Source organism: Raphanus sativus, chromosome 5 (genome assembly GCF_000801105.2).
Source record: "Raphanus sativus cultivar WK10039 chromosome 5, ASM80110v3, whole genome shotgun sequence".
In the NCBI taxonomy this organism is placed as follows: Eukaryota; Viridiplantae; Streptophyta; class Magnoliopsida; order Brassicales; family Brassicaceae; genus Raphanus; species Raphanus sativus.
Genome location: NC_079515.1, coordinates 29,142,743 through 29,280,066, shown reverse-complemented (window position 1 = coordinate 29,280,066; position 137,324 = coordinate 29,142,743). Strand labels below are relative to the sequence as shown.

The window sequence follows — 137,324 nt, the reverse complement described above, 5'->3', positions numbered from 1 at the left end:
AAAGATATTAGCGTGAATATAGAAATAAGTGCGCTTAGATTTACTTAATAGGCAACTTTAAAGGAGGAAATTACCTGACAATGATAGATTGGTTAACTTCATCTGGAAAGAAACCGAGAAAAGAAGACAAGAATGAAACATAGAACTGCAATACGTCAAATTATTAAGAAATGTAGAAACATGATCACACCTCGTATCATTTCACGGATTGCTGTATCTGCAATAGCATAGACATGAGGGCTTTGATTTGATCTTTTTCTGTATGCTTCAATGTTTCGTTCTCCATACAAAGGAACCTCCTTGAAGGGATTCACAGCCACTAGAACGGGCCCCGCTTTTGTCTACCACACATCACAGAAAAACTCAGAAAAAATCAATGAGAAAGGCTGTAACATCTTACAATAGAAGAGAAGCACAAAAGTCTTACATATATCATGTCTTGGTTGTACCTATACTCAAGGTTATACAACACTGATGGTTCATTTAAGTAACTTAGTTGCATAAGATCGTCCACTCCGTCAAGGATATCAGGATTTGCAGGTACTAGAGACTCTGATATGACTTTCAAAACCTGCTAAAATCAAAAGTCGTAGCAACAGATTATTACGATCAAACACTTGAAAAGTAATAATCAAAATTTTAACTTACATTGCCCTCAGGAAGTTTAATAACAGACTCTTCTCCTGAAGTTGAGAGCACCTTCCCCAGCTCCCAGTTACCGTTTGGAAGTTGGACCCAAAATTGAAGTGCCTAAGACAAGGAGGAATGTTTGCTCTAATGTTTTGTTCCAAAAAAATTTCATGCAAGAAAAAAAGACCAAACATTAATCATACCTTTTTCCGAGCGTATACGCTTCTGTCACTCCACCTGGGGTCATCACTCTCAGGCAAGGGCACAATTGGATCTTCATCAACAAGTGAAGATTCGTCTCCATTTGAAATGGTTTGCAGGCTGTAGGGTGAATCCTCATTACCAGTATCCACTCCCCCAACAGCTCCATTAACACCATTCTTCAAGTGATTTTCAAGGGGTGATGAATTAAGAAATCTATAGTCGGCCGGCATTGATTTAAGTGACTGAACAGATGGCTTAGCCTTGTTAGACATTTTCCTGTAAGATATAGAGAGCTGTTCAGTTCAAAAGATAAAAGTACTTGTGGTTTCCTTTTCGAAGAAGACACAGACCAAATTTTATGTAACAGAGGGGGACCATAGTTTAGATCATAGACTAAAAAATGCTCCTTCAACATGTTCAGACTCTATTTATTTAATTAGATTGTAAGATTAATTAGGCAATCTATGAAACCATGTAAAGTGAAATTTAGAGACTTTCTAGTTAAAAGCCAATGTAAGATCCACCAAAGATCCTAAGGCATATTCTTTACAGACAACAATTTGACTTTTTGATCAGATGATCTAACACAAACCAATTTAGACTGAATCTAATTTCTATACGGTTAAAGTTAGAAAAATAAGTGAAGACGTTTCTCTAGCAGAAGACGGCTTCCATACACACCATCAATAAGAAAAGATGAAGAAGAGTAAGGACTGAATGAAAGTTGTAAAATTGATTTGGATCTTAGCTCATAGAATACCTTTTTCAACGATTGTATCAGCAAACACTTATTGGTGAGAGAGACTTGATATTCAAAAGAATTTTGATTTTTCCGAAGAGATGAATCGTACTTGAATATACACACGCAAATATCTCCGTGGTAGACTCAGGAAACGATGACTAATAAAATAAGAAGGATATATGAAACTAACTTAAAAAGTCAACTTTGGAGAAATTATACAAGACCAGAGGGGTTATGGGTTTTGGCTGTAACAATGGTTAGTGAGAAAATTGGAGAGAAACAAATCAAAGAGGATTGGAGAGAAAATGAGAAGGAAGAAGAAGATGAAAGCTGGCAACTTTCTCTGTGCTGAGTAAAAATGTATTCTTTGACTTTTAATTGGAAAGTCATCATCCGACCATTTTCTATGTCTTTTATGGGGACCACCACCACCACTCGGATTTTTCAAGCACATCACACGTCATGTCGAAATTTCCATTTTACCCCCATTGATCTTTTCTTAAACGCTGTCGCTGCTTTAGTTTTTCTCAAATTATGTGTTGATCAGAAAGTTTTAATGATGATATTTTTCTCATTTAATGATTTTTTTAATTTTAATTATAACTCAACGGAAATTATTTCAAAATTTTTAAAATGATTTAATACGTTGCTGTCAGTTATATAAATTGTGTTTTAATAGTATAGATCTAATTTCTAACAATTCAAATTCAAAAAATTTAGACAATATATTATGAATATCCACAGAAAAACAATGTAAGGGAGGGGGGAATTAACTAAAACATGTAGAAGCGTAGTCAAGTAAGTAACAATAAACTAATTTAGAATTGGTCCATGTTTCATAATCACATCTACGGTTTATGTAATGAAATCAACTTTAGTACCTGAATATCTTTAGCTTATGTCCTTTTCATTGGAACTTAATAATATAACTCCGGCCTTGTTTGTCAACAAGAATATTATTTAATTGGTAGTAGTTAACTAGTAAGCCGAACGAACATTAATCATGATAAGAGCACCATTAACGGAGGTGCTTAATGGGTTGCTTACTGATTTTTGGATTTAAAAAAAAAGAAAAAGAAATAATTAGAGAAGCATCGGTGCTTAGTTAAGCTTTAGAAAAGGCAGTGCTTAATAGACACGTGTTGCTCATTCTGCGTTCCTTTCTCTCTCTCTCTCACGAAACGCAAGAGTACTTGTCATCTTTGCTCGGATTTCTCTCGCGGAAATCGACTCTGAGATTCAACGTGATGAGGAGATCGCGGACGGCGACGGCGACGGCAACGGCGAGAACATTGAAGCAAGAAACGGTGTTGGGACAGACGAGCTCGAGAGCGGTTTTGGGCGGATCACAACGTCGAATCCGTCTCCGGGGAAGGAGAGGTTGATGGGGTCATCGCGTTCAGCGGTGTTGAAAGCGGTGGAGGAGACGAGGACGGAGGCGTCGCAGCCGTTGGGGAAACAGTCGCTAGCGAGTTTTGTTTCTTCCTCTCCTGCGATCTCAATTCTCCCGTCACTTTCCGTACCGAGAAGCTCAATGGAATCCTCCCTGTCGATAAATATACTGATTCAGGTACTCAAAACATCAATTTCTAAGTTTATTACTGGTGAAAGTAGATTTGAATCAAATCTCTTCAAACGAAATTGAAGTTAATGTGTTATTGGTCCTTAATTTCTGACTTTGCTGGTTTGATTTATGTTCATAGAGGACAAAAGACCAGAGCTTTACGTTGAGTGTGCATTGTATATAGATGGAATTCCTTTTGGTCTTCCCATGAGAACAAGGTTTCTTCTCTTTTCTATATATACTTATCATGATTTTGCCTTCCTTCATTATGTCTCTGTTGTGATGTTGTGATGACCTTTGTAGAAGCGTTTTGATGTTTCATATTGGCATATTGCTCTCTTCTTAATTCCAGATTGAACTATAGGGCCACCATACTGCTGGAACAAACTCATCACTGTCTGGAATATAGAACTTGGAAAGTTTAATCCTTCAGAGCACAGACAACTCAAGCTTGCAAGGAGCTTGGATCGTGGCATTATTTTCAGGGATCTCAAACCGAGTAACAACGAGCGAAAGTAAGTATGGAATGGAGTTTTTTTTTCTCTTGGTTTAATTGAAGTTGTGTAGAATGTATATGCCAAATTTGTGGATGAAAGGTATGTGTAGCTTGGTTTACTCTTGAACTTCTTCTTCTTGGTTTACTCTTATAGGATGTTTCAAACAATGTTGGCTTACTTTCTGATGATGGCAAGAGATTTTACAAACCAAAGTGTTTTTTAATTTTTTTATGATCTTTTAATATGTTTTATCTAATAAATAAATTTTATCTTAAATAAAACAATGTTTAATTTGTTTTAAGAATTTCTAAATAAGATACTTGCATTGGAGGATAAAAATTAGAGGTTGCTTAAAAAAAGTGTTTAACACCTATTTATTACTAAAAAAATGATTAAGCACTCCATTAAAGGTGCTAGGGATAATGATGCTCTAATGAGTGATGCACACCCGAAGATGTTTAATCTATTTTATATTAGAATAAAAACTTGACATATTTGAGTTTGCGTTTATCGAAATCATTTTATGAGGTTAGAGGTTTTGGTTTGTTAAAGTTTGTTTATGTGTTTTAGACCAAAACATTTATGTGGCGGCTAAATAAAATCATTGATACGTACGAACATATTGCATTAAACATAGTGCAGGAAAAAAGTTTTAAGAAGTTATTACAGAACCAACAACTATATGGAAAATGATTTGATAGCTGTTAAAGTGCAGATGTATATAAACTAAATCACTAATGAACCGGGAAAAAAGAAAAACTAAAGACGCAGTAAAACCCCTACTAAAAGCAATATACAGTTTTATTTTTCTCCACCTTCTTAAGTTTTGAATGTGTGAACAAATGATTTTTGTCTTGTGTAAAGTAAACAAATCGCTTTTTACACGTTTACTTCCGAAAGCAAAAGAGACTTTCGGTTGTAACTGCACACAACATTTGGTTTAGCTGCTAGACATGGAACAAAACACAAAGCAATTAATCAACGTCTTATGCAATCAATCCCACGAGCGAGAGTACATGTTATGATGGTGATGGGCCTAAATTGGCTCCAGCCAGCACAGATACGGTTTCATAGGGCCTAACCTGCAGTTAACATTTTTAAATGCAAGTGATGCCGCTCAAGCTGCCTTAATCACCCATAGTAAACAAGTAATGTGTTATAATCAAAAAGGTAGAACATCTCCAATCTCAACCTAATGCTGGAGCAAAGAATCAAGACATAGTCAACAAAAAATTGTTTATTCCATAATTTGTAAGAAAAGTCACATTTCAAATCCACATTAAGGACGAAACTTGCGACATAAAATTAAAACATGCAAGTAAAACCAAGAAACTCAAAGAATAGCAAAATATTGCTAGTTGCTACAATGAACATTTATCCCTTCCTTCGAATCTTCAGCATCACGCAAAAGTAATATCTTTCATATATTCTGAATCATATGAAAAAAACAAGACGCACGGGGACATACTATATCTCGAGATTTGTTTAGGTTTCTTGGCTTGTAGTAAGACTGAAAATGTTTTCCTCTTTCAGGATATGAAGAGAGGTTGATGATTGTTAAGATTGATCTATACGCTAGCTAATCCCAAGTTAACAGCAGAATTTAAGGTTTATGGTTTACTGGGATGATAAGGAAGTCCCAAGTAGCGGAAGGGAAGGTGTTATTACAGAGGGCAAGCTTAAGGACTACATTGATGGCCACTTGACCACACAAACTGCTGCTTAATTGGCTCTCTCCCACCAGTATTCCTCAGTCTCTACACATGTTTATTATGTACAAAAAGTCTCTTGAATTTTGATCTTCATGTGTAAATCTAGCAACAACCAAGCATCATAGGCAAGTATATATACATATATATCTATGCTTTATTGCTTCGTTATCTGTATTACTTTTTCTTCAATTAATTAAGTTTTTATAGATCTTTCACTAGATGCATGACTGGTCATTGCAGTATTATGCTCCGTGAACTGGCTTGTGGCATTTTTGTTTGCACCTAGTTTCATTTGGAAGTGAAAGGAATACACAAACAAACTAGAGTAGATGCAAATTAGAAAAATTCTGCTTTTATTGGAATGAAATCAAGTAAAAGAATTCAACATTAAAACTTTTTTTAACAGTTTCCTTTCTTCTTCTTCTTGTCCTCTCGGCCTGAGATTCTCACATCGTGTTGGCTTATTCAGCAACCAAATACAAGTGGCTAAGCAAAACCAGTGCCTAGACTTTTCTTGAAAATCTTAAACCTCCTTGACAGAAGTCTGTTCACTTCCTCCAATAACAGCATCATCTGGGATGTAACGTTTCCAGAAGGGATGCTGCTTCCACACTCTTCCCATTTCTTCAATAGGAACCCCTTTTGTCTCCGGCAGCAAGAAGTAGATGAAGACGGTCATGATCAGGACCATTCCTCCAAAGAAGTAGAAGAGACCAAACTTCATGTGACAAAGCATCGTTAAAAAGAATTGTCCAATGAGGAAAGTGAAGAACATGTTGACAGAAACATTGACGGCTTGTCCCGCTGGTCTGATTTCCAACGGACAGATCTCACTTGGTACTAACCATCCTAATGGACCCCATGACCATGCAAACCCTGCAACGTATATGCATATGAAAGCTAGGACCCAATTTGCTGTTGCAGGTGTCAAGGTCCCTGATCCTGTGGTACCAAACTTCAAGCCAATCAAGGTACCAACAATGATCTACAAAAAATGGATCCATCAAACAACCAACACATGTTAAGAGGTACGCAAGCATCATTACAGAACCTTGAAGCAGTTTTATTTTTTGTTTTACCTGGCAAATGATCATTTGAATGCCACCTTCAAGGAAGAGAATCCTTCTTCCATACCTGTCAACCGCATAGATGGAGACAAGGGTAGAGACAACGTTTACCACACCGGTGATAACCGCAGAGATGAGCGAGGCATCATCAGCGAAACCGAGAGTTTTAAAGAGAACAGGAGCGTAGAACATGATCACATTGATACCGGTGAACTGCTGGAAGAAAGGTATCGCAGAACAGAAAGCAAGAGCAGGTCTGTATTTAGCTTGTAGGAAAAGGTTCTTCCAAGGGTGTTCCACTTTTTTAGCAGCCTCACAAGCATCGCAAAGATCTTGAAACTCCTCGTCGACGTTATCAGCTCCACGAATCTTTTGTAACATCGCTCTCGCTTGTTCATACTTGCCTCTCTCGAGCATTGAGTTTGGCGTGTCTGGCAAGACAAAAGATCCTATGACCATTACAACTGCTGGAACAGCAGCTAGACCTAATGACACTCTCCATCCGTTCTTTGCCATTTGAGATGTTCCATAGTTAATCAGGTTTGCAATCAGAATCCCGATAGTTATAGCCATTTGGAATCCGATGTTGAGTGCTCCTCTGATCTTGGCAGGAGCCATCTCTGAGAGGTAAACCGGAGTAGACTGATGAAGAAAAAGAAAGAAGACCGGTCAGTCATATAGAAAACCAAAACCAAAACCAAAACCAGAAAAGAAAAATAACTAAACCAAAATCAAATTGAGAAACTAATTGTTGGAATTAGGAGGCATTTCAGGTATTAGTTTGGTTCGGATCGGTTATTTCGAATATCATATGATTCAGGTAAAGAGTTTACTATCCATTTAAGAACTAAAAAGAATTAATTGGTTGGGACAGTTCTCAATTGGATTTGATTCGGATAATAAAAGAATCGGCTAAATCCCCCAAAAACTGTGTTTAGGTCTTATTTTATTCAGTTTTTTGGATAATTTAGATAAAATATCGTAATTTCGAAAGTACTACCTAAACAAAAGATTGACCGGTCAGCCATATATAAATCAAACCAAAACCAGAAAAACCAAAAAAAAACTAAACGAAACCAAATTGAGAAACCTATTGGTCGGATCTAAACCACATGAGAACCACGTTGACTCACCTGATTAGCGAACCCAACACCGACTCCAAGCAACAATCTACCGATGATGAGCATCGCAACGTTCCCTGCAAATGCGTTGAATAGGGCACCAATGAGGAAAGCAAGACCTCCAATAAACATGGAGACTTTGCGACCGTACTTCCTTGTCACAACCGAAGCTGCAAAGGAAGACACAAGGGCCGCGAGATAAAGTGAGGAAGTAAACAACTGGAGCAGTTGGTTATCGAATTTGCAGTAAGCAGTCTCGCCCTTAGCGTTGTGCATTTGCCTATCCACTTCAGGGAAAAACTTGCTCAAAAACTCCTCCATTGATGTCACTCCTCCTGCAAAAGAAACCACGTTACATTAACTTGCAACTAGATTGGCCATATAAAAAAACAAACCAGATTTGATTTTACAGACCTGAGATTCCGAGGTCGTAACCGAAGAGGAGACCTCCCATAGCGGCCACAATACATGTGATGATGACAAAGCCGGTGACTCCGCCTTCATAGCTTCCTCCACCACCACCATCTGATACAAAGGCTCCTCCAGCCATTCTTCACTTATTAGTTATTTGCTTTATTAGTAATTATTGCCTTCTGCTTTGTTATTCAAACAAAAAACTTGAGAGCTTATGATCCAAAACTTGGTGCTAGTGAGCTTCTTAAATATGAGATTTCCCGTTGTCTATTATTAGGTATGGATTGTGATCTGAGCTGTTAGAGATATATCTTGGCTTACGAATAGGGGAAACGGTTCTTGTTTTTTCCTTTTCTTTTTAACTATGTTCTTAAACCCTGTTTTAATGGACACTTGACTGTCTTTTTATAGAATGTTTTATTCTTTTCTTAGACAAATTCCGCCCTTAATTCGTTATTACACAAGACTGTGTAAAAAGATAAGTACGTAGAAAGAAAAAAAAAAGACAGTCTCTATCCGAAAGTAGAATCTTGTAATAACAAATCGATAGTTGCATTTGAATGTGATAAGTGATAACTGCTAACTGACAAATAAAGACTATGTGGAAGTTGTAAGATAACAACATATATTTGAAGATTATTTCCGGTTACGTTGGTTCAGACTCTGTCAGATAACTAGAAAAAGATAAGTCTCAATAAATAACTGCATTCGAATGTAATAAAAAGTCTACGGAAGTTGTAAGAAAAATAAAACATTTTGAAGTTTATTTCCAGATAGGTCGGTTTGTCACAAGACTGTCTTGTGACCTAAGTTACGACATTACGTCTAGAGATGTCAACTCTGGCCCTTCCCAAAACTTACAGAACACATAAATATTTAAATTTGGCTTGGTTCAACCCAAAAATATTTAGGGTCTATATTTTCAGAGTAACAGGAGTTTTTTTTTTTTTTTGAAACTCATATTTAATTCAAAGGGGAAAAGTTAGTTGAGGCCATTAACAGGCTCCACAACCACCAAAGCTACATCAGAGTTAAGGGCAATCTTTGCCAAGCAATCGGCCTCCCTGTTTTCATCCCGAGGGATCCAAACAAAAGAAACAAAGCTAAAATCACAAGAGAACTGCAGGATATCAGAGACAATACTATGCAGCTCGTCCACTTTAGCCTTCGATCCAATACACTTGACGAGCGAAGACGAATCAGATTCAAACTGGACAGAAGTAAGGTGTAGTCGTCTGCAGGTGAGAACCGCTTCTCGAAGAGCCAGTGCCTCAGCCATTAAAGGTGAGGAGACAAACTCCATACGCTTGTTAAATTCCCTGAGTAACAGGAGTTGTTCTATGCTTTCTAGAGTAATTTATTATAACATTGTATTTATTACTTTCATCTTTTCAAATCATGTAAGTTCTTATAAGAAACTCAGCTTCCACTTTTCTTTTTCAAATATAAAGTTAGTTTAAAAAAATTTCTATAACAATAATGTTTTATACACTTCAAAATCATATTATAAGCAAGTCGAATTCACAGAGTCGGTTTTACGGTATTCCCATCTCTTTCCTATTGCTGAAACCACTGTGCAAGAGTGTGAAATCGCCAGATTTGTTTGCTATTATGTCACCGCTGCGTCACCATTATATTACGCCATCTCAAACATCGATGGTTCTTCACAGAGTCGTTTCTGCGACCCTTTCACTCGAGCTAGTATCTTCCATGGAGGTTCGCGGATCTCTTGTTTTCAAAACCCAGTAGGTGGGTTCTTTAACCTTCGAACGCAGGTTTTAAGACTACAAGTGAAGTTTCTCTACAGGTCTCTTCTCTTCTTAGCCACATTTATTTTTCGTCATGTCTTAGTTTTTGTTTATCGTTTTACCGTCAAGGATCACTCCGGTTGTAACCGTCTTCATCCATTGGGCCTTTAATTTTAATGTAAGTATTTGGTGTTAGAAAAAAAAATAGCGAGTCAAATTCAGTAAAACTTAAATAATCAAACCATCCGCCTTATGTTTTCCTTCAAATGTTATACCTCATACAACCTTTCCATACTAGTCATATCATCAACCATCTGTCTTATGTTTTCCTTCCCACAGGCTATTTTTCTAACTCTATTTGATGTTCCTTGTGTTCCCATTCATTCGTTCGATGAAGATTCTTTTTCGGCTGACCTATTAACATTTCAAATCCACCAGATTTCTAAAGTGTCCTTTTGAGTTAACGATTCCTACAAAAATCCTAATCGAACAATTTGAGTGCTTCTCTAATTCTGACAGTTCAAAATGCTTGACAATTGGTCTTTTACCATCCAACTAATCTCTTAGCATTACTTATTATCTTCCCATCTCAATACTTCTCTCCTTGCTTCAGTAACAATTTTTCATTATTGGTCGTCATCTCTCCTTCATATTTCTTTGCATCGACACAAGTGACTTGTCCGGATTAAGGTTTTCATCCCTTAATATTTATATAAAATTGTGTTCACAAGCCATTTTCCTTACCATTTCTTTCAACTTATGAAGATCACATTCTCTTGGCTTACCTAAAATCCATAGTACTCCAGCGGTCTTCCTCTACTACTAATATCATCTTGATGTGGATAGATGTACATTTGTCTATCTCTGTTTGGACAAATTCAAGTTCTCTCCTTTTTGTAGTCACCTTCATTGAATTGTGTATCCAAGGTTTACTAGTTCTCAACCATCTTACAGCATTCATCTTTTTTCTCTTATTTCTTTTCACTTTTCTGCTAGCCCTTGACATTTACTACTCCCCTTCTATCTAACGATGCTCTTAATCCATAATTGGAACTATATCCATCTTTCTTTCTCAATAAAACACGGAAAGGCACGAGGTTGTACTTTGAGGTGATAGCACTGCTTGTCCTCCATTATGAACCAATTATTTCTAACAGCTAAGATAAGATAAAGATTTTAGACCAAAAAAAGATAAAGAAAGAGAGCCTTGGTCTTACAAAATGAGCATCATTGGCTGGCTGCGTAATTATACAACCTCTCGTGATGTGGTTAGTTGGAAATCATTATTTATTCAAACAACTAACAATCTACGCGGGAATCTTTTTCTCAAAAGAACTAAAATACGCAGAGCAAAAAAAACAAAGAATTAGGTAGAACACTCCAATCTCATTATATTCTTTCTTTAAAATTCTCTCTTTAAAATAGAATTTATATCAAAAGACTTTCATCCAACGACTTCATTTTCTGGTCTATAATACAATAAAAATAGGTTTACTCTATAATTAGAGCATTTAATTTTTGTTCTACTGTTTTATTTTTCGTTCTAAAAATAGAGAATTACCGGAGGAAAACTTAATTTTATTATAAAGTTTCTCTATCACTGGTAAGACTTTGGAAATAGCCTTACAATGAATTTAGTCTTAAATTTTTACACTATATATGATCAAATCTGTTTATTAAATTCCTTCATGTCATCCAATATATGTATATATCAAAATATGAAGTATCATGCTGTTGGATTCGTACCAGACTATATCAATTTATGATTTGTGTAAAAAAAAACTTAAAAACTGAATGAAAATTTCCGTATTTCATGTTCAATTCAATCAATGATGAGAATAATAAAAGTTTGTCATCCTCAAAAAAGACAGTGGAATATGGATCGGTGATGTCGTTGACATTCAACGACTCGTTGAAATAAAAATGTTGCAACTATACATTTTTCTTTTGTTAAGCAAAAAAAAAAAAACAATACATTTTTAAAAAGAATAAAAACATCAGCGCCAGACTGTCTTCTCTCTATATCTTTCATGTCGTTATGTTCGATCGCAGCTTGACCATACGTTTCTTGTGTCCTTCTATCTCCTTTAGGTGATCATTAATCTCTGAGTTTGCTTGTAGTTTTGATTTCGGAAGCATATGTATTTGCTCTTTCTTTCTTTCTTTTTGCTGCGTGACTTAGTTGCAGTCTCTGTCTTTTCTCTTTCAGGAACTTACGATTTTCTCTTTAGTTTTAGTTCATGTAGTTCTCAAAGTTTGTTCTTAATGGTGATCTAGAAGCTCTTTATGCTTGAAGAAGACTTCATCTAATTTGTTTTTATAGTTTTTTTTGGAGGATTTAGAAGATGTCTCAAACTGCTGGCAATCTCAATGAGGCTATGCTGGACAGTGAAGTGGTGCCATCGTCACTTGTTGAGATTGCTCCGATCCTCAGTGTAGCTAATGAAGTAGAAGCTAGTAACCCACGTGTTGCTTACTTATGTGAGTTGAAATAATGTTAAGAACCCCTGATAATTTGATCGTCTCAAAAGATTTTGTGAACAAAAATTATTATTTATTTTTTTCAGGTCGTTTTTATGCGTTTGAGAAGTCATGCAAGGTTGATCCCTCATCAAATGGTCGTGGTGTTCGCCAGTTCAAAACTGCGATTATTCAGCGCTTGGAACATGTATTATCATCACTTCATTTACTTTACTTTAGACTTTCATTTTGATGTGGGCTTGCCCTCAAAATTTCTTGCTGCATGGGGATTGTGCCAGTTGATCTAATTTTGTTAAACTTGAGCAGGAGAATGAAAGAACTCTTGCAGGAAGGAATAAGAGTGACGCCATCGAAATGAAACGTTTCTATCAACACTACTACAAGAAATACATCCAGGCTTTGCTCAATACTGCTGACAAAGATGACCGGTTTGTGTTTCATAGAACTGTTTTGTTTGGACCCCTGTTTTATGTTTAATTTTTTATGTGGGTTTTTCATTTTTTTTTTCCTAGTGCTCAACTTACGAAGGCATATCAAACTTCTGTTGTTCTCTTTGAAGTTGTGAAGGCTGTTAATCAGACAGAAGATGTGGAACTGGCTGACGAGGTGAGAATTTATTGTTAGTACTTCTGTTATTATGCAGGTCTTTAGCCCTGTTTTCATGGAGGAAACCAACTTTTGGCTCATTTGTTTCGGTTCATCCTTTTTCTTTTTGCTGGCAAAAAGGTTGAAGAAAAAAGCCAAATCGACATGCTTTACAACATTCCTCCCCTTGATCCTGATACTCCAAATCAGGATATAATGAAATTTCCTGAGGTTAACCAATTAAACATCCCACTCGGAATGGTTACTCTGGACAGTGAAGTGGTGCCATCGTCACTTGTGGAGGAGATTGCTCCGATCCTCCGTGTAGCCAATGAAGTAGAAGCTAGTAACCCTCGTGTTGCTTACTTATGTGAGTTGGAAAAAATGTTAAAAACCCCTGATAATTTGATCATCTCAAATGATTTTGTCAACAAAAATTATTATTTATTTTTTCAGGTCGTTTTTATGCGTTTGAGAAAGCACACAGACTTGATCCAACGTCAAGTGGTCGTGGTGTTCGCCAGTTTAAGAATGCGCTTCTTCAACGCTTAGATCAGGTATCATCTCTTAATATACTTTACTTTAGTTTCCGTTTGGTGCATGGGGTTTATGTGTCAGTTTTGTTATGTTTATTAAACTTGTGCAGGACAATGAAACAAGTCTTGCAGGAAGGCAAAAGGGTAGTGATGCATGGGAAATGCACAGTTTTTATCAACATTACAACGAGACATATATTCAGCCTTTGCTAGACGGTGCTGACAAAGCTGACCGGTATGTGGTTGATGGAAATGTTACTATGATCCGCAGTCTATCTTTCTTTGCCGTTCATTCATAAATACATAATTTGTTTTTGCCTTGTAGTGCTCAACTTAAAAGGGCATATCAAACGTATGCTGTTCTCTTTGAAGTTTTAAAGGCTGCTGATGTAGAAATGGATGATGAGGCGAATCTGATGGTAGATAGTTTCTTGTGAAATCTTTCACTTTTGTTCTTATAGGTTTTAAGCCAAGCTTTCATGGAAGCATCCTTGAATTGGGTTATCAAGTTATTGGCTCACTTGTTTCTCATTGTTTGTTTCTTGGTCGTAGATTTTGAAAGCCCACACAAAGGTCAAAGAAAGAATTCAGATTCTATGTGCCTTGGATGACGATGCTGACATTATTCAGGGATACCCATCTCAACAACCAAATGGAGTTAAAGAATCCAAATTAAAAAGAGAAAGTGTTGATCAAATATCTATTCTTATCAACACTATAAAAGAAGGAAATAAACAACTTCTAGAGCAACTGAAGAAGACACACGAACAAAGACAACAGTTTCTGGATATTCAAAGTAAGACCTACGCACTCAAAGAAATTGGAGAAGAAAACAAAATATTATTGCTGGACTTGAGTTCTATACAAAATCCGCATATTCTTTCATTTATGGAGGGTGAACAAACAAGGATTTTGCAAAAGCGTAATCCGTACGATTTTTTTTCTTCTTCTTGAGAACAATGATCAGTACCGATGTTAAGAATCTATCATTCGCTATATTTCGGTTTTGGCAATATTTTAATGATCTTGGTGCATCTAAAAATGATTTACCAGATGATTAATTTAATAGTCTTTGTTGTATTTATCTTTACTTTTGCTACTCTATGTATTCTGAAATTTAAAGTTACTTGCGATTTAATATATGCAATTGTTGTATTTTAAAGCCTTACTAATATAAATAGCTCAATTTATCATTTATAATATAAATTATATAAATGAATAAATCAATTTCTTATTCAAAGATTTTTACTGTATATATATAATAAAAGGTTCAATTCCTGAATAAAAGAATGAATAGTATGGTAATCATATATTGAATGGTTACTGTATTCTTATCTCTTATCCTACATATATACTTTACATCCTTTATATATATTTTTTTGACTAAATACATCCTTTATATATTTAAAGGAAAACATTACAACATATGCGACAATCCAACTTTCTTAATTCCCAACATATTAAAAAGAAGTAGTACAACATCCACGAAAATTCAACATTCTAATCCCCAACAATATCAAACTATTACTATTACGTAAACAATGACCCAAACAAAGAATAAGCCAGCACCAATATAGCCAACATTGAAATGATTAAAAAACTGAGATACTTCTTTTTGTTTTCTCTTTGAAGAGATAAATTATTTGTTATGATGAGGTATAAAGCTCAAGTAAAATTCTGTTAGAAATTTATTTTTTCTATTAATTTATTAAACTTAATATATAAAAATATTCTCAACTAGCATGAGCAAAATTCCAACAATTTTTTTTTTGTAAAACAAAGTTCAACAAATGCTAAAATAATCTACAAAACATAACTACTAAAACTCTAAAATTTAAATCAAATTTCATTATAAATTTTTATTTAACTTTTATGGAAACTAATTATATAGTACATTAAACTATAATTTATAATTCTATCACATTGCCCTATATTTTCAATTGATTTATTCAGAGGTGGATTAATTTATTATCGTGACAAAGTTAATTAGTGTAATAATATTATAATTTAAAACTCTGAGAAAATATATTACTTATTTTTATAAATTCTTCAACTACATCAAAATGAAAAAAAATCAAAAGAATAAATATAAACCATTATATTTTTAAACCCTTTTTGTGTTGTCATAAAAATAACATTAGTAGTTGTTTCAAGTCAAACCAACAAAGTTTATTTTTAATTTACAATACGATTGAAAAAAATTAAACTTATCATGTTCAATATAAAGAAATTTTAAAATGCTCAATAAAATCAAAATATATTTTATATTAAATAATTTTATTATAAACTCACTTCTTTGGGTCAACCCCTAATTTATAATACATCGAAACATTTTAAACTATATTATAACACTTTACTCATTAGAAAAATCGGGTATAAGAGGATTAATCAGGATTTTTTTTAGGGCATTTTATGTTTTTGTGGTTATAGATTTATCATTTATATATATATATATATATATCAATTGAAATACAGGTTTCCAAAAACCAAAAAAAAAAAACAAAAAACAAACAAAAAAGCACTTGACGTAGTGACTCGGCTTTTGAAAACCCAGCCTCCTAGGTTCGAAGTTACGCGGGTGCATTTTAGCATGTTTTTAGTAGTTTATGTTTAGGTGAAGGGTATTTACTTCTTTTAGGTCGTCTTCTTCCTTAAGGTTTATAAACTCGACGGCTCCTTTTGCACCATTTTTTCTTCCTGTTTTCTTTTTCCGCTGATTTCTTCAATTATAAGGTTTACGCTCTCACTCTTTTTCCGCCAGGCAACCTTCTCGCACATACATTCGCTTCTCTTTCCTCTTCAGTGGCCGCAATCATGCCAGCAGCTTCCGAACCATTGGAGATTCATCAGTGGCCAGCGAGGAGAGTGAGGGATACATATTTAGATTTCTTCAAGGGGAAAGGTCACAAGTTGTGGCCATCAAGCCCCGTTGTTCCTCACAATGATCCTACTCTTTTCTTCGCTAACGCTGGTACCACCATTACTCTATTTCGCCAATCACTTACCTACCTCGTGGCTTTGAGAATATACTTCACTCTCATTTAACAAGGCTGCTTTGTATTCGTGCCTTTTGTTTTGGGAACTAACTTCTCTGTATTTTTTTTTTATCTTTCAAGGAATGAATCAGTACAAGCCAATCTTCTTGGGAACGGCTGACCCAAACACGGAGCTCAGCAAGCTAACCCGGGCGTGTAACTCTCAGAAGTGTATTCGTGCTGGTGGAAAGCATAATGATCTTGACGATGTGGGCAAAGATACTTACCATCACACCTTCTTTGAAATGCTCGGTAACTGGTCGTTCGGAGATTATTTCAAGAAGGAAGCTATTGAATGGGCTTGGGAGCTCTTGACTAAGGTAATAGATCCACCACCACTCTTTTCTTCCCACACATGCAACAAAGGGAACATTGCTTTAGTAGGATATGTTGTATCTCACTTGTGACAGTATAAAGTTATTCTTCTCTTTTAATTGTCTTGTATACTTTTTTGAGATCCCTTTGCAACAATGTGCCATTGTTTTATAAATGATTCCTATGTTATCATTGAGTAATCTCACTGGTTATCGTGTCATAGGTCTATGGGCTACCGGTTGATCGAAATTATGCTACCTATTTTGGCGGTGATGAGAAAGCTGGTCTTCAACCGGATAATGAGGCTAGAGATATTTAGCTTCAGTTTCTTCCACCTGGGCGTGTGCTGCCTTTTGGTTGCAAAGTAGGTTTCTTTACTACTCTTATAAAAAAAACGATTTGTTCAAATAAAAATGAACAGCTTTTCATTTCATTTTAACAAATGAACAATAAAAGTATATATTGTTAAATTTAGGTAATTAGACCTTTTAGGAGAATTTAAAATAATTTTATTAGTGCATGTGGATTGTAGATAATAACATTCAACATGTGGCCTATATTTTTAAAATGAAATCCGCTACTTATTGAATCTCTCTTCTCTAAGGTTTCAACGCTTTGTCAATGATAACTACTGTCAAGTTTAAGCATGAATGCATTTCCAGTGAAAAACTTGTACCAAATTTATGCTATCGTTCTTTCATATAACTTTTGGTGAAACTGTAGGACAACTTTTGGGAAATGGGAGACACAGGCCCTTGTGGACCTTGTACTGAAATACATTATGATCGTGTTGGTAACCGTGATGCGGCATACTTAGTTAACAATGACGATCCTACATGTTTGGAAATATGGAACTTGGTGTTTATTCAGGTACGTACCCTCTCTATCCCAATTGTTATTTAGTTCTATTTTACTACTTTTTGGTTGGCTATTACGGTTGTCCTTTTAATTCTGTAGATCCTGTAACTGGAAAGCTATATTACGCTGTTAGCTAGATTGCTTCTTTGGCTTTTATATTGGTTCCCTGACGGATCCTGTGTTCTATGTTTTCAAAATAGTTCAACAGAGAGATTGGTGGCTCACTTAAACCTCTGCCTGCGAAGCATGTTGACACCGGAATGGGTTTCGAGAGGTTGACTTCTGTTCTTCAGAACAAAATGAGCAACTATGATACTGATGTGTTCATGCCTATCTTTGATGACATCCAAAAGGTAATTTTGGAACTTCCTGTTGACTGTTTCATGACATTATGTTAAGATAATGAGTTACTATTTTGTTGCCTCAATTTAGTTTTGTCAGCATTTTAGTTTATCTATTGTCAGTAGATCATGGGAGGTACTGTAGTTTTATGATCATCTTTGTCTACTCTATCAATGTGACGCTATCAAGTGTTTTGAATGCTTCCAAGGGTATAATGATCAAGGTGTCATTGTATAAGTATCTGGAGATCATTTCCTTGTTAGCTGATAGCAATGAACTTGATCAAAGCTTTAGAACTGAAAATAAAAACACAAATATTTTTTTGGGCAATTAATCATTCCTCTTTTTGGGTTTTTCATTGATATAAATACTGGAGTTCAACTCCTACAACTGGAAGATAAAAGAAACGTGGAGTACGACTCCTACAAACTTGGAATCACAAAGAAAATGGAAACGTGGATAAACACCCACTTGCTTATTTGCAGGAAAATAGAAACAGAGAAGAAGACTTCGTCAAGCGACGCAGTCTGATTAATAACGTGGATTGGGCTTACATAATCCTTTGGGCCTTTGATCATTATGAAGCCCATCATTAGCTGTGTCACTTTTTATGTAATCTCTTAGTGATAGAATAGTAAGAGTTCGGATTGGTTTTTTCCCGAGTTGCTTTGAATCTTAAAATGGTGTGTTGATGCCTTCCTATTTTTAGGCCACGGGAGCTAGGCCATATTCTGGAAAAATTGGTCTGGAAGATGTTGACCGAGTTGACATGGCTTATAGAGTTGTTGCTGATCACATTAGGACTCTGTCCTTTGCTATTGCTGATGGCTCTCGTCCTGGTATGACCATGGTTTCTTGTCTACACTAAATCACTAACGACACAAAACACATTTTAAATCAAACGTCTTGGTATTTGGTTATTTATTTGAGTTCATACTTCTACATGTTCGATTTTTCTTGCTCACCGATTTATTACGGTATTGTTCTATTCTTTCTTGTAATTTGACAAATACCATACGACATTCACTCTCTTGCAGGTAATGACGGCCGTGAGTATGTTCTGCGAAGTATTCTTCGTCGAGCAGTTCGCTATGGAAAGGAGATCCTAAAAGCTGAGGAAGGATTTTTCAGCGGGTAGGAATTAACTTTTACTGTCGCAGCAAGTTTGCTTTAATCTTTTTTCATTCGGGCGGGAACATTGTTTTTGTATCTTTGTAAATGCAACATATGTTTCCATATGCGCAGCTTGGTCCGTTTGTCACGAAGCAGTTTATACTTTTTTTTAATATCTGCAGACTCGTAAGTTCTGTTATTCGGGTGATGGGGGATGTCTTTAGGGAGTTAAAGGAACATGAAAAAAAGATCACAGAGATAATCAAAGAAGAGGAAGCAATCTTCTGCAAGACATTGGCGAAGGTGAGGGCTTATTTTAAGTTCCATCTTCCCACTCATTATTATCCAATTATTTTTGCTGGCTCGTCTAACTAATGATTTAAAAAATTCTGTTTAAATATCAACGGCCTCAAGTACACTCTCAAATTTCCTCGTCGTTTGGACATGACTCTGTATACCATTCATATGTGGATCCTTCATCTGAAATATTAATTGAATGACCTGTTTACCATCTACTTTATTTTTTATATAGGTGAGTATAAGAACAGCTTGATTGATTATAAAGTTTTATGGCAGGGAACTGAGAAGTTTCGGAAAGTTTGTCAGTCAGTTCAGGGGAATACACTGAGTGGAGAGGCTAGTATCTAATGCTTTTTGTGCTGTTTTAATATTTTATGCTATATGTTGCAGTATTTGTAACACTTTGCATTGTTGTAATGGCGGTCGTAGAAACTATACTTGCCTTTGTTTGATTCTTTGCAGGATGCTTTTATCTTACAGGCGACATATGGATTCCCTATAGATTTAACTCAGGTATATAGTTCATTATATTTATTTCTAAAATTTTGTGTGTTATTTTTGTAACTTCCATTCCGGTGTTTTAGTTAATGGCGGAAGAACAAGGGTTGCTGGTTGATGTTGATGGTTTCAACAAAGCCATGAAAGAGGCGAAGGATATATCAAAGAATGCCCAGAATAAGGTGTCTAACTTTTTAATATATGTATATTTTCATTTTCTCGAAGTGTTTTTGATGCTAGACTAAACATTGGAAGATGACTGAAGTTTGAAAGAACATTATAATATTAACTAATCTTCTAATATTTATTCCGTTAGCAAGCTGGTGGCACCATTGTCATGGATGCTGATGCTACATCAACGTTGCACAAGATGGGTGTTTCAGCAACAAACGATTCTTTCAAATACATTTGCTTCCAGGTTTGTCTCAGTAATTCCATATAACTCGCATGTTGTTGTATATACTGTAAACCATTAGCATAAAACGGAAGTCAGGGCATATGTTGGTAGTTGGTTTTTCCTATGAATAAGCCTATAATGCTCATTTACACTGCCGGGTTTTGCTGCAGGGTCACGAGAGTGAAGTAAAGGGTATCTACACTGGCTCTGCTTTCCTGGAAAGTTCTGCCAGTGGCGATAATGTGGGACTAGTATTAGCGTCTACAAGTTTCTATGCTCAGCAGGGTGGTCAGGTATTACATTCTATTTGATATGTAACTCAGTTCACTGATGTCTTTATCATTTATGATCATATGAAACTATCATGATTGCATCCGTTTGACTTCAGGTATAAGTTGTTCTTGTGTAATAATTTCTGAAGCCGTTGTTTACAGTTCCGTAAAAATTAAAAATTCACGTAATCACATCCAATAAGACTTATTTTTTTGCTACACTTCCCATGTTTTATCTGTATATATGGAATCGGTGACCCTAATATGTTGCTCTGGCAATAGATTTTTGACACAGGGATTATAGAAGGGTCATTTGGTACATTCAACGTATAAAATGTCCAAATATTTGGGGGCTTTGTTCTTCACATTGGTAGTCTTTCTACAGAAACTGGAGAGGTATCAGTGGGGGATAAAGTAACTTGCAAGGTAATTCTTAGCACCATAGGTTTTTTAAAACATATTTAGTAGTATCGATTTTTTTTCCATCTTTGTTTTCTTTGCGTGCAGGTTGATTATGAGAGACGTAAACTCATCGCTCCTAATCATACTTGTACACATATGCTGAATTTTGCCCTGAAGGTATCTTTCTGCTATTATTTATGTTACCTAACCTGTATTTTGTTATTGTATCTACAAAACATATATGCCCCATGAATCCAGGAAGTGCTCGGAGATCATATTGATCAGAAGGGCTCAATAGTTCTTCCTGAAAAACTACGATTTGATTTCTCCCATGGTACATTCTTCAGTGAGGCAATTTTATTTTGATGTTGATGATTATTTTGAGTGTCTAATGGGTTCCGCAATTTTGAGTAGGTAGACCGGTTGATCCTGAAGATTTGAGAAAGATTGAATCCATAGTGAATACACAAATTAAGGATGAATTGGAAGTATATTCAAAGGAATCTGTTCTCTCTGAAGCCAAGCGCATCAAAGGTCTAAGAGCAGTGTTTGGAGAAGTAAGCTATATCCATCAGTTCGTTTGCTGTGCCTTTTCTTTAGTTTTGTTATTACAGGATTGTGAAAGCTTGTTCTCTTTTTCTCATTTAGGTCTACCCTGATCCTGTCAGAGTGGTGGCAATTGGGAGACGGGTAGAGGACCTCTTGGCTGACCCTGAAAACGATGAATGGTCATCACTTTCATCCGAGTTTTGTGGAGGTCAGTTTCCACTATTGGTTACTGGAAGGGACGAAGAGATCCTTTTTTCTGAAAGAATATTTGAATTTCGGGTGATTTTGAAATTTGCAGGAACCCACATAACCAACACACGCGAAGCCAAAGCGTTTGCTCTTCTATCAGAGGAGGGAATTGCGACAGGTGTTCGTAGGATAATTGCTGTGACTGCTGATTGTGCATTTGATGCTCTGAATACGGCGTCTTTGCTTGAAAAAGAAGTAGATGATGCGTCCAAGTCGGTGGGAAGTGCACTTGAAAAGGTTCTCTCTCTCATCCCTTGACAAACTAAATACCATGTGTTTGGCTATTATTAATGTGAAACACTTACTTTTTTTTGGACATACGCAGAAAGTTAATGCGTTGAAAAGACGGGTAGATGAAGTAGATATCCCAGCAGCCAAAAGGGCGGATATCAAAGCCAAGATTGCTCAACTTCAGGTTATATTATTGCCATCTCTTTTGTTGGGATTGTGCTCAACAGAATATTGAAGTAACAGTTTTTTTGTTTCCTCCTCTATACTATACACTGTAGAATGAAGTGAGAAAAGCTCAAAAGAAAATAGCGGAGGAAAACCTGAAAAAATCTGTCCAAGTAGCAACGGAGGCAGCTGAGTCTGCGGCATCAGATGGCAAAACCTTCTGCATTGTCCAGATTGATGTGGGACTTGATGCAGCAGCCGTTCGAGAAGCCGTTTCAAAAGTCATGCAAAAGAAGGTATCCATATTTTTCGTAAAGCATTGTGTACCTATAACTTGTATAAGTAATGAAGTTTTAACGTAAGGGTTTTGTTGGTGAATCTTGTAGGGAATGTCGGTAATGGTGTTCAGCACAGATGAAAATTCGAACAAGGCGGTTGTGTGTGCTGGAGTTCCTGACAAGTCTGATCAGTTCAAGCAATTAGACGTTATTGAATGGCTGACAACTGCGTTGGGTCCCATAAAAGGGAAATGCGGGAAAGGGAAAAGTGGTCTCGCTTCGGGACAGGTAACAGAGTTCTTTTTTCTCTTTAGTCCCCAATGGACTATATCCTCTACAAAGAAGCTTCAGTATATATGATGTTTTGATTTCAGGGAACGGATGCTTCTCAGGTGAGTGCGGCTTTGGACCTGGCGGCATCATTTGCGTCGATGAAGCTCAACTGATTGGGTCGATCGGGAGATTACATTATCTGTTAGGGAAGAACTAACTTACTCATTCGATATCATTGTATACTCCCATTTACATATCTAAGTTATCGTTGGATGTTGTATTTCCTTTAACTTTGTCGTTTTACTATATTAACTTATCACTTCAAACTTCTCAGTTTTTTTTCGATTTGCTATTTGAGATTCAACTTTGCTGTACATATACTTGATCTTGGTGTCTTGTGAAGAGGGCAAACGGGCTGATCTTGATTTCTTTACGGAAGTGGAACCAATGGCGACGCGACTTAATGGTCATTTTGATGATTTCAATTTGCTCGGATTTGAAGACGTTGGTCCAAACGAGCTACCTGATTGCAACTCTTGATTTTTTTTGGCCGATCAAATCTTCGCTCAACACATATCCCCACGAAAAGTTTTGCAGCTTAAATTAGGGGTTTTTATATGGCAATTCTCTCGGATATCACTTTTTAAGTTTTTGTCACAAAATAATACTCAAAAATAAAATGAACAAAATAATCTTTTTTTTTATTTTGAAAATTTTAATATTTAATATTTAATTTTAAAATTTTAAACATATTCCTAAAACCACACCTCTTAACTCTAAACTTTAAATCTTAGATTAATTAATCCAAAAGTTATAAATGCATATTTACCTTTTTCATAAAACTTATTTTGGTCATTTTCCTTTTTTGATGCTATTTTGTGACAAAAACTTGGTTTTGTGTTATTTTTGTCTTTTTATCTTTTTATATAGAGCATTTTAAATTTACAAAATTACATATTTGAAGTTTAAAAATATTATATTTTTCCGACAAAAAGTTATCTTTTAAAAAAAGAAAAAAAATTCAAATTTAACTTGAAAATATTAATATTTTATATTATAGTCATTATATTTGTTATAATAAGTTTAAATACATAAATCTTTATTAACAATTAGCACATATTTTATACTATGGTGCAGTTAAGTGTCATTTTATCCAATGACTAGCTATAGTCTTGTAAAATTATCGAAACAGAAAATCAATTTGCATCAACAATCAACCTAATTAAATAAGTAGAATAAATAAATAAATAATATAGGTTTCGATTTGTATATATAATATATTATGATATACTAGATTAGATTTGAAAATCTAAGAAATCAAAGTGTTTTAACCCCATTTTTTAATCAATTGAGCTAGAATTCATTAAAAAAGATTTTATTAAAGGAAATCATTGCTTCGTCAAGTATTTTAATGTACTATATTATTTTAGTTATAAGTTTACTAGATTGAAAATTTGTGACACTCAAAAAGCTATAGATCCTATGTCACATTCAGTAAAATTTATGATATATGTATAGAATATAGTCAGCATGTCCGAGCATGTTCTATAAACGTATTTGAAATGATATCTTGGGATGGATGTAAAGCTAAGCAAATAGTTTCTGCTCCAAAAACCCATGATTGTGTTAGTTGTAAGAGATGTGAATCTGTCTGTCCAAAATATTTTTGACTGTTCGAGTTTATTTATGGCATAAAACAACTTGAAGCATGGGTTTACCTTATTAATATATTACCGAAAAACAGATTTGGATAAATTTGGAATACATATTATTTTTTTAATTGACAAGTATTCGTTCTCAAAAAAATTCAATTATATTTTTATTTATATATTTTTTGAATATGCGTTCTGGTGTATCTTGTCTTTACCACAAATGAATTTCCTTGGTTAACAATAATTAGTGTTTTTTCTAATATTTGCTGGTTCATTAATGTTATTTCTCTAGCATAGGAAAAATAAAGTTAATAAGTGGTATATTATATGCATTTGTATTTTTGAACTTTTGTTAACAACCTACACTTTTTGTTGTAATTTAAAAATGGACAATTCATTAGTTCAACTGTCCAAAGATTATAAATGGATCAAATTTTTACTTTTCCTGGAGATCGAGAATATATGAACTTTCTATAAAATCAATTTTTGATGGGATTTATTACTACTTTAGATATTTTAACGGTTTTTCTAGTTATTTAGAATTTCTGATTATTCTTTATCCTGATGTTAGAAATATACAACGGCCAAATAGAATCATTTTTTCTCGGGACATTTTAGTTTTTCCATCATGCGGGATGATTTTTACCTGGACAGATGATTTTTAAAATGTATATTTTTAAAATAATACATAATATAAGTTTTATTTTGGTTATTCGGAACTCCCGATTATTCCATTTTCTAATGTTAGAAATATACAACGACCAAATAGAATCATTTTCTTTTCGGGATATTTTACTTTTTTCATCATGTGGGAATTAGAATGTATTCTAACATAAGAATTACCTGGACAAATGATTATTAGAATGTATATTGAAAAAATAATACATAATATAAGTTTTATTTTCATGGACTGAAACCTCAGTTAGTTATTTTACCGAAAGAAACTGTCAAAAAAAGAAGAAGGCAAACCTAAAAAAAAAAAGAGAATCCTATTGTTTGCTGCGATCTTCTTGTCTCTCTGTTACGCACGATGTGTTGTTGAACATACCTCTCTCTTTCTTCGCCTGTACAGTCTCTCTCTCTATACCCACTGTGATCCAAACCAAAAAGGAGTCAGATTTAGGGTTTATACGAGATTTCTGAGTCTGGAAACGACCTTCACCGATGTCTTCCTCGTCTCAATCCTTTGCGTCTGGACGGCCTTCACCCCTGGCTTCTCCCTCGCAATCTCACCGCTTTTGCGGGCCTTCAGCTACATCTTCTGGCGGCGGAAGCTTCGACACTCTGAACCGTGTCATCGCTGACCTTTGCAGCCATGGTAGTCCCAAGGTAACGATGGAATCTTCTTTTCATTTGCTTAGTTAGAAACGCAGATAGAAAAGTTCTCTTAGCTGAAAGGAATCTCTCTCTTCTTGTTTAATGTAAAGATTGAACTTTTAGAACTCAATGTATAGTTTTGTTCTCTAAAGTATACGACTTTGTTTTTTTTTTTTAATCTGATTTTTAGCAAAGTTTGATGCTTTATGACTTGTTGTATCAGGAGGGAGCTTCTTTAGCGTTTAGGAAGCATGTGGAGGAAGCAGTTCGTGATCTCAGCGGTGAAGCTTCCTCTAGGTTCATGGAGCAGTTATACGACAGGATTGCTGCTTTAATCGAGAGCTCGAATGAGGCTGAAAACATGGGTGGGCTTAGAGCCATCGATGAGTTGACAGAGATTGGATTTGGTGAGAATGCTACTAATGTTTCTCGCTTTGCGGGTTTTATGAGGACCGTGCTGTCGAAGCGTGACCCTGAAATCTTGGTACTTGCTAGTAGAGTTTTGGGGCACCTTGCTCGGGCAGGTGGAGTCATGACTTCTGATGAAGTTGAGTTTCAGGTACCATGTTTGTTTGTTTGTTTCTTTCTTTCTCCTTTCTATCATTGGTTCAGCTGATAGTTTTGCAAGTATTGATCTTTTTTTTCTTTCTTTTTACAGATGAAAACTGCTTTTGATTGGCTTCGTGGAGACAGGGTGGAATATCGTCGTTTCGCGGCTGTTCTAATTTTGAAGGTATCCTGACATCGACTGTCTTTTCTCTTTGGTTACCCACAAATAAAAATGGTTTATGGTTTGTGAGTATCGCTTTTCAGTCCAGTAAGTTAATACGGATATGGCTATGTTGTCTTGCAACGTTGCAGGAGATGGCAGAAAATGCATCCACTGTCTTTAATGTTCATGTCCCTCAATTTGTGGATGCGATATGGGTTGCACTAAGGGATCCCCAGTTGCAAGTACGGGAGCGAGCTGTTGAGGCTTTACGTGCTTGCCTTCGTGTTATCGAGAAAAGAGAGACTCGATGGCGAGTACAATGGTTCGTATTTCGTTTCCCCTAACTATGATTTACTGTCCTAAAATGTTTTCCTTAGAAAAGATAGGGACTTATATTGTTATGATATTTTTGAAATTGTTGATATTGTATCAGTTGCAGTCCTATTTTTCGGTTTCACCCTCTTTAGGCTCAAAGTCATCTGGTGGTACTACTTCGCAATTTTTTAATTGTGTAAATGCAACTCTTTTTTTTTGACACACAAGTGTAAATGCATCTTATATTGGCTTTTTACCATATATTCTCCCCATGACGATACTTTTCGAACATATATTGGCTTCTCCCCATATAGTCTCCATTGAAAATGTAGCGAACCTGTCTGTCTTGCGATGTTGTACACAGTTTTTGAAGCTGTTGTCAAAATGAATATTGATTTGCAGACTTTCTGCTGGATTTAAATATAATGTTGCCAATACAATGTCCCTAATTTAGCATCAGAGTTTTCCTTGTTAGTTATGATATAAAGTCAAGTTAACTCATCTTCTCTCCATCTGGCTTTTTCAGGTACTATCGAATGTTTGAAGCTACACAGGATGGGCTGGGCAGAAATGCTCCGGTGCATAGTATTCATGGTTCCTTACTTGCTGTGGGGGAGCTGTTGAGGTAAACAAAGCAGTAAATTTGCTTTCTTAAAGCATCCTTTACAATAGTTAGACGCCCAAATTCATAACAGGACACTTATACCTGACCAATTTACTCTTAAGGCATATCTGGTGTTGTAGTTTATGACTTGACTTAATGCTAGAGTTCGTTTACAGGAATACTGGTGAGTTCATGATGTCTAGGTACCGAGAAGTTGCTGAAATTGTGCTTAGATACCTTGAACATCGTGATCGTCTTGTTCGCCTTAGCATCACCTCGTTGCTGCCTCGAATTGCACATTTCCTCCGTGACCGCTTTGTTACAAACTATTTAACGGTAAGTGACTGATAGATTCTTTGAAGCGAAAATAGATCCGTAAAAAGTTATCTGAGTTACTTTCTTGCAGATATGTATGAATCATATTCTTACTGTGTTAAAAATACCGGCTGAACGTGCCAGTGGATTCATCGCCCTTGGGGAAATGGCTGGTGCTTTGGATGGTGAGCTTATCCACTATTTGCCGACTATTATGTCTCATCTGCGGGAGGCGGTAGGTCAAACTGGTTTCCTTGAACATATCTACTTTTGTGTTTAGTATGTTTTTTTAGCTGAACTGGAAAGAAGTTTCCTTTGATTATCCTTTCTATGTAGATTGCTCCACGTAAAGGTAGACCTTTGCTTGAAGCTGTGGCTTGTGTTGGTAACATCGCGAAGGCAATGGGATCCACAGTGGAAAATTATGTTCGAGATCTTCTAGATGCTATGTTTTCTTCTGGTCTCTCTTCTACGCTTGTTGATGCTCTTGATCAGATAACTATTAGGTAATGCACGATAGAAGTTTGTTACTACTTGAATTAATGTGTATTCTTTTGATGCTTGGCAATTCTATTGGGTCTCAGCATTCCTACATTGCTGCCGACGATACAAGATCGGCTTCTAGATTGCATTTCATTGGTTCTTTCAAGATCTCACTATTCTCAAACAAAGCCTCCTGCTACCCTGGTTCGAGGTAGTACAGTTAGCATGGCTCCACAGTCCACTGATCCTAGTAGTTCAGCCCAAGTTCAACTAGCCCTGCAGACTCTGGCTCGTTTCAATTTCAAGGTTGGTGCCCCTTGCTGATGGTATTTCCAAAGAATATGTTATTCATGTTACTGAACCTCTGCTTTCTGTCAGGGGCATGATCTACTTGAATTTGCTAGGGAGTCGGTTGTTATTTATTTGGATGATGGGGATGCAACCACAAGAAAAAATGCTGCTTTGTGCTGTTGTAGACTAATTGCAGACTCCTTATCGGGGATTGCGCAGTTTGGCTCAAGCAGGTCAACTCGAGCTGGAGGAAGACGAATGCGCCTTGTGGAAGAGGTTTTATATACATACCAAAAGCCCTGTTCCTTTTTTTTTATTATTGCGCGTCTCTAAGTCTCCACTTTTTCTCATTACGAAAGGCTTCTTTTTACCATTTTCCAAGTTTGACGCTTCCTGATGACATTTACAACTGCAATACCAGTAGCAGTTTCAAATTTTCTGCTTGCCTGAGAAATAATGTTTGGGTTCTGCAGATTGTGGAAAAGCTTCTCAGGACAGCTGTTGCAGATGCTGATGTAAATGTTCGCAAGTCTATATTCGTTGCTTTATATGGCAACCAATGTTTCGATGATTATCTAGCACAGGCTGATAGTTTGACTGCCATTTTTGCCTCACTAAATGATGAGGTACGGGTTTGTTAGTTTTTTTGATTAAAGTAGCATATGCCATACGACTGTTCTGTTTTGTTAAATATCTTTTATTTGCATCTCTTGGGTGTAAATCATGGCCATTGTATTGTTTTTGAAATCAGCTTTTGCGGGTTCGTGAAGTTATTAACCTAATTTAGTTACCTTATTACTCCCTTATGGATACCAAGGCTTAGCTGGACTTTTGGCAACTGATTAGCTTCTATCTGTGTCACAGAATAGTCGTAATTAATTAAGTTGTACTGGAAACTGCAGCTGAGTTAAATTTGTTCAATAAATTGTGGATGGAATGCATAACTTGCTTTGGTTGATGCACGAAATGCTTCCATGTGAAACCCATGTTAACTTGATAAAGATGCTTTGCTTATGTATCACCTGAAAAATTTATCCGTTCATGTTACGTTTCAGTTCATATATTTGAATATCTTTGTTCAACAGGACCTTGATGTCCGAGAATATGCCATCTCAGTTGCGGGGAGGTTATCGGAAAAAAACCCAGCATACGTTCTTCCAGCACTTCGTCGCCATCTTATACAACTGTTAACTTATCTTGAGCAGAGGTAACTGCAAATTTCTTTAGTTCCTATATGAAGATTTGTTTCCTATTATCATATCTATTGGTTTAACTTCCCACTGTAATGTCAGCAGTGCAGATAACAAGTGCAGAGAAGAGAGTGCTAAGCTCCTCGGTTGTTTGGTTCGAAATTGTGAACGGCTCATTCTTCCATATGTAGCTCCTGTGCAAAAGGTTTTATTTGAATTCTATTAATTTCTTAGGTAATATTATTATTATTGTAGTTAACAGGGTTGTGATTCTCTTATTTTTTCTAGGCACTTGTAGCAAGACTTAGTGAAGGAACTGGAGTGAATGCTAACAATAATATTGTTACTGGAGTTCTCGTAACTGTTGGGGATCTTGCAAGAGTGGTAAGTTTTTAGTTTTCTATTATGTGTCAAACAAATGTAACTGTGCTATGTGGAATTTGCAATCTGATTTTGACTCTTCCCAGCTGTGCTAGCTAAGCATATTTCAAAATTATAATGGCCTAGCCACTACCTAAGATGTTGTCCTTTATTGTCTTTAAGTTGACAGAGTAGTGGCAATTTTATTTCCTTTGTAGTTGTTGTTTTTTTTGGGGTTTGGCTAAGACATCCCTCCCCTATTTTACCGTGCTTAGGGTGGCTTAGCAATGAGACAATATATTCCTGAGCTGATGCCTTTGATTGTCGAAGCTTTAATGGATGGAGCTGCTGTAGCAAAACGTGAGGTGGCTGTTTCTACCCTTGGTCAAGTCGTTCAAAGTACAGGGTATGAGATAGAATTTTACCTTCTTTTATTGAAACTATGTTTCATCTGTTAATATTTCTAGGTGATTAGGAACATGCTGATTTTTCTGCAAAATAATAGAACGCTACTATCTTGATTGGTGAAAGCTTGGTTCGACTAGATGCACATACTGGCTTGCAAGTGAATATTTGACATGAATACAAGCTTTGTAGTTCTTCTACTAGTTAGAAGCCTGAGCTATTTTTAGGCAGTTGATGTATATCAATGTCAGGAATCAGGATTGGTTACATGTTTGTCTTGTGAACAACTAGGAGTGGGCAAATTCTAGATGAAGTGAAAGTTCGTTATCCCTATCCAGTTCTTCAGTTGCCCTAGTTTTTGTGTTGGAACTTGCAGTATCTTGTTATTCTCTCTGCATACAAAATTGATTGATTTACCACGAGTCTTAGTGTATTATGCTCCTTAGATTTAATCAACTGTATTGCTCGTTGCATTGAATAGCTTGGGGAATGTTTTTCATGTGCTAATAGTGTGCAAATAACTAATACAATACCAAGGGAGTTCCAGAAAATCACAGTCCTCCCTGCATGTTATTTATGGCTCCCATTTCATTGTTAACGTAGGTATGTTGTGACTCCATACAAAGAATACCCCTTGTTGCTTGGCTTACTTTTGAAACTGCTTAAGGGGGACTTAGTGTGGTCTACCAGACGAGAAGTGCTCAAGGTAGTTTCTAGAGAAATAAAATTCTAAGCTAGACCATTCTAGAACATAGTTTATGTGAAAAACATTGGTTATATCTACAGGTTCTTGGAATTATGGGCGCCTTGGATCCTCATGTGCATAAACGTAACCAACAAAGTTTATCAGGATCACATGGTGAAGTTCCTCGGGGTACTGGTGATTCAGGTCAACCTATTCCATCGATTGATGAGTTACCTGTGGAACTCCGACCATCATTTGCTACATCTGAGGATTATTACTCAACAGTAAGTTATTAACCCGTGAACATTTTCAAATGTAGTCTGAATCGTGCTCATATCACCTACCTCGTTGTTATAGGTTGCTATCAACTCGCTTATGCGAATTCTTAGAGATCCGTCACTTCTTAGTTACCACAAAAGGGTTGTTAGATCTCTGATGATCATTTTCAAGGTAACTAAAACCATTTTGACAGTTATTACGGTTAAACTTGTGATGGGATTGATATGAACACGTTACAATTCTATCACATCTTTGTTTTTGCGAGGTTAGTCAATGGGATTGGGATGCGTGCCTTATTTGCCAAAGGTATATAAAATTTTATATCTCCAGCAGCTTTTCAATCACTACCATTTGAAATCTTTCCATGGAAATACTATCGAACCCGTTTCTGTGATTTTGATTTAGAAACACATTTTATATTTTTATTATTCAGAAGTGCTAGGTCACTGCCATTATTTTGTATGCACTATATGCATCTTGTGACGTTTTGCTAATTTTTCTAAGGTTTTACCTGAGCTTTTTCACACTGTCCGCACTTCTGATGAGAACTTAAAGGACTTTATTACATGGGGTCTTGGAACTCTTGTTTCCATTGTGCGCCAGGTATGTCCATAGTAACACTTGTAGTTATGTCCAAAATACGAATGACTTGTGTAAACTCCTAGCTTCTGTTATCTGTCTGCAGCACATACGAAAGTATCTGCCAGAGCTGCTCTCACTAGTCTCTGAATTATGGTCATCCCTCACCTTGCCAGGTCCCGTACGCCCCTCTCGCGGTCTTCCGGTAAGTTGTATGTAGCCTAAAGCGAGATATGTCTCTTATTACTTTCCGAGCATGAGCATATATCTTATGGAGAGTACTTTGTCTCTCTTGCTGATCACCAGGTTCTGCATCTACTGGAACATCTTTGCTTGGCACTTAATGATGAATTCAGAACTTATCTTCCAGTCATCCTTCCATGTTTCATCCAAGTATTAGGTGATGCGGAGCGGTGTAATGATTACGTCTATGTTCCTGATATTCTCCACACACTCGAAGTGTTTGGCGGTCAGTAAAACTTTTCTTGTTTTGACATCATCATACTCTTAGGGCACACAAATTGTAGTTATTAACGTATTTAACTTTCTAACCGGAACGTAAGAGGTTCCACGGTATCATATCTTATTTTTGGTAATCAATGAGAGAAAATCCAAAATCTTTCTGTATATATATGGGATCTTTGAATAATGAAATTATTGTTGACTTCACTCCTGTGGTTAATCCTGAGATTGCATATGTGCAGGTACACTTGACGAGCACATGCATTTACTCCTTCCTGCCCTTATCCGATTGTTTAAAGTTGATGCTCCTGTAGCTATAAGACGCGATGCCATCAAAACTTTGACAAGAGTAATCCCGTGTGTTCAGGTTAGGAGTTTTTATATTTATTTATTTATTACTATATTTCTTTATGTTGCCGATTATCAAGCTTCTTGTAATACCTTTTTTTTTTAATTATCGGTATATCTTCAGGTTACTGGTCATATATCTGCTCTTGTGCATCACTTGAAGCTAGTATTAGATGGGTGAGTTTCCGTCTTCTTTTCATGACAACTGAAAAGCCCAACAGTTATGATATATCTCTATGAAACATCTGTGGTATGCTGATTGTCTGGGCTTAGGAAACAGTGTATATTATATACTTTTTCGTAAGGTCTTTCTTCAATGCTTCTTTATAGCTAGGCATCATGTCACTATCTGGGTTTCTCTTTACAGTGACTGGGTTCATCCAATTAAAAATAGTGGATTTGAAATGAGACATCCATAACATCCTACAGCTAGCAGGGAATTATCAGAACATAATTAATTGTAATCATTATCCGTTGTTTGTCATTGTTTACTTATTATCATTATCCTATCATAATCTTTCGTTTGTCTTAAGATATAAGTATGAAATTCCTTGTATCATGGTATCCTTTTTGATGGAATCGACGTTTCAAGTTTCTCTTTTCTTACTCATGGATTTATTTTCTCGTGTAAATTTTGGCTCTTTGCTGTTATCTCAGGAAGAACGATGAGTTACGGAAAGATGCTGTCGATGCACTATGCTGTTTGGCTCATGCTTTGGGAGAAGACTTCACCATATTCATTGAATCAATTTACAAGCTTTTGTTGAAGCATCGCTTGCGGGTCCCCTTTTGACTATCTTCTACATACATTTTTTTTCTTTTATATATACTTTTGTCTGTAAAATTTAACTGTACAATTTTCTTACAGCATAAAGAGTTTGAGGAAATTTTTGCTCGATCGCGGAGACGTGAACCATTGATTGTAGCTACAACAGCCACTCAACAGTTAAGTAGGCGACTGCCAGTCGAGGTTATCAGGGATCCTGTAATTGAGAATGAGATCGATCCTTTTGAAGAAGGAAACGACAAAAACCATCAGGTACTCTTTGTTGTGTCATTTTTATACAAAGACATCCTCGATGTACTCAAATTTTGTTATCAAGTTTCGTGTTGAGCTCATTATGTAACTGTAACATTGTGCAAATTTCTAGTCGGTAGTTTTCTAGTTGATGGCATAGTAATTTGGTAGTTTTTTTGAATTATTTTTCTTGATGGGTGCCTATGATAGGCGGACTATCTGTGTATAACAACGTACATACATTCAGTCTTGGTCCTCGAGAGCCAACCTGAGCCATTTGCTTTAGTAACTTTGTAAAATATGCCCTCTTTTTGCTCTTCTTTCCTTACACATTCCTTCAGCTTAAGTAGAAAAATAAAACACTATATATGTGTTCAATCTAACTTTTCCTCTTGTAAAGTTCCTTTAGGCTTCCTTTGTTTGAAAGAGCTAAAGCAGTTACTTATGGCTTTTGACGATCTGTCTAACAGGTTAATGATGGTAGACTGCGGACAGCTGGAGAAGCTTCTCAGCGCAGTACCAAGGAAGATTGGGAAGAATGGATGAGACATTTTAGTATTGAGTTACTTAAAGAGTCTCCCTCTCCAGCATTGAGAACTTGTGCAAAACTTGCTCAATTGCAGGTATTTCATATATGCTCTTTCTTTTCTCTCTCTCATAAGGGTATTAACGACTGTATTTTCCAGCCTTTTGTCGGGAGAGAATTGTTTGCCGCTGGTTTTGTCAGTTGCTGGGCACAGCTGAATGAACCTAGCCAAACGCAGTTAGTTAGGAGCTTAGAGATGGCTTTTTCATCTCCAAATATCCCTCCTGAGATTTTGGCTACACTACTTAATTTGGTACGTTCTTTGTTAAGCTACAAAAATTAAGTATGCTTTCCTTTAACTATGGTTAAGCTCATTGAATGCTAGTGTTTTAAGCATACGCAAATAGATGGTGGTCAGTATTGAGTTAGCTACGTCTTTTGCTAGATTGGAAACAAAAATCTGCTTAGCTCACCGTTTCCTTAGTGATTGCACCTGTTTTTCTTTCTACTGGAAAACACGTCTTTCGTTGCTAAAGCCATCAACTAAACAATCTGTAAACGTTCTTGGAAACATGATTCATATATTATGTTTTACTAATATTAACACTGTTATCCGAGTTTCTACTTAAAACTGGATATAGAATAATGCATTTAGAGTCGAAAAAACCTACCTCTATGTATATGATCTTGTTGCTTGGTCTGGTCACATGAGCTTGATTATCAATAATCTTTTTAGGCAGAATTTATGGAACATGATGAAAAGCCTCTTCCCATTGATATTCGTCTTCTGGGAGCTCTTGCTGAAAAGGTTTGGGTCATGTATTTCCTAAGATATGGCACTTCTGTCCTTTTTGAATCAAACATTCGTCTAATTTTTCTTGTTACTGGTGTTCAACTTTGCAGTGCCGTGTTTTTGCCAAAGCTTTGCACTATAAAGAGATGGAATTTGAGGGTCCACGGTCGAGGAGGATGGATGCCAACCCAGTTGCTGTTGTGGAGGCTCTTATACATATAAACAATCAGTTGCACCAGCATGAGGTACATTATTGACCGTGGTTACTTCTACGACTTCCTCATCTTTGCTATGTGTTATTATTGATTGTTCGGGATTTGTTGTCATAGGCTGCTGTCGGCATATTGACATATGCTCAACAACATCTTGATGTGCAATTAAAAGAATCATGGTAACATTGACTTTTCTCAATCTTAATGGCACTTATTTCTGGTTCTGTGTGATAGGCACGCAGACAGAATATTTTGTGGTTACTAGTTTCTTTTATCCTTAATCAGTTGAAAAGAAGTAACAGTGTTTGTTTCTAGGTACGAGAAGCTGCAGAGATGGGACGATGCACTCAAGGCGTACACTTTGAAAGCATCTCAAACATCTAATCCCCATCTTGTATTAGAAGCCACATTAGGTAACCAAGTCTTATTTTTTGAAGATTCCGTGTTTTTCATTTCCATAAAATTTCTTGTGGAAGTAGTATTTAAGGTTTTGTGAGTTTTTTTGGGGGTTGATATGTGTCGTCAGGATCTGAGTAGCTAGTACACACAAAGAGTTACAGACCTTAGTTCATAAAATTCTGGCTCTGAGACAGTAGTTGGCAGAACAAAAAGGTCCATGCATCTGTTTTACGTGCATAAGCTCCAGACATTATCCATATGGCTTTTTATTCATTATCTGGATGTTTATTTTTGTATGTTTTTACTATTTATATGAAGGCTGAATTTATCCTCTATGATTTTCTGAGATTTAACGGTAATCTTGAGTGGCTTATCTCATAGAATTCATCTCCCTAAGATTCATAAGCTGATGGCTACTCTCCCCTTATTTGGGGATTTTTTACCAAAGCTAACATTTTTTTAGCATTTTTATTATACTATTTTCTTTGTGATACTTCTTATTTCCCTAAATGAAATGTCCTGAATCTGTAGCTTATTGACCATACTGTAGGAAAAATGAGATGTCTCGCTGCACTTGCACGATGGGAAGAGCTAAATAATCTCTGCAAAGAGTACTGGAGTCCAGCTGAGCCATCTGCACGTCTGGAAATGGCACCAATGGTTGGTAATTAATGCTTATGCTAATTTCGGTTACATTATGACATGGATGTCTCTTTGCAACTATACTAGGCTGCAAATGCTGCGTGGAATATGGGAGAGTGGGATCAAATGGCGGAATATGTGTCTCGTTTAGATGATGGCGATGAAACAAAGCTTAGGGGTTTAGCAAGCCCTGCTTCTAGTGGCGATGGAAGCAGTAATGGCACATTCTTCAGGGCTGTTTTGTTAGTTCGGAGGGCGAAGGTACACTTGAATCTATGCTTTTTTTTTCTTTAACTCATAGCATGCTTTCTTAAAAAATATTTTCAGACGCACTTATTTATGTGTATGTGTTCCTCTTGTTATTTGCCTTCAGTATGATGAGGCGCGGGAATATGTTGAAAGAGCTAGAAAATGTCTTGCAACAGAACTTGCAGCGCTGGTAGGTTTTCATATCTGGTAGCATTTACTTATTAAATTTTGTATAAAATTCGGTTAGTTATTATGTGATTAAGGGATCCGAAGTAAATCAGCAAAGGATATTTGTAACTATAGTCTCCGCCTTTTGCATTATGTCCTTTAGACTATTTCAGTACATCAGAGACTGTTAGAAGCAGGAACATACATTCTTGACATCTTAGTTGCAGTGTTGAGCTCTGTTAGACAACATTTTTTGCATGTTGTCGTTTGGTTCTTGTCAGTAAAAGCATCATGTAACACAATGGTTGCCTTCTTAGTTTCCTTGAGTATTTTTCACGTGAGTTGAATAGTTGTACCTGTCATTGTTCATTTTGTCTATATTTGCGCTTCTGCAGGTTTTGGAGAGCTACGAACGTGCTTACAGCAATATGGTTCGAGTCCAGCAGCTGTCAGAACTAGAAGAGGTAAGATCTCAATTCTCCTTGAGACCTCGCTAACCACACCTGAGTTGGAGGAAAACAGGAGAAAGTACTAACAAATACATGATGAATCTTTCTTATTTCTTTGTATTTTTTCTTCCGGTTCTATCGGTAATAGGTAATTGAATATTATACGCTTCCTCTGGGAAATAACATTGCTGAAGAACGGAGAGCCCTAATTCGTAATATGTGGACTCAGCGGATTCAGGGATCTAAGCGTAATGTAGAGGTACAATATTTCTTGTGTTTACATGTTAATTGAGCTACTAAAATGGTACTGAAATGAATGACAAGTCGTGTGGTATTTTAAGCATGAAGTATTGGTGTATGGTGACTTAAGTAAACGAACAGATTGAGGTTTCTCTTAATATATCAAAGTTTGCTTTACTTATTTTTCATCTTTTGATTTATAAAGAAAGTAGCTTCGTTAGTCAAATCCTGTATCATCATAGGTACACCTAAATAATAAGCAAACAAGGAATTTCATTGACATTTTTGTGAAGTGATCTCAGTTGTTCCATATGACAGTCTGGCTTTTAATACTCTGTGTCCTCTGCTCAGGTGTGGCAATCACTTTTGGCTGTTCGGGCACTTGTGCTACCTCCTACAGAAGATGTTGAAACTTGGCTCAAGTTTGCCTCGCTTTGTCGAAAAAGTGGGAGGATCAGTCAGGCAAAGTCTACTCTACTCAAGCTCTTGCCGGTATTGACCTTTTCCCTTTTGATAGAATTTTCTGTGGGTGCAGCTTTATTCTGTTTTGTCTAACGTATGACATCCTAATTTTGTAGTTTGATCCAGAAGTATCACCAGAAGACATGCAATATCACGGACCTCCACAAGTGATGCTTGGATATTTAAAATACCAATGGTCACTTGGGGAGGAACGTAAGCGCAAAGAGGCGTTTGCTAAGCTGCAAGTATGTCATATTCGTATTATTAACTACTTGCATTGTCTGGATTGATTCCCTTTCTCACATTTTCCCAATTTCTTATTTAAATGGCCATATTTCTTCCCTCAATATGAATTAAATGTTCTTAGATTCTGACGAGGGAACTCTCAAGTGTGCCACATTCTCAGTCTGACATGCTGGCTAGTACGGTATCTAGCAAGGGCGCAATTGTTCCACTTCTTGCACGTGTAAATCTCAAATTGGGAACATGGCAGTGGGCACTTTCTCCCGGATTGAATGATGGGTCTATTCAAGGTGAATATTAGTTACTTTTAACTGTGTAAGTGTAGTCAAACTATGTCTGACCATAACATTCTGGTGACAATCTGATGCTCTTTTCCAGAAATTCTTGATGCATTTAGTAAATCTACCATATATGCTCCTAAATGGGCTAAGGCATGGCACACATGGGCGCTATTCAACACGGCAGTGATGTCTCATTACATATCAAAAGGTCAAATTGCTTCTCAGTTTGTCGCTGCTGCAGTCACTGGATACTTCCATTCTATAGCATGTGCTGCGAATGCCAAAGGAGTTGATGGTAGTTTACAGGTTAAGTGTGCATACTTTCATGGATTCCATGTTTCACGTACCAAACCCGTGTCTTTCTTTTCTTCGCATTGTTATTATGCCACATAGATTAAGTTCCTACCTTGCTACGTCTCTCCTTATTTTCTGTTTTTTCGTTTGCATATAAAAAAGAATTGTCCTTTTTTTCTTTCTGATAAGGCACTAATGGTTTATGTGTGAGCCTACCCTTTGAGATCTCTAATATGCTAATAAGTAGCAAAAAGGTGATTGCTCTTAGGGAGTTTGATCGAAGCTTTGTTTGCTTAGACTGACGTTTACTCTATTGTTGAATCTACTTTAACAAACATTTTAATGGTAAAACGTCGTTAGCCAACAGTGAATTATTGACTAGAGTATATGGTCTCTTTTAAGAATGTAAATTCCGGATATACTGTTTGCTTATGTCCTAAAAATGGCTGCCTTAGAAGACATTTTTATTCATTTCATTTGTTTGCCTTAAGTTCTAAGTTGCTTTTGTTGAATTAGTTTTCCCTTCTGTCTCATTTCCTTAGGATATACTGCGTCTGCTCACGTTATGGTTCAACCATGGAGCTACGGCTGATGTCCAAACAGCATTGAAGAGAGGATTTAGTCATGTCAGCATTGACACATGGCTTGTTGTGTTGCCTCAAATAATTGCTAGGATACATTCAAATAATCGTGCTGTCAGGGAACTGATACAGTCTCTTCTCATCCGCATAGGTGAAAACCACCCACAGGTTTGTAGTTTTCCATTAAGCTAAACTTTAAAATCTTCATCTGTATTACGAATTTATGATGGATATGAATAAGTTTTGATCTGCCATTTTGATCTGAATGTTTTCAGGCTCTTATGTATCCCCTTCTCGTTGCATGTAAATCAATAAGCAATCTGCGGAGAGCTGCAGCTCAAGAGGTGGTTGATCAAGTTCGCCAGCACAGTGGCGCCCTTGTGGATCAGGCTAGTAGTCTTCTTTCTTTTCGTGCTTATCTTTGTTTATATATTTGAAAGTATTTTCTTTTAACTGAGCTAATTGATGACCCCTTTCCTTAACCCCCACAACAACCGAAAAAAAAAACAGGCACAGCTTGTATCACATGAACTTATCAGGGTTGCTATACTTTGGCATGAAATGTGGCATGAAGCACTAGAAGAAGCTAGTCGCTTGTATTTTGGAGAACATAACATTGAAGGAATGCTGAAAGTACTTGAGCCATTACATGAGATGCTTGAAGAAGGTGCAAGAAAGGACAACGTGACCATACAAGAGAGAGCATTTATAGAGGTAACATGGTGTCTTTCTTGCACGTACATGCTATTAGCTGTGTCTCCACGGTATCCTTGATTTAATCTTTCAATAGCACAGAACAGTACAGTATTGCAGCATCTAGTTTTGTTTTTGCCATGTAACCTGTGGTCATTTTCTTTTGGGGTTTTAAGAATTTAAGTCAACAAGGTGACCTTGATAGAGTTAGAGGTGTGTGGCGTATTTGTTTTCAATTATTTCAGTGACGGCTATATGTGAAACTGGATGATGTTTTTTTCGTATCAGCAACTGAAGCTAGTGTATTGTTGATGCAGGCATACCGTCACGAACTACTAGAAGCATATGAATGTTGTATCAATTACAAGAGAACTGGAAAAGATGCTGAACTTACACAGGTGACGAAAAAATTAAAACAAATTTTCAGATGTGCTCTTGCTGATTATCTCTGGAAAGGGACATGAATTGACATGTTTTTTTCTTTTCAATTGTTCATCTTCATTAGGCTTGGGATCTTTATTATCACGTTTTCAAACGGATTGACAAACAGCTAGCCAGTCTCACGACCTTGGATTTGGAGGTAATTAGATCTCTATTTATTTTGTTCTCTCTTCTCTTTTTACTTTATAATCTAACTGCCACATTACATGTTGGATAGTCTGTATCTCCTGAATTGCTGCTGTGTCGTGACTTGGAGCTAGCTGTTCCTGGAACATACCGTGCGGGTAACATTTTGAACTAAAGTTTGTCTGTGCTGATTTATGTTTTTTAACCAGGATTCCGTACTTACACTTCCTTGCTTGCTTTGGCTTTATTTTAATAGATGCCCCCGTTGTGACGATAGCATCGTTTTCTCGTCAACTTCTTGTCATAACTTCTAAACAACGACCACGGAAATTGACTATTCACGGAAATGACGGTGAGGACTATGCCTTTTTGTTGAAGGGACATGAAGATCTAAGGCAAGATGAGCGTGTTATGCAGGTGATTTTCGAAAAAAACAGTTGTGCAGTATTGTGTTAACTACAAGATAACACTTATCTCTTTCCTCTATTGTGTTCCAGCTTTTTGGTTTGGTGAACACTTTGCTCGAGAATTCCAGGAAAACAGCAGAAAAGGATCTCTCCATCCAACGGTATTCTGTAATACCATTATCTCCCAATAGTGGACTCATTGGATGGGTTCCGAACTGCGATACCCTTCACCATCTTATTCGAGAATACAGAGATGCACGAAAGGTTTGTCTTTGTATTCATCAAGGTTTCCACTCTTGAAGTTATCCGCAGTTTCTGTTGATTCTTACACATGCCATTCTTTATTTTCAGATCATTCTTAATCAAGAACACAAACATATGTTGAGTTTTGCTCCAAACTACGACAATCTACCGCTCATAGCAAAGATTGAAGTATTTGAGTACGCTCTAGAAAACACAGAGGGAAATGATCTGTCCAGGGTACTCAGTCTCTTAACTTCTGTTAATTTTCTGTTGGCTAAAGTAACGAATCTGGACTCCTAAGTTGCTTTAATTCTCCTTAATTGGTAGGTTCTCTGGTTAAAAAGTCGCTCGTCAGAGGTATGGCTGGAGAGAAGAACCAACTATACTAGAAGTTTAGCCGTTATGAGTATGGTATGTGGTTGCTTTCATCATTTGTTCACTACTTGTTTAGCAACAAAATAGAGTTTCACTCATGTGTTTAACTTGCGATTTAAATAAACTTCTCTCGCGTTACTTCTGTGTCAGGTTGGTTATATTCTTGGATTAGGTGATCGACACCCAAGTAACCTTATGCTAGATAGATACAGGTACGTAATTTTTTTTCTAAAAAGGGGTTTACATTATTTCAAAGATCCCACTCTTGGTTCTGTTTCTTTATCAGTGGTTTCAATTTTGCAGTGGGAAAATCTTGCATATTGATTTCGGAGATTGTTTTGAGGCGTCTATGAATAGAGAGAAGTTTCCTGAAAAGGTATTATTAATCTATAACGTTTTCCTTATAGTACACTTGTTTGCGACAATGATATGAGAGAAGAGAGCTTTATTGGCTAAACAACATTATGATAGGTTCCGTTCCGTCTGACAAGAATGCTTGTCAAAGCAATGGAAGTAAGTGGCATCGAAGGAAATTTCAGGTCGACATGCGAAAATGTTATGCAAGTTCTCAGAACCAACAAAGACAGCGTTATGGCAATGATGGAGGCGTTTGTGCACGATCCTTTGATCAATTGGCGTCTTTTCAATTTCAACGAAGTCCCTCAGCTAGCTCTACTCGGTAACAACAATCCCAACGGTCCTGCTAATGTTGAGCCTGAGGAAGTAGATGAAGATCCCGCTGACGCAGACCTTCCTCAGCCTCAAAGGAGTACTCGAGAGAAGGAAATTCTTCAGGTTTCTTATCAAAAGTCTTTCTCTTTCTGTCATGTTTTCCTCAATATTATTTATGTTGTTTGTTGATTTGATTATTGGATTGTGTTCAGGCTGTGAATATGCTTGGAGATGCAAATGAGGTATTGAACGAGCGTGCAGTAGTTGTAATGGCTCGTATGAGTCATAAGCTTACGGGCCGTGATTTCTCTACGTCTGCAATTCCAAGCAATCCAATCGCTGATCACAATAACTTGCTCGGAGGAGATTCTCATGAAGTCGAACATGGTTTGTCTGTGAAAGTTCAGGTTCAAAAGCTAATTGATCAAGCCACTTCCCATGAAAATCTCTGTCAAAACTATGTTGGGTATGTTCTTCTCCACTCTTGTGCTTAGCTATTTTCTTTGGCATAAGTTTGGTCTGTGAGATATGTTAAAAGTCATTTATCCAACGGGTCGATGCAAAAATGTGAATAAATTTTCTTGTTTTTGTTTGCAGGTGGTGCCCTTTCTGGTGAGAAAGATCATCGGCTATGTTTATTGTAAATAGGCTTTGTAAAATTTCACCTAAGTTGCATTTCTTTGGACTTGATTCGATGATAAATTATGGTATTTTTAATGTACATAAATGTGTTAGGTCGGTTTGGAGTTTCGTTTATGTTGTTCTTGTTCCCTACGTTAGGCTTAGTCTCCGGGGAAACTTGTTTCCGCCGGCTTAGCATCGGGGACATCCTTTATCAACGTCGTCTTTGTATCTTTTTCATGTTTCAATCAAACTATTTTGTAGTGAAAGAATGAAATGTGTTGTGGACTTGGGTCAACAACTAATTTTAATGGTCCTAAAGAGGGTCACACCATTAAAATTTAAACAATTAATCAATACATATAATAATTATATGCATAAATTATATCGAATATTCACAGGATCAACTAAGCTATATTATATGCTATTTCATTGGTTCCACCACTAAACATATGCAAGATCACATCTCGTTCCAATCATAACGTACATGATGCTTTATATGGCATTAGAATAAGGCACATGTTTCATTTTTGTTTCTTATTCTCCATCTTTAACACCTGACATCTTGAAATGAGATCCAACATGAGTAGTTCCCGCATATGCATCACTCATATTGAAAGTGAGATGCCCCTTTTCGATATAGCTTGATTGCGATAATGTCAGCTCCACCTTCAATGATCCCTTTATTTATCTATAATTAGAATTCTCTTGGCATGACCTAAATCTTTCGGCTCAAACCTTCTATATTAGTTTACCGTGCTTTAGTTCGGATTTAGTTTAGTTTGTGTTCAGTTCAATTTAATCAAATTACCTTTTTTAGTTTTGTTTTAGTTTAGTTACGAAAACATAATTTATAAAAAATAAAAATGTAGACAAATCATTACAAAAATGTAATTAAATAAACATTTGTTTTTTTTCAGTTTGGCTTGATTTAAAACCAAATTAAACCATTCTATTTGAAAAAATCTTGAATCAAATATTTGACATATACTTAAGTTCGATTTGGATTTGATTAGATCAGTTTATGTGATTCGGTTCAGTTTTTGCATACCCTTAGTTTTTAGTACTTCCTCTATTTTTTATTATATACTATTTTAAAATTGTGTTGTTCTAGTACAGTGATTTTAAAAATCTTAAAAAATATATGCATTATTTTGAAAGATTTTTTTTTTTTGGGTTTTAATTTTAAGAATTTAAATCTCAATACCACTAGATTTTAGATTTTGATAGAATAATCAAATCAATAAAATCAAAATCTTTAAAATCAAAATCTTTTGAATGACAAAATCATTTGAATGACAAAATCATTTGAATGACAAAATCATTATCAAAATAAAATCTTTAAAATTAAAACTTTAGAAGAATTAATTTTAATAAGACCGTTTAAATCAATTGATCAATAACTATAGAGTTTTAAAATTCTAAACTCATTATAAATTTCAACTGACATTCCCGTAGTCAAGAATTATAAAAATAAAAACAAAATACCCAATTATTGATAACAAATCATTTCTGATAAACAAAGTTGAACCAAAAATTTTGATTGGGCAAATTCAGTCAACTTTCACGTCCCAATTGCAAGAAATCTTTCACCTAAACTAGCATGAATATCTACAGATTTTACCAAAACGATAGTTAAGACGAAACGAGAACGAGAATTTAAAACCCAAATAGAGTATCAGAACAGAAATTCAAGCAGAAATAGAAAAACAAAGGGTTCGTCACAAGAGTGTTTCGAGCCCATCAACACGCAAACACATAGGATAACAGAATTTAAATTTTCGAAACATTGATCTTCTTAGTACTCCTCGCCTTCGTCATCCTCATCATCACCACCTTCGGCACCAACCTCCTCATAGTCCTTCTCCAAAGCTGCAAGATCCTCACGAGCCTCAGAGAACTCTCCTTCCTCCATACCCTCACCCACATACCAGTGAACGAACGCACGCTTGGCGTACATGAGATCAAACTTGTGATCAATCCTCGAGAACACCTCAGCAACACTCGTGGAGTTGGAGATCATACAAACAGCCCTCTGCACTTTAGCAAGATCGCCTCCTGGGACAACAGTTGGTGGCTGGTAGTTGATACCGCACTTGAATCCAGTAGGACACCAGTCAACGAACTGGATGGTACGCTTGGTCTTGATGGTTCCAACAGCTGCGTTGACGTCTTTGGGGACGACATCACCACGGTACATCAAACAGCAAGCCATGTACTTCCCGTGACGTGGGTCACACTTTGCCATCATGGAAGCTGGCTCGAAAGCACTGTTTGTGATCTCAGCGACAGAGAGCTGCTCGTGGAAGGCTTTCTCAGCAGAGATGACTGGGGCGTAGGAGGAAAGCATGAAGTGGATTCTTGGGTATGGGACCAAGTTGGTCTGGAACTCAGTGACATCCACGTTCAAGGCACCATCGAACCTTAGAGAAGCAGTCAAGGAAGAGATAACCTGAAACAAAATCACGTCAGTAACGAAGCAACTTCAAGACTAGTGTTTGTTTAAAGAGTTGTTTGCGACAGGCTTTATACCTGAGAGACAAGACGGTTGAGGTTGGTGTAGGTTGGCCTCTCAATGTTGAGGGAACGCCTGCAGATGTCGTAGATAGCTTCATTGTCGAGGAGGATAGAGACATCAGTGTGTTCCAAGAGCGAGTGAGTGGAGAGGACACTGTTGTAAGGCTCAACAACAGAGGTAGAGACCTGAGGAGACGGGTAAACAGTGAACCCGAGCTTGGACTTCTTCCCATAGTCAACAGAAAGCCTCTCAAGGAGAAGAGATCCAAGACCAGATCCAGTTCCTCCACCAACAGCGTTGAATACAAGGAACCCTTGTAGACCAGTGCAGTTATCAGCAAGCTTCCTGATACGGTCCAAGCACAAATCAACAATCTCCTTCCCAACTGAAAAAACGATTTCAAGAATCAAATCAGTTTAATATACAACCGTGTGGATTAATGAACACATAAGGATGAGTGAATATTTTACTGGTGTAATGTCCACGGGCGAAGTTGTTAGCAGCGTCTTCTTTACCGCTGATGAGCTGCTCAGGGTGGAAAAGCTGACGGTAAGTACCGGTCCTGACCTCGTCGATCACAGTGGGCTCGAGGTCGACAAAGACGGCACGCGGGACGTGCTTCCCAGCGCCTGTCTCACTGAAGAAGGTGTTGAAAGCATCGTCACCTCCTCCAACAGTCTTGTCACTCGGCATCTGGCCATCAGGCTGTTCCAACAATCCACATTCCAAAATCAACAAATCAGTACGTAAACGAATCAACGATAGCAATAGAAAACAGATCTAAACGAATCGAATCAACAATAGAAATAGACTACAGATCTGAACGAATCTCGAATCAACAATAGCAATAGACTACAGATCTAAACGGATCTTAATCAACCACGTACATTTCTACAATACATCGAAAATCAAACACAGATCTAAAGCTGTAAGCAATTAGATCTACGCATTCCTAAGAAAAATGGAAATGTAAGCGACGAATACATCAGATCTGATCTAAAACGCGGAGATCTATACGAAGGGAGAGGGAGATAAGGCGAACCTGAATGCCGTGTTCAAGGCAGTAAAGCTCCCAACAGGCGTTTCCGACCTGGATACCAGCTTGACCAATGTGGATCGAGATGCACTCCCTCATTTTCGATTTGAATCACACAGAGAGAGAAATTTACGAAGACGAAGGGCGTGTATGAAGACGCTCTCCTGGGAATATATCTAAGATCTGGTTTTCTATCGATACACTGATGCTCGCGCTCGTTTTATAAGCGAAACCATCCATCTTTAGGGTAATGGACACGTGGGTGGATATGATTGGGTTACTGTTAACCATGGTTAATGATAGGGTTCTCGTGAGCTGTATATTTTCTAATTTTAAAATTTGCCGCTTTGGCTCTGTTTGGGATATTTTCGCTTAATGACCTGTTTCTCTCATTTAAAAAGAAATCAAATTCCCTTGAAATGCGCTTAACCGGATCTGACCAATATGTAGTAAACCGAATCGAAGCTTCACGGCAATCGTTTTCCGATTCGCCTAGTCTTGTTCGAGTCATAGCTTCCGCCTTCAAGCCTCAAGAGGTTGGCGCCTGCTCCATCGTATCGATCTCGCTCTGGCATCCCTCGATTCTTCTCCGATGATCTTCCATCTCGCGAGGCACGCATTCTCCCTTATTGTTCTCTATGAATCTGTGCACCAATCCGATCAGAGTCGGAGGGAGAGTAATCACTTAGGACTTGAGCTAATTAACTGTAATCCTATCAGATGAGAGTTCTAAGTAAGAGGCAGTGATGCTCATTGTTGCGTGAAATGATCATACTAAGCTTCTCTGTGTAAATCAATGTTCATTAAAGGGTGGAGTGGCTCTTGTTCAAAACTCTGAGTTTTGCATATGGGCTTTTAAGTTCTAAGATTGAAAGCAAAAGACAGGTAACACTATTCAATGGAGCCATACTTCACGAGGAAATACGTGGAGCGGATGTTGCAAGCAGGCGGCATAGCTGTTGGACTGTGGCCACACCGGTTCCTTGCGAGTTGAGACCGCAACAGCCATTGCTCTTCTAGCCAATTTAGTTAATGTGGTTCGACTCTCAGGAAACAACGGCCTAAATGTTGTCTGGGTTCATGTGTTTGTTTCCCTTGTATTGTTCTATGATTTTGAGACCGCAGCCATTGCTCTTCTGGCCACTCTAGTGATGTTGTCTGACTCTCAGGAGACGGTCTAAATGGTAGCTAAGTCTTAAGTGTGTGTTGTCCTTGTCTTATGTTCTGTATTTTTGGTTAGCTAAGGTCCTATGGATTTTATTTCATAAGAAAAGAGAAGATTTGATATTGATAGAGCGGCAAGTTGTGACAAAGACGGAACATAATACATTGAAACACGGAAATAAGCTTTTGCAAGAAACAACAGAAAAGTTACAAACTCAACTTGGCGGATGAGACTTTGAATCCATCCGTCCATCGTGGGAGCCACCTGGGATAACGATATATGCTTATGCGCCAAAAGTATATATACCCTTTAGAAAGGTACAGAAAGGATGTTCAGTTAGGCAGACGGGGTACAGGATCCATCCACTGTGGGAGAACAAACTGAGATAACATGAGCACCGAAGTTATGTTGTGATTATCTTCTATGTACCCACTAGAAAGGTATGATTTCGCGCAATAACAACCTTCACCGCTACTCCACCGACTCTCTGACCCTTGATGAACAATAAACTCTTGGGTCTTCAAGTTACCTGACACCAAACAACTATCCTGACAACTCCACACATAGACGATATCAGCATTAAAAGGGTTCAACGCCATGGGAAAGCAATCCAAATCATATCCCACCGCAGACACCAAGTTGATTTCTTCCCCTGACAAGTGCCACCATTCACTACTACTCCCCCCAGAACCGTTTTTGTTTTTATTTAGCGTCCAGACTTTCAATATTCCATCAAGTACCTCAATGTAGACAACATCTCCTCCTGAGGCAGTCAAACATCTCCTAACGTCTTCGTTATACGGAAGAGGGAGAGGTATAACCTGACAACAATCATCACCGTCTTCAGGACCGAAGAAGTCATACGCTAAAAGGCTTCCGGGTTCGCTATTATCCACTATCCTCTCCCACCGATAAATCACCCCATCGACATTGACAGGAGGGTAATAGCAAGTGTACTGAACAGGAACAGAGGACATAAGCCGCTTGAAACTCCATAACCCTGTCTCGGAAGAATACACATACACTCTCCATTCGTTTGGTGCAACACTCTCATCAGGGTCACATGTCCTGACCACTTTGAAGCTGGAAACGACGCCGTCCTCGTCCAGACGAGTCACCAGAGCAGTATGTTTACACTCTTGAGGAGGCGGGGGGATCTCAACCCACTGCTGTAAAACCGGGTTTCCGACAAAGGTCTTGTAAGGGAAAGTCTCGACGTCGGTACGATGAACGAACACATCGATCCAGATCAATCCGTTGGAAGAAGATATATAGTATACGCGGGCGCGGGGATCGGGGTGAGGTTGAAAAGGCGTGATGTAAGAGCCTAGAGATCTGGGAAGATCCCATGTCTTGCATCCGTGGAGGCCTATAGCTTCTGCTATGGGGTAAGGATAGTCGGTTCCGAACATGAGAGACCATGAGGAGGATGAGGATTGTTTGTGAAGGGAGACGAAGACGCGGCGGAGATAGGACGATTCTATCAACGCTTTCCATCGTTTGGAGACCGATTTGAATCTGGCGATGCTTCTTAACGGTAATCTCACGATGATCTCTACGAAGACCGCCTCTGGGATCGTTGTTGTTGTTGCTGGAGACTCCATAGATTAGAGGTTTTTGCCAACACTGTGGTGGTCAATGGGATCTAGAGTTTCCTCCTCATGGTGGTCACAGAAAGGTGAAGTACACACTGCGGAACAAAAGGTCAACAGTGATAAGTTGGTAGTTGGTGAAGCAAGTGATGACCTCGTAATTGCTGAGGCTGAGCTGGCAAGTGTCACCTTCTTAAAAGTTGAAATGGACCGTCGTATTCAGTTGTTCATATTAGTTACTACATCCTTTCATGAATTCAGTTTATTGTAACTATAGTATCAAAACTAAACCACTTGGCCTCAGATTTTATAGAAAAAACAAACAAAATTTTACTGATTCTCTATGCTATTCACTTTGGGAAACATTTGATAGAAACTCAAGCAACTTTAATGAATTTGCAGTAAAAGTTATGTGATAGAAACTGTAAATTAATGTATTGAGTTTACCCTATAAATATGAGTGGGTATTTTTTAAAAAATAATTGATTGGTAACATTTTTTGATGTCTAAGCGGCAGTATAAATTCATTTTTATAAATATCAATAATAATAATAATAAGTCTTATATAATTGATAAAATAATTCAGAAAATTAAATGTATAAATTAAAATTTAGAAAATGTATTAAAATTTTATAAAAGTTAAATATATTGTAATTCTATGTATGTAGGTTTAGTTACTAAATAGAGTTAACAATCAAAATTATAGAAATAATTTAAAATAAAAATAGGGAAGCTTATAAGTCTTGAAAAGAGTAGTTAATAACTATATATAATATATATATTATTTTTTTTTTAAAATGGTTATAACTTATGAAAGTGACATATAAAACAATGTTGGTAGTGATTAGGAAATTCTAAATTAATAAATCAAAAGCAAACCGTAACTTACTGACAAAATGCAAAAACAGTATGCATTCAATTTTAATACATTAGATTTTGTTTGATGTTAAATTATGACTTGAATTATCCAGTTATTTTAGACTAATTCAAATGTAACTCAAATAAACACATTTTAAGTCAAATATTAACTCAAAAACTAAAAGTAATTCATGATCGATAACATTTACGATGAATTATACTTTTAACTCAAATTTAATTAAGTTTAACTCATGTCACCAGTCAAAACTCATTCTACAAGTTAAGCTCCTCTGAGTTATTAAAAACCAGACAGAAATTCGGAGATATAACCCGGTTTAAATAGACCGCTATTAAAAAGCAGACCGATTCAGGTTTGTCTAAATTTGACTGCACATCCTCATCTGACGGAATCAAAACGCTCAGGTACTCCTGCCCGAAAAAAAAAGAGCTGAGATACTCCTGCCCGAAACTGCCCGGATTTAGAAAATCATTTATCTTTATTTTTACACGAAAATTTATAAAAAGACAACGAAACCAAGAGAAACTTCAATAATTACAACTCTACCTAGGACTATCCAAACCCGGGCCCAGAACCGACCCAAACAAATCGGATATCCACTTCCAGAAATTGAAGAATAAATTGAATTCCCTAATACGTTTCCCCTCTCTCCCCATATTGGTTGATTGAAAAGACACCGTCTCTCACTAAAAGTAACTCAATTCGACTTATCTGAAAACCCTACTCAATTCGAATCCTCAATCGACAATCAAAAACACAAATCATGATGAATCCAGACGTTACGAAGGCAAAAGAAGACGGCTCGAGTAGTGTAGTAGGAGATGAAGCAAACCCAAGGATTATCGAGAAACCTGTCGGCCTCCCAGGAACCGACCAAAGTCCCAGAGATGCAAATGAAAGCGAAGACAATGCCAGTGGAAATGGAAAAGGGGAAGAGGAAGAATCAAGTAAGAAAAATGAAGGGGAGGAATCAAGAGAAGTAGACGAAGGAGAAAAAGAGAAGGAAGTCGTAGACGAAGGAGAAAAAGAGAAGGAAGCCGGGGACGAAGGAGATGAAGAGAAGGAAGCCGGGGACGAAGGAGATGAAGAGAAGGAAGTCGGAGACGAAGGAGAAAAAGAGAAGGAAGTCGGAGACGAAATAGAGCCCCGAAGAAACGACGAAGAAGCTGATGAAAAGGAGATAATTCTATTTGGACGACATCATGAAACTGAGTCGCATGCAGATGATTCGGTAAGTATTGAAATTGAAAACTTTTACATAGATGATTTGAAAGATTAGATAAGTGTGGAAAACTAAGTGGAATTTAGAGTTAGTGATTGATGAACTAAGTCGAAGTTTGTGAAACTATATGTTGATGGTTGTAAGATGTCGTACGTGATCCGGTTCTCACTTGAGTGCAGGTTGTAGATGACGAAGAAAAGGGCATGCTACCGAAACTACACTTTCCTTCAAGCCAATATCAAAAGTCTTTAAAGCTTTCAGGAAAATGTTACATTGACTCGGCGATAAGAACTATTCAAACGATCCTGAAAGCGAAGGAGGTGGAATGGTTCATAGAGCACCCACAATTCCAGCATTTCTTCCATATTAAAAACCGAAAGCAGAAGTGGATGGGAATGTGGGTTCTCGTTTTGCGATCAGCTTGTGTTGCGAAGAAGCATGAGTTATGGTTTGTCGTTAATGGCGTCGCAATCCGATATTCTCTCAGAGAATTAGGACTCATTTCTGGACTATACTGCCATGAGTATCCCCCCAACCATGAGAGGTTGGGTGGTACAACATTCATGAACAAGTATTTTGGAGGAAAAAGGGTAACATACGCTGACCTGGAGAAGCAGATGTTGGCGATGAAATCAAAGCCATCTGAGGATCGTAAGAAGATGGCCGTTCTGTTCTTCTTAGCCAGCATCCTTGTCGGAGGCCGAAAGAGTGGTGAGGGAGCATCACCTGTGGACAGTTTCTTCCTGAGTGTTGTTGATGACCTAGATGCGTGTGTAACGTTCCCTTGGGGGCGGTATGCATTCGAACATAACTTGAAGGATGTCTCTACCTTTTTGGAAAAATGCGACGGGCTTGCGCCGACGAGTTGGGTTTTTACAAGCTTTCCTATCCCTCTGGAGGTATTCTCAAGCTCTCTTCAACATAGTTGTTTAATTGATGTTAATGTCTTTTTGTTGTGTGTTGGTAGTTGTTGGCCTTTGAGGCAATTCCAAGCTTGAGGAACCATTTCCGAGAAGATGTGAATGGTGCAAATAGTAGTTGCCCGCGGATGTGCAAGATGCAGTACAAACGGAAAAGTGGAACCAAGGAAATCAGTCTGAAAGCTGTGAACGATAAACTTGGTAATAATACAAAGGTAATTGATGTTTTATGTGGACTCGAATTGAGGAGAAGGGACTTATGAGACTTATGAAAACTTGGTGAAACTAAGGTAATTAGTATTTTTGTGTTTTTACCACAGGATATTGAGAGTATCTTGGTAGCAACAGCAGCTGAGGAGGAACTTCTGGAAACCATAGGAATGGAGAAGGAGAGTTGTTGGGCCGATGACGCCGATGATGCAGCAGTTGATGGTTGGACGAAGATAATACGGAAAGGGAAGAAACAAGTTTTCTTTGAAGAACAGTTCCGCATGGATTTAGAGTCTCGCACAGGTCAGATTGAAGGTCCCACCAATCCTATCGGAGGACCATCGAATAATGCACAATCTGGTCAGGCTAATGCTGATTCGGTGGAGGTTAGTGGAACTACTCCTGGAGCTGAGGCTTTAAAAGCTATGGAAGGTCGGCTTATGAATGCAGTCAGAGATGCAGTTCGAGATGCTATGAAGGGAGTGAATGAAAAAGTCACTTTATTGTCTACGCAGCTAGGTCTGCTAGAAGAGGAAGTGAAAAGTCTTAGGTTGAGTGTTCCCGGAAGTGACAATCCGGCGGTCCAAGATGATGGTGATGGTGAGTCGGAAGAAGAGGATGGTAGTGACAATAACGAGCCGGAGGAAGAGGATGGTGGTGACAATAACGAGCCGGAGGAAGAGGACAATAATGTTGAAGATGCCATTCTCGAAATTTCAAAGGATGTACAGAGGGAATATGGTGAGGTTGACTTGGATGATGATGATGCGGAGATGTATGCACATGCTGCGGAGGTCGAAAAAAAATTAATGTCAGTAAACACGAAAAAAAAGAGGTCGAGAAAAGATGATGGGAAAGAAACAGTTCCTGTGAAAAAGGTTAAGTTGGTTGGTGAAACTGTGAGGAGTCCCATTCAGCTAAGAAGCAAGGCAGCAGCGAAGGAGGCAGAAGCTGAGAAGGAGGCAGCAGCTAAGGCAGCAGGTAAGAAGAAGGCAACAGCTAAGAAGAAGGCAGCAGCTAAGGCAGCAGGTAAGAAGAAGGCAGCTGGTAAGAAGAAGGCGGCGGCTAAGAAGAAGCCGAAGACAAAAAAAAAGTAGGTAAGAAGACGGAGTGAATTCCCAGTATGTGGTTGTTTTAATGTGGATGAACTCGAATTATTCGGTCTGTATGACTTTTAAATTCCCGTGACTTTCTTGTTTGATGTTGAAGACTGGTATTTAAGACTTATGTTATATATTGGGAGAATAGGGAAACTTTAGTAAGTTTCACTTGCAACTTAGTGTAACTTCGTGAATTTATGATATTTCGTAGATCGTGAAGGAGGGAGAATAGGGAAACTTTAGTAAGTTTCACTTGCAACTTAGTGTAACTTCGTGAATTTATGATATTTCGTAGATCGTGAAGGAGGGAGAATAGGGAAACTTTAGTAAGTTTCACTTGCAACTTAGTGTAACTTCGTGAATTTATGATATTTCGTAGATCGTGAAGGAAGGAGGGAGAATAGGGAAACTTTAGTAAGTTTCACTTGCAACTTAGTGTAACTTAAGTAAATCCGAAGAGTCTTGGTAAATCAGACAACAACAAGGGAACATAATCTCAAGCAAACAACAACAACAGATAGTAGACTAATGTCATGGACCGGACGCATCTCATGGAGTGGTGGGATTCTGACGGGTTAGATTATACTTCAGTTCAGCAATCTCTGCAGCCATCGCATCCACGCGCTTCCTTAACATTTCAACCTCTTCCTGGACTCCGAAGACCCATGGTTGACGGAAATGGAAGCCATCATTCTAGACGTAAAACGGGAATGTATCAGAATCCGAAAGTATCAATAAAAAATCTGGGCGTTATCTATAAATTACCTCATAATTTTTGCAAGTGAAGTATTTTCTCCCCGGTAAAGTATCAAAATCGGTTTTATACTTCAGGTTCCGAGCCACCTCGTTGATGATTGTCCCCCCACAAGGGCATCTGGTCGGAATCCCACACCCGGCATCCGCCACGCAGCCAAGCATGTTGATGTCTCTCTTCAAAGCCTTCATCTGGCTATACTCCTCGTCTGGATGAGTCATGATTTTGAGTAACCTAGATCTAGAAATAAGAGGAGCGACCGATTGTAGAGAGAGATCTAGAGAGAGATTGAATAGTAGAGAGAGAGATTGGCTGAGGTAAATGGCGAAAACATTAAAAATAATGGGTTTAATACACCTCTACGTCGCCTCCGCATCGATTTTGTGGAAAGTCAAAATTCGAAAAAATGGGCGGGAATTTTTTCGTGTAGGATTTTCGTGCTTATAGTTTCACTTAGTTTGTAGTTATACAAAAACCTTTAAAGTTTTACTTTTCTGATTTTTCCGATTTTGTTGGTTTTACTGTACTTAGATGATTGATTTTATGGTTACACCTGATATATTCTATTTTCTATCAACGTTTTAGATGTGCTCATGCATGATAAAATTTAATTTTGTGACATATGTATCTTTTCTAATCCCACGAGGTAGTGTTTACAAAAAACATAGCTAACAATGATGTATTCTCTTCCCATTCGACAGAACATTGTTAACATTTCGTAAAGTATCAAAATCGTGACATTGTTAGCTAACATAGCTAAAAACATAGCTAACATTGATGTATTCGGATTTCTCAACATAGCTAAAAACATAGCTAAAAACATAGTCATCAACTAACGAAGAGTCGAAAGGTTACATAACGAAAGTTTCACCAAGTTTTACAATCATAAAACGAAATCACTTTAATCAGGTTTCACTAAGGTTCACATTCATATAACACTTCAGTTCCTTCAGTTCCCTCAGGTCCCTCAGTTCCTTCAGCTCCTTCAGCTCCTTCAGCTCCTTCAGCTCCTTCAGCTCCTTCAGCTCCTTCAGATCCTTCAGCTCCTTCAGCTCCTTCAGTTCCTTCATTTCCTTCAGCTCCTTCAGTTCCTTCAGGACCCTGCGAGCAGTTGAAATAGCTAGCCAGACCCCTATTCGGGATATACTTATTAGGACGGGGACGGGGACGGGGCCGACTTTCTCCCGCCGAAGGATGCCTTTTTTCCTGATGTCTTCCTTTTTTTTTTCTTGTAGTCTGGAGGTAGAGGACACTTCGCCGCCGCGACTTCTTTTGGAACCAGCCAATGAGTTATATGAGGGACTGGATATATAGTCCTTCGATACGCTTTCGCCCATGTTGTAATGAAGTAATAATTCGAGATGAAATCGTACATGTCACTCAACTGTAATGGTTTATCATGCTCCAAACACTTAATGATAGCTCTTATTGCATGTCTACATGGGTATTTATCTATATCAAACTTCCTGCAACTGCACGTCTTCTGTTGCAAATCCACAGAACAAGTCTTCCCGTCTTCTCCAATAACACTGTATTCAAGCTGAAAACTGTTCAATACAGTCACTGAAAGTTTTGAACCTTTCGGTGTTCTCTTATGCAATTTGTTCTCCACCAAAGGAACCAATTTTCGAGATGACGGTCCTTCTGCTGCATCCTTCCTATGTCTGTTGAACCACTCAGACATTTTATCAATAACTGTATCAAGCATAGGCAATAAAGACATCCTTCGCGCCTTTTCAAATAGCGCATTCAAAGACTCCGCACAATTAGAGGTGTCTATGTTGTACCTAGCACCGGGGAAATGACACTTCGCCCACCGTTTGACTTCGACACTTTTATCAAGATACCTAGCACACGATGGATACCTCTCCCTAAAATCGTCATACTGCTTTTTAAACTCATGCTCTGAATAAAGACATGCAACTTTTCGGAATTGTAGTGCAACCTCGTCCCTGCCTTGATTGACATGAGCTTTCACATTGTGCGATAGATGCCAGATACAATACCCATGTTTAGACATCGGATACACTTCACCAACAGCTTTTATCAGACTTGGATTTCTGTCTGAAACAAACACCAATTCCGTCGAATCCGGTATAACAGTTTTCAGCAGCGTGAAAAACCACTTCCAGCTTTCGTTTTTCTCCCCATCAACCACAGCAAAAGCTATTGGATAATGGTGAAGGTTTGGATCCTGAGCCGTGGCAATAATTAAACAACCACCTTCAACAGTCTTCAGGAAAGTTGCATCCACAGTGATGACTTTCCTCATGTATTCAAACCCTTCAATGGAGGCTCCCAACGCAACAAATAGGTATCTGAACCGGTTGTTTTTATCCACTACCAAACTTGTTTTTGTATCCGGGTTCACCTTCTCTAACATATACAAATAAGCAGGCAATATTATATATCCCTTCTCCGGATCACCACGAATATCCGCAACAGCTTGTTTTTTTCCTCTCAAACATGTCGTATACGACACTTCCACACCCAGTTTCCTTTGCACCAGACCGACCAGGATTTTCGCTGTTGGTGTCTCATATAGTCCCGGATAATCCTTGTGCACTATAGCTGCAACACATCTTGGTGTAACTTTCCTTTTCTTTCCAGTACTTGAAGTTACGCGAGAGCATGAATGCATATTCCTGTATGTTCTAATCGAGAACGCTTCAGATTTATCTATCTTTGTTGCTCTCACACTCCATTTACAACCTTCATCTGCTCCCCGACATTTTACCACATATCGACCCCTGTCCGAGTTGCAAATACTGATTCCGAAACAGTTCTCTTGTGATGCTCTATCAATAATATCTTTCACAGCTTCTTTACTCTCAAATTCTTGAAACAACTGAAGACCCAAACCATCTTCCCACTCTTTAACCACTGGTTTTTCTTTTGCAACACGTGGGAGCTCAACATAGTACGAACTAGGACGAACACCCATAGACTTATCCACGTCGCCCTCACTGTCCACGCCCCCTTCCCCGGCTTCTCCATTAACAACATTAATGCCCCTTTCCTCGGCTTCTCCATTAACAACATTAATGCCCCTTTCCTCGGCTTCTCCATTAACAACATTAATGCCCCTTTCCTCGGCTTCTCCATTAACAACATTAATGCCCCTTTCCTCGGCTTTTCCATTTATAACAACATTCTCCACCCGTTCAGCCCCCGGCAGATATAGTTCTGCTTCTTCAATGCGAGGAAATAGAGTGAGTGCACCCGGATTACCTTCAACTTCGGGTAATCCACTCGCAAGCTCACTATAGTTCCCACCATATGAGCTTTCTTTCTCAACTACTGATTGTTGCTCCATTTCTTCGATGACCTCTACATGCAAAATACTTCTTCTTCCCTATTTATCCACTGATGTCAGATACACATACACATCTTCATCATCCAAAATATATGATTGCCTCTTAGGTTCTACTACCAGTGGAATGTAACTCAGATTCATCCTCTTTAAACACGGATCTATCCTCTTCTTCTTGCATATCCTCTCCTTCAAACAGGAATAAGTGATCTCATCCAATGATGATGTCTTAAAGGATATACCATACAAACGACCATCGCTTGGAATCCATTCATAATCATCTCCTGATTTCGCATATTGTCCATCATAGTCAAAGTGTATGTTTGTAGAAGAATAACCCATTATCTGTTGTACCAAATAAAAAATATACAATTGAAGTTAATCTTACTTATACAGTTTTGCTATTATAGTCCTACTAATTTATACTTGTTTACACTTTTTCACAACAGTAAAGTTTCACCTATTTACACTTTTATAGTCTACTAGTTTCACCCTTTTCATTCCGGATTTCAGTTTTGATTCGCGACATTTCTTGTTCATCATCCAATTCCATAACAAACACACCATACAACTCTCAATTGACAACACAAAGACCCATATATTCGAAATCTACTGTCTAAAAATCCCAACCTAACGACCCGCATTGACTTCATTCATTCGATACAGAGAAAGACAATGCTTTACCTGAACTTTATCTGACCTGGATTGGGTGTCAATTTCAGCACCCAAGCGAGCCGCAATCTCCTTTACAATCGAAACTCACTCAATGATTGCTCTAGCTTTCATTCGCTTTCTTCGTCAATCGTCCGTCGAGAGAGAGACTCGAATTAGGGAGGAGAGAGAAAAATTAAAACTAATTAAGAAAATGAGAAAATCCACCTGGACATGAGAGAGAGATAAACCGCGCTTTTTTTGATTGGTCAAGTAAAGGAGCGTTTTTATTGGTCAAGTAGAGAGGGTTTTCATTGATCAAGTAGAGAGGGGCACTTTCGACTTTAACCATCGGGTTGAAGAGTATGAAAACAAATAAGAGTATGGCAGATTACATGAGAATGGTAGATCACTTTTTGCCTCATTAAGAGTATCTGAGCACTCGACTCCATCTGACGACAGCAGAAGTGAAGTGACCAGCAATCCCTAATTTCGCCTCAAAAACAAAAACCCAATCCTTGGTCGTTAAAATCTTCACCTTCTTCATCGGTTGCCAAATCGGAGATGGCGACTTCTATGGTCTCTCCTCTTACTCCACAGCTCAACAACGAAGCTCTCTGTTCCAAGTCTGTGCTTCGCAACTCACCCTTCATGTCGGGATCTACTAAGCTCTTCTCCTCGAACATGCCTTGCTCTTCTGTCCCTCAACGCACAAGAAGATCACACTGCTTCGCTTCTGCTAAAAACATGAGCTTTGACCACATCCCCAAGCAGTTTCGAGGAGACAATCTCAAAGATGGAGGTTATAGTCTCAACCTCATCCACTGTTTGGTTTTATTTGGTGATGGATTGGGTTACAAAGTTGTCTACTTTCCTTTGATTAGATTACACAAAGTGCCCCTTAGTATGGATTTCTAGAACTGATGATCCATTTGATATGCGGTCATACTAGTTTAGAACCATGAAAATAGTTAGATTGATGGTGATTGCTGCAGTTCTTGTTTGTAATGAAAGAAAACTATATTACCTGACTATATGTTTCTTTGCCTTTTATTTAGTGATGCAAAACTTCAAGAATGTACCGCAATACTTCTACGGGCTTAATCCAGCTCAAATGGATATGTTCATGACCGAGGATAGCCCTGTCCGTAGGCAAGCGGAAAAAGTTACCGAGGTTCATTTTCTCTTTTAACTCTTCTTGTCACTCCATTTTACAATTCAATGATATGGAAACAACCTAGGTTGCTTCTCAATCTCATCTTTACGTTTGGCGTGCTTCTTTGTTGATAGGAAAGCATCTCGTCTAGAAGAAATTATTTAGACAATGGAGGGACATGGAGTATGTCTGGTATGAATGTAGCAGATCCTAGAAGATATAGCATGAGTGTCCAAATGTACAGAGGTGGAGGAGGCGGCGGTGGAGGATCTGCAAGACCAAGAACTGCTCCTCCAGATTTGCCTTCTTTGCTCTTGGATGCTAGGATCTGCTATCTTGGCATGCCTGTAAGACCTTCTCGTGCCAATTAACTTGTTATTAAACCCATTCGTTTCCTCTCTGTTCAGGCACTGATCTTGCTACTTTTGGTGTGTTTACTTGCAGATTGTTCCTGCAGTTACTGAGTTACTCGTTGCACAGTTTATGTGGTTAGACTATGATAACCCAGCAAAGCCCATCTACCTATACATAAACTCACCTGGGACTCAGGTCAGTCCAGGAAAGTTAATTACATATTGTTGTTGATGGAATTATTTGAAGAGCCCATCTATCTATACATAAGGCTGTTACCTTTAAAAGCTATCTAATCAGCTATTTTTTTTTTTTTTTTTGTTTATGCCATGTAGAATGAGAAGATGGAGACTGTTGGGTCAGAAACAGAGGCTTATGCCATAGCTGACACCATTTCTGTAAGTCTTTCTTTTAAAATAATCTATGCATTTATCTTTATTGTGATTATAAGTTAATCATTTATGCACCTTATGTTCTTCTTCTTATTCACATGGCCAATCACAAATTTCTTTTTGTTGATTTTGTCACTGTTTATGTTTTTCATAATGTCTTGATTGAACCCGCCTTAATTGTCATCACCTTACTGTTTCTGTTTCTGGTGTGTTGCTTAAAAAGTATTGCAAATCAGATGTATACACAATCAATTGTGGAATGGCTTTTGGTCAAGCAGCAATGCTTCTTTCTCTTGGTAAAAAGGGTTATCGTGCCGTACAACCACATTCATCAAGTACGTTTTGTCTTCAAATAAACATATGTACTTAAAACTTTGCAGTTAGATCATGATATACATAAAATTACCTCTTGCTCACCTGTATAAGTTTTTGATGGTTTATGGTTGTGCAGCAAAACTATATCTGCCAAAAGTAAACAGATCGAGTGGAGCTGCCATAGATATGTGGATAAAGGTGGCCCTCACAATTTCTTGTACCCTTTTATGTAGTCCCCTCAAGTATGTTCACTTGTAATGTAATGAATATTTCTCTGGCAGGCCAAGGAACTTGATGCAAATACTGAGTATTACATCGAGCTGTTAGCTAAGGGAACATGTAAATCTAAAGAGCAGATCAACGAGGACATCAAGCGACCGAAATATCTCCAAGCACAAGCAGCCATTGACTATGGAGTCGCAGACAAGATAGCTGACTCTCAGGATAGTTCCTTTGAGAAACGGGTAAGTTTCAAATTTATACTTTATATATACCTTAAATCAAGTTAAGTTATGCTTTGTGTTGTGTTGCCTTCACTGATGCTGAAAATGGAAAACAATGTTGGGTTTAGGATTACGATGGGTCTCTTGCCCAGAGAGCCATGGGAAGACCTGGAGGAGGCAATCCAACAGCTTCAGCAGGACTTAGATGATCAGTTAATTCACACTTACAAATGTTTGAATCTCAATTTGCTTAGTCACTCTGGAATATGTAGCTGTTACAGTCTGTAAGCAAACACGTGTAGTATTAACATACAAAAGTGTTGGCAAAAAGGATTTTTTTTTTCCTGTTTTCCAGGAAGTTTAGCAGTCAATTTCTTAACGAAAACAAAGATCGATTCTTCATGAGAAACTTCATTACCTAAAATGAGAATGATCATGAAACCCGCAGAACCACTCTTCTGCTCCCAAACTTTTTTTAGTTCTAAAACCGCTGCATTTACATGACTGAAGAGGAGTGGGTATACGATGCTTCATTACACCAAAGCCGTGGAACCGGTTGCTGTTCCAAACAGTCCATCCAGAAAAGCACCTATATGTTAGAATCTGAGTTTGGTCGGCTTGAATGGAAAAGCAAAACTCGATTGTGGGTTATTTCAAATGTATTTTATTGATCAGTTAGAAAAAATTATAGTGTTAGTAAGTAAAAAATGAGTTAGTTAATAAAGTAAAAACTCTAATCCTAGTCGCCAATGCGTGTATGTGTATGTGTATTCTCTGATGCACTCTTTAGTCTTTAATATCCTCTTGTTGTCTCTTTAGAAAAACTTATATCAATTTGATTGCTTTATTTCAATTTTGGCAATAACTTTTTTCTACATTATACACATAAATAAATTTATGATCTTCGTTTATATCTCGCGTTTTCTCATTTATTATCGACAATCTATTTTGTCTTTGGTTCCATTTCTCAATCAAAATTATTAAAATAAAATATTAATTAATTTTAGATTTAGTGTCCAAAATTTTTCAATTTTTTGATTTTTATAAAGAAAATAGTGACAAGATCTCGTTTCTTATTTCAAATTTTCAAATTTTTATATTTGTTTCATTGAATTTTTAATTATTTGTCGATTATAACTAAATATAAATCAGTATTTTGGAATCTAATTCCCGGTTAATATTTGAAATACAAATTTATATTTGGTTCAACTGACTTTTAGAAATGGTACTAAATCTAAATCGAATCCAAATTGAAATTTTAAAATATTTGAATGAAAATGAGACTGTTAAACCAGAAAATCTGATACCTGATTGAATTCTAACCGAAATCTGATTGGTCCATCGGATAGCCAGCCTCTTTTTTTTTTTTTTTTTGACGACACCAGCCTAATTTCATTTTGGGAAATAAATTATATATTTTCCGGAGGTCCGTTAGTTCGAACCTATTGTCTTTAACCTAAGTTTTTGTTTCTTTTCAAAAGCCTCTCGAATTTTTACCAAAAAGAAAATTCAACCAAGAGAAGTTGGAGTTGGTCTCGCGAAGATCAAAATTACTCTCAGAAATCTGGTGAATTCGTCTGTTCCCTTTGTCGATTATTATATTCTGAGCATGAGATTGGATTAGGTATCAATCAAGATTCTTTTCTAGGGTTTTGTTATTGTACCCTGTTAGGGTTTCCACAGGAACAAGATCTAGAGAGAGATTCTGTTGTGAAAATGGATATTTTTTTTTTTTTGATTTTGCCTTGATTTGTTCTGTGGTTTGCAGAACAGGGTTCGTGATGGGTGCTCCTAAGCAGAAATGGACTCAAGAAGAAGAGTCAGCTCTAAGGTCCGGCGTTATCAAGCATGGACCTGGCAAATGGCGCACCATTCTCAAAGACCCTGACTTTAGTGAAGTCTTGTTCCTCCGTTCCAATGTTGATCTTAAGGTCATCATGATGCTTCCCTTCTTATCCCTCTGTCTCAACCTTTTATGAAGCTCTTTTTTTTTTTAAAACCTGATTTGTTTTATTGTATTGAGAGAGACAGGACAAATGGAGGAACATGAGTGTCATGCTGAATGGGTGGGGATCGCGTGAGAAGTCTAGGGTTGGTGTTAAAAGGACGCCCTCTCTTCCTAAACAGGAAGATACCTCGCTTGCCGCCGATTCTAGCCCGTTGCAGAGTGATGAAGAAATGGCAGAAGAAGATGCCACTGGCACTTCTGCACCTAATGTAAGGTCAGAATATGATCATCTTTTACGCCTTTTGTAATCTTTGTTTAAATCTTCTTTACTGCCTTAGTGTCCATCTAACTTTTTACTGCATGATATATACTTTTGCATGATTGTACATATGTTATGATAGCACGTAAGCTGTTTGCTACATCTTTTAATTGTGGAATTGTGATGAGTGTTGAAAGTTGCACTTTTACATTATATAGTTTGAATCTATTGTTAGTAGACAGTTTGTAACTTTTTTTAAAAAATGCTGCAGGCTGGATAGCCTCATAATGGAAGCAATATCTACCATAAAAGAGCCCGGTGGCTCTAACAAAACATCAATTGGTACCTACATTGAGGTATTCAGTTTTAGTTCTCACTTCCTTTTTTTTATTCGTAGACATTATATGTTGTCAAAATTATTAAAGCATTAAGTCCCATCGTGCTATACTTCACTCTGATGATCCTCAGTGGATTGATATGCTGTTAACTAAAATTTGTGAATGTCATTGACTGTTCATGTGTTCCTTTTTATTCGGTTGTATAGGAACAATATCACGCTCCACCAGACTTCAAACGGTTGCTGTCAGCCAAGCTAAAGTACTTGACAGCTCGCCGGAAACTTATCAAGGTAAGAGTTAATACAATCATTTGACCGCAGGTAGAGCAGAGACATGCTTCATTCACCATAACTTGATTTTCTCATTTACAGGTTAAGCGCAAGTATAGGATTCCAAACTCCACTCCATTGTCTCCCCACAGAAGAAAACAGTTGGGGTCATCTTCTGGAAAACAGAGAAGTCTCTCTTTGCCTTCCCCTAAAACAGACGGAGATGAAGTCAGTGTTGAGGCAAACGCACAGATTGATCCGGAGTTAGACAGAATGAAGACTATGAGCGTACAAGAAGCGGCAGCGATTGCAGCACAGGCAGTTGCAGAGGCAGAAGCTGCCATGGCAGCGGCTGAAGAAGCTGCAAAGGATGCTGAGTTAGCAGAAGCGGAAGCAGAAGTAGCTCAAGCTTTTGCAGAGGAAGCTATGAAGACACTGAAAGGAAGATACAACAACTGCAAAGTGGTAAAAACACAGACTCCTTTTATCACACAAGTACATGAAATGTTTGACAAAGAAAATGCTTACTAATGCTTACTAATGAAAATTTGATTCAACAGATGATTCGTGCCTAAGATGATGGAGAGAGAAGCTAAATGTGTTGAGAGAGAGAGAGAGAAGTAGTGTGTTGTGTGTTTGATGATGATTCTCTACTTGGAAACTCTTTTTAGTTGTAAGCAGTAATTATATGTGATGTCTGTTACTTGTTTACTTGTTCCTTACAGTTTTATATAGAATACTCTTTTATATATCCTTCTTCTTTGGATTTTGTACACTGTAAGATTTTCAATCAAGTTTTAAGACTTTCTGTGTACGTATTTGCCTACTGAACTAAAAGGCAAGTGTATTATAGGATCTACATATTTTAAAAACACACTCTTTTATCTCTTAAACAACACATGAATCTATGACAAAGAAAATACTTTTTGATGGTTGTATTGAAAATTTTGGTACAACAGATGATCTGTGCGTGTGGTGAAGGAGACAGAGAAGAAGAATAATGTCTTGCAGGTGGAGGGGAAAAAGAGATTAGCGTAGAAAAGTAGTGTTTGTGTGTTGATGAATCTGTACTGGGGAAACAAGACAACAGCGCGTTCAGCACGGAAACAAGAACAAGACAGCTTAACATACAAAAAGAACGGCTACAAGTCTAGAACTAAGAAAAGACAAAATCAGTGATTGATTCGTAATGTACACAAACCAAAGAACCATTAGAAAAAAAAAATGAATACAAAACTAAGCTTACTTTAGTACTAAAAAAACAAACGTAGAACTACAAGGCGAAAGAGATAGATAGCAAGGGGAGATAACGAGATGACGGTAATACAACCTCCAAATCTCAATTTAATCTTTGGTTTGAAAACGAGAAGGAAAAGGCAGTGTTCATAGATCTATTCTTGGTGAGAATAGTTGTTCTAGTCAGTTTTTTTTTCCTACAGATGTTGTGAAGTCAAGCTGCTTGTGATTGGTATCCTACTTAGTTGTATTATGTGCTTCTTTATGCTACAATCAGTGACCTGTTTGTTTGTGTTTACCCAAAATCTAAACCCGAAATAAACAAGAAGATAATGAAGAAGAGAAACAGGTATAAAAATTCATCACCTGCATAGCTGCTACTCTTGATAAGAAGCCTTGACATCTTTCAAGCAAAACCTTTCCTTTGCTGTTACATTCACCGTTTCGACCATTACAGAATTCATTTCATCAACCTAGCCATGATAAATAGCATCCGTCATCAACATAAATGAGCTTAATTCATATAACTCAACTCAAGGTTCAATAGACTCAAGATATGTGCTTTAAACTTTTAAAATTTCTTAAGCTAATCATTGGGAGAAATAGAGAGCATTTTTACCTTCAACGTAAGCGAGACTATAGAAGATGACATAGCTTGCATTACATCTACAATTTATCACGAGCGATCTTGTTATTACTTAATATACCAAAAAGAACATTCATACTATTCTTTCTTATTATATGCAATGCCATCACCAATGGGGATGTTCTAGGACTGAGTTTTCTTCATTTCAAAATAAATAAATTCTCTTGTTTCCTTATCAAAGTGTTGTGGGATGATTCTAAAAGCGAGTAAGTATACAAACCAACTTCTAGAGGAAGAAATGACAATTTTTCGGTTTTTACCTACCACACATAAGTACATAACTTGTGTCCAGGTGCATTTGCTAAACCCGTCACAGTAGAACTACCATTCTGCAATCATTAATTAAGTTGTATCCAAAACTATATATTTTCTTGCTAGAGCAAGAGGAAATCACTAAGCCAAATTCCTGTAATAAATCATTAACGAGAATGCAGATTCATACTGCAATCGTTGAGTTATATCCAAAACTTTCTGTCTTCTTTCTCAAAAATAGAAAGAAACAAATCCTAATTAAGAAGTTGGCCCTTTTAAAGTAATACATCATTAAAACTAAAAAAGGGTTTCAATTTCTGCCTTAGCAAAAGCAACTTGATTCGCTTTAATGTGATTGATACCCATGCATTCCACAGGTTTTTCTAGCAAAGAGAAACAAAAAAAAAGGAAAAAAGAGAGTGAATTCACATTCTATGTTATGCCAGAGAGATCACAACAAACGAAGGCTTTTGTTTATGCCTTAAACTATGTTCTTGAAAGATTTCAATTAACTATGTATACTCTCTTACTCTTCTTCTATGCAGAAAAATATTGACTAGTACTCTTCCACTATTATAGTTTGGTAAGATTAACACATTGAAGCTAAGAATCGAAGTCGTGTTGTTGCGGTTATGAGATTAAGCTAATTGACTTACGAGATTTCGCTATTTACCACACTATCGATCAGTATCAGAAGTAGCAGATGTTTGGTCTTATTAGAGTGTATATAGCTGGTTTAGTACATAGTTTAGTAGTTGACTTGATGATTTACAATTGTATTTAAGCTTACACTAATGAAGATATTGTACACAAATCTCTTCTCTCAAGCGTTTTCACCCTAAGAGAATCTGAAAGGTCTTCTCAAGCTCTTGTCTCAGTTTCCATATCTAGACTCAACCTTCCATTAACAGAAATCCTAGGACTCTTATCAATCGGGACAAAGAACGTTGCTCCACTGCCTTGGAGTTCTCTCTCTCTAAACTGTTTTGTTTTCCTAGATAATTTCTTATCATGCAAAAACAATTGATTTTTCATCTTTCCAATTTTTTTCAGTTCTGATCTCAACGGCCTCGTTCATTTCTACTTTCTTTTTCTTTTTCTTTTGTCTATACGAATTTAAAGTTTTTCTTATTCATTGCCTGGATTATGACTTTAAAGTTCATGATCAACAAATTCTTTTAGATCGAACAGTGGAATACAGTTGTCTCTGAACCTTTCTCAAAGCAACACTTGGATTGACAGTCAAGTTTAAATTACGCCGGGAAGAGATTGATACTGGTACGTAGAGAGATTCCGAGAATCTTAAGGATTTTGTTGCAAGGCTTCTAGAATTTGCAAGTATTCATGGTGTTGTGTAATGAGTTCATAATTTTTTTTTCTTGAACACAATGAGTTAATAATTTTTTCTGCAAAAACAGAGTAACAATATAGCATAAAATTATGTATTGTTCTAGAAGAACATAAAATTTTGAAGCCTTTTTTCAAAAAAAAAAAAACATAAAATTTTGAAATCATTTTTCTCTACAGACTGGTATAAGAAATAAAAGTTGATTCAAGAAGAACATACGAGAGATCAGAGAGGACAAGATTTCTCTACAGTAAACTTGGCGAAAGGTAAAGACCAGGACTGTTGAAGACGATAGATTACGAAGGTGATGCAAACCGTTTGATAATAGAAACTGAAATAATTATTTGCTTTATAGTCTTTAAAAAATTAGGGCCATTTAACATATTTTTGACCACAGAGCCATTTAAAATCTACACCAAAAAATTAGGACATTGTCTGAAAATTATTTTGACCATTTCAGTGGTGAATACGGGTTAGTCAAAATCATGTGTTAACTCAAAAATTAATTTTCTAAAATTAATTTTGTAATTTCTGACGTTTTAATTGGATAGTTGTAACATTTATCTAAAGCATTAAAATAATATATTTAGTTAAAACCTTTAAATAGTCTAGAAGCATTAACTAATAAGTCACAAAACGTTTTTTTTTAATAAAGCAAACTAAATTTGCAAAACTTAGATCTTAAAAAAATTCAACAAACTATCAAAAGAAATAAACTAAGGCTTATTTTGTTTTAAAAAAAACTATTCTATCAAAAGAAGTAACGTAGGTTTATTTTGTTTTCGTGTGTGTTTTTTATAAAGTTAGGTAACCATAAAATGTTAACAAATTTTTATTTAAAACCATAAATAAAATAAAACAGTAAAAATTTATTAGATTCATTACATCTGAATTTATATTACGTTAAATTAAGTATTTGTTATTTTCTATGAAATCAATGAATAAGTGAATGAATCAAAATAATAATTTATTTTAATTGAAAATTATGATAAAAATCAGTATCATTTGTCCCAAAATAAATCAAAGTATTTTAGAAGAATAAATTGATCTGTGCATAGCACGGGTAAATACTAGTCATATAAAAAGTCGTAATTGTATGTTATATGCGGTAATATAATCTTTTGAAAATAATTAAGTTGGACTAACATATTCTGAAATCGATTTTAATGATCCCGCCTCAGCAAAATTGAGATGTAGTTAAACGATATATCATCAAGCTGTAATTGTAAATATTACAAAAAAAATTATTATTTTCTCTTTCGGTGCATAGCAAAACTAAATTTAAATCAAACATTTCGATTATTTCAATGCTGTTTTCTTCCTACTTTTCGCCAGCTAATCTATGTTTTTAATCTTTCTAGTTTCTACTCTCCAAAGAAATATTAACGAGAGTTGAAGCTGAAGTTTAAGATTCCCAGAAACAAACAGATCGTGGTAGCCTTTAAAAAATAACAGAAACAAGAAGAGTCTAGTCATGTTCGTTAAACTAATGCTGCGGCAGCGATTAGAGATCAAAATTTAGAAGGAAAAATGTATCCAAAGGGAAAGAGAGAAGAACAGGGGAAGAAATCTTTTGTTTTCAGTCGCAGAGGAGAGAGAGAGAGAGAGAGATAATAGTGGTCGCTATTTTTTTGGCCTGATCGGCAACCCCATAAAGCTTCATTTATTCTGATGATGTGTCTGATAGAACCGTATTTTATAAACTACGGATAACTGAATATTGTAAAGAATAAAAATGATAAAATTATATCAAAGAATAAAAAAAGGATGATACAACTGCAGAGGCGAGATATTATCTCTTTCCTTAACTCAAATACGTCCCGTAGTGCGACGGTTCGATAACGTAATGAATCCCAGGATACAACTGCAAACAATCTTCTGAATTTGCGTCACTCTATCAGAAGCCTGGCGAAACTAGTTTTGTGTTGTACTCTCACACACAAGAAATACAAAATACTAACATAACTTTTCAATATGGGAGAATGTGATTTGTTTTTTTTTGCTATTGATGTGTGTCCTATTCTATCATGCTAACAAGCCATTTATATAGAAAAATAATGAGAAACACAAGTTTCATTTTCAACATAAAAATGAAACCTCCCATGGTGCACTAATGGAGTATTTATTTATTGTCATTATTATGTGAATTCATTTCACATTTTGACCAAAAAATTAAAGAGTATAATTATTATTATTTGACTCATTCAAACAAAATAATATACTTTAAATAGATTTCTTTTTTATATTTTATCAATATAAAAGATCACATATATTTGGTTTATATGATTAAGTTAATGAACATGAAGTCCAACTAACAAATCAAAACCCAAATCCAAATATCTAATGTGTATATTTGTAATTTTATACATGTTTCTCAAATCACACACATTAGACCTCCATTTCTCATTCACACTAACTCTATTTTTAGCATATGAATACATTGCTAAAAAATAGTTCCAACAATCCCCCACATGAATAGAAATGCTTCTAGACACTAGACGACTCGACAGACTTGACTTCCTAGACAAGACAAGACTCGACAAGACTCAACAAGACTCAACTAAGGACTTTTGAGAGTACAAACGAGTTCTCTCAAGTTGATTTAGAAATCCAACTTGTATATATTTTGCTTTTTTTTTTTCAAAATATATTTTTGCTTTATAGCAAATATACATATCAATACATGATATTTTTGTACCATCTAAACCACAATTTTCTATGATTATTCTCAACAATATTGACTTTAGAAACTACAATACACATGTTAGTTTCAGTCATATTGATCTGAAAATTTTCATTGGTTTTGCATGGTCAACCTTTTTAAAAGATGCATTTAAGCATTGACGAAATACAAATGTTTTGATCAATATCAACAAACATTTTATTTCTTATGGCAAATGATTTATATGTGGCAGACCTCTCTCAAACTTAATTTGAGGCGTCGACTCACAAAATCTATTTCCATACATACAACTTGATCTCAAAAGATCAAAAATGTTGTTTATAAATATGTTTCACCATATTTTTTAAACTTGACTCCTTTTTGTTTTCTCATGGTCATCCATGTGCTTAATAATTAAATTAAGTTACACCATAAAGAGAAAATCTGTCACAATGAAACCAAAAAAACGTTAGGCATTCTTGATAATTAAATCAAATAAATTTGTCTTTAACCAACTCAAAGCATTAACATGCACTATGACTACAAACGTTTTATTCTAGTCACATTTTTGACTAATATTAAAAAAATGATTGTAACCACTCGATCCATCAATTAATGATTTTAATCTCCATAGAAATCATCAACAAAAATAATCTGATGGAATGAACAGATTCTTTATCACCATGAAATCTCCAATTCCTGTTTTCATGACAAAACACTTCACAAAATAATCAGTTTTGTTAGTATAATAATACAAACAAAAAATCTACAAAATTAAGATTGCAGGAAGATTATTGTGAAATAATCCTATAGATCTGACACCGGCATCTTTTCCCAAAGATCAGTCAACCTGTTCTTACAAAAAAATACTTTTTACAATAATCAGTCCGGTTAGTGCAAAGCAATAAACGGTTATTTTGAGTTAAGACTGATAGAACCGTATTTTACTTCTTACGGATTACTGAATATTATAAAGAATAAAAATGATAAAATTATATCAAAGAGTAAGAAAATGATGATACAACTGCAGAGACGAGATATTATCTCTTTCCTTAACTCAAAATACGTCCCGTAGTGCGACGGTTCGATAACATAATGAGTCCCAGGATACAACTGCAAATAATCTTCTGAATTTGCGTCACTCTATCAGAAGCCTGGCGAAACTGGTTTTGTGTTGCACTCTCAGACATAAAAAAAAAATACTAACATAACTATTTCATAATGGGAGAATGATTTTTACTCTTATCATATATCTGTTTCCTCTATCAAAAAATGAGAACACACACAACTTTTTTATACACTCACAAAGTGCTAACGCATATTGTGTATTGATGGAGCATTTACTTGACAAATTAATTGGCATTAAGGAGTGTAACTTCTCCATGACCAAATTAACGACAAAGACATTTATTATTCCTTTTTGACTAAATCAAACTGAACAATATTCTTTGTAGTGGGTTATTATTATGAATAAGATCTATAAAAATAAGTTAATTGACATGATGTCCAATTAACAAATTTAAATCTAATTCAAACCCAAATATTCAAAGTGATACATTTGCTTAGTTTTATACTTAGCCAAATATAAGCTTTACAAGCTTTTTATATTATTCACTTTGGACCTCCATTTCTCATTCAAAACCAACTCTGATTTTGACATACGAGTACACTACTTCATAGTGTTAAACATTTGGTTATTCCGACGAACGTCTTCGTCTCGAAACATACCGGAAAATGGTCTTAAACCATTTCGTCAAAAACGAGTTCCAACAGTGTCTCTATTTTTCATTTCACTTAATTAACAGTGAAGAAACTTACGAACAAATCTCAGCCTCCATTGCCGATCGCAACATTCATTAAACAAACATGTATTCTTATTCTCCTTTTGGTAGAGGTCGTGGAAATAAACGCAGCCAGGGAGGATATAGGAGCTGTTGTGGTTGAGCTAGTTCCCGGGTTTTCACATTCCCTCCATTGCGTAGAATATATATTACAAGATAACATAATATATTTCTTAATAAAAGTTATATAAACAATACTAATTTCTTTATGATTACTATTACTATTATCAAATAAATACAAATTATGTTTATATATACACTTCAATAAAATTATATAAAAATATAAGTAAAAATTAATTAAAATATAAGCATAAATTATGTAAAACATAAGTAAAATATTATTTTAAATGTGAAATTTTGTATTAACAACTGATTTTAGTAAATTATGATTGATTATAGTTAAAATGTTAGTGATAATATCTGATATGTGTTCAAATTATCCTAGAACAACTTTAATCTCATCAAAAGAATTCAAGTTGTAGTATTTAGGGATCGAATCCACAGGGAGTTGGTTTGAGAACCCAACTTTGCTTCATTTCCAGAGAAGGCTGTGTCAGAGGTGTGAGCTCGATCTCCATCATTTCCCTATTGTTCCTCTGAAAGAGAGAGATAGAGAGAGAGAGGTGTGGCTGAGGAAGTCCCTGTCAAAGAGATAAAAGATATGGTGAAAACGCTTAATTCCGGTCGCAATAAACAATAAAGCTAGACAGCAGAAATGAATCTGACAACAAGAAAACAATAACTGAAGCTCACAAAGAAGCCTATTGTCCTAATCAGCCAATCCAGCCACGAAAAGAAGCAAAATATGAAAAGAAAGAAAAATAAAAGGGAAGCTTTTTATGTCGCTGGAAGAGAAAAGGAAGATTCACAGTGACTCTGCTCTATTTAATTACTAGGTGATTTTCTCGTTCTCATGCACGAATATAAATATTTATAAAGTAAATATAATATAATAATTGATTGCTATTTACTTCTAATTTTAAATTAACTTATATTAATAATATTGTATTATTTTAATCAGACATATGATTTTAGATATATTATATCTAATCGATTTTGTTGTTTTACAGTCGATTTAGTTATGATTTGGGTATATTGGATTGCATCTATTTCTATGAATTCAACTATAATATCTTTTATTCTAAATATATTAAAATTTTGATTAATTTTCTTATTAACATTTAGGTTTTGTTGTTGTCTTAAATATGTAATTATATTTTAGGAAGATTATGTATAACTTAAGATATATTGTGATTAGAATGAAATAAAAAATAAACTAAAGCGTTTGAATCAAAATTATGTAAATAAATATCACGATAATATTCTGAAGTCTTATGCATATATATAAACTTTACAAAAAACTAAATTGTTACTGTTGGTTAATATTTTATTTTCATTTGTTAATATGTTTTGAGTCATCCTATAATTTATATTTATAAAATAAATTATTATTATTAGAAAATTATATTTTCTTATTATAGTTAATAAATGTAAATAATTTAAACTATTTACAGATTTGGTTTGGGTTCGGATACATATTTAAATTATGTAAAACAACAATAATCCAAATCTATTTTAAAATCTCAAAACCAAAATAATGCCATATATAATATATAAATATGAATATTATATAACCAAATATCTAAAATTGACATAAAATTTTGAATTTATGATAGCTAAATTCAAAATTATAGAAATTATAATAATGTTTGTTCAATTCTTTTTATATTTATATACTATATAAAATAATAACTCGAAAATAATTGATAGAAATAGATATAATAATTTCATATTCATATAAATCATAGTCGTATCTATAATAATAATTAATATCTTATAATGTTTATGTATACTTAAAAAATAATTAAGTTTTAAAGATTGGATGAATTATATTGAACGGAAGATCTGAGAACTTTGATTAAAAAATGTTTTGCATTTAAGCCAAATAATATAGTGAGTAAGGTAATGTTATGATCGAAAAGAATTATAAGATGAAGTTGTGGTTCATTGATTCTATGGTTTGTATTACTATTTAGAGATAGAAATAAATATTTAGCAAAAAAATATGTAAAAAATTAGAAAAACATTAGCAAAAAAATTAATAGAAAGAACAAAACAATAACGAGAGAACTAAAAAGAGGCTGAAGAAGATGTATAAGATGTGTTGGAGAAGTTAATGTGATAATTACATCTATAATTCTACAAGCATCTGTTATTGTTAAATATTCATCATTAATTTTCACATCAAATTTATGAAAACATTACGACATTCTATAAATAACATATATTTCATATAATATATCCGTAAATTTGCGGATAAACCACCTAGTATATTTAAAACGAGATAAGATTTGTAATAAATTTAACAATGTCTTTTCAAAGAAAAATTCATAATTAGTATAATGAACTCTTGCTCCATTGTTCTTAATAACTCATGTATTACTTTTGGGCTTTGTACAGACCCAAAATACAAACGAGAACTGTTTGGAAATTTGATAGCAGTATAAATAAATTGTTTGGAAAATGGATAACAATATAAAATAATATTTTCCTATTTTAAGTGATTTTAACAGATTTTTCATCATATTTTAATCAATTCTAACCACTTCATTTATCATCTTTATTAAATAAATTGACATCATTTATTACAAAAATATAAAATATAACATTTTATTTTATATCTTACATTAATTTTCTCACTTCTAATATTCTAACAGCATTTATTTTACATATTAATTATAATAATTTGACATATTTAAATGAAATTACTCTATTGCGACAAGAATTCAAAATGGTTAACAATTTGTTTTTATTTATTTACATAATCAGTTAGACATATATATTTGAGTACATGTTCAGCTATGAGTTATTTCTTTTGATCAAGTTTTTTGAGTTTTGAAACTAGGTTTCATTCGGATATTATAAATTTTCATGTGAGTTTCGAATCGAGTATTTCCAAATCCAAATAAATTGAGTTTTGATATATAAAAATTTACAAATATTGTATTTGATGTCGGTTCAGATATTTGTATCAAAAGTAACAATATTAACCGATTCAGCTCGGATATTTTGAATTCAAAATAAATTTAACCTAAAAATAACTAAATAACCAAAAATAATTATACTATCTTATTTGATTCGAGTTCGGTTCTGATATATAAAATTTTAAAAATATTCAAATACTTATACAATTAATTATATTGTGTTACATATATAGAATATATAATACTAATTATGAAAACAAAATATGAATTTATAAAAAGGTAAAAATTAACCCTCGGCCTTTTTCAAAAAAAAAAAAAAAATTAACCCTCGGCCAATCTCTAGTTATTATTACACGACAAGGTTGTAGATGTCTTCCACCTCAGACACTCCGACAACAGCGAGTCGGAGATGACGTCACCGCGCATAACAACTTTTTTCACTGCAGTTTCCTTTCACTTTTTTTCCCCGCACTCTCTCTCCTCAATCCTTATCTTTCGACGTCTCTTCATTTCTTCGAGAGTTAACAAAGAATTAGGTGGTGATCGGTGCATGACGAGCGCATCGGAACTCTTCTCAACTCGAAGATCCCGTCCGGGTAGATCCGACCCGGATTTAGAATCCGACTCTTCTCTTTATCGACACCACTCACATCACCATCACCGCCGTCACGGGATCCATCATCTTAATCACCGTCATGATTCAAACGCCTGTGATCCTCCCCGACGAGCCCCGCCGCGTCTCCGTCGCTTCTGTCACCATCTTGGTCTCTCGGTTAGTGAAAATCTTGCTTAATTTGTTATTTCTGAAACTTGAATTCAAACCTCCTTTGTTCTTTTTGTGTCCACAGGAACGTAGACCTGTTCATGATGTTCAAGGTACGTTACAGTATTTGAATACCAACGGTACCGATTCGGAAACTGAAGGCAACAGCTTTGGAAACCTAGAGAGGCTTCCCGGAGCTGTTCTTCTCGCGAGGGAAAGACTTTTCGAAAGATTGAGAGGCGTTTCTTTGTCTAGTAACAGGTTTTGTCTGTACCTTAATGAATGTTTAGTTTGATTTAATATATTTCTAAGATAATTATTGCTTTTGTCTGATTGAAATTTTTTTCTTCTTTTGACTCAGTCGAAGCAACAGAGTTTCACTGAGTGATAATCAGATTGAGTCCTCGTTCTATGGAGAACCAGAAGGGATTCAAGTGTCCCATGAATGCAACAAGAAACCATTAGGTCTCACACAAGGTGCAATTAATGGTTTAAACCGGCAGACTTTTAGCTCAGCCGGCGAGGTTAGAACCGAGAGGAGAGATTGTAGCATATGTTTAGAGAGTTTCACTAACGGCGACGTGCTTATATCCTTGCCATGTACCCATAGTTTCCATTCCTCGTGCTTAAACCCTTGGCTTAAGGCTTGTGGAGATTGCCCTTATTGCCGTAGAGCCATAGCTAAGGATAGAGTGACATGTAAATAGGAACCTTCTCCTGACCATACCCACACGCATCTTCTGTTCTTGCTCTAGACAGGTCTTTCAGTTTTGTTGTGCATTTGAATGTTTTTTTCTCTGTCACATGTTTGTTCTTGTAATGGTTTTTGTGTGCCATTGTGAGTCTTTTTAGTTTCTCTTTATAATGTCTTGTTGGTTATATCAGACCTTTCCAAATCTTGATCCGACATTTTGGTTAAGCTCTGAGGTTAAAGCTCAACAACTTTAGGTATCTTTACTGTCTCAATCCAAGAAACGTTTAAGCTCCGTTGCCTCCATAAAGATGTCATACATGAAGATGTCGGATATACAAAGAAGCAATCAATATATGCAACTCTAAAAGAAAGTCAGAGAAGACAACTGAGTAAATAAGAAAATTGGCCAAAAATAGAAAACGTGTTTTAAATTTATTAGATTAGATAATTAATTAAATATAATATAATAGAAACTGGCCAAAAACATAAAAATGTATGTTAAAAATTTTAAGATATTTTCTATATATACTATGTTGTTATCTGAAAATAAGATATTTCGATCACAGAAAATCAAAAATTAAAAATTAAGAAACATAAAGATCTTTATACATAATTAAATATCTTTATGGAGATTGCCCTTATTGCCGTAGAGCCATAGCTAAGGATAGAGTGACATGTAAATAGGAACCTTTTCCTGACCATACCCACACGCATCTTCTGTTCTTGCTCTAGACAGGTCTTTCAGTTTTGTTGTGCATTTGAATGTTTTTTTCTCTGTCACATGTTTGTTCTTGTAATGGTTTTTGTGTGCCATTGTGAGTCTTTTTAGTTTCTCTTTATAATGTCTTGTTGGTTATATCAGACCTTTCCAAATCTTGATCCGACATTTTGGTTAAGCTCTGAGGTTAAAGCTCAACAACTTTAGGTATCTTTACTGTCTCAATCCAAGAAACGTTTAAGCTCCGTTGCCTCCATAAAGATGTCATACATGAAGATGTCGGATATACAAAGAAGCAATCAATATATGCAACTCTAAAAGAAAGTCAGAGAAGACAACTGAGTAAATAAGAAAATTGGCCAAAAATAGAAAACGTGTTTTAAATTTATTAGATTAGATAATTAATTAAATATAATATAATAGAAACTGGCCAAAAACATAAAAATGTATGTTAAAAATTTTAAGATATTTTCTATATATACTATGTTGTTATCTGAAAATAAGATATTTCGATCACAGAAAATCAAAAATTAAAAATTAAGAAACATAAAGATCTTTATACATAATTAAATATCTTTATGGAGATTGCCCTTATTGCCGTAGAGCCATAGCTAAGGATAGAGTGACATGTAAATAGGAACCTTTTCCTGACCATACCCACACGCATCTTCTGTTCTTGCTCTAGACAGGTCTTTCGGTTTTGTTGTGCATTTGAATGTTTTTTTCTCTGTCACATGTTTGTTCTTGTAATGGTTTTTGTGTGCCATTGTGAGTCTTTTTAGTTTCTCTTTATAATGTCTTGTTGGTTATATCAGACCTTTCCAAATCTTGATCCGACATTTTGGTTAAGCTCTGAGGTTAAAGCTCAACAACTTTAGGTATCTTTACTGTCTCAATCCAAGAAACGTTTAAGCTCCGTTGCCTCCATAAAGATGTCATACATGAAGATGTCGGATATACAAAGAAGCAATCAATATATGCAACTCTAAAAGAAAGTCAGAGAAGACAACTGAGTAAATAAGAAAATTGGCCAAAAATAGAAAACGTGTTTTAAATTTATTAGATTAGATAATTAATTAAATATAATATAATAGAAACTGGCCAAAAACATAAAAATGTATGTTAAAAATTTTAAGATATTTTCTATATATACTATGTTGTTATCTGAAAATAAGATATTTCGATCACAGAAAATCAAAAATTAAAAATTAAGAAACATAAAGATCTTTATACATAATTAAATATCTTTATGGAGATTGCCCTTATTGCCGTAGAGCCATAGCTAAGGATAGAGTGACATGTAAATAGGAACCTTTTCCTGACCATACCCACACGCATCTTCTGTTCTTGCTCTAGACAGGTCTTTCAGTTTTGTTGTGCATTTGAATGTTTTTTTCTCTGTCACATGTTTGTTCTTGTAATGGTTTTTGTGTGCCATTGTGAGTCTTTTTAGTTTCTCTTTATAATGTCTTGTTGGTTATATCAGACCTTTCCAAATCTTGATCCGACATTTTGGTTAAGCTCTGAGGTTAAAGCTCAACAACTTTAGGTATCTTTACTGTCTCAATCCAAGAAACGTTTAAGCTCCGTTGCCTCCATAAAGATGTCATACATGAAGATGTCGGATATACAAAGAAGCAATCAATATATGCAACTCTAAAAGAAAGTCAGAGAAGACAACTGAGTAAATAAGAAAATTGGCCAAAAATAGAAAACGTGTTTTAAATTTATTAGATTAGATAATTAATTAAATATAATATAATAGAAACTGGCCAAAAACATAAAAATGTATGTTAAAAATTTTAAGATATTTTCTATATATACTATGTTGTTATCTGAAAATAAGATATTTCGATCACAGAAAATCAAAAATTAAAAATTAAGAAACATAAAGATCTTTATACATAATTAAATATTAATTAAGTAAACTGAATTTTATGCAACTGAAAAAAGAATATTAAGTGATTTTATTGATTTATTTATTATTATTAATGAATGTCATGTACAAAAATATTTTCAATATATTATAATATTGAGAGTTTCTAAAAAGAAAAATCTAACGGAATACTGAATATATATATATATATATTGATGATTTTTTGTTATATATAAATTATTTATTGTTAGTTTTAAATTTTTGGAAATATAAACAATAATTTATTATGATAATTTTTGAATTAGTAATACATATACTAAAAATAAGTACAAAATAATTATGCCCAAACACAGTTCAAAATTTAAAGAACGCATATACATTTCATTTTCAAATTTGAGATAATATATTAATATATAAGGACAAAAGTATTACAGAATGCAAATTTTTAGTTAAACAATTCATGATAAATTGTCCATAATACCTTTAAGTTTGGTTATTCTTTTTCAAAAGTACACTCAATCAAAAAATGTCTTAGCATTTATGTTCAGGATTTAGTGATTATTGTTAGGGTTAGTATGTAGGGGATGAAGTTGGATTTATAAACTTCTATAAATGTTCTATAATTTTTTTAATATTTATAAATAACTTAGGAGAATAAATCTTTTTATCATAAAATTAAAATATTTATAAAAATGATTATTCTTTAGTGGTGTAAATTTGAAAGTGCTTAAAATTCTACTAAGCTTATTTTCTAATCATAAATTTAACGTATTTGTAAAAATGGTTAATCTTATGATTAATTAAAATTTTCTCTTTATTCATTTCACTATTATTTAATTTAAGATATTTAAAATACTCAAAGTTATCTTAAGTTGATTATCATTTTTCAAGAATACGTTCAATCAAAAACACTTTAACATTTGAATTTAAGTTTTGTTGATTAATGTTTAGGATTTAGTATTAAAAGATGAATTTGAGTTAATTTAATCTTTATAAAATTAAAATATTTATAAAAATGATTATTCCTTAGTGGTGTAAATTTGAAAGTGCTTACAATACTACTAAGCTTATTTCCTAATCATAAATTTAAGGTATTTGTAAAAATGGTTATTCTTATGGTTAATTGAAATTTTCTCTTTATTCATTTCACTATTATTTAATTTAAGATATACCAAATTTTATAAAAATTCTTTAAAATACTCAAAGTTATCTTAAGTTGATTACCATTTTTCAAGAATACATTCAATCAAAAACACTTTAACATTTGAATTTAAGATTTGTTGATTAATGTTTAGGATTTAGTATTAAAAAGATGAATTTGAGTCAATTTAATCTTTATAATCACTAATTTAAGGTATCTTTGAAAATATTTAATCTTTAAAAATAAATTTTAAAAACGATATCAAACTTTGGTTAAACAGATTGCTTGTATTTGCATTGCATTCTTGAGTTATGTGCTCAATGACTCGAGAGTGGTTCAGCTTCCTAAAGAGCTTCAAGATGTTTATCAATGTTTGTTATTGGGCCAGTTAGCTTTTCTACTGCCTCCTTAGTTCCATTGTATAAGTAAGTATATGACAGGTGCAGAGACGAAGGCAATGGGAAACTAAGAGCAAAAAAGTATATTATATTATCACATGCATGACAAAACTGAGGACTTCACAAAACCAGGTCCATAAGTTATCAAAAGTAAGAATTTGAATTCATAGCAAATTGAACATCTTGAACAAAAAAAAAAAAGAGGAAACTTGAACAACATCATCAGAGCTTCATCCTATTAAATAGAATTACAGAAGCTGGGGGTACATACGCTCAGGCCATTTGGGATAAGCACGCTTGTATAAGTTCATGCACACAACGTCATGTTGCTGCACCACTCCATTGAATATGCATTTCATTGCACCTGTGCAAAGTCCACATGTATAAGCAAAGATTCTAGAAAAAGCCAAACTCAACACATCTTTTAAATAATTAACAACAATGAAATGTCTTACCATGTGTGCCCACTGGCTCCTTCACGCGACCACGACGCCCACATTTTGTCCACACTTCTACAGGCTGCACACAAGAAAACATTGTTTCATCCCCAAAGCTTTGAACCCTCACTCTTATAATAAGTAACACATCGCTTTTAACTACTTTTGCCTACCTTAAACCATCTCACGTCTTCCGGGTTATGGAACATATATCTTACTGATGCTTTCATTTTTGATACTCTCTGAGGATACCTAAACAAAGCCACATTCAAAGCTGGTTAGAATTACAGAGCTTAAGCATGTAAGAAAACTAGAATATGCGACTGTACATGGAAAGAGAAAGGTAATATAGGTAAGATTACCCAGTCAATATTATCTTCTTCAAGATTATTTTGTTGGGTTCAATGCTTTTCAAGGAACCAAGGGCAGCAACGGCAGGAGCATCGGACCCTTCAGAAATCTTCAGAACTACCGCAGGAAGGGATGGGAAAGATATTGGACCGTATACTGAAGCCAACGAGAAACGACCTGGATGCAGAAACCTCTCCATCTTGTGTTTGTCTGACCTGAAATTGTCTGTTGAAAATACTGGCCTGGAAAAGAAAAAAAACCCCTCACCGTTGGTATTTAAGATTTGCAAACAAGAAAAGCTATTGCAGTAGATGAACGCAAGAACAAATCTGCCAACCTTGCAACGAACTGACGGAAACCAACATGGAACATCAGCTCTTCTTTCGTTTTAATAGGATCTTCGTAACCATCATACTTCTTTAAGCTGTGGACATAGTAAGAGGCGATGAGAAGTTAGCTTAGCAAACGAGGTCTCATCAACAAACAAAATAAAATATAAACAGTAAGCTCGTGATTACCTAAAGTTCAGAACCGACATCTTGGATTCATGCTGTAAAAGCCCAAATGCTATAACGGGTTTCGTGCTTACGATGGAGGATAGTTTAGAGGCAGCAACAATAGGCACTTCCTTAATATGCAGCCGTACATAAGACCCAGTTGGTACACAATCTTCTCTGCTTTCTTCTTCCATCTTCTGGGCTTGCTTGAGCACAAGCTTTTGAGTCCTAACGACGTTATCAAAAGCAAAGATTCTGGCATAATCCTGAGGTAGAGACTCCTGCATTTGCCAACAAATAATAAAAATCAGCATCACTTTACAATAGAAGGAATATAATGTGCTTCGCATCAAGAGCAGTGTTACTACATTTGGATCCCACGAGGAGGTTCTGAAGGATTTGAGACCTCTGTACTTTGCAAAACGTTTTCTTGCAGGCTGGTCAATGGGAGTCTCCACCTCATCTGGAAATTCTGAAGACAAAAACAATTGAAAATCTTAATAAGAATAATACAAAGGAAGACAAAATCAAGAGCAATTGATGACTCATACAAAAAAATAACTCCACAAATGTAAGAATAAAATACCAACCTTCATCTTCAGCATGTGCCTCTTTGATTTTCTTGATTTGATCCTCATATTGTTCTCTTGTCAAGTTTTCATCATCCTGAACAGTGAGCAGATTGGCTTATAACTTAATCAAGATACTCAATCATAATAAAAATGTTGTGAAGCTACAAATACTGTTTATAAGTCACTACGTAAATGGAGAAAAAGCTTACCATCATCTCGGAGTCATTATGAGTTTCATTATCCATATCCTGCACGTACAGTGTTTCTTTATCATCCTCAAAATCTTGGTCTTGATTGGAATAGTGATCCTCTCCTCTATCCAACACCATACCATCATCATCGGAATCACCATTATCAGAGTCCTCTTCATCTATCTTCTCATCCACAATCCAAGCAGCCTGTGAATCAAATCATAAAAGCCAAAAATAAGAGAAAAACTTCACTAGAGACAGGAATAGTTAAGAGTGAGGCTAAAATTATCCAGAAACCTGATACTCTGAAGTCCCTCGTGGCAAAATCCTCTTCTTTGACTTTCTCTGTTCCTGATTTCTGTCAGCCTCAGCCATCTCTGACTCAGTTGGCCATGTCTACACAACAACAAGTAAAATTACAGAACAGATAACAACACAGGTAAATGGCCCCTTCGTCTGTTAAAGAACTAATCAGACTTACCTGTTCTCCTGCTAACGGATCTGGAGTGTTTTCAACTACTAAAGGCTCTTGGCTCATTGGATCAGGAACCAGAGACCTCAATACCTGATCAATCCAAAAACAGGTAAAAATAAATAAAAAGAGAACTGACAAAAAAAGGGGTAGGGGTATCATATATTCAACCATATAGGCTGTTTGCCTGTTACTTTACTTGAAGGATGCTGATCTAGCTTTCAGCAATATGTGTTCTTTAAGGTAAAAGACTATAAGTTTATCGATGGTTAGTGAAAATATCAGATTACCTCTTCATCATGTGAATCATCATCCAATTCCATGGAATTCTGTTTTTTCCTTTCATTTAAGGGAAAAGGGTCCTTCAGGACTTCGACTTTTGAGAGCTGAAAATCACCAACGCCAGTAACATGGACCTAATGTAAAGAAAAAAAAGTTTACTGGATCAGACATGGTTATATAGCATAAGGCATGACGGAGAGAGTAGAATTGCTTGATTACCAGCTGATTTACAGATAGCTTACGAGCACGCAAGTAACCGGAGAGAAGTAGAGTGCACTCTCCTGGGCTTTTATCATCCACCACCATCCCAACCTAGATGCACCATTCAAAAGTATGGAGATATTTTACAATTTTTTACGAAAACCTTTTTTTCATCACAGCCAAATTAGATGTTATGAATAAAAGAATAGGACAAGCACCTTGTGAGCCACAACATATGGTCTTTGACTTCGCCAATGAGGTACAGAAAGCCTTTGTGCCTTGAATAACCACATGAACTGCAAACACACCAACAAGTTATGGATTTGCTGGAAAACAGATTTAAGTAAAATAATACAAGAATCAACGGGAATATTTACCTTATGCAACTCATCTCTAGTATCTGCTGGATAGAACTTACAATCCTCGGGAAATTCAGAAGTAAGCTGAGAGATACACATCTTTTTCAGCTCATTTTTCTTTTTTAACTCGCTTGGTAAGTCCTGCAATCAACCAACACGAGTTAAACTTCAAGCAAAGCTTGAGAGATCAGGGACATGGTGGACCAAATGAAGCAAAGAACTTACACGTATCAACACAGCGGTACTTGGTAGACCAATTGATCTAAGCACAGAAAGACACTGACTTCCGAATGAATCTATTAAGCTAGAGATATCCTCGTTTGCAGATGCAACAAAAGCGATCAGATCAGCAACCTATATATATCACCAGTAAGATATAATAAATCAGTTAGCAACTAACTTTGAAAAACTCTGCTCACTGAAAGAACGAACAACATGCCTTGGCCATTTCCATGCATGTCAGAAGATCCCCATGAGGCGCCTTCAACACCTAAGATATATATATATATGCATTCTCCTTTTAAAATATTTTTTTAAAAAAAGAACCAATCTAAGCTCCATTAAATACTGTAAGGGAATAGACATACTGTTGCTCTTAGCTTATACTCAGAAGATGCAACTGTTGAAGAATCATCACCACCATCAGTAGATAACAGCTTTAAAACATCTTCACCAAGTGAGTTCAAATCCACAGAAGCAGAGAGAGGAAACAAGACCTATCATCATCATCAAAAACAGAGTTTTTCTAAAAAACTGCATTTGAACAACGAAGCAAAGGCTGTAACTTTCTGTCTACAAAAGATGCTAATAAACTCACGATAACACGAGGAGCGCTGGATAAGCCTCCTGAAGCCCTCTTCTCCTTCAATACCGCTGCTCTTTTCTGCTCTCTAAGCTAAAAGACAAGAGAGAAAGAGAGATAGACCGATTCAGGTATGTTGTAAGAGTAGCAGATTAATAAAAAAGAAGAGTCATTTACCATTTTGCCACGCTGGAGACGAGCAGCTCTAGCTCCTTTAACATGGTTACCCTCCGGTTTACCAATCCGGCCTCCATCTGATTCAATTGAGGAGCTTTTTTTTTAGTTATGTGAAGATCAAAAAGAGATGAAATTGATGATGGTTTTTATACCTTGGAGGGAGGTTTTGTGAAGATTGCGAGAAGACTTAGAGGAGAAACGAGTCTTGTGAGCCTTATTGACTTGAACTCGAGAGCGCCCCATGGTGTGACTGCAGCGAAACAAGGAAGGAGGAGACAGAGTGTTGTTGGTTTTTAAAGTTTAAACCCTAATAAATTTCTTGTTCTTCAGGGTTTTTGTCAATTGGGTCCGCTTTTCGGCCCACAAAACCGATTAAGGCGTTACACTAGCCCATTGGACATTTGTCCTTTCAAAATAGCTGGCCTAAATGAGGCAACAACGACTCTGCCCAATCAAATTGGTTTAACATATATAATTTGAACTATACTTATGTCACGATTGGTACAACTGATGAAGAAGCAGTAACAGTATGCTGTAGAAACAGTATGCTGCAGAAACTGTATGCTTTTATTAAAACTTTTAATAAGATTATTGGTAGAACATTAGCAGTATACAATTTTAATTTTACTATAAAAGTTAGTATATAATATATTTATTTTAAAATTATATATTAAATTATGATATATATATATATATATTAATAATATATTTGTTATAAAAATAATAAATCTCAATTAATAACATAAATTAAATTAAATTTTAAATGTGAAATATTATTATTTAAAAATATATATTTTTAAAATATAAATTTATTTTTGGATATAAAATAATTCTGAATATTATTAATAAAATAAATAAAATTAAATTTACTTTTGGATATAAATAATGTGAATATTATTAAACAAAATAAATAAATTATCATTATATATATATATATCTTTTTATTTTATATATTAATATATAAAAGAGATAAATTAAATTTTTTATTTACTAATTTCATAAATTATGTTTATATCGATATAAAAATATTTTTATGATATTATCAAATCAAATAAATAAACTAATTATATTTATTTCTTAAATTTATAAATTGTAAATGTAAATGCTCTTTCAAAAGCTTCATATGAGAGCATTTGCGAGAGAACATTTGGAGAACATTAGCATTTAGTAAATGCTTTTCTAAATGTTTTTCTAACAAATATTGATTGGATAATGTGGAGCATAATGCTCATGCTAATGCTCTACCAATCAACGCCTTAAACATAAAAGTTAAATTTTCAAAAAAAAAAAAACAAAAAACATATATGTATGTCCTTGTCAGAATCTATTGAGAATCTTCTATTTGAAACAAAATGGAAGCTTACCTGAAAAATCTGTGAACCTCCAGAAGGTAGGTTCATGTACAAATCTCATCTAAAGCTATTTGACTATTTAAGTAAATTAATTCCTTTTGTTAGAAAATATCATTATTTTCACAAATAAGAAAGACTAGTTTTTTACTTTTTATAATCCAGGTATCCGGACCTCTCACTTACTCCGATTATCACACCGCGTCCAACCGAAACGGGTCAGGGAGGCCTTTCTGAAGGCCAAACGGAAACGATGTTAAATCCGCTGTGTCCGGGGCTCAAATTCGTAATGGCAGACACTTCAGCCGAGATTCCTTTACCACCAGACCACGGGTCACGGTTAAAAAAGACTAGTTAAAGTAATAAAGTAGATACAGTGCGGGGTTTCAAGCGCAAAGTCTCAATGCTCCATAGTCACGACAACGATAGATACCATAAATATGAACAATATATCATAGTTTTAGAAGAAAAAAAGAACTATATGTCACAGTGAACAGTGTACTATATTTGATGGCTTTGAAGCAATTGTCAAAGCTTTTGCCGATAGGTGCATTATGGCGATGCTTTTTTGAGAAAGCTTTATGGCGATGATAAACCAATTTGTATATAGTCAAATTATATACTATCAACGTGGCTACATAATGTCAAATCTCTCTTGTAGCCAAACTCAATATATACTTTTGGTTTACGTGAACGAAACTCAAAACTTTAGTTTACTTGATTATTGTTGAAAGTTATGGAGGTGGCGGCAAATCAACAGTTCCAAAGGCTAAAGAGAGAATTATACATCCACTGATATTTTTTCCCTCACAAGAGCAGCTCATCTTTCTTATACACTATAAATATCCTTAAACCCTTTGCCCAACTTCACCATTATCTTCATATTAACTACATAGAAATTTTTTTCAAAAAAAAAACTACATAGAAATTGATATATTTGTGTTACTCCTACACAAATTGTATCATGGTGATGGCTACGAATCGTACAGAGAATTACGTAGTGTTGGTCTTTGTGCTGATAGTTATGGTGGGAACGGTGTTACTAGCCAGTGAAGGACGACCGGTCAAGTATGGTTCGAGAGCTTTGACCCAGTTAAGCGATTCACCTGTGTACAACGGAAGCGCAATGTCTTCCCTTAAACCAGTCGAGTCCTCTGTACAAGATTTTTCGTGGCTAGCCGCGGTGAAACAGTCCGGGCCAAGCCCAGGGGTTGGGCACCACTGAGCCAAAGGATTCTAGTCCTAGTCCTGGTGTTGAACACTAAATAAACAAATTAAACATATAAATCTAGAATTTATATATATATATATATATATATATATATATATATATATGCATATGTATAATTACTCTTACCATGTTTTAATAGCCGCTAATGTTCATGCTTATCTCCTTTTACTCTGTATTAATTGTTTGATGAGATACAACGACACCAAGATTAAATCAATGGTTTCAATAATTTATATTTATTTATTTTATAAATATAGATAAAAGATGAATCTGACCCTAAACAGCTCATTAAAACGATAAAAGATGGTAACTCAATCATGAAAATTTACAGCTTTGTAGCGGATAGAATATCATTTGTTGCTTTTAGTTTGTTCTTTTGTGTGGATCTTGTGTGAGAGAAACTGAGATGCCGATTGTGTAGCAAGTAGATTTTAGCTGCTGAAGAAGCCTTTATGACGGTTGCTTAACTTTTATTACAGTTAATGAAATGGTTGTGTCGAAAAAAAATACATAAGTAGTATATTGTTTTTTTTAATTTATTATGTGTGTTGGAAACATGTATTCGACAATAAAAATAGAGTAAATATAAATGCATATTGACGTTAAAAACAGAAAAGCTAACCTTCATCAAACAGAAAAATGCACTTCAATGTTCTATTGGACAATATTTGCCGATACACATTAAGGAAAATAAACTAAAATTTCCGGGAACAAGTAGACAACAATGTTCGAAGAAGATCTCTTCTCTTTATTCTTGTTTTTTTCTTATAATGGGTATTAAGAGCAAAGTCGAAACTAATCTCCGCATGCACATTAAAAAACAAAGGACTTTGCAAAAGACCCTGAAAGTACTTAAAATTGAAGTTCATTTTATGACCTGAAAATAAATTTAAACAGAAGCCATATATGATTCAAGGAGATGAAAAATATAAGGCCAGTTCTTGAGCAGCTTGCTTGAAAATTTCCCCAGCTCCAAACTCATCTCCCAGTAACTGGTTCTCATAGCTCGGCTTTACCTGTTTCATTACAAAGAAAAGAACCATGATAAACAACAAAAAAACAATAAAATATCTTGTAAACATGTTATGACCATAATATATATTATACTTGTGCTTGGATCATGTAGGTGCTCCGGAAAACATTAGAGGAGACATTTGCAGACATAACGTCAATGTTATACTTCTCCAACAAGTAACAAACATTAGTGAAAACCCCTGATTTATCTTTAGGGCAACACAAACTGAAGAAAGCTTCATTCCCGCAGATATTGAGCACGGCGTTACGTGTGGACCAAGTATCGAACTCAGCAGTCGGGTCATTACAAGGGTAGGGCAGGTTCATGCTGGAAGAAGATATCTGATTGGCCAATAAAGCTTCACGGGAGTAAGGATCTGCTGAGGCGGCACCTACGGGAAGGATTTGAGGTTGGTTTGATATTGGTGTGAGGAGAGTTGTAGGAGAAGAACATGGATCATAAGGGAAAGCAGTAGTAGTTGTTGTGTTTGAAGCCGAAGAATATTGAAGTTTCTCGAGCTTTTTCATCTGGAGACTATGTAAAGTTTTCTCGAGGGATTTGATGGAACTCACTGCCTCGTCTACGATTGTTGATTTGTCTGCCTGTGAATCATAAATTAAAATATTATAATATATGATTTTGCGTAACGTAAGATATCCGAAACATTAACACCCCTCATAAATAAAGTATAACAAAAAGGAAACAAGGAATCAAAAGCCTGACAGGTTTGCCAAATCACACCAAATCTAAGTGACACACACACACATATATATATATATATATGTATGTTTATATAAAGCGATAAGATACGAAACTTAACTTGAAAAGGAAGAAGCATAAAAAGTTGATTAAATTGAAATCTAAACATAATCTAACGTTAGTTATTTGAGAAATCGTTTGAATTTTTTTTTATAATGAGAATCGTATGTTAGTTGATGCTAACTATCTTTCATGATGTAATAGAAAGAATGACTTTTTAAGGTAAGATTTGCAGAATTAAATAAGATGGATGAGGTTGGCAAGAAAAAAAAAATGGATTGAGTATATAATTTCATTTCACAAAAATGTCCCTTCTTGAAGAGTTGGATAATACCGAACCATCTCCACAGTGTTATATGATTAGTGTTCATAAGCATAATTTCTTTATATTCACATGCAAATTACCAATCGAAAATTGAAATTAATATGAAAAAGTTATGAAGAGTAAAAATCAATGGTAAGTCGTTTATTAATATTTAATCAGGTACCTTAGGAGGAAGTTGGGGAAGCAAAGCATGTAGTTTAGCAAACATATCTCTCATCTTCTTCCTCCTTTCTCTTTCAGTCCATATATGTATTTCATGATCAGGTGATTCTTCTACATGATTTTTCTCATTTCTTTGGGTCCTCTTTTTTCCTTTTGAAGCCTTCTTATCGGAAGTTGGAATTTCAGACGGATGAGAAGGACACAATAGAGGCGGTTGCTTGTCGATTCTCTTGCAGCCGTGAGAATCATCAGAATTGGATATGCCCCACATAGTGCTGTCTTGCCCTAACTCTTGAGCATTAGTCATATTGAACTGAATGCTCATTTTACCTTTTTACTTTGTTGTATTTGTTGTGCTTCTATGAATGTCTTATATAGAGAGAGAGACGTTTAAAGATGGTGAAAGAAAGAGAAATAGGAGAAGATATATAGAAAAAGTTGAGTGAGCTCACAGGAAAAGTCCAAAATATTAACGAAACCGTAACTAAGGCATCAAAATAAAAACGATGTAAAAGTTTATTCGCAGTTTTGTATATAGTTTTTAGCTGATAGTACTAAAATACGATAGGTAGTGCCGTACCATTAGTCTACCAAATCTATTCTATTGCTTAAATTTAAGATACCCAACCAGACAAAACAAATAGTCTTATAAAAGATGAAGCCTACGTTATAACGTTCAATGTACTTGCTCATATATTAGATAATATGGAAAATGCGTATCTGTGAAGGAAACAAAAATTTACCAGAATATTGATTTACGAGTTAACTCATCATTATTTTCTTTTGTAAGTAAGTTAACTCATCATAATGCCACAACAACCTGATTTGTCTTTAGCCTATGTTGGTTCTCAACGTTCGAATTATTGTGTGGAACAGTGAAGTTAATCAGAATAACTGTTGAATATGAAGTGTAATCTGTAAAACGTTTAAAGCAAATAACGTATCTCTTAGTAAACTTATTTGTTTTTACTGTTCTTTGGAAATGCCGAAAATAGGTTTTAATTTTCTTCCTTTATTCCAAATTTCCAATCTGTGTCAGTATACTTTTGATAAATCTATATAAAAGTTTGAAATTTATTTATAATTATTTTATGAGTGATAGATACACATTTCATTCCCATAATACATAAGATATATATTCAAAGAAATTAAAATTATTTTGAATATTTGTAAAATGCATATATATATGAGATGATTTCAGAAAAATGCATATACATAAATTTATTCATTTATGTACAGCTGATTTCCTTATTTTAATGAAATGTAGTTTATCACGATATATCGTTAATTTTATATTTTATTTTAAAATATTTCAATAATTTATCTTTTTGAAATTTTAAATTTATGTATTTGAGGAAATTAACCTTGATATAAATTTTGAAATTTTAGTCATTTAATATTTAAAAGCTATTTCACACATGATATACTATTATAAAACACATTTAAGTACAAAAACACATACAATGCTTAATCAGAAGTAGAGGTGAGACGGATCCGGATATCCAGAAATTTTAGGGTATCGAGATCTGGATCTGTCAGATCGATGATTTAATATCATAATCCGTGCATTCAAAATATATGGATTTTGATATCCGTCTAGATATTGTATTACACGTATATTCTAAAATACTAAAATCATAAAATGTAAATAAAAAATGTATACAAAATTTATTAATAAAAAATGTATACAAAATTTAAAAATACTAAAATTCTAAAATAATATATAAATAAAAATGTATACAAAATTTAAATATATATGATTATTAAAACTAAAATATAATATTATAAAATTAAATTTATTGTATAAATATTGATATATCAACTATATTATTGATAAAAAATAAAATTAAATATATTTTAAAATACGAATCGGATCCGGATATCCAACTTGAAAATCAAGATATTCGGATCTAAAATTTTACTATCTGGATCCAGAGATCCTAAATTTCTTATTTTCGAGTGGATCTAGATTTCGACCCTGATCATAAGGTTTCTCTTTCGGTACTTGCATTTGTATCCAACATGGTAACATTTTAAATTGTGGTCGAATGGTAATTGATTTTCGAAAAATTACAGAGGACCAAATTTTAAAAAGAAAAGTATAAATTTCAAATCTTAACTTTCATGGTAAATTATTACTATTTTAGTGGGCCAAATGATTTGGGTTTTAAGAAAATATGGTAATTGAAACCAATTTAGTTTTAAAATAATGTTATTCAATTATTATGCTAATAAACTTACAAAAAGAGCTGAAATGGAAACATGTAAATACTCTATTCAATGACTTATATATATTATTAAACTCACCAACATTAAATATTATTGAACTACCCACATTTTCTAACATTTATACAAAAGCTATAAGATATAGGCCTATATACATGTATTATAATTTCTTACACTTTTATTTGTTTTAAGATATCACATTTTTGGATATTATATCAATGAAACTTGCATTTAAACGCTCTATTACGACCAATATTATCAAAAATATAATTTATCTATCAAAGACTAATTAAGAAAGGTTACTTTATTAAACTAAAAAATTCACTAAAATACTAAGCATTTCAAAGAATATTGGGGGAATTTCAATTCTATCACAAATTTGATACCAATTTTCAAATTTCCCTTAAAAGATAACTATTTCCATAAATACCTTAAGTTTGTAATGAAATACAAAATAACTCACTTAAATCATTTATAAATGTTTTAATAATAATTTATAAAACAGTTATAAAAGTTTATAAACTCAATCCCACCCCCAAAATACTAAATCCTAAACAATAATCACTAAACTCTAAACCAAATATTGGGTTTCTTTGATTGAATGTTATTTTGAAAATTAGTAGCCAACTTGTGGTTATTTAATCAAACAATATTTCAATAACTTATCTTTTCATTTACTAGTTTCTTTTATCTGAGAAGCAAAGGGCTCAAGTACCTAGTTCTAAATAAACTGGAAACCACTATAGAAAATAACTGAATACTTACTTATTTAATGGTAATGTATTAGAGAACAAGTTTAAAATTATAAAATGCCAATGATTAAAGCAAATTTCTAATACGTCATGCACAGTCTCACTAGTCAAATATTTTTATGTGATAGTATTTCATGTGATTAATACTACGCGCTAACTCAAAAACAAAGCAACATAAATGACAGAAGTTACTTTTAATTGGAAAAGTTGTTACTCTAATCTTAAAAGGAATGAAAAAGCTAAACTTAAGATCCTTAATTAACTTGTGATTATGTTAACTGTCTAATAATAATGTAGTGGTAAAAGTGAGCGTTATCTTCATGGTTTTCAGTGCATGTAATCATTGATAGCCAGAGATTCAAGTGTCTTTTTCTGATTTTCCTTTGAAATTAATATACATATATATAAATGCTTTGTACATTAAATTTAAACTGTCTGAATATGAACATATTTACTTGTAAAGCTGCAAGTTTAAACGGGACTAGATTTCAATCTATCTTATTAAGAAACATTATGTTTGACCTAACATTTATTTTGTAAATTTTTAAATTAAATACACCTTTATACTTTATAGTTAAACCTACATTAAATCATTAATGTTCATTTCTTTATACTACTATCCATGTTTCCAAACAATATACTTATTTCTTACTACTATCAATGTTTCCAAACAATATATTTTATACTACTATCAATGTTTCCAAACAATACAATAATTAATCTTAATATTTTATATCTATCATTTTCTCTTTAAAATTTTGTAGAAACATCATAATTTCATAAATTGCAAAATAATGAACTTTAAAATTTGGATTATAAGATTACAAATTATGAAACTATTACAATTTAAATCAAATGAGATTACATATTGGTCATCCATCAGTTCAATCGGTTAGTCTCGAATTTTAGTGATTTTTGTTAATATAAATATTTTAAAAACCTAAATTGAATTGTCAGATCTCCGGATTAACCGGTATAATCACAATCGGGTTGAATTTAGAAACACTGATTTAAATGCAAAAATATTTTAAATACACTCTTTAAAAGTTACCAAAATATTTATTAAGTTATTAGTAAAAAAATTCATCGTAAAATATTCCGCGCTTCCAAAGCGCGGGTCAAGTAACACTTTACATGTATAAACCAATTTTTGGTAACTCTTGTGTTATGTAACGTGGCAATCATTCACACATCACAATTCTCGAGTCCAATATCTGAGCGATAATTAGTAAGAAACTGAAACATATTATTATTATCAATTTGCCACACTTTTATGGGTCATAAAAGTTTCACATTTTCTGTGTTTCCATAATTTCTTATTTACAGAAAATGTACACAGACAGAATAACAAATTAAAAAAAAAAATTCTAAACAAAGTGGTTCATTTCATTGTCAAAAACTCAAAACAATGTAAATACTCTTTACCAACAAAAATTGAATCCTAGTGGTGAAATGCCTATTAGACACTCATTTATCAGTAGTCCAACAGCTCAATGGTAAATAAAAAATTAATTAAACATTATGTGTCCATAGTTTTCTGGAAAATCTAACACTACATAATCTTAAACTTCATGCATACAGATCGCGAAAATTATCCTTCTTCTTTTATTACAACAATGAAATTTCAAAGCAACATAAGTTAAAAGTAGATATTTTCTCCTTAAAAAAGATTATAGAGAAAATGAAACATTAATTAAATGCGTGGATAAAGGACTCACGGTATACCTGCATTCAGAGAACATAATAATTAATCACTTATGTTTTTTCAATCATTATGCTCTGATTTTTTCTTTTTGCTAAAAATTATGCTGTGATGTTGAAGATCACATTTATCTTATGAATTCATCGATAAGAAGAATCCGATTACATATTTGGTCTGGACTCTGGAGTAGACCACTATACAAATAGCAAAACAGTGAAGCAGTTCGAAAGCTTTCAGGTATTGCAGCGATCTCTCACAGAGAAAATAGAGGATGGGAGGAAGGTAATAATCTCTTCTTGAAAAAAAAAAGAGATTTAGCAATGGTTTCGGACAGAACCTTTGAAATCCGCAGCAGTTACGGGGTGATAAACAAAGGACTCAGACCTACTAACCAGATAATGGGCTGCATATGCTAGAAATGAAATTTCTTAGAAAACTGCGTTTATAATTCTTAACTTTTACTGTTTCTTACAATACGATTTATAAAAAATGAAGATTACATAAAATAGGTAAACCTTCTTAACTATAACTGAATAGTCATAGACTCATACATTATAAATTGGCTTAAACTTGATTGTATCATTTACAAAACAATGTTTCTACTTGTAACTAGATATTGGCATACGTCATGCGTGGGAATTTCAAATCTTTTTGATTTAAGTTTATATACCACATGAAAATTATTTGAATGAATATATAATTTCTATAAAAAAGTTGTTTGATTATGTGTATAAATATTGTTAACGAACATAATAAGTCTAAACTAATATGTTGACTGGTTATTATTTTTTTGTTTGACGGGATATTTGGTATCCAAAATAAGTGTCGTAGTCTTTTGTAAGATTGCAGAAACAATTAGTGAATTTAATCTTGAACAATAGCATTAAAATGAATTAGTACTTGAAACCATTCTTATAGCTAAAGTAGAATTTGTTAGTTTTCAGAAACGACTTGCATTGTTTTAAAGTCTATGAACTCTTAGAAATTGTGATCAACCAATAGAGAAAAATACTTACATTGTTGTTAAGTCCGTGAACTCTTAGACATTATGATCTAACACTATATCAAAATATCCAATCGGATTAGAACCACAAATCATCCACATTATAATCAAATATAAAGTAAGTAGAAAGTAAATATTCAAATAATGGATTAAATTAAAGTGGTATAAGAGGAAATTAAACAATATATACCTTTTAAATTATGAACTCTATATCTTTAAGATACAGAAGTTTGCTGCATCTAGTGACTGATAATCAGACGCTATAAACCAAACGTTTTATGCTAAATGAAGAAGCTTAAACGCTTAAAACTTAGACAAAATCAAAACAAGACCTATCCATTGGGTAATGTGTAAATAAAAAGGTGAGAGAAATTATCCAAAACTTCCAAAAGTATCAAAGATCAAAAACACAAAAAGAAAAATACTAAAATTATTAGCTAAAAACACACAAAACTAAAAACCCACAACTTTCAAGAACACTTTGTTTCTGATTTTTAAAAAGGAACAAGTAGTCTAAATAGTAGGTATAAACTGAGCTCTTTCGGACATAACTTAGAACTCAAGGAACGATGTTGTCTCCAAGCGACTGAGAAGCTAACTGATCAGCTGCACCACAAACTTGCTTCTGCTGTTCTACACTCGTAAGAACATTCATTGCCCCCCGCAACTTGAGCTTTCAGTGCATCAGGAGATTCCAGCAAGTGAAGTACTTCGCTTTAGTCCATTTCAAGAAGCATCCTGTGACGTTAGCTGCTGACTCTGGCTCAAGCTGCTCCAAAAGTGGGCACAGATGCTCACCAAGCATTGAAAGAAGAAAGAGAACAGTTTGAAGTAAGAAAAAATTCTCACAGTTTTGAGCCATTAAACTAAACAACAATCTGAGAAAGGCATTACGTCAAATTTTTTCTTAACGACTAAAGTTAACCAGACCTATATCCTAGCTTTGCGGTCACCTTTTCGTTGTGCAAGAGCGACATTTAGAGGCTTTGTAATAATCAATTTTTCATTCATCTCTGCAATATGAACCAAGGAAAGAAGATTCTTTCAGATAAAACAGGACCAAGACAATTCGACAAGTTTTACTTTTATTGTAGTCACTTACATGCTGTAAATGACTACAAAATTTTGATAGCTGGGGGCTCTACTAAAGTTAATCCCGGCTCTGTAAAGCTCAGCTTACAGCTGTAGATGTCCTCTTAAGTTGAAAATGCAACAAATCCAGATCCTCTACTCACTCCACTTGGGTCACACATCACTGTCACATTCAAATGTAATATGAACAGATTTCTCAAAGGATTGAAACATTTGGCCTAAATTCTTATGACCCAATTTTGCCACACGAAGTGAGCGAAATAATCAAGTTATATAGTTAATGTCAATGTTGGTTAATGTATGTGAAAGAATAATTAAGACATGAATTCATATAATTATTAGGTTAAAATATGTTTAAATATATGTAACTAATATATCTCTGAATTGACAAGATAGCAGTGTTGAAGTCGAAATTGGCAGATTTCCAACTTTGAGGTAAGGAAAAGTCATTGCCTTTTCCTTAAAGCATGTATGAAACTCATCATCATTTGGCCCACCTTTTATTTGCTTTTTCTCCGAGATCAGCTAGGCATCCACAGGCATTAAATACTGCAAACGAAGGTGCGTCTATTATTCTGAAATTCTGATGTAGAATAAGCTATCAGGCATTAAATACCTATTGTATTTACCCATTTATTTCACCACAACTACACATCACTTGATTCAATCATCTAGAAACTCGATCTACGTACATAGATTTGGTAGCATATTCTTTCATTTAAAAAAAACTATGGCAACATAAGATGACCCCTTTTTATCTAAATTTACGGTTTAACGATTCTCTTAACTAGAAGAATTATATTAACCCTTACCTTACATGCAAGCTCAGTCATAGATAAATTATGGGAAAATCGTATAAAAAACTCTCAAAGTGTCACTTACTAGCACTTTAAACCCTGAAGTTTTTTCACTAACACTTTTAACCTTCAAAGTGACATTTATATCATAAAAAATCTCCAAATCAAAAAGTTGACATGTTCAGCAGGTGATTTTTCAAAAATAATTATTTAACTAATAAAATAAACAAATAAATAAATAAAAAAATCCAAATAATAAATAAAAATCAAAACCTTAATAAAATTCACAAAAATGAAAATATAATAAAAAATTGAATAAATATTTTTAAAATTAAATAATTTTATAAAATTTTAACAAAATAAAAACAACTAAAATTGTAATAATAAATAAGATTAAATTTAAATAGAGAAGAACTAAATAAAAAGTTCATTTTTTTAAAAAAAATAGAAAATTCAAAATTGATTTTTTTTTAATTATATTATTTTTTTCAAAAATATATCATATCATTCTGGACAACAACAATTTCAAATATATCAATAATGACAATGATGGTTTCTGACTTTTAATTAATTATGAGTTTTTATTAAATTTTATGATTTTTGTTTAATTTTTTGATTATTTTACTAATTAAATAATATTTTAAATAATATTATTTAATAAGTAAAATAAACAAAAAAATAAAAAACTAGAAAATTAAACAAAAATCGTAAAATTTAATAAAAACTCATAAATTAAGTAAAATTAGAAAAAAATATAAAAAAATCAGAAAATTAATTAATATTTAGAAAATTAAAGTTCAAAAATAAATGAGATAAAACTAAAAAACATAAAAATAAAAAATCATATATTTCAAAAAAAATGAAAATTCAAACGTTTTGAAAAAGATTTTTTGTCATTTTTAACGATGATGTTGGAAACTATCATTGGAGATATGGCAATTATCGCCATTGTTAATGGTTATGTGAGAAACCATCATCGTCACTAGTGAATTTTGAATTTTGAATTTTCTATTTTCCTTTTTTAAAAAAATTTGTGAACTTTTTATTTAGTTGTTCTCTATTTAAAATTTAATTTTATTTATTATTAATTTTTAGTTATTCTATTTTATTAATACTTTAGAAAATAATTTTAAAATATTTATTTAATTTTCTAAAATTTTAATTTTTTTTAGTTTTTTCATTTTTGTAAATTTTATTAAAAGTTTCGATTTTTATTTATTTTTTGGATTTTTTATTTATTTATTTTGTTTATTTTATTAATTAAATAATTATTTTTGAAAAATTACCTGCTGAACCGGTCAACTTTTTTGATTTGGAGGTTTTTTATGATACAAATGTCACTTTGAAGGTTAAAAGTGTTAGTGAAAAAACTTCAGGGTTTAAAGTGCTAGTAAGTGACACTTTTGAGGGTTTTTTATGCGATTTTCCCGATAAATTATGGATCATCGATAATAATAGTTCTCTCAAAATCTTACTTTCTTTTTGAATTATACTTTCTCTTCTTTTCTGAAAGCAATTTAAAGTTTTTTCTTTTCTTTACCACAAATTCGACAATAAATAACAGTACCTCTCCCCATTACCAAAAAGATGTCCATAGACTATAAAAATTCTTATAAGTCTTCTCATCTTCTCTACACTAAAAGTCTCTCTCTATATATAGTCCCAAGCTTCTTCTCAAAATTTACCTCATAATTATTGTAATCAATGGCTTCAGTCTCTTCTTTACATCTTCTTTTTCTTTCACTTTTACATCTCCATTTCACTCTATCTACCGGGAACAACCATATCACCGACAGAAAATCCTTAAAAATCATTTCCGGCAGCGGTGGCGGTGTCATTCCACCACCGTCCCCGCAACTGAAACCTGAAGAATGCCCTCCTCCATTACCTCCTCCACCGCCGCCTCCTCTTCAAGAATGCCCTCCTCCATTACCTCCTCCACCGCCGCCTCCTCTTCAAGAATGCCCTCCTCCATTACCTCCTCCACCGCCGCCTCCTCTTCAAGAATGCCCTCCTCCATTACCTCCTCCACCGCCGCCTCCTCTTCAAGAATGCCCTCCTCCATTACCTCCTCCTCCACCGCCGCCTCCTCCACCACCACCTCCTCCACCGCCTACTTCATGCCCTCCTCCACCGCCGCCACCTTCTCCGCCGCCACTACCTCCTCCTCCTCCTCCTTCACCGCCTCCTTCATGGGCTCCTCCACCGCCGCCACCTCCTCCTCCGTCGGAGCCATCACGCTCACCGCCAAAACCGCCGCATCCACCGCCTATACCCCCGAAATCACCACCGCTGCCGCAACTAACTTTTGCGAGTCCACTACTAAAGAAAGTCTACCCAGTCCTCCAAGCTTTCAAGAAACTAGTCGAAGTGGATCCAAAGAACATTCTTGCTTCTTGGAGTGGCTCCGACATATGCGGCAAATACCGCGGACTCGAATGCGCGATATTCCCTGGAACAAAACATCAAGCAGTCGCCAGCGTCCAGTTTAACGGGTTTAACTTCTCCGGCACGAAACTTCGATTAGATAACTTCCTCGACAAGTTAGAAACAGTCACCATCTTTCACGCAAACTCCAACAACTTCTTAGGCTCTGTCCCTAAAGTCAGCAACTTGAATTACTTATACGAGCTTGACCTAAGCAACAACAAACTCACCGGAGACTTCCCAGCTTCTGTCCTAAAAGCCACGAATCTCACGTTTCTCGATCTCAGGTTCAATACTTTCTCAGGCTCTGTTCCTAGTCAGGTCTTTAATCTCGATCTCGACGTCTTGTTCATCAACAACAACAATCTTGTTCAGAAACTTCCACCCAATCTTGGGTCCATCACTGCTCTTTACCTCACATTCGCCAACAACAGGTTAGATTCCAGATTCAAACTATTCGATAAATTAAAGTAGCTAAGTAACTTTCTTCAACAGATTAATTTAAAGATTATTTTTTTGTGTCCCTGCCTATATTTAAAGCTGTTTAGTGTGTGAATTATTAAAGTAGCTAACTAGAGGTAAGACCCTACAAGGGCATCTTACCAATATAATAACAACTAGATCATGATCCGCGCGACCGCGCGGATTTTATTTTTTTATCTTTAACTTATACTCCCTCCGTTTCACAATAGATGAAGTTTTAGGAAGTTTGATGTTTCAAAATACATGATATTTTCAACTTTCAATGTTACTTTTTACTTTATTAAAAACTGTGTAACCAATCGTACTCAACAGTGTCTTTTGTAATTGGCTAAATAGTTTTAAATTTATATTTTAATCACACTTTTTAAAATAAATAACAAATTTCTTAATAATTGTGCATAGCCTAAAACTTCAACTATTTTGGAATAGAGGGAGTAATATATATTCTATAATAGTTGATACAATTTGGAATTTGTCTTTTTCACATAATGTGGTTTTATATAATTTTGAGTTTGTCTAAAACATATTGTATAAGAACAATGTTAAAACTGTTTTTTCTATTAATAATTTTTCATTGGTGTATTAGAAATATACAGTGAAACCTCTATAAATTAATAATGTTGGGACTATACCAAAACTATAATTTTTTATTAATTTATAGAGATTATTAATTTATCGAGATACTAATTGAACCAAAAACTCAATTTAAGACTATGAAATTATACTGATTTATAGAGATATTAATTTATAGATTATTAGTTTAAAGATGTTATACTGTAACTGTATAGTGAAAACACTAATATAATATCAACCAATACGATTTGGTTTTGACATTGTGCTTTTTGGGATTTTTTTCTAAAATTTTTGTGAATGTCCAATGATGAATACGTAGACAAGTACTTGTACACACATTTTAGTGGGAGAAAATGAATATTTTCTAACTTATTAAGTCAGATATAAGAAATACAAAAACTCTTGACATCGAGATTTTATGTATAGTAGAATAAACTTGGAGAAGAGGGTTTTCCATATTCATGATTTTTCAAGTCTGACAATTTGATTGTGAATATTTGATTGTAACCAAGATTTTAGGCATAGTAGACTCAACTTGGTGAAGAGGTTTTCCAACAATCGTTTTTTTTAAGTATAAATTGATGTTTATGTTATTTAAGTAAGAATATACGTTAGTATATTCTATTTAGTGTATATTCAAAGCAGACCTCGATTGTTTGAACATCTAAGAAAATGTATTCTGATATCTTTATTATTGAGTTTCAAAAGTTCTGTATCAAGCTATTTAAAATTTTAAGATTCATCAGTATTTGATTCCAAATAATTGTTTTTTAATTAAAGGGGTTTTGTGTTTAAGATAATTATAGTTTAATGATGGGAGGAAACATGTTCTTAAGTTATTTGGTTAAGACTTTTTCTTAGGTTCACCCCCTAGGGTGAACCTTTAGGTTCACCAACCAATAGGAATTAGTTATTTTAGATTGAGTATCTTTTGAAAAATGAAACAAAATAATTGTCAAGTTATATTATGTTTTAAAATAAAAAAGTAAAAATAAATAAAAGTAATAGTAATTGTATAAATGCATTTAAAAAAACTATATATAAATCTTAAGGTTTAGAATTTATCTAAATTTATAAGATTTAGAATTAAAAAATTCAGTGTTTTTATGATTTAGAGTTTGATATTTATAAATTAGAGTTTATGATTTATCCAAGGGTTTAGGGGTTACCCAAGGGTTTAGGGGTTAGGATTAGGGTTTAGGGTATAGTTTTTTGCTGGCGGATTTAAAATTATTTTTCAAAAATTCATGTTTTGTTAATTACTATTTTTATTTATTTTACATTTATTTTAAAAAACATAATGCAATTTGACAATTATTTTGTTTCCTTTTTTAAAAGATACTCAATTATTTTGAACCTAAAGGTTCACCCTAGGGAGTGAACCCAAGAATAACTCTTTGGTTAACTGAATCAATTGTTTAGGAAATAACCAGACCAAAATAGTCAAAATTGTATAATGACTGGCTAAAGATTCGTGTAAAAAGGATTCATGTAATATTTGTATCTTTTTGTCAACTTACTCAGTTTAAGTTTGTATAAGTTGATGACAAAAAAAAGGATTAGCGTAATATTTGTATTTTTTTGTCAACCTACTCGTGTAATATTTATATTTTTAATAACATGTGTAATATTTATTTTTGTTTCTATCTATTTATAGTTTTATTTTTAAGAACTTAGACTCGTGTTTATATTTATATTGGAGACATTTATTGTATTCATTTGACTATAATAAAGGAGAGGGATTATTATATTTTTACTATGATATAATATAAATATGATAATGTGAGTATACTCTAACGAAAAGAACAGATATTTTGTTTAATAGATGCATAGAATAGATCTTATAATGAAGTTAATTGATAGATAATTGATATTAAACTCTTTAAGGAAATATTTAAATGAAAGGTTAGACTAAGAATAATAATGTGATGTCCAATTTAAAAATCCACCTAGAAAAAGTTATAATGTTTCTGTTTTAATAAGATAGATGTTCGTAGGTAGTTTAGTTTTAAGTACCTAAATTGAAAATCAGAAAATTGTATAAACTAATGGAATCAGAATAAGTTTTCAAAGAGTTTTTTTTTGAATCTCTCACTTTCATACATTTCTATTATTTTATTTTATTTTATTAAAATCCATTGAAAGACCTTTAATGAAAATGCTCTTAAAACATTATTACTCTCTAGCTAGTTTCTGTAAAGAAAAAAATAACTAAAAGAGAGATGACTAAATCAAGAATCGTTTTTCAGTAAAGAAAAATGTATGACACTTTTTGGGAAGATTATATATATTTTTTCTTACAACAAAAGAGAAAGATTATATTTATATCTGCCTAAATTCTACAGGTTTAAATATATTATACATATTAAAACTATTTGTTCCATAACATAAGAATAAAATATATTTTTTTGGACAATAACATAAGAATAAAATATATTAATATAAAGTTGGGAAGAAACCACTACACGTTAATCATGCTCAAATAACTTTCTTTTTCTTTTGGTCCGATTCCAGGTTCATTGGTCCGATTCCCGACAGCATAGGCAACATCAAGTACCTACAAGAAGTCCTTTTCTTGAATAACCAGTTAACCGGATGCTTACCATATCAAATAGGCAAGCTAAACCAAGCCACTGTTTTCGATGTGGGATATAATAACCTAACCGGTCCTATACCATACTCTTTCGGTTGCTTAGACAAGATAGAACAAGTCAACTTAGCGAGAAACAAATTCTATGGAACCATACCAGAGATCTTATGCGAGATTTCTAGTCTCAAAAACCTCTCCCTCTCCAATAATTATTTCACCCAGGCCGGTCCGAAATGTAGGAAACTCATCAGGAGAAACATTCTCGACGTTCGTAAGAATTGTATACTTGATCTTCCAAACCAGAAAACGCCACTGGAATGTGCTAACTTCTTCATGCGGAAACAAACATGTCCAAATTCCAAATCCATGTTTCAGATCCCTTGTGATAAAAACCCAAACCAGGTCACACTGGATCAAGAACGACTGGAGGAGGAACAAGGTCAAACTTCTTCTCTGGTATCTTACGGGGCACTTAACCCGGACCGGATTCGGAACCTATAATCTCTTTTACGTATATTATGGATTATGGTGTGTTAAAAAAACTATTTATATAGCCAAGTGTTTGTAACACTTGCAGTTTCTAAATACTACAATATTGTAGAATAAATGCTTTTGCTGACTAGTTACGAATCATGGCTATATATCTGTTTCTTCTATAGTTTTTTCTGCAAATATATTTAAGCTTTAATAATCAACTAGATTTTGATCCGTGCTTTGGAAAGTACGGGATTCTTTTTTCCAGTTCGGTTCTGATTTTCAAGTGTTTAAGTTTAAGAGATATAAAATTCGTTCGATTATTTATGGTTTCGAGCTTAGATACTGCGATCTGGTTATTGTCAGTTATAGTTTCAGTTTAGTTTGGCATGTTATACAAATATAAAAGTCGATATAATATATATATTCATTGTTGCAAGATTTTTTTTAATTTTATGTTTGTTTCTGTTAGTTTGGTTATTATCAATTAATGTCTTAAAATTCTAAATATAAATAAATACTTTTATATATGTTTTTTAATTTGGAAAGTATAAAAATGATGATAAAATTATTTTTAATCATAAATAGCCTTAAATTTAGTTTATTTAATATTGGTCCCATAAAAAAAATGATTATACTCTTATATTTTTATATAGTTCTTGTTGTTGGAGTAGTAATAGATTAATCAATACTATTAAAATTGATTATAATAAGGAATATTCTAAGGATATACATCATTGGAGATACATGGAGTTACAAAAATCTATTGTATTTGGTTTTTGAGATCTATTTTGTTACAACAAATATTTTTGATAATCTTGTTATTATATCAAAAGAATCTATTGTAGTTTTACATATAAAATTTTGTTCAAGACATGTTATTTCGATAAACCAAATACAAACAAAGTTTTAAAAATGTATGATAGGTATTTTATAGTTATTAAAAATAATGTATGTCGTCGAGTAAAAAAATTAATTTAAATTATATTTAGTGATATAGAATAAAATGAACATCATATAAATGTTTAAGGGTTCACGGGGAAAAGAAAAAAAAATTCTGTAAACGTTAGCTCAGTTTGTGGTGAAAATAATATAAAACTGGATTGATTAAGTAGTATATTTGTTTTGTTAAAAGTCTGCTAATTGTATTGATAATAAAATTAGTAAATTAGATTTGGTTAACTTGCAGAAATCGTGGAACAAAATAAAGATTTTATTTAATATATTTAATAATTAATAGGTAATGACATTCATCTGTAAATATTTGCAAAGTCAAAAGAGTTGTCAAAAAAAAGTCTGCTGTTTTAATTGTATTGATGTACTTATAATTTAGTAAATTTACACATATCTCATTTAATATATAGTAAAAATTCTATAAATTAATACTTAAAGAATTGTAGTATTTCATTAATTTATCGAATTATTAATTAAAAATGTTATTGCTTAGATTCATATAGGACGTGAACAGAACAGACATCTTCCATATAGGAAAACCCTAATCCTACTGAATCTGTCTAATCCATCTGAATTTTGTTGAAAAACCGGTTTCAAAACTCCAAAAGAGATAATCTAAGCAAATCAATCCATTTATAAACTTAAAGATTTGTTCTCTTAGAGATAAAGAAAGCGAGCAAGATCGAGGATAGAAATATACTCACGATCAATTGGTATAACTTATAAGGCTTTAATTAAAGAGTTAATTTGCTGGAAATACCTAAAAGAAGTTAATATTAGGGATATACCATTTTTTTCTAAAATGGTAGAATACTGTAGCAAATTAATAATAGTTTTCCTATACTACCCTTTTTCACAAACAAATTACAATTTGACGGGGGAGAGAGATCTGCAGCGGAGGAGAAGAGAGCTGGAGAAGAGCTCGGGGTTGCGGGAGACGACGTCATGGCAGACGTGGAGGAGGCGGGAGACGACCTCATGCTAGGCGATATGTGAAGCTGCATCCTTTTTTTGTTACCCAATTCTCCAAATCCCTAATTCTTGCTATCAATCTAAATCTCCAACCCCAAAAAGGGAGCTTTTGTTGTCAGTGATTTTTGCCGGCGGGAGACAAGAACTCGGGGCGGGAGAAGGTGGAGACACTCGGCGGTGGAGGTGAGAGAAGAAGAAGGTGGAGGAGAACAGAGAGGGGAGACGGAGGAGCGGAGGGAGCTTGGCGTCGAGGAGGCGGATCACTTGTGGGAGAGGAGCTCGGGGGCGGAGTTGGGCGTAGTGGAGGGAGCGGAGGTGGCGACTGAGACGGCGGAGGGAGAGCTATGGTGACGCGCGGGGGTGGGAAGGGACGTGCTGAAGGAGCCATGGACGGTGGTCGGAGTTGAGTTTTCGGGGCTCTGGGGGTGGGTGTTGGTGGTGGTCATGGACCAGAAGGGATACTGATGGTGAAGAAGGGGTGGGTGTTGGTGGTGGGTGAGAAGAAGTTTAACACAGGAGATGGAGATGTCGTTAGGGAGAGAGAGAGTATTAGGGGTAACACAGACATTAAAAAAATATACAGTGTATACATATTGATTTTGGTATATCCTTAATTATGCATAAAGTTGTGTGTATGGAATGCAATTTCTCTTAATTAAACAGGGTTGATTAAATCAAAAAGAGAGAACAGAAAATGAAATCCGTAAAACAGAAAATTAAATCTAACAAAAGAGCAAAAATCCGTAAAACAGAAAATCTAAATCTAAAATGGGGTGGCTACCTGGCTATAGTAGTTTAGTGAGAAGTGAGAGTGTTTAGAGAGAGTGTGTTCACTAAATTATTATCAGAAACAAATCAACAATCCATTTACTTCGGTACTTTTGTCATTTTCGTTACATTTAAAAATAAAATAGAGATGTGTTACAAAAAAAAATAAAAAAAAATAAAAAAAAAATAAAATAGAGATAAATACAAAAATATGTGTCCAGTATCAATGCTACGTGTTCGTGCTACGTGTTCGTAGTTCGTACGGAAATAAACAGCATAGATTTCATCCGTTTTAAATGAATTTTAATATGACAACCCAGATAAGGTAACTCGCCAACCACTCTTCTCACTACATTTACACTTTTTTTAGATTTCATTTCACATATCCAAAAAAGATCAAAAAAAAAAAATGGAATCTGATCTCGTCTCCGAGCATCCTCCCTTCATCAGAATCTACAAAGACGGTCGCGTCGAGCGTCTCACCGGCACCGAAATCATCCCAACGTCACTAGACGAGACCAACGACGTCGTTTCCAAAGACGTCGTGTACTCACCTGACCACAACCTCTCCGTCCGCCTCTTCCTCCCTCGCAAATCCACCGCCACCGCATGCACCACCAAAAACAAGCTCCCTCTCCTCATCTACATCCACGGCGGAGCCTGGATCATCGAGTCCCCTTTCTCTCCCACCTACCACAACTACGTAACCGACGTCGTCAGATCGGCTAACTGCCTCGCCGCGTCTATCCAGTACCGCCGCGCGCCGGAGCATCCGGTTCCGGCGGCGTACGAGGACTCGTGGTCCGCCGTTCGGTGGATCTTCTCGCATTCCGACGGACGCGGTCCCGAGGAGTGGATCAACGACCACGCCGACTTCGGTAGAGTTTTCGTCGCCGGAGATAGCGCCGGAGCCAACATGACTCACCACATGGCGATGAGAGCCGGCGAGGAGAAGCAGCTCGATCGTCCCAAGATCATCAAAGGTAGGGGTGTCAAAATGGGTCAAATGGGTCAACCCAACCCATGATCCAAATGGATTTATTATTAATGGGTCATGGGTCAATCCAACCCATTTAATAAATGGATTGGGTTGATCCATGACCAATTAAATTAAATGGGTCAGATGGATTAATGGATGACCCATGAACCCAACATCTTTATAAAGAATCATTTTTAAGTCAAGACCAAATTGATCGAATTGAGACATAAGTTAAGACCAAGTTGATCGAATTGAAAATTTTATTTTTCCGGTTTTTGAGGAAAATTGCGTTTTTCTGGTTTCGGCAGAAAATTACGCTTTTCCGATTTTGGCAAAAAAATAGGTTTTCCGGTTTTGGCGGGAAATTGCATTTTTCCGGTTTTTGCAGAAAATTACATTTTCCGGTTTTGCGGGAAATTGCATTTTTGGATCTTGGCGGGAAATTGCATTTTTACGGTTTTGGCGAGAAATTGCGTTTTTCCGGTTTTGCCAGGAAATTACGTTTTCCGGTTTTGGCGGGAAATTGCGTTTTTCGATTTTGACGGGAAATTGCGTTTTCCGGTTTTGGCGGGAAATTGCATTTTCCAGTTTTGACAGGAAATCACGTTTTTCGGTTTTGGCGGAAAATCGTGTTTTCCGGTTTTGACGGGAAATCGCATTTTCTGATTTTTGCGGGAAATTGCGTTTTCCGATTTTGATGGAAAATTTCCTTTTCCGGTTTTGGCGGGAAATTGTGTTTTCCGGTTTTGGCGGGAAATTGCGTTTTTCCGAATTTGACGGGAAATTGCGTTTTCCGGTTTTGGCGGGAAATTGTGTTTTCCAGTTTTTGCAGAAAATTGCGTTTTTCCGATTTTTATGGGAAATTGTGTTATCCGGTTTTGGTAAGAAATTGCGTTTTCCGGTTTTGGCGGGAAATTGTGTTTGTCGGTTTCGGCAGGAAATTGGGTTTTTTCCGATTTTGACGGGAAATTGTGTTTTCCGATTTTGACGGGAAATTGCGTTTTCCGGTTTTGGCGGGAAATTGCGTTATTCTAGTTTTGATGGGAAATTCCGTTTTCCGGTTTTGGCGGGGAATTTTTTTTTTCCGGGTTTGGCGGGAAATTGTGTTTTTCCGGTTTTGGCGAGAAATTTCGTTTTCCGGTTTTGGAGGGAAATTGCGTTTTTCCGATTTTTGGCTGGAAATTGTTTTTTTACGATTTTGATGAAAAATTGCATTTTCGATTTTGGCGGGAAATTAAAATTTTCCGATTTTTGTGGGAAAATGTGTTTTTGTGGGAAAATGTGTTTTTGTGATTTTGGCCATTTTTTTAATTAAAAATTAAATGGGTCAGAGTTGACCCAACCCAATAGATCCATTTAACTTGTTAACCCATTAACTTGTTGACCCATTAACCTATTAACCTATTAACTTGTTAACCCATCAACCCATTGGATCAAAAATAAACAATTCATTTGGGTTAATGAGTCAATTTGGGTTGGATCAACCCATGGGTCATGACCCATTTTGACACCCCTAATCAAAGGTATCGCGGTTGTTCATCCGGCTTTCTGGGGGACGGAGCCTGTCGACGAGCACGACGTGCAAGACAGGGAGGTGAGAAGAGGAGTCGGTGAGCTCTGGGCGAAGGTGGCGAGCCCGAACAGTGTCGACGGAGCGGATGATCCGCTGTTTAACGTGGTTGGATCCGACTCGGATCTTTCCGGGTTAGGATGCGAGAAGGTTTTGGTCGCGGTGGCGGGGAAAGATGTCTTTGTGCGGCAGGGTTTGGGGTACGCGGCGAAGCTGAAGAGGAGTGGGTGGGGAGGGGATGTGGAGGTTGTTGAGGAAGCAGAGGAGGGACACGTGTTTCATCTCCAGAACCCTAGTTCTGAGAAGGCTTCTAAGTTCTTGGAGAGATTTGTCAAGTTTATAACCACTGGTTGACCAACCAATGTTCTTGTTGATGATAATTACATGTTGAGGATATTTGATTTGGCTAAAGTCATTATGCTTGCAAGAAATAAAAATCCATAGATTTTGTTGATCCATTTCATGTGTTCCGACCGAACATAAAGTACATTGTTACCGACACTAAGCAAGTACATTGTTCCATAGAAAAGCCTGTTTTTTTTACTAGATCATTCCTTGGCCTTGGCCTTTACGTTTCTTTCATCTTGGATCTTGGTAAGCTCCTTCATCACTCTCTTCAATCCATTAAAGAACTGATAAAGCAACAATCCTCATTTAATAATGTATCAGAAGAATTACAAACGCAAGATCCTTTGTTCTTGAGCCACACCGTTCAGAGAATAGATTCTTTCGACTCACACTCACACACAATCAAACTGCATAAGCTAATGAACAATTCAACTCAATTTATACAGACTCAGACTCAGACTCTGACTCGGCTTCTTCTTCTTCGTTAGCTAGTTCCACCTCAGCCTCTTTTTCCAAATTTGCTTTTCCCCATCTCCTCATGATTCTTGTCAGATGGTGGTATCTACCAGTCAGGGATAAACAAGACAGACTACAGAAATTTTCATTTTCACACTTAAAGACCAAGGTGTATATGCAACGAAGTCTACATTTTTTACACTCTGGTCTTGTGTTGCCATTGTTATATCCAATATAAACATTTTGCCCAATACTTTTGATGATATGGTTTGGCTTCATGTAGTACACATCCTTTCCCAATAGACATCTAATGTGAACAGTGACACAACAAGAGTCACATGTGTAAAACCACTTGGTTGCATCTAGTATCCCTTCACAGATCTCACACCAATATTTGACATCTGAGGTCTCTTCTTCTCCGTAGCAAAGAGTGAGTGGATGCTTATCGTGCTTGTAGTGAGCCACGCAAGGCAAAGTAGCGCAATGAAGACACAAAAAAGATTCACACTGAATACATTCTAGGTACTCACCACGGCCGCCTCCAAGACACTCGAAACCCATGCATTTACCACTGGTGAAATTGAAGAAGAGAGGGTGATCGCGTGGATGGCAGCCATGGATTGAAGGATCAGGAAGCGAGGCGCATCTCACATCTAGCTGAAACTCGCAATCCTTTTCGCTGCATCTGTAGATGAAGCCACAACAATGACGAGTACAACCATCACACGGGAAGAAACCGTCTCTGTAGTAGTACTTCCTTTCAAGGTTGAGCGGGTGTTTGTGTACTGGATGGTGTTTTCTCCGAGGAAGGGATGCACATGTTTCATGCAGGACAAACTCGCACTTTATACAACTATAGAAGCGATCCGAAACTGTCATGGGAAGGGTGCAGGCTTCGCAAAACTTGTTTTCACCATTCCGACGAATCTTTAGATGGTGATGATCATGGCTGAAGTGTTGTATCGTCTCTTCATCGATCCACGAAAAGGGCTCGAGTATCTCTTCTTCTTCTTCAGGAACTCCTTCAAGATCTTTCCCATCCCACACTTTTTTCTTTGTTGCACACTTGGAATGGACGGCGTAGGGACATCCCTTGTTGCAAGAGTATGATCCGTAGTTGACGTCAACAGTTTTGCGGCAAACTCCACAAGATAGCTGACGAGAAGGTACGATGGAGGAAGTGTGAGAGAGACGGTGCGGGTGACGGGTAATTTTAATGACACGAGGTAAGTAAATACATGTTCTATGGACCATGTAGTTACAAAGCAGACAAGAGTAAACATGATCGGAAAAGGGAGTGTCTAGAGAGAAGCCACAAGCATCACAGGGCAAAGGGATCTGTCTAGGGAAAAGGGTGAGAGTGTGTTCATGGCTTTTACGGTTTTCAATAGCAAGAGGTGGCCAAATGTACGCGCAACTCATGTGAATGCTGAAATTGCAGGTAGAGCAATGATAGTATGCCATTCCAAACTCTTCTGGTCCAAGATTTTTCCGACAATAATTGCAATTAACAATATGGTCTTCATATGATCCAGAGCTTTCTTCAGACGAATCAGAGTCGTCTGAGTCAGTGGATGAATCAGGCCAGTCAATGGGGATTCTAGAGCTTTGAAAATCAGGATCTGAGAAGATGAGGGTGAGAGGGTGGAGGAGATGAAAAGGGTGTTTGATTTCGGGGGGAAACAAGTGACAACCTCTGTGAAATTCCAAATCACAAGTAGCACAATAGTAATAGTACCTTCTATTCTCCAAGTGTTGTTGGCCTTCGCAGCTGAAGCACACCGAGAGTGGTGGATCAAATCTTCGGCAAAGGTTGTGAGGATTTTCTGGATCTGACAAACGACATATGGGTTTAGAAACAGGAATTATTTTGCTTAGTTCCATTGATTTTTACCGGAGAGTAGCAACCGCTTGTTTCAAACTATATATTTTAAGACCAACAACCTAACTAGCTTAAAACAAACATGTTTTTAATGTGAAAAATCTCTCGTGAAGAAAAAAGGAAAAAAAAAAAGTGAAATTCTCATGACCGACACAATGTTCCCTTCTGTTTTTGCCTCTATTTTGTTGGGCTAAAGTATTAAAGTTGTCTTGTCTATAGTATTGCTATATGTAACTAAACTTTGATAGCATTTTCAAAACGGGATATTTTTTTCCATAAATTTTGTTAATATAAATTATAATTGCATTTTCAATTTATAAGTTTATATATTTATTTGAATTTGTGTCTTTTTCAGAATTTGAATTTGTGTATATTATTTATTTTAATTAAGCTTCGATTTTTTTCTGACAAATATCATAATGACTATCTATATAGATTTTTTTATTTTAAATAATTAAAATTTAGATGAAAATAACTAATGAGAATAGTTAATTTAAATGTATATAATAGTAGATTATTTTCATCAATTTGTGAAATAAAGCGAAAATGTTACTTGAAATCATCAGTTTCTTTAAACTTGTTAAAAATTCACTAGGAAGTGTTATCTACTATGGGGCCGACCGACACCAACACACAAAATGTAATCCAAGTTGATCATTTAGCTGCAATTCTTCTAAGGTTCTAAAGTTTTTTAGAATCTCCAATCTTTTCTAAAACATACATGAACCTACAATGACATATAAAGATTTGAAATATATGTAAAAGAATCTAAAACTATACTTACATCATAGTTAAAAGTTCATAACAACTAGCTAAGACTTAGCTTTTGATTGCCCTCAAACAAAACAGAGAACTAAACATATGAAAGAGGTTTGAAAACATGAGAACTCACATATCTTTAGAACATCACTTTCACCATTATCCGTTGTAAGCCACATCAATTAGTACCAATCTTATAAAAGACGTCCATGTACTCGATCTTAGTTAGAAACCTAACTATTTCAGCCCATAACTCATAAGAGACACTCGTACTAACCACCACTAACCTCATTTAAGATTTTAAAACGCAGTCTCATTACATGACACATGGATTCTTATTCACTTAGGTTTCTGATCGCGCATAAAATCTTACTCTGTATTCTTTTCTCTCTTTATCTCCCTTCACTACAAAAAAGATTACATTGATAGCATATTGTTATAGCACGTTTTACCGAACTGCTATCGTAAATGACTTATAAATTTTCGTATTATATAATAGCATTAGATAAATGCTATGATAGAATAAATGCTATAATATCGTTAACCGGAACTAATTTTGCCAGTACTTCAATGAAAATTAGAAAAGCGCTAACTAGGTAAATTTTTCCCTCTTGGGATAATACTTTTGGATAGTTAAGTTAGAAAAAAATATTCGCCAATAGAGACTTAAAAAAAAAGTCCCACCGATACTCTTTCTCTTCTTCTCCTCCGCCACATAGCAACGAAATTAACAAGAGGAGGATGACCAGAAGTTGTGAACGGATCAAACCTCAGTTGGGTCAGATCGAGGAAGAAACCCAACGACTCTCCACCATCCGCGATGTCAGATTTTCTCTCTCTCTCTCTCTCACTCTCTCTGTTTTGAATCTGACGGCGTTTTGACAGAGGTGAACCCACGGCGGAGCTTCTCATCTTACGTTGCAGACACGGGGAAGACAGAGGAAGAGTACGACGGGCGGTGAGAAATAGGAGCTACATTGGTTTGTAATTTCTCTTCTTAGTTCTCTCTTAGGTTTCGGTTTGTGGTTTTTTAAGGTTTGGGTTTCAATTTGTATCTGATCTATCTGTTTCTTTGTGCAATGGTTTCTTCTATCTGATTAATCTTGTCTCTGGTCTTCACTATCTGTGTAATGGTTTCGATTTGTGGTTCTTTGTATCTGATCAATCTTGTCTCTGGTTCTTTGTATCTGATTAATCTTGTCTCTGCTTCTTTGTGTAATGGTTCTGATTTGTAGTTTTTTTAGGCGATGCCTGATGTTTCTTAAATTTGGGTTGAGTACAGGAATAGATGGACAGGGCTTGAGGTTGGAAGAATCAGATATTTGAGATCCTTATGTGTATGGGTTTGCTTGGTTTCTGCAACTCTTCCTCACAATCTTTAGGCTTGGACAAGCAGTTCCTCGTGCGACAAGTCTAGCTGAAGGTAATAGCAGGAGTCAAGCAAATCTTTTGGCTTGGACTTTGTGATTTCTCTTGCTTAACAGGTTATTCATATCACTTAAATGAGGCTTTGCTTAGTTTCACAGTCATCAAATATTCATATCGCTCTCTTCTGCTGCGAGAACCTACTGAGACAAATGACGAAGTCATCTCAATTTTATTCCTGTGAATTATAACAGTACTCATCAAATATTCATATCACTCTCTTCCTTTCTTTTAACAGATAACACGTAGGGACAAGGGGATGACGCTTTTCATCTCTGGTGAGAAGCGGAATTTCTGTATCAAACGTCACCTTGTAGCTGCTGGTCCAACAAGAAGCACTAATCATGTAACCTCGTACTCTGTTTCTTTATTGTTTGCAGATACCGTTACGACACAAAGTATTCACTTGATAGGTATTAAAAAGCTCCAAAGTTTGTCTCTTTTTGTTGTGGGTTAAATATTGCTGAATTTCTATTTATAAAGGTGTTCATGTGTTTTCAGGTCTGTTGTTTTGTGGCTCGTTGCCGGTGTCATAACGGATGCTATTAAGGATGCTGTAGGTCGGCCTCGTCCTGACTTATTTTGGCGTTGTTTCCCTGATGGTAGAGGGGTATGTTGTGCCCTGAGACAACTTATCTAATCGTGTAATCCAATGTCATTAGGATAAGGGTGTTCTCTGTATTTTCAGGAAGAGAAAGATGAGATTGTCTGTTATATTAGTTGGGCTTTGTATGTATTTGCTTGCAGGGTTAGAGGCACGGATAAGAGTAATGTATTGCACGTTTATGTATGTTTTAGATGATGGTATATGAAATAATGTATTTTATAAAATTAATGAAACATAAAGTTTTATTTATAGATCATTTGTTGTTTGTGAGAAGTCTTTATTTAATATTTCATCATAAAATCCAAGGCAACACAACAAGAATATGATAAAAAAGAAAATCTAGCACTAATAATAAATTAGAAAAAACAAAAAAAATTACCCTAAGTTCTAAACCCTAAATATACCCTAAACCTAACTATATACCTCAAACCCTCTATCTTAAATACAAATTTTCAACTATAATATTATAACTTAAATTCCAATTCTTCAATATAAAACTCTAAATTTAATCATTTTTGAAAATCTCAAATTATATACTTATTCACAAATTCCAAAACCATAGTTTTATACCTTAAACTCTATTTCATAAACCATATCCATTTCATATACCCTAAACCCTAATGTTTTTAAAATCTAAACCTTAAACTTATAATAAAAATAAAAAATTAAACTCCAAGTTTATTCTAAAGCACAAACCATATATTTAGTTCTAAATCTCAACCTTAAACCCTAAACCACCTACCTCATATTAACCTATATCATAAAACATTAAATCTTAATTTTTAAATGAAATTAATCTTCAATCTTTTCATAATTTAACTTTATAAGTTTATTTTCAAATAATTTATCCGAAATTTTGACTTAACCACAATTATATTTACACATTTACTATAGTTGTCAAGAAAGAAAAAAAAAAAAAACTACAATAACAAAAAAACAAGAAAGCAAAAATAAAAAGAGAAAAAGTCTGACCAATGAGGGACAATGGCGAGGATAACTAAAGTATTAATATCCACCGTTGATTGATCTCAATCCAATGGATATAATTAATCTATTTTTTTTCTTTTCTTATTAACTTCCTGTTTATCTCTTTGTCTTCCTCTCTCGTAAGTTCCTAGATGCAGATTTTGATCTCTCTTTTTCTCATCTTATTCTCTTCCTTTCCTTCGTTTCCGATAATATTTCTGATTTGTGGTGATAGTAGCGGCGGCATGAGATGGTGGAGCGTACCATGGAAGACGACGGCGGAGGATGGCTAGACGAGCGAAAGATTTTCTCAGGTACTCCTCATCCATTCACTTTGTACTTCTTCTTAAACTCATCATTGTAGATTAGTATTGAAAGTCTGTTTGTATTTATTGATACTTGTACAGGGTGTGAGGTCAAAGATTTAGTCTAATCTCCGCACTGTGTGCTCAACAAAAAAGCTGTTGAAGGTCGATGTAGAAGGTTCTTCACTTTATCTTCCCCTTAAATTGTTCTATAATTGCAATGGAATATTACTTTAAAGTGTGCAACTTTTCTTCTTGTGGCTGCAGATTGAGATGCATCAGTTGGATTGAGATATCTACAGCATATAACAACACCATCACTGGTCATCACCAGATTGAGATGCGTCAATTGGAGACAGAATAGAGTAAGACATCGAGAAGAAAGAGGCAAAGGAGGAGGGGGCGGACAGTAGCAGAGAGATTAGGTTTAGAGTTAGTTTTTTTAGAGTTAATTAGGGTGTTCTGGTTTTTGGTTTATGTGTTCTGGTTTTTGGTTTAATGTGTGCTGGTTTAGTTTTGTAAAACTAATTTTATTTGTAAATTGATTTTAATTAACACATATAATTCAATTTTAAATTTGGATTAATCTAGTTTTAATTTATATTATAATATTTGGATTAATTTTAGTTTTAATTTATATTATAATTCGATTGTGTAAATTAAATACATACAATTTTATAGCATTTTACGTTGCTATAAATAAAAGATATAATAGCAATATACAATTGCTATTGTATAAGGATCTATCATAGCACGAAACATAAATCGATAATAAATTTGTAACAAGAAAATAGTGTTATGGTTAAGTTAATAATATCATTTGAGTAGTGCTATCGTATCTGCACATTTCGTAGCGTAAAAAAATGCTATCATAGAGGGGATACCTATGATGGCTGTCGATGACATAGCATAATAGAAAACGCTATGAAAGCCCTACTATAGCATTTTTCGGGAGCTAAGAATGTACATATTTCTTGTAGTGCTTCCCTTAGTTCATATCATTTTTTTTTCTGTCGACCAAGTCTATTTTTTCTATCAACTGACGGGATTAATCATCAAGTTCACGGTTCACTTTCTTTTTGACATTTATCCCTTATTCTTTTCTTTCTTCTTTTAGATTGAACAGAAGAGAGGAGAACCATATTCATACAAACTAATATTTTCAGACCTGAACAAAAGAATTCAAACTATTGCATACCAAACCCAAGAAAAGAGAATCAAGTAGATTATGTTAGAGGTCACTTGGGATTCTTTCACACTCTCACAGCATTGATGTTATTGGCAGATCAATCCACTTTGGCGTTTTCAATGATATACAATACTCCCTCCGTTTTTAAAAGATGAATGTTCTGGAAAAAAAATTTGTTTCAAAAAGATGTATTTTTTATGTTTTCTATATAAAAATTGCAAATTTCAATAAAATTAATTGAATTTATTGAAAGACTATTGGTTAAAATGCATTGAAATTTGATAATTTTTAAAAACAATGCATGATTAATGTGTTTTATTAATATGTGTGAAAACTCTAAAACATACATCTTTAAAAAACAGAGGGAGTAATATTCAATCAAAAACCAAAAGAATGGTCAATTAAATGAAAATTAGACTATTAGTTCCAAGAAAAGTTCGTAATTTCCGACTAGTTTTGGCTCAATAAAATGACACAACTGATACTCAAAAACAAATACAATGTTAGCAGTTACTCCCTAAAGACTTAAACAACATTTTCCTCAGGTGTTACAAATCATGAAGTTGGTGAAGAGAAACAAATGAAACTGTGAAAAAAAAAAACTGAGAAAAACCAAGAAAAGTAAGTAAACATATATGTGTGCAAAACGGGTATCGATCGACACTATTTTTATATCTATCTTATTAAAACAGAAACATTCTGTTGGACCTAACATTTATTTTGTAAGTTTTTAAATTAAATACACATTTATACTTTATAGTTAAACCTACATTAAATCACTAATGTTACTTTCTTTATACTACTATCCATGTTTCCAAACAATATACTTATTTCTTTGTACTACTATCAATGTTTCCAAACAATATATTTTTTATACTACTATCAATGTTTCTAGACAATACAATAATTAATCTTAGTTATTTTATATCTATCATTTTCTCTTTAGAATTTTGTAGAAACATCATAATTTCATAAATTGCAAAATAATGAACTTTAAAATTTGGATTATAAGATTACAAATTATGAAACTATTACAATTTAAATCCAATTAGATTACATATCAGTCATCCATCAGTTCAATCGGTTAGTCTCGAGGTTTAGTGATTTTTTTTAATATGAATATTTTAAAAACCAAAATTGAATTGTCAGATCTCTGGATTAACGGGTATAATCACAATCGGGTTGAATTTAAAAACACTGATTTAAATACAAAAATATTTTATATACACACTATTTAAAAATTAACAAAATATTTGTTAAGTTATTAGTGAAATTTTTCATCGTAAAATATTCCGCGCTTCCAAAGCGCGGATCAAGATCTAGTTTTTTTTTTAAATAGAAAAACTTATCATTGATGTGTCTCCCATCGCACGCTTGTTTTAAATTATTAGCTCAACTTTTAAAGGCCAAACTAGTCGAATAAGAATGGGAATTTGTTCCAAAACAAACTACAACGTCCAATATCTTAAGCTTAACACTCGCTCATGGACTCTTTCACAACTTCATGTCCTCTAGCTTTCAATTCTGAAATATTTTTGCGCGCACCTTTGTACTCAATTAGTCAATTACATCAATAAATTTGTTTTGAAAACAAATATTAATGTAATTTGGATAAAATATAAAAGTTTTCCTAATTACTATAAATGTACTAATTGGCCACTAAAAAGTCTAAAATTATTAAATAATTACATACTGTATATAAAATGTTATAGTAATTAAATTTACTAATTATTTTTAACAAATGTTTAGCATGATTTCAATTTTATTTACACGTTTTTATTGTAGAGAGGTATGAATATTATATCTCAATTAACTGTCATCAGTTGATGTGAAGCCTAAAAATACGGTCGAATCAGAACCGTTAGATCTAACTGGACCCCACGTCCCCACCACTTCTCTCTCTCTCAGACCTAAGCCTTAAACCCTCCGAAACTACACAACACACTCTCTTCTCTCTCTCCGCCTCCATTATCTTCGAAAGACCAAATCTGATCCTCTCTCTCTCCTTCTTCCCGTTTCCTCCATTAACACACAGAGAGCTCCAACAAGCTTCCTCCTTTATCTAAAGAGGAGAGAGAGAGAGAGAGAGAGAGTTTCCAGATCGGATCGGATTTTGCAAGATGCAGACGGCAAACAACTGTCCAGATTCGTCGTCGGCGGCGGCGGCTACACCAGCCGGGACAACGCCACCTCCTCCCTCGCAACAACAACAACAACAGTGGCAACAACATCAACAATGGATGGCGGCTATGGCTATGATGCAGCAGCAGCAACAGATGATGATGTATCCTCCTCACCACCAATACGCTCCTTACAACCAAGCTGCTGCTTATCCTCAGTTTCAATACGCTCCTCCTTATCACCAGCAACAACAACAGAAGCGTGGTGGATCTAGTGGTGACGATGTGAAGACTCTCTGGATTGGTGATCTTCTTCATTGGATGGACGAGACTTATCTCCACACCTGTTTCTCTCACACCAACCAGGTTATTATTCTTGAAATCTTATATTTTTCTCTGACATAGAAAGTGACACATGTAAACATCAGTTTGCAGATCCCAGACTTCTTTCCATTATTGGAAAGATTCGTTATGGTTAATCATCCAATGTAAAATTAGCAAAGTTCTTAACTTTATGATAGTATTGATTGGTTCTTAGATCTTAAATGAACATTGTGATTACGTAGCAAGCCAATTGGTTGACATTTTGGGTAATGGTTGACCTTGAATAGAACAACTTAAAAGCTACTTCATATAAGGCAATAAAAGTAACTTGCCACGTTTAGAGAATCTTTCTTATTCTGAACACAATTAAAAACATGTCAATTGGTAATAAGATCAGTTACAGAACATCGTCTTCTAACGTTATGTTTAGCTTATTCTTGTTTTGTTAATTTTTGTTTAGGTTTCCTCTGTGAAAGTGATACGAAACAAGCAAACTAGTCAGTCAGAAGGCTACGGTTTTGTCGAGTTCCTCTCACGTTCCGCAGCTGAGGAAGTTCTTCAGAGCTACAGCGGCGTAACAATGCCTAACGCTGAGCAGCCCTTCCGTTTGAACTGGGCATCTTTCAGTACCGGCGAGAAGAGAGCTTCCGAAAACAACGGTCCTGATCTATCTTTATTCGTAGGAGATTTGGCTCCTGATGTGACTGATACTCTGCTGATGGAGACTTTTGCTGCGTACCAATCTGTCAAAGGTGCAAAAGTTGTGATTGATTCCAACACCGGGCGTTCCAAAGGCTACGGGTTTGTCAGGTTTGGTGATGAGAGCGAGCGGTCAAAGGCGCTGACGGAAATGAACGGCGCTTTCTGCTCGAGCAGGCAGATGCGTGTTGGTGTTGCAACCCCCAAAAGAGCCGCTGCTTACGGCCAACAAAATGGTGGTTCACAAGGTAAGTGATGGTGTATGATCTTTGTGACTACAATGTTTTAGTTGTAGCGTATGTTACTAAGCATTCACTAGAGTAGCAAGTTGTATTGATGCTTTTTATTGTGTACTAGCTCTGACACTGGCTGGTGGACATGGAGGAGATGGTTCTACGGCTGATGGGGAATCAAATAACTCAACGGTGGGTTCTTCTAGCTATTATTCTTGTTATGCTAACTACAATATGACTCACTGCTTTTTTTTAAATTACAATTGCAGATATTTGTTGGAGGTCTTGACGCTGATGTTACTGAAGAAGACCTCATGCAACCTTTCTCCCAGTTTGGGGAGGTTGTTTCGGTCAAGATTCCAGTAGGAAAAGGATGCGGTTTTGTCCAATTTGGTAGCAGGTACTAACATGATACTCGCTTGTCAAGCTTGCTCATCCAGTTTATTTTAACAATGAAGATGGGTTGTTGCAAAGTGACATACCATTTGGTTTTGACAGGCAGAGTGCTGAAGAAGCCATCGGGAACTTGAACGGGACAGTCATTGGGAAGAACACTGTCCGGCTTTCTTGGGGAAGAAGCCCAAACAAACAGGTACAAGAAAGTGTGTTTTATCTTACTGGAATCTTTATGCATTTCTTCTATAAGTGTGGTCCAGGTCAAACTTAGTTTTAGAGTCTTTTGGGTCTTTGTTTTTTTGTCTCAATTGGGTGGATACAGTTATAGGTAATAGGTGTATTGCGGGCCATAAAAACCAAGTGGAACCTTTTCACGTGTTTCGTTGACTACTTTGATTGGCAAATCTAAGGCTTGTCTCCTTGGCCCACTTTGTCATCGTCCTATACACTATCCAAAGCAATTGTGATGGTCTTGTGTTAGAAAACAAAAGTGATGGGTCTTGTGTTTTTTCTTTTATGACTGAAAATATCTACAGCTATGAAGATTAATGAAGTTAGTAGAAGCCTTTACCCATGTCAATTTATATTCACTTATCTTAAGAGTTCTCTTGGTTTCATGATTAGTCTCTACAAGAAAGTCGTAGTCTCTTACTTGCCCAACACTAATCAACTATTTGTTGGCTTTTGCATGAATGAATAAACCAACTTTGTAAATCTTTTGTTGAAGACATGATCCGTTTACTAATATTGTTAAACTTTTGAAATCTTTTAACGACAGTGGAGAAATGACTCTGGCCACCAATGGAACGGAGGATACTCAAGAGGACAAGGTTACAACGGATATGCGAATCAGGACTCAAACATGTATGCTACTGCAGCGGCTGCTGTCCCTGGAGCTTCTTGAAAAGTGTTGGTTTGTCACTATCATCAAAAACCCCGTGAGGTCCTGGACTTGCTTACGGGCATTGGTTACTAAAACAAGCCATCGGAAATGTCAAAGCGATCCAATGATCAGTTGTTGGTATCAGGGGTTAGATGGTCTTGTATCCTGGATTTGAATTCTACTTGTCTTTCTGTCTCTGTCAAAATTTTGGGGTTGCCTTAAACTTGAATTTTTGTTCTCAGTTTCCTAAGTTTATTTGTCATGTTACCAGTAAGTTATTTTGCCAAATGGTCAGATAGTTCACAACAAAGAGAAACAGATTCATGTGTAAACAACAGTTAAAAAGATCAGAAGGTTAATCCTCCGAGAAAAGAAATAGTTTTGGGATAAATCTTTGTATAAATAACCGCTACAATGTGATAAATCATCACTCTCCTCCCCGTTGGAGACCATCAAGCAAAGATTTTCATCAAAACTGTTTACTGTAAGACCGAGCGATGGTTTTTCTAGCAGCTTGTCAAGCCTTCAACGCAGCTTTCTCTTCTGCAGAAACTTTCTTGGGTTGCTCATCTAGTCTTCTCTTCTTCTTGTTGCCATAACATCCACAGATGAAGCAGCTACTTTCGTAGTTCTTTTCACCATACTTGGTCCAGCTTCTGAAGAAGGCATAGGGCTTTTCAACGAGAGGTAGTTTAGTTCCTTTATCTGATGAAGTTTTGAGAGGTAGTTATAGTTCTTTGTAAGAGAAACGAAACCTTCACTATTTTCTGTGTAGTACTTCGTACGATATTTTTTTTTATGTATTACTCTTTATATTAGAACCATCTCGCACTTTCAAAAAATACATTTATGAAAACGAAAAGACTTGACAAAAATTCCAATCAAAATGGTGACAGAACCTGAGAGCGAGTGACTCAAAAGAGGCAACCGTTTTGCTCACTGGTGATACTTTATAGGCATTAAAACATGCAAGTCAAAAGTCTTAATCCAAAAATTTATAAGACTTGACAATGGACGAATCATACTTCTTTTTATTTAATTTAAAAGGAGAGAAACAGCTAGGCTTCACACCAACTCAAAAGGACTGATCCTACAGTGGCCCATTAAAGACATTCAGCAGACTCTTCTCCCAATCTGGTTCCAAATTTATCAAATGCCGAGACAACAATTAGTTTCTTGAGCTTGAAGAAACCCATTAATATAATTTACCACCAAGTTTAAATACTTTCCTTGAAGTGTGCAATATCAAGATTCTTATGTCTAGAGTGTGATCATATTCAAATTGATGAATTATGTAATCATAACTTTATATATCAATCGAACCAACATAACTAAAATTCAAATTTTCTTCTAAAGAAAAAGATGAAAAGGTATGAAACAAACATTAAAATAATATTATTACTTGGGTAATGCCTCAGTTTAAACCCAACCAAAATGCCGCACAAAAAAAAAAACAGACCTAACAATCTCTGTAAATAATTTGATCAACCTCTCTGTCTCTATCTTTCTCTCTCTAAATATATAAAAATAAAAATAGATGTATATTCTTTTCTGTGATTATTTTTCTCATTCACTAGAAAGTGAATCCAAAAAACAACAAAAACGGAATCAAGAGTATGGTTCTTTAAAAAAGGATCTTGAGATTTATGGAGATGTCAATCTCTCCTCTCAGATTTAGCATCTTCAGCATCTTCCATGCTACTATCACCACATGTTGTAGTTGTTGTACAATGTAACTGCAAAGGACCTTGAGGAGAATCTGATTGTGAATTGCTGCTTCTCTTTGATGATTCTCCTTCCTCACCACTTTCTTCTTCTTGTGATGATGAGTTCCACAAGTTAAACCCTAAAACAACTACTGATCGTTTCTCCTCACTCGAGTCAGACTTCCTGATGTGTAACCGGTATTTCTAAAAATATATAACAGAGAGAAAGATGGGGTTGTTAATAAGAGCCATTAAAAGAATCAAATACCTTAACCATTAAATTTACCTGTAAATGACTCTTGACTTCATCATTGGTTAAGTCTTCTTCTTGCATATGCTCTCTGATTTGTTTAGGAGTTGCAACTGTTCTCTCAAAAATAGACACAAAATATTACATTCTGTATTTAAGTAAACCAAAACTTCAAGAACAAGAAGATGGATTTGTCTTTTTATTACCTCCAGGACCACCGAGCTGTTGCAATGCATCAACGAAACGGCGATGTAACTCAGGAGTCCAACACCTTCTTTGCTTCCGCAACGCTTGCTGCTGAAGATACGGTGGTGGCTGTGGCACGGAGTTAGAAGGAATGCCACAAGAAGCCATGCCTTTTCTTCTTCTTCGATCAACCATTGAGCTTGAAGTTAAACCGAGGCCTAAACCGGTTTCCACCTTTGGAGTCCTCATGCCAGGACTCAACAACATAGATAAAGAGCTACAAGATTTATCCTCATTTCTCTGCAACAGAACAACACACTCTCGAACTCAAACCCTTGTCCTGATTCTCATCTTAAAACATGTTTTTTAAAGTCTTCAGGGGTTTTTATTACCTCAATATCTAGCGTGTTCTTGATCTTCTTGTCTGAGAATCTCGTGTTTGAGATGTGATCATTTTCTCTCCATAGCTGAAACTTCTTCTCCTTGAAAAGCTCTTCGACATGTTCTTCTCCAATAGGTCTACGGAGAGAGATGAAATCTTTCAACAATGGCTGAGTATCATCCATCTCTGTTTTTTTCTTGAGATACGAAATCGCTGCAAGAAAACAAACACAATCATTCATCGAGAAAAAAAGAAAAAAACGAAGTTTCAGCTTTTCAGAGATGAATCAGACGAACGAACCATCGTTTAAAATCTGCAAACAGAGAGGAAGCTCGAGTTCACTGCCTTGGATCTTCCTCTTCTCTTCTTCGAGCTTCTTAACATGTTCCTCGAGTTTACAACCTTTCTCCACCGCAACATTCATGATCGTGGAAGCTTTTGTCGGAATAGAACAGTGTCTCCTCTGTCCTAGAGTAAGTTCATCTCCTAAAGAACCCATTTCTATAGAGAGTTGTGTGTTTCAACTTTCTAAAGAAAGAGAAGAAAGAAGATTGATTGAAAGAAGAGGAAAGCTAGAAGATTCGTTTGTGGGGTATCTTTTTTTCTTTTAAAAACAAACTGTTCGCTTCGTCGCGTATCTCTCACATTCCTTATCCTTCTCACTCGGTGTGTTTCGTGTTTTACACGATACTAGCGAGTTAGACTCGTTCTCTTCGTATTCATACGAAACCCGTGATTTTTTTTTTCATTATTTTCTTTACCATTCACATTCCATGCTTTTACTTTTAAAACATTTCACATTCCATTTTTTTTTCTTGGTTAAAACTTAAAATATTCCATTTTTTTTTTTTTTTTTTGAAACTTTAAAATATTCCATTTTCTTGGTTAAAACTTAAAACATGATTATTGGACAAAATTTCTGGCTTAAAATATTATAGACGACTAATGGAAAGTATATTACAACTCGAAATTTCTGCTTTTACTTCATTGGCTTGAAGAATTTTATAGTTATGTTTTTCCTAGTAGCAAGAAAAAGTTATGTTAAATTTCAAAAAAGAAAAATTATGTTGTTAAGCAAAAAGAAAAGAAAAAGTTATGTTTTGGTTTTAGTTGAAATATAGGGAACGTAATTTATTTCTAACAAAACACAAAATTTCCATTGTTTATCTAAACATCAACTGTTAAAAGATATATTTTCACAGAAATTGCTACTATCATTATTTAAATATATATACATATATAAAATAACAGATCGGTGCAATTCTAAATAAACTCTCTCTCCTAATATTCAAATGAACTCTAAAGTCTAAACAATGGATCTATATTAGCCTGACTATACGTAGAGTTACTAAACTAACCACATGGTACAACAATCAATGCAAAGAAACTGATGATTCATATAACAACGTCAAAGAATATGATTGAGATAAAAATAGCATAACTTCAGAACTCCTCAAGCCAATGAAGATTTGACATTTTGATTTATGTGCGATCACAACATCGGCTCCTTAAACAATTGTTCTAGATGGAAAAACCTTACCACATTATTTAGGGCTAGGGTAACACCCGTAAATTTTAATTTGATTAGTTATCTATTTTAATTCGAACCGGAAAATCAGGTCACCGTAACTCTATAAAAAAAATCAAATAATAATATGTAATATCGTTAAGAAATAAAAGAATTGCATATACTAATATTTTATTAATAAATATTCAGTTTGATATGTTATTTTATATATGTATATGTATATAAATGGTCCGCGGCGGAGAGATTAACAAAAGAGACAGAGATGCCGTTTCACCTAGAGTTCGCTGTATTTTCCAACTAGTTAGCCGATTTGCTCGACAAGATGGAAAGGCAAATAAGTTTTCTTTTTGAGGTGCGGGGCAAACAATGACGTAAAATAGAGAGGAGTTAGATATTTATTGTTATTTTTATTAATAAATTAATACATAGGAGTAATACATATTCAATTATAAATTAAATTTAAAAATAGATTAGAAGGTGTGAGGGTCAGTTTCATACTAAAAATAATAGAAGGAATATTATTATAAAATTATAAGTTCAAATGTGTAGAAAGACAAAATCAAATTTGGATATAGCTTAATTAGCCATTTTTTCCTATTAATAAATATCATAATTTGTTTGCTTCAGGAAAAAAAATTAAAGGTAACTGTCGGTGAAAAGCTTAACCCAAAGATGTGGTGCGTCAAAGTCAAAGATACCAAAACCACAAAGAAATGTGGTTGTTTCTTCCTCTTTTTTCTCCACTTTCCGATTTTTTCGAGCTTTTGTGAAGTTGAAGATTTTTGTCCAAGGAACTTTTGCAAATGCTTCTCTGGCTCGTTCCCCAACCGATTATAGTAATATCATTATGAAGTCGTCAGTTTTCCAAATTAAACAGAACCAGGATATATAAAACTTTAATATAGTAGATAAATTTTATAAATTTAACCCAAAAACTGAAGTCAAATATATTTTTCAAGCAAATACTTCAAATATATTACAAATAATACTTCAAATACTATTAAATACTTAGTGTGGATCACATTCTCTACATTTTAAAAGAATCGTATTGAATGTGTCTTATCTGGTAAAATGTAAAAATAGCTTTTCGTAAATTTTAATATCTAAAATGTAAAAATAGCTTTGTTTTGATTTGATTATTTAAAAAGTTGATTATTCTAAAATGTAAAATAGCTGGTATATATTTAGGCATAATTTGACTCATCATGTCATGTGCAGAGAATAGTTTTGTCTGCCAACCCAAACATGCAAACACATTTTGTTGAAAAATAAAAGTGTACCAATATATATTCTTCGAATTTACAGACGCGAGACAAATATATTGGAAAGGCCAATCGAATATCTAATTGTTTATTTACTTATCCACTTATTATGTATGTATTTTATGCCAGTTAGATTCTCATTTTCATAGAAATGAAAATCTTGCCCATCAACCAGTGGTTTGAAATGATATACAAAGACCAGTCTCAAATATAGAAGTTTTGACCTGTGCGTTGGATCCTCATAGATTTCTCCGTTCCCATTGATTTTGTCGGATAGTCATAGTCAAAGAATCTACTTTTTCTTATTTGTTAGGATTCATTTCATTTGAAAACATTTCTACGCCACTATGCACTAGGGTCTTTTTTGTTTTTTGAAACACTATCTACGCAGTAGGGTTTAACCCATTTTTTTAACACCAATTTGATTAATTAAAAGAGATCTAATTAGTTGGTCATGAAAGAAGCATTACACAAAGGAAACCTTAGCCAGGGCATCAACCATTTGATGTCGGTCATGAAAGGTGTAACTTGTAGCATCACCGTGTATATGGTTTCTGAAACCGATGCAATATTTGCTTATGCATCTTCAGCTGGAGTTTTGAATGACTGGAATGTTTCTTTTCCGTCGCAGCCTAGTGGTACGCATTAAAGCTAATAAACACAAGTGAAGTATGTCTATCTAAGCAGTATCTAAATCACATTATTGCATCATCCTCTGTGTTATCTGTTGCAGAAGAATGTAAAGTTTTGTGCTTGGACTCTTTATCTCTGTTTACTCTTAAAGCAACTGCAACGCTTTTGTTAGTGGAATTGCCTTAATGATCTGGACGATTCACCCTTGCAGTTTGGACAACAAAAATCGAACTTTAATGTGGTGTAAGAAGGGGAAATTTTGCTTCTGTTTGTGAGGTCAAAGGCCACACAGAGTGGAGCATTGACATGAACTGGCTCGTCCTCAAGTGTTCATGGTCATGACATTAACTGTGTGGCTATAGTTCAAGATAAAGGCAACCACCGTTTTGTAAGTGGAGCAGAGGAGAAAGTTGCGAGAGCTTTTTTATAAGTGATGACGTGTAGGTGGAGTAACAGCTTTAGGCGGGAAAGTTGGTTGAGTCTTGACTTGTATAGTTTAGATTAGCAGTACGAATGGAGAGTGGACGTATAGAGCAGTGGAACATATAACGATTAAAGAAAAAGAGGAAGGTACAACAGTAACATCATCTCTTGCTCTGAAGCTCGAACCGTTCAATTGCCATGTCTCGCTGTGAACCGGTTAGCATGGAGACCGACCGATAACCCAAGAGTAACCAGAGCTTTCTGAGGTTAACTTTTTGAGAGGATAATAATTGTTAAAAAAAAATTTATACTTCGAGTTTCGGGTGAGAACACAAATCTCCTTGTATTGTTCAAGATCATGACAAACTCTCTTTCCCTATGGTTACCGTACTGGTCACGCAAATTCTTGTAGCTAAGTTGAAACATGCAATCAAAATTAAAACTTTTTTCATTGCATTAAAGCTGTCTGGTTGATATAAAGAAACAATCAACGTTTCTTAAGTTTTCTAGAGCACTGGTCGTCAGTGTTGTCTGTTGAGAATGTTAGTTCATGCGTTTCTCTGTGTGCAGCACCACTGCACATCCTCTCAGGCGTGGCTTAGAGTGGACTTAGACTGCAAGGAGAAGAGGGGGTGCGTGGCAATTGGGATGGAAAAAGCTGGACAGATGGGAGCTGTGGAACATAAAGATTAGAGAATCAGAGGAAGGTGCGACAGCAACAGCAGCTATTGCTCTGCTCTCGGCAGTGAAACAATGAGCAAAGAGACCAACCGAGAAATTGAGTGAGACTAAACAGAGGCTGCAAAGGTTATCTTTCTCGTGGAGATGATAATTGTGTCGAGAGTTTTTTACTTGTGAAGTTTTGAGTGAGAAGAACTCAATCACCTCGTAACCAATACTTAAGCAAATTATAAATCTCATTCTTACTTGTATCACTTTACTGTTCTTACTCGGTATTAACCTAAAAAAACATTCTATCTGAACAAAACATGAACCATTCCTTCTCCTTGTTTCCATCTCAAAGATACAAAAATACATTCCCCAAGAAGTGTGGTCTTCGAGATAACTAAGACAACTTTCACATGTAACATTGTCAATAAAAACTAAAGAGGAGAAAACAGAACTCAACTCTAGGGCCTACAATATTATATATAATGAACTCATATACCTCGAGTTCTCTGATGAGATTTGAAGATGTAAAAAAGAAGAAAACTCCTCTCTATGCTCAACACAATGAGGTTCCAGATAATCCCCAGAACCAATCAAAGTGACCCAACTCCCACCTACAAAAGACACAACTAACAGCGATACATAAACTTAGAAACTACAGTCATATCTAAACATGTCCATATGCTTCTCTATATATATACCTTTGGGTCAAGGCGGTCATTTTGTTTCCGAACTGTGATTCTGCAGAGGAGTTCCTGATGTATTTCTAGTCTTCTTATACCAAAAGAACATGGACCAAAGTGCTCTAAACAACACTCCATTCGCAAAATGAGGAACAAACAAGCGCCCCCAATATGGATAGTACGGTCCAGGAAGCTTGATCAGAGTGAATAGCATCATCATAGCTATCAAATGCCACGGTACTTCCGCTTCCTGCAATAAAAAGAAACAAAAAAACTCTTTATCTCTTAAGACCAGAAGGGTTTTGAGACTGTCACAACAAGTCACGGACCTTAAGACGAGGAGAGATGTTCAAAGCGGTTCCTTGTAGAATGCCTCCAACAACAACACCGATGAGTAACGGGAACGGGACTAAAGCAAGCTTCCTCTCATGTGCACAATAAGACATCTCGCTGACGGAGGAAACCGCCAACACGGGAACAAACAGAAGCTTAACGACTGATATGGCGAGATCGAGAACGAGCTGCACGAAGTTCTCGAACGCTCTGTTCCAAGGGAAGTCCTTGACCGGCTGTGGAGAATCATTCCAAACATGTTTTGCTTTCCTCAAAAGGGTGTCGAAAGTAAGCCTCTTTGAGTCCCCTGAATGATCAGATTCCATATGAATTGAGCGGCAGAGGAATAATCTATTTGATGCTTTAGCTTCATTTGCACCCTTGAGACTTTTACTCTTGTTAGAGTACAACTGCAAACAAGATAAAACTCATGAAGGTAAAACCTCATTCACATAAGAACAGATGTTCTGTTTTGAAACAGAGCTTATGTACCTAAACGACATATTCACCATTTATATGTTTAATAGACCCCAACAAGAGATGAAATTGATCGACTTTGATCTCAGAAACGCTATTACCTAACTACAAATATGGCTTAGATAGTGAAAAAGGAGCAACCTTTTTATATGGGTCGCAAGGAGGAATTGAAGATTCGATAGAAGAGAGGTTTTGGTTACCTGGGTCGGTGAGTGGAGTCGCGGAGCCAATGAAGGTCGAGGCGAAGAAAGGAAGAGATGAGACATGGCCATTTTTATATTTTTAAGGCTGTTGCTTTGGTTTGCGTCTTTTTCTCACAGAGAGACCATTGAAGGAAGGAAGGAAGGAAGGAAGGAAGGAAGGAAGGAAGGAAGGTTCTGTGAATAGAGAGGATAAGAAGGAACGTGACCTAGAGAATTCAACCCTAGTCAGTGGACGAAGCTGGATCACCTGCGACTAGGACCAGCGTAAGATCACGTGAGGATCCACATGCCACCTACGTTGTCAACCCAATTGAAACATGAATTTTTTATTTATTTATTTTTAACAGTTTTAGTTATAATAAGTTGCACCAAAAAAAGTTTGTAATAATTATTATTATTATAATATACCATATCTAAAATAAAAATAACAACCAAAATTTTATATCCGCAAAAGTACTAGAATATAAGATAAAAGTGAGAGTTAATATTTTTTTAGAAAAGGAAAAAGTTATTGTGAGTGTATGATATTGAATTACATTCTTGTTAAAAAAATAGTGAATTATATTCAGTTATTTTCACAGGAAAAATGACAAGATTATTGGTACAGTTTTGTTTGATGTTATTGTATTTTTATAGTATTCTTAAAAACGGACCGAAAACTAAACCGAATTTTTTTTTGAGTCACAGTTCAATATGATTAGATCGGGTTAAATATGGTTCAATAATTTGATTTAATATATTTTTAGTATATAAATTTAAAAGTAACATTAGTAAATATGATACATAATTAAAATATAAAAATAATTTTTGAATATAGAACATCATAAATATAAACTAATTTTATGTTTATATGGATAGTTTATAGATTTTTGATATTTTTATTGATTTTTACCAGTTTAATAATTTTGAGATCTAATTTGAGTAATTACTGGTAGAACCAATTATTGGATTCAGTCCGACTATCAGTTTATAGTCGAACTTGGTCTAACCATCGTGTCAGTTAAAAACCATTGCATTTTTCTTTAACGTTTGTAACCCTTCTTTTGGAAACCATTGTATCTGTTGCTTCTTATATTGAGTCTTGGTTGCAACGTTAAAACCCGTTTTGAAAAAAATCATTGGAAAAACTATAGTAAATGTAAAATGAGTATAATCACGCAAGCTTTGCTTCAAATGAACATTATGTCATCTCATAGATATCAAAGAAGCATTCTAATATTATGAATATGTTTCATTGGGAAGTAATTTTGTGAATGCATTGTCACATGATCAGATATATTTTTTCTTTCTGTTCTTTTCGAGTTCTTGAGTGTAAAAGAGGACATTGGATGTATATGTTAGTTATGTTACTTTTGATATATCGTTACTTGATTTAATTTGGGCAACATATATCTTCCTATCAGATAGTTGGCTCCATTTTCTAGGTAATCCCATTATTTGAATGGATGTCTCGTTTTATTGTTTTTTTTTTCCAAATCTCGATACTATTTCTAAATAAATTTCAAAAAGGAGGTTTTCTATAACAAGGGGTGGGCGCAAGGCGAATACTTGCATTTTTACATATATTTGATACTCGCCTTATCTTGAACGAGTAATGAATTTTTAGATTTGGTACTTGCCTTGTCGGAAACGAGTACTTGTTATATCGAATATTTGTCGCAAAACATGTAACTTGCAAGTTACTTGCCTTACTCGATTACTTACTAGTAGAGCTGAGCACATGACAAGTATCCGGGATTTTTGCCATACTTATAAACCGACTTGCTTTCTTCGGATAGTAAAAAAATTGCGTTATAATTGTATTTGCTAATACCAAGTCCTTAATTAAGCGAGTATTCGTCTATATATGAGATACTTGCGAGTAACTTTCTGTACTTATACTTGCTCACTTAACTTAAAATTTTTGTATTCGAGCCTTTAAAATATAAATTATGTTTCAATGATTTTATGGTTAGGTGATTGTCTATATTTATACTAAATTTTTTTGATTCTTATGCTACACCAATGTAAGATAATATAGCATAAAATTTGAAAAAAAGAGAAAATTATTTAATCCCACATGTTTGATATTAAATAAATATTAAAGTAGATGAAATAATAATGTAAATGTTACAATATATTTTGAAAATCAAGTAGCGGATCGAAACGAGTCAAATACCTAAAATAATTTTAAGCCTTGTTACTTGATTTGCATTTGCAAGTATTTAAAATTCTTAACTTGTTACTTGCCTTGATTAAAACGAGTACTTGTATTTACGGGGCAAGTATGGGGCGGGTAATGAATTTAAGGCGGGTAACGGGTATTTGTGCCCAGCCCTAACCAAAACCCAGTGAAGCAGAACTGTTTGAAGAGACACATCTCAAGACTAGAATCTGTCGAACCATGTGGAAAGATAAGACTCCTGAGAGCGACGATGAGCTGAACCGTTTGAAGTTTTCTCTCTGTCGATATTCAGTAGCTTTGCCTGGACTTGAAGGTGTATTTCCTTCACAATCACGACTGTTGGCTTCTGCGGACCAGAGTGAAGACGAGAATTCCTTACTAAACAATTGTTTTATTGATTTTAGTCATACACATTATCTACTTACTACATGGATGATAATTTCAACGTGATTGGAAGAGGTAGCCACAAGTGTATGTTTCTACAAACTAACTTTCAATCACTTCTGTCAAATAAAAAATATACCCCACATAATGTTAAAATATTATCTCTTATATTTCTGTTGGATGTTACCCAATAATCAGCCTGAGATATTTTTCAACGAATTTATAGTGAGCCAAAATGAAGTGGGCCCAACCTAGTATCTTATTTCAATTTTTTTTCGGTGCTTCAGAATATCTCTAAAACTAAAAGAAATTTTATAATTTCAAATGTAGATTTTTTTCTTCTCAAAAAATAAACTTCAAATTTTTAAGTTTAGAGTTTTAAATAATGAAATTTCCAGTTTGAAGTTTCACTACTCAAAATTTCAAATTGAAGTTTCATATTTCTATTTACATTTTGATCCTTATAAATAATTACACATCACATTTATGATTCTTAAGTATTTTTTCATTTATCGTCTTAATCCTTAAAAATTTTATATATCATAAATATTTCAAATTTATTTTTATAAATTCAAATTTTACACATAAAATTAAATAAACAAATTTAAAATAATATTTATAATATTTTAAGACTATAATTAGAAAACAAGAACATTACAAAAACTTAATAAAAACTCTTAAATAAGATACATGAAAACATAAATATTAGAAAATTTTAAATATTACAACAACACTAATACTCTAGTAAATTACTCCGGAACCTCCAAAATTTCTAAAATATTTTCCAATTTTTTTGTAGCCGAAGATGGAGCATTACGAAAATAATTTTATGAAATATTGTGGTTTTGCTTGTAGTTTAATATTTAATTATGTATTTCTATTTATAATTTTATTTATTTAATGTAATATTTTATTAATTAATATTTCTGTAATATTTTTATATATGTGCTAGTTATTTATAAAAGGCAATGGATTTCTATTAATTATAACAAATATAAGGATCATAATGAAAAATACAAATAATTTTAAAATTAAGTTTAAAATTTTACTTTTGGAGAAAAATAATTTGAAACTTCAAGTTTAGAGAATAGAAAATGTTTTCGGAAATGCTCTAAGTCTTATGTAGCCAACTGACACATAATGGTTGGAAAGATATAAAGATTTTATATGCAGCAGTCAGCCATAGTTCCATTAGACTTGGAGACGTGAAGATTTGATTCGCGAAGACTGAAGAACCGATTCTTGACTTGATGGTCAATTTGCAAGAGGAAATACTGTCATACGAAAGATGTTTTCTATGCAATATTGATCTTTTGTCCAAATCCCATATATTATAGGTTGGTAACTTCACAATTAAACGTTTTTGATGTTCACCATGAGTGTTTGGATTTGGTTCAATGTTCATTCTTAGTTACAACGAGTTTGAAGCGAGCATCATAAACCAATAGGATCCTAGATTGAGTAACTGAGATACACTCAAACATGAGATAGGTTCTTTCTTCAGCGGTTTAGTGGCATAATAAGCATAGGGATTTAGGAATCTGTCTTTGCTCAAGCACATGTTTAACACAAGCTTCCCTTTCTAAAATGATCATTTCTAAATTTACAGATGTTGTTTCGTGAATCATATTAATCTTGATATATGCACATGTCTTTCTTTGTTCTTATAGAGGTTGCACTTAAGTGGTATATGAAGTTTTTCCATCATTGTTTAGCGCCATCTCCAGAACTAGCTTAACCTCAAACGAAAGAAGCTACTCCTTTATGTTAACGATATTAGCGAGACCACATACATTGGCATTGCAAAAATTATAAAATATTTATGCACATTGGTTATATTTTTTCAACGTCTCCACTTTTTTTTTTCATTTTCAACATTACACACCGTCTTCTATTTCTTCACATAATAATTACATATACATTTACCTTTATACAACAGAGAGTTTTGTTTCCAAAAATTTAACACCTACTATTTTATTTCATTAAAAAGTTTTGATTTGTAATTAATTAATAATGGTTAAATATATAAAAAATAAAGTAATAATTATCAATTTAAATAAAAACATTTAGAGTTAAAATTTATGATATATTTATGAAAGTATTCACAGATATAAACAAAAGTTTCTTGAACAATATTTTAAAAATTACAATAAAAAAAAAGTTTTTTTGTAGGTGTCAGTGTCACATGAAATTAGTCTCTATCCATAGAAACAACACATCCCCAAGCACTTAATAATGATTCTTTTTTCAAAAAGAGGATGATTGTTGGAGATCTTCTGATGCTAAATGGTGGAAAACTGAAGATCTTCGAAATGATTTCTCTGAAATGATTAACTCTTGCTTGAACCTGCTAGAGAGTTATCACCCAAACTATCGAATTAGCTGCAAGTTTTTCTATGTGGAAGCAAAAGATAAAGAGGGTTTTGATCGTTTTTAGACATGATGAACTGAGAGCCTGAATACGATTTCGCATTAATAATTTTTTATTATTTGTAACGTTGCATAGTTGGTCACTGACCAGAGGATTACATACCAACTGCTAAACGGAAAATATTTAGCGGACCGAGTTAACAGCGTAATCTAACTATTGCCTGTCGCAGGCCAGCCCCCATGGTCCAAATAAAAATCACTCTCACAAATGCGTTTAGCGGACCCGGTTATTCAGCACTCTACACCAAAACATTGTCTGCTAATGTAGCTTGCGATTCAGGATAAAATTGCCAATCTAATCGAGTGGCAAACTGGAATGTTGTATCAGTACATATTGTGTGCTATGTAATGCAGCAGAGGAAACAAATGATCTTTTTTCTTGCAGCTATACTCTAAAGAAATTTGTACTTGCATCTTAGTTTTGCTCAGTTTGGTCAGACATAATCAGCATCGTCTCAGATGATTCGTTGATAAAGTAGAAGAATTCATAGTATGATATGTGTTACATGCAACGATTGCAAGAGCATCTCCAAGAGTTCACTCTATTTTTTTCTCTAAAATAGAGTGACCATATAATAGAGATGTAATTTGCTATAATGGTACTCTATTTTAGAGTAAAAAATAGAGTGGTTAACAAAAAAAAAACAACTTACTCTATATTTGGAATAAACCTATTTTTCACTCTATTATAGAGTGAGAAATAGAGTCCTATTGGAGCATTTCTTACTCTAAACTCTATTTTAGAGTGAAAATAGAGTAGGGTTGGAGATGCTCTAAGTCGATCAAAGAAACGCCTGAAGACGTGGCGAACAACCAAACCTCGCTGGAAGGGATGCAACTTGATTGACAAATAAGTGAAAAAATTATCTGCACTCAATCCAATACCAAGGAGATTATCGATACGCAATAGGGCTGAGAGTATCTCTAACCCCACTCCATAATTTACTCCAAATTGAAAAATAAAGTTGAAAATAGAGTGGAAAATAGAGTGATGACCAAAAAATAAAAACATTACTCTATTTATGGATTAATGTTTTTATTTTTTGGCCATCACTCCATTTTCCACTCTATTTTCAACTTCATTTCTCAATTTGGAGTAAATTATGGAGCAGGGTTAGAGATGTCCTGAGTAGTTACTCAAAGTTATAAAAATACAGATCTTTTTTTACATTGACTGTTTTTTTAAAAAGCGTGTCACATACAATAATACGATATTATATCTATTTTCGTTAGTACAAGCATTATTTTTTCAATCATCTAAATAAATCACCACCAACGATGTCTCCGACAAAAACATAGTTCCCCCTCGGATTCGAATCTTATGAATTCTGGACTGTGTGATTCGATGTATATAAAGTGGCTATCTTATGAATTCTGGAGTACTAAAGCAGTATGATGCGCTAGTTAATTTTGTTGCTTTGCTCGAGGCTTTAATCATCAGACACGTGCAACGAACTGGCAACCAAACAAAGATTCCGACATATCGATATGGAGTATTTCCCTTCAAAGTCGAATCAGAATATCAGATGATGTAATCTTTTGATTTGATTCGATTGCACTGACTCTCTTATTAGTACGTTAATTTTGGTACTTTGCCTACGGCTTTAGTTAATGATTCTGTATGATATCAACAAAAATAATATAATCACGGATGCTTCTGAATAAAAGAAAAAACATTTTTGTAGTTAATTACTTTGTGGACCACTGGACCAATATCATAAAGTTGGGTGCTTTGTTTAAGGATTAACTAGATTTTGACCCGCGCTTTGAAAGCGCGGGTATTATTTTTCACTTTTATGAAATATATTATTTTTTATAATTGTTGAATGTATTTATCTTAATAAAACAATTTTTGATAATAAATTCGACACATAGAGTGTCTCTGATAAACTATGTATTTCTCTAGCTTTGTTTTATTCCTTCTCCAATCAATATATTTATTTAGCTTGTTGTTAAAATAAATGATTATAGACTTTGATCTAGGTGCCGGGATGCATATTTTGAAAAATATGATGATATTTGTTTTTTATGTAATTATTAGGATTTGGCAAGGAACATAACCGATACCGATCCGAAAATATAGTACCAAACCCGAACATAAATTGATTAAATATTCAAATTATTCAAAATTTTGTTATTTAAAGAACCGAATCTAATCCGAAACGAAGGATACGGGTACCTGAATTTATCTAAATAGATTTATATACTTATATATATTAATTATTTTTAGATTTAGCGTATATAAAACATCAAAACTGATACTTTTAAATTGGTTTAAAATACTTAAAAATATATATAGATAGTCAAAAATAAATATCTGAAATAGTTAAAGTATATTCAAATCACCAAAAATACTTAAAATAATTATTGATTCTGT

At 34.8% G+C, this 137,324-nt stretch overlaps 20 protein-coding genes and 2 long non-coding RNA genes across 30 annotated transcripts in view; 12 read left to right on the top strand and 10 right to left on the bottom strand.

The window, feature by feature from the left end:
• Positions 1–1,939, bottom strand: part of LOC108863242 (myosin-3) — a 7,166-nt gene extending 5,227 nt beyond the window's left edge. The window contains exons 1-6 of the mRNA XM_018637609.2: positions 1,595–1,939; positions 834–1,110; positions 649–750; positions 428–571; positions 191–341; positions 75–102 (exon numbers count right to left, since the gene is read on the bottom strand). Coding sequence (XP_018493111.1) covers positions 75–102; positions 191–341; positions 428–571; positions 649–750; positions 834–1,106 — 698 coding nt within the window. The 5' untranslated portion in view covers positions 1,107–1,110; positions 1,595–1,939. The remainder of the gene's footprint in view (positions 1–74; positions 103–190; positions 342–427; positions 572–648; positions 751–833; positions 1,111–1,594) is intronic.
• Positions 1,940–5,657: 3,718 nt separating this feature from the next.
• On the bottom strand, positions 5,658–8,087 carry LOC108859653 (sugar transport protein 9-like). The gene is made up of 4 exons (XM_018633564.2): positions 7,952–8,087; positions 7,550–7,872; positions 6,429–7,058; positions 5,658–6,334 (listed from the first exon to the last, which is right to left on the bottom strand). Exons 1-4 carry the CDS (start codon positions 8,085–8,087, stop codon positions 5,873–5,875), a joined length of 1,551 nt encoding a protein of 516 aa, XP_018489066.1. The 3' UTR covers positions 5,658–5,872.
• A 3,574-nt stretch (positions 8,088–11,661) lies between these two features.
• On the top strand, positions 11,662–14,441 carry LOC108857650 (callose synthase 2). Of its 3 annotated transcripts, none has more exons than XM_057010279.1 (10): positions 11,662–11,790; positions 12,023–12,180; positions 12,267–12,367; positions 12,487–12,608; positions 12,693–12,786; positions 12,907–13,135; positions 13,222–13,322; positions 13,412–13,536; positions 13,627–13,720; positions 13,854–14,441. In XM_057010279.1, exons 2-10 carry the CDS (start codon positions 12,045–12,047, stop codon positions 14,253–14,255), a joined length of 1,404 nt encoding a protein of 467 aa, XP_056866259.1. In that variant the 5' UTR covers positions 11,662–11,790; positions 12,023–12,044; the 3' UTR covers positions 14,256–14,441. The 3 variants fall into 3 exon arrangements, with proteins under 3 accessions (XP_056866259.1, XP_018487159.1, XP_056866258.1); XM_018631657.2 differs by lacking the exon at positions 11,662–11,790 and adding an exon at positions 11,824–11,840; XM_057010278.1 differs by lacking the exon at positions 11,662–11,790 and having other exon boundaries at positions 11,825–12,180.
• A 1,502-nt stretch (positions 14,442–15,943) lies between these two features.
• On the top strand, positions 15,944–22,923 carry LOC108856527 (alanine--tRNA ligase-like). The gene is given in 23 exon segments (XM_056986565.1): positions 15,944–16,272; positions 16,418–16,656; positions 16,875–17,015; positions 17,375–17,521; positions 17,710–17,862; positions 18,561–18,690; positions 18,889–18,985; positions 19,147–19,267; positions 19,541–19,600; positions 19,727–19,777; positions 19,849–19,944; positions 20,079–20,180; positions 20,330–20,452; positions 20,714–20,857; positions 20,939–21,010; positions 21,092–21,167; positions 21,248–21,390; positions 21,482–21,590; positions 21,681–21,868; positions 21,957–22,046; positions 22,141–22,323; positions 22,414–22,593; positions 22,680–22,923. Coding segments are annotated over 23 exon segments (2,874 nt in total). The 5' UTR covers positions 15,944–16,115; the 3' UTR covers positions 22,752–22,923.
• Positions 22,924–25,181: 2,258 nt separating this feature from the next.
• On the top strand, positions 25,182–43,011 carry LOC108861780 (serine/threonine-protein kinase TOR). The gene is made up of 56 exons (XM_018635731.2): positions 25,182–25,559; positions 25,771–26,106; positions 26,206–26,280; positions 26,409–26,581; positions 27,101–27,199; positions 27,355–27,514; positions 27,585–27,728; positions 27,830–27,999; positions 28,078–28,282; positions 28,355–28,543; positions 28,741–28,893; positions 29,353–29,474; positions 29,563–29,662; positions 29,746–29,841; positions 30,093–30,223; positions 30,826–30,928; positions 31,009–31,191; positions 31,265–31,357; positions 31,457–31,492; positions 31,691–31,789; positions 31,872–31,970; positions 32,072–32,234; positions 32,470–32,594; positions 32,700–32,752; positions 33,233–33,356; positions 33,444–33,614; positions 34,064–34,216; positions 34,280–34,432; positions 34,856–34,927; positions 35,023–35,157; positions 35,242–35,303; positions 35,440–35,537; positions 36,074–36,183; positions 36,253–36,426; positions 36,539–36,604; positions 36,978–37,046; positions 37,180–37,290; positions 37,623–37,763; positions 37,850–37,978; positions 38,101–38,266; positions 38,355–38,563; positions 39,094–39,300; positions 39,408–39,521; positions 39,643–39,846; positions 40,143–40,223; positions 40,331–40,405; positions 40,484–40,550; positions 40,649–40,809; positions 40,890–41,063; positions 41,151–41,279; positions 41,370–41,453; positions 41,568–41,629; positions 41,721–41,793; positions 41,889–42,212; positions 42,302–42,555; positions 42,687–43,011. The coding sequence occupies exons 1-56, from the start codon at positions 25,395–25,397 to the stop codon at positions 42,703–42,705; spliced, it is 7,443 nt and encodes a 2,480-aa protein (XP_018491233.1). The 5' UTR covers positions 25,182–25,394; the 3' UTR covers positions 42,706–43,011.
• Positions 43,012–44,345: 1,334 nt separating this feature from the next.
• Positions 44,346–46,468, bottom strand: LOC108862207 (tubulin alpha-2 chain). Its single transcript, XM_018636265.2, has 4 exons — positions 46,271–46,468; positions 45,699–45,933; positions 45,243–45,613; positions 44,346–45,162 (listed from the first exon to the last, which is right to left on the bottom strand). Exons 1-4 carry the CDS (start codon positions 46,361–46,363, stop codon positions 44,509–44,511), a joined length of 1,353 nt encoding a protein of 450 aa, XP_018491767.1. The 5' UTR covers positions 46,364–46,468; the 3' UTR covers positions 44,346–44,508.
• A 1,084-nt stretch (positions 46,469–47,552) lies between these two features.
• Positions 47,553–49,159, bottom strand: LOC108862208 (F-box protein At1g49990-like). The gene has a single exon (XM_018636268.2). The coding sequence runs from the start codon at positions 49,031–49,033 to the stop codon at positions 47,762–47,764; it is 1,272 nt and encodes a 423-aa protein (XP_018491770.2). The 5' UTR covers positions 49,034–49,159; the 3' UTR covers positions 47,553–47,761.
• A 1,505-nt stretch (positions 49,160–50,664) lies between these two features.
• Positions 50,665–53,347, top strand: LOC130494963 (uncharacterized protein At3g43530-like). The gene is made up of 4 exons (XM_056985836.1): positions 50,665–50,904; positions 51,300–52,019; positions 52,088–52,255; positions 52,361–53,347. The coding sequence occupies exons 1-4, from the start codon at positions 50,665–50,667 to the stop codon at positions 53,345–53,347; spliced, it is 2,115 nt and encodes a 704-aa protein (XP_056841816.1).
• A 1,907-nt stretch (positions 53,348–55,254) lies between these two features.
• Positions 55,255–57,048, bottom strand: LOC130494962 (uncharacterized). The gene has a single exon (XM_056985835.1). It carries the CDS (start codon positions 57,046–57,048, stop codon positions 55,255–55,257), a length of 1,794 nt encoding a protein of 597 aa, XP_056841815.1.
• Positions 57,049–58,519: 1,471 nt separating this feature from the next.
• On the top strand, positions 58,520–61,074 carry LOC108805132 (ATP-dependent Clp protease proteolytic subunit-related protein 1, chloroplastic). Its single transcript, XM_018577100.2, has 9 exons — positions 58,520–58,870; positions 59,127–59,242; positions 59,359–59,571; positions 59,669–59,773; positions 59,911–59,973; positions 60,191–60,302; positions 60,419–60,480; positions 60,564–60,746; positions 60,854–61,074. Exons 1-9 carry the CDS (start codon positions 58,633–58,635, stop codon positions 60,932–60,934), a joined length of 1,173 nt encoding a protein of 390 aa, XP_018432602.2. The 5' UTR covers positions 58,520–58,632; the 3' UTR covers positions 60,935–61,074.
• Positions 61,075–62,144: 1,070 nt separating this feature from the next.
• On the top strand, positions 62,145–64,288 carry LOC108861231 (telomere repeat-binding factor 1). 3 transcript variants are annotated; one of them, XM_018635056.2, is made up of 7 exons: positions 62,145–62,292; positions 62,494–62,656; positions 62,757–62,947; positions 63,204–63,288; positions 63,477–63,560; positions 63,642–64,004; positions 64,100–64,288. In XM_018635056.2, exons 2-7 carry the CDS (start codon positions 62,507–62,509, stop codon positions 64,112–64,114), a joined length of 888 nt encoding a protein of 295 aa, XP_018490558.1. In that variant the 5' UTR covers positions 62,145–62,292; positions 62,494–62,506; the 3' UTR covers positions 64,115–64,288. The 3 variants fall into 3 exon arrangements, with proteins under 3 accessions (XP_018490558.1, XP_018490559.1, XP_018490560.1); XM_018635057.2 differs by having other exon boundaries at positions 62,152–62,292; positions 62,499–62,656; XM_018635058.2 differs by having other exon boundaries at positions 62,194–62,349.
• A 10,672-nt stretch (positions 64,289–74,960) lies between these two features.
• On the top strand, positions 74,961–76,150 carry LOC108859909 (probable E3 ubiquitin-protein ligase RHY1A). The gene is made up of 3 exons (XM_056986451.1): positions 74,961–75,280; positions 75,357–75,532; positions 75,633–76,150. The coding sequence occupies exons 1-3, from the start codon at positions 75,059–75,061 to the stop codon at positions 75,976–75,978; spliced, it is 744 nt and encodes a 247-aa protein (XP_056842431.1). The 5' UTR covers positions 74,961–75,058; the 3' UTR covers positions 75,979–76,150.
• A 4,016-nt stretch (positions 76,151–80,166) lies between these two features.
• LOC108834450 (uncharacterized) lies at positions 80,167–84,732 on the bottom strand. The gene is made up of 21 exons (XM_018607786.2): positions 84,592–84,732; positions 84,440–84,516; positions 84,278–84,355; positions 84,048–84,176; positions 83,900–83,950; positions 83,686–83,814; positions 83,479–83,601; positions 83,320–83,397; positions 83,120–83,212; positions 82,909–83,034; positions 82,628–82,711; positions 82,444–82,542; positions 82,165–82,353; positions 81,974–82,049; positions 81,752–81,855; positions 81,405–81,664; positions 81,224–81,310; positions 80,898–81,128; positions 80,709–80,787; positions 80,554–80,617; positions 80,167–80,462 (listed from the first exon to the last, which is right to left on the bottom strand). Exons 1-21 carry the CDS (start codon positions 84,680–84,682, stop codon positions 80,347–80,349), a joined length of 2,364 nt encoding a protein of 787 aa, XP_018463288.2. The 5' UTR covers positions 84,683–84,732; the 3' UTR covers positions 80,167–80,346.
• A 3,167-nt stretch (positions 84,733–87,899) lies between these two features.
• On the bottom strand, positions 87,900–89,605 carry LOC108835777 (transcription factor bHLH95-like). The gene is made up of 3 exons (XM_018608999.2): positions 89,282–89,605; positions 88,127–88,636; positions 87,900–88,035 (listed from the first exon to the last, which is right to left on the bottom strand). The coding sequence occupies exons 1-3, from the start codon at positions 89,603–89,605 to the stop codon at positions 87,931–87,933; spliced, it is 939 nt and encodes a 312-aa protein (XP_018464501.1). The 3' UTR covers positions 87,900–87,930.
• An 8,860-nt stretch (positions 89,606–98,465) lies between these two features.
• Positions 98,466–103,581, top strand: LOC108838548 (uncharacterized protein At4g06744). Of its 2 annotated transcripts, XM_056986408.1 has the most exons (3): positions 98,467–98,830; positions 98,921–99,713; positions 102,850–103,581. In XM_056986408.1, the coding sequence occupies exons 1-3, from the start codon at positions 98,557–98,559 to the stop codon at positions 103,424–103,426; spliced, it is 1,644 nt and encodes a 547-aa protein (XP_056842388.1). In that variant the 5' UTR covers positions 98,467–98,556; the 3' UTR covers positions 103,427–103,581. The 2 variants fall into 2 exon arrangements, with proteins under 2 accessions (XP_018466972.2, XP_056842388.1); XM_018611470.2 differs by having other exon boundaries at positions 98,466–99,713.
• Positions 103,582–106,412: 2,831 nt separating this feature from the next.
• LOC108836424 (probable carboxylesterase 5) lies at positions 106,413–109,098 on the top strand. Its single transcript, XM_057011403.1, has 2 exons — positions 106,413–107,076; positions 108,596–109,098. The coding sequence occupies exons 1-2, from the start codon at positions 106,503–106,505 to the stop codon at positions 108,994–108,996; spliced, it is 975 nt and encodes a 324-aa protein (XP_056867383.1). The 5' UTR covers positions 106,413–106,502; the 3' UTR covers positions 108,997–109,098.
• A 180-nt stretch (positions 109,099–109,278) lies between these two features.
• Positions 109,279–111,386, bottom strand: LOC108836423 (uncharacterized). The gene has a single exon (XM_057011402.1). It carries the CDS (start codon positions 111,328–111,330, stop codon positions 109,429–109,431), a length of 1,902 nt encoding a protein of 633 aa, XP_056867382.1. The 5' UTR covers positions 111,331–111,386; the 3' UTR covers positions 109,279–109,428.
• A 1,313-nt stretch (positions 111,387–112,699) lies between these two features.
• LOC108860153 (uncharacterized) lies at positions 112,700–114,370 on the top strand. 3 transcript variants are annotated; one of them, XR_008946409.1, is made up of 5 exons: positions 112,700–112,909; positions 112,973–113,071; positions 113,370–113,571; positions 113,751–113,925; positions 114,014–114,370. It is a non-coding gene; the product is annotated as an uncharacterized LOC108860153 (long non-coding RNA). The 3 variants fall into 3 exon arrangements; XR_001950602.2 differs by having other exon boundaries at positions 112,707–112,909; positions 112,973–113,067; positions 113,370–113,510; XR_001950603.2 differs by having other exon boundaries at positions 112,708–112,909; positions 112,973–113,067.
• An 844-nt stretch (positions 114,371–115,214) lies between these two features.
• LOC108860522 (uncharacterized) lies at positions 115,215–115,976 on the top strand. Its single transcript, XR_001950704.2, has 3 exons — positions 115,215–115,399; positions 115,493–115,568; positions 115,658–115,976. It is a non-coding gene; the product is annotated as an uncharacterized LOC108860522 (long non-coding RNA).
• A 2,527-nt stretch (positions 115,977–118,503) lies between these two features.
• Positions 118,504–121,508, top strand: LOC108863401 (polyadenylate-binding protein RBP47A). Its single transcript, XM_018637813.2, has 6 exons — positions 118,504–119,065; positions 119,484–119,970; positions 120,080–120,147; positions 120,225–120,355; positions 120,454–120,547; positions 121,130–121,508. Exons 1-6 carry the CDS (start codon positions 118,700–118,702, stop codon positions 121,253–121,255), a joined length of 1,272 nt encoding a protein of 423 aa, XP_018493315.1. The 5' UTR covers positions 118,504–118,699; the 3' UTR covers positions 121,256–121,508.
• Positions 121,509–122,607: 1,099 nt separating this feature from the next.
• Positions 122,608–124,355, bottom strand: LOC108859449 (transcription factor HHO6). Its single transcript, XM_018633350.2, has 5 exons — positions 124,059–124,355; positions 123,769–123,971; positions 123,397–123,676; positions 123,227–123,303; positions 122,608–123,144 (listed from the first exon to the last, which is right to left on the bottom strand). Exons 1-5 carry the CDS (start codon positions 124,255–124,257, stop codon positions 122,890–122,892), a joined length of 1,014 nt encoding a protein of 337 aa, XP_018488852.1. The 5' UTR covers positions 124,258–124,355; the 3' UTR covers positions 122,608–122,889.
• A 4,228-nt stretch (positions 124,356–128,583) lies between these two features.
• Positions 128,584–130,152, bottom strand: LOC108835900 (uncharacterized). 2 transcript variants are annotated; one of them, XM_018609120.2, is made up of 4 exons: positions 129,967–130,152; positions 129,286–129,699; positions 128,975–129,206; positions 128,584–128,902 (listed from the first exon to the last, which is right to left on the bottom strand). In XM_018609120.2, the coding sequence occupies exons 1-3, from the start codon at positions 130,036–130,038 to the stop codon at positions 128,991–128,993; spliced, it is 702 nt and encodes a 233-aa protein (XP_018464622.1). In that variant the 5' UTR covers positions 130,039–130,152; the 3' UTR covers positions 128,584–128,902; positions 128,975–128,990. The 2 variants fall into 2 exon arrangements, with proteins under 2 accessions (XP_018464622.1, XP_018464621.1); XM_018609119.2 differs by having other exon boundaries at positions 128,584–128,887; positions 129,967–130,151.
• Between the last annotated feature and the right edge of the window lie 7,172 nt (positions 130,153–137,324).

Coding starts and splice junctions, on each gene's coding strand:
- LOC108859653 (XM_018633564.2), bottom strand. CDS start 8,087: ATGGCTGGAGGAGCCTTTGTATCAGATGGTGGTGGTGGAGGAAGCTAT. Junction 7,059..7,549: donor GTGTTGGGTTCGCTAATCAG/GTGAGTCAACGT, acceptor TTTCTTCATCAG/TCTACTCCGGTTTACCTCTC. Junction 6,335..6,428: donor TTCAAATGATCATTTGCCAG/GTAAAACAAAAA, acceptor CATTTTTTGTAG/ATCATTGTTGGTACCTTGAT.
- LOC108857650 (XM_057010279.1), top strand. CDS start 12,045: ATGTCTCAAACTGCTGGCAATCTCAATGAGGCTATGCTGGACAGTGAA. Junction 12,368..12,486: donor TTATTCAGCGCTTGGAACAT/GTATTATCATCA, acceptor AAACTTGAGCAG/GAGAATGAAAGAACTCTTGC. Junction 13,721..13,853: donor ATGATGAGGCGAATCTGATG/GTAGATAGTTTC, acceptor TCTTGGTCGTAG/ATTTTGAAAGCCCACACAAA.
- LOC108861780 (XM_018635731.2), top strand. CDS start 25,395: ATGTCTTCCTCGTCTCAATCCTTTGCGTCTGGACGGCCTTCACCCCTG. Junction 38,564..39,093: donor GAGTTGATGGTAGTTTACAG/GTTAAGTGTGCA, acceptor TCATTTCCTTAG/GATATACTGCGTCTGCTCAC. Junction 39,847..40,142: donor AAGAGAGAGCATTTATAGAG/GTAACATGGTGT, acceptor TTGTTGATGCAG/GCATACCGTCACGAACTACT.
- LOC108862207 (XM_018636265.2), bottom strand. CDS start 46,363: ATGAGGGAGTGCATCTCGATCCACATTGGTCAAGCTGGTATCCAGGTC. Junction 45,614..45,698: donor CGCCCGTGGACATTACACCA/GTAAAATATTCA, acceptor TCGTTTTTTCAG/TTGGGAAGGAGATTGTTGAT. Junction 45,163..45,242: donor TCAACCGTCTTGTCTCTCAG/GTATAAAGCCTG, acceptor ATTTTGTTTCAG/GTTATCTCTTCCTTGACTGC.
- LOC108862208 (XM_018636268.2), bottom strand. CDS start 49,033: ATGGAGTCTCCAGCAACAACAACAACGATCCCAGAGGCGGTCTTCGTA.
- LOC130494963 (XM_056985836.1), top strand. CDS start 50,665: ATGAATCCAGACGTTACGAAGGCAAAAGAAGACGGCTCGAGTAGTGTA. Junction 52,020..52,087: donor GCTTTCCTATCCCTCTGGAG/GTATTCTCAAGC, acceptor GTGTGTTGGTAG/TTGTTGGCCTTTGAGGCAAT. Junction 52,256..52,360: donor AACTTGGTAATAATACAAAG/GTAATTGATGTT, acceptor TTTTTACCACAG/GATATTGAGAGTATCTTGGT.
- LOC130494962 (XM_056985835.1), bottom strand. CDS start 57,048: ATGGGTGTTCGTCCTAGTTCGTACTATGTTGAGCTCCCACGTGTTGCA.
- LOC108805132 (XM_018577100.2), top strand. CDS start 58,633: ATGGCGACTTCTATGGTCTCTCCTCTTACTCCACAGCTCAACAACGAA. Junction 58,871..59,126: donor AGACAATCTCAAAGATGGAG/GTTATAGTCTCA, acceptor CCTTTTATTTAG/TGATGCAAAACTTCAAGAAT. Junction 60,747..60,853: donor ATAGTTCCTTTGAGAAACGG/GTAAGTTTCAAA, acceptor TGTTGGGTTTAG/GATTACGATGGGTCTCTTGC.
- LOC108861231 (XM_018635056.2), top strand. CDS start 62,507: ATGGGTGCTCCTAAGCAGAAATGGACTCAAGAAGAAGAGTCAGCTCTA. Junction 62,657..62,756: donor GTTCCAATGTTGATCTTAAG/GTCATCATGATG, acceptor TGAGAGAGACAG/GACAAATGGAGGAACATGAG. Junction 63,561..63,641: donor CTCGCCGGAAACTTATCAAG/GTAAGAGTTAAT, acceptor TCTCATTTACAG/GTTAAGCGCAAGTATAGGAT.
- LOC108859909 (XM_056986451.1), top strand. CDS start 75,059: ATGACGAGCGCATCGGAACTCTTCTCAACTCGAAGATCCCGTCCGGGT. Junction 75,281..75,356: donor GTCACCATCTTGGTCTCTCG/GTTAGTGAAAAT, acceptor TTGTGTCCACAG/GAACGTAGACCTGTTCATGA. Junction 75,533..75,632: donor GTTTCTTTGTCTAGTAACAG/GTTTTGTCTGTA, acceptor CTTTTGACTCAG/TCGAAGCAACAGAGTTTCAC.
- LOC108834450 (XM_018607786.2), bottom strand. CDS start 84,682: ATGGGGCGCTCTCGAGTTCAAGTCAATAAGGCTCACAAGACTCGTTTC. Junction 83,035..83,119: donor AGCTATCTGTAAATCAGCTG/GTAATCAAGCAA, acceptor TCTTTACATTAG/GTCCATGTTACTGGCGTTGG. Junction 80,463..80,553: donor GGAGCCAGTGGGCACACATG/GTAAGACATTTC, acceptor GACTTTGCACAG/GTGCAATGAAATGCATATTC.
- LOC108835777 (XM_018608999.2), bottom strand. CDS start 89,605: ATGAGCATTCAGTTCAATATGACTAATGCTCAAGAGTTAGGGCAAGAC. Junction 88,637..89,281: donor TTCCCCAACTTCCTCCTAAG/GTACCTGATTAA, acceptor TATGATTCACAG/GCAGACAAATCAACAATCGT. Junction 88,036..88,126: donor CCTACATGATCCAAGCACAA/GTATAATATATA, acceptor GTAATGAAACAG/GTAAAGCCGAGCTATGAGAA.
- LOC108838548 (XM_018611470.2), top strand. CDS start 98,557: ATGGCTTCAGTCTCTTCTTTACATCTTCTTTTTCTTTCACTTTTACAT. Junction 99,714..102,849: donor CTCACATTCGCCAACAACAG/GTTAGATTCCAG, acceptor GTCCGATTCCAG/GTTCATTGGTCCGATTCCCG.
- LOC108836424 (XM_057011403.1), top strand. CDS start 106,503: ATGGAATCTGATCTCGTCTCCGAGCATCCTCCCTTCATCAGAATCTAC. Junction 107,077..108,595: donor TCGTCCCAAGATCATCAAAG/GTAGGGGTGTCA, acceptor CCCTAATCAAAG/GTATCGCGGTTGTTCATCCG.
- LOC108836423 (XM_057011402.1), bottom strand. CDS start 111,330: ATGGAACTAAGCAAAATAATTCCTGTTTCTAAACCCATATGTCGTTTG.
- LOC108863401 (XM_018637813.2), top strand. CDS start 118,700: ATGCAGACGGCAAACAACTGTCCAGATTCGTCGTCGGCGGCGGCGGCT. Junction 119,066..119,483: donor GTTTCTCTCACACCAACCAG/GTTATTATTCTT, acceptor ATTTTTGTTTAG/GTTTCCTCTGTGAAAGTGAT. Junction 119,971..120,079: donor ACAAAATGGTGGTTCACAAG/GTAAGTGATGGT, acceptor ATTGTGTACTAG/CTCTGACACTGGCTGGTGGA.
- LOC108859449 (XM_018633350.2), bottom strand. CDS start 124,257: ATGGGTTCTTTAGGAGATGAACTTACTCTAGGACAGAGGAGACACTGT. Junction 123,304..123,396: donor ACAGCTCGGTGGTCCTGGAG/GTAATAAAAAGA, acceptor TTGAGAGAACAG/TTGCAACTCCTAAACAAATC. Junction 123,145..123,226: donor AAGTCAAGAGTCATTTACAG/GTAAATTTAATG, acceptor ATATATTTTTAG/AAATACCGGTTACACATCAG.
- LOC108835900 (XM_018609120.2), bottom strand. CDS start 130,038: ATGGCCATGTCTCATCTCTTCCTTTCTTCGCCTCGACCTTCATTGGCT. Junction 129,700..129,966: donor GACTCCACTCACCGACCCAG/GTAACCAAAACC, acceptor TCTTGTTTGCAG/TTGTACTCTAACAAGAGTAA. Junction 129,207..129,285: donor ACATCTCTCCTCGTCTTAAG/GTCCGTGACTTG, acceptor TTTTTATTGCAG/GAAGCGGAAGTACCGTGGCA.